At 37.7% G+C, this 144,179-nt stretch overlaps 2 protein-coding genes across 3 annotated transcripts; one reads left to right on the forward strand and one right to left on the reverse strand.

Moving 5' to 3' along the window:
• Positions 1 to 3,266: 3,266 nt before the first annotated feature.
• On the reverse strand, positions 3,267 to 43,630 carry TGS1 (trimethylguanosine synthase 1). The gene is made up of 13 exons (XM_080802639.1): positions 42,537 to 43,630; positions 37,150 to 37,214; positions 34,585 to 34,754; positions 33,424 to 34,246; positions 30,492 to 30,609; positions 28,950 to 29,036; positions 25,602 to 25,773; positions 23,610 to 23,916; positions 20,986 to 21,141; positions 19,367 to 19,510; positions 15,959 to 16,175; positions 14,990 to 15,068; positions 3,267 to 3,904 (listed from the first exon to the last, which is right to left on the reverse strand). Exons 1-13 carry the CDS (start codon positions 42,638 to 42,640, stop codon positions 3,782 to 3,784), a joined length of 2,565 nt encoding a protein of 854 aa, XP_080658765.1. The 5' UTR covers positions 42,641 to 43,630; the 3' UTR covers positions 3,267 to 3,781.
• TMEM68 (transmembrane protein 68) lies at positions 42,934 to 88,471 on the forward strand. 2 transcript variants are annotated; one of them, XM_080802640.1, is made up of 8 exons: positions 42,934 to 43,035; positions 50,166 to 50,210; positions 50,826 to 51,219; positions 66,265 to 66,432; positions 68,969 to 69,162; positions 73,932 to 73,992; positions 75,855 to 75,994; positions 87,077 to 88,471. In XM_080802640.1, exons 3-8 carry the CDS (start codon positions 50,895 to 50,897, stop codon positions 87,179 to 87,181), a joined length of 993 nt encoding a protein of 330 aa, XP_080658766.1. In that variant the 5' UTR covers positions 42,934 to 43,035; positions 50,166 to 50,210; positions 50,826 to 50,894; the 3' UTR covers positions 87,182 to 88,471. The 2 variants fall into 2 exon arrangements, with proteins under 2 accessions (XP_080658766.1, XP_080658767.1); XM_080802641.1 differs by lacking the exon at positions 42,934 to 43,035 and having other exon boundaries at positions 49,176 to 50,210.
• The last annotated feature ends 55,708 nt before the right edge of the window (positions 88,472 to 144,179 follow it).

Here is a 144,179-nt window from a genome sequence, read left to right on the forward strand (position 1 = left end):
GATTTATACAACTAAAATGAAGGCTTTACAGAAGGATACAGAATATCAGAAAGGGACATACATTTTAAGTCTTTGGATAGAAAGATTCAATACTGTGATGATTTCATTCTTCCTCAAGTGAAAATTTAAAATCCTAAAGATTTTAAATAATTGAACTAACAAATTCAAGCTCATCTGAAAAAGTAAAATGCTCAGGAAGAACCAAGAAATATCTGAGACTAATGATGGGGTATTTGCAACTATTAACATGTACAATGAAAACTACAGTATTCAAAACATATGGCACAGAAATGGACAAACGACTGATGGAAAAAAAGAATTCCAGACACAGAATTACGCACACACATACACACATACACACATAGAGGTTAGATTTCAAATTAATGGAGAAAATTTAGTTCATTTACTAGAAAATGGTAAAAAAAAATTAGATGTCTAAAAACACATGAACTTGAGTAATAAATATATACTAAAAACTGTTCATCCCTCACTAGTAACCAGGACATGCCAATTAAGATAAACTTATTGTTGTAGAAGTGAAAACTTGCCATGTTTTTGAGTCTGAGGAAAAGTAGCTCCTTTCAATGCACAGTTGGTGAGAATATAGTTTTCTAGGGCAACTTGACAACTTGGCCAAATATAAAAATAAGCATAACTTTTAACCTTAAAATTTCACTTCTAGAATCCTACCCTAATTAGAAATATACCCGGCAGTACCCTTTGCAGTTACAAAAACTGGGAATCAATTTCAATGTTCACAGTAGCATAATGGTTAAAGAAACTCTCAGATCTGAACTATGTGATGATTAAAAATGGTAAGTGCAAATGTATATGTGTTTATGTGGAAAAATTTGTAAGGCCTATTAAATGGCAAAGGCAGGTGTCAAAATAATATAACCATCCCACCACACTGTGTGTGTGCAAACATTTATTAGATAGGGAAATGTCTTGAAGCACACATATTGAGGTGCTGACGATGGTTGCCTTTGGGAAGTGGAATGGAAATATGGGAGGGAAGGTGGAGAGGAAGTGCTCCAGACAGAAGGTGAGGGTAGGGGTGTCACTTTCAGAGTTTTTAACTTTGTTTTGAAATTGACAATACTCATGTCTTACAAAAATGTCTTTTAAAAAAGAATCTTTGCAATTTAACAAAAGAAAAAAGAGAGCTGGATTAGAGTAAGAGCTGCTAGCTTCCTCACTTTTCTTATCTGAAGCAGCTCTAGCAGCTTCACTTTTTATTCATTTTACGTATTTGGCTATTTGGTAAGATTTTATTTGAACAAGGAGCTGCATAATCAAGTTCTTTGGGGCACTAATAATCTATGAACAAGTCTATAAATGTTTTATCTGTGTGTGATTAGTGGAGAGAAATTTTTTTTTTAAAAGATTTTATTTATTTATTTGACAGAGAGAGATCACAAGTAGGCAGAGAGGCAGGCAGAGAGAGAGAGGGAAGCAGGCTCCCCACTGAGCAGAGAGCCCGATGCGGGACTTGATCCCAGGACCCTGAGATCATGACCCGAGCGGAAGGCAGCGGCTTAACCCACTGAGCCACCCAGGTGCCCCTAGTGGAGAGAAATGTTTTAATCTTGGTTAGGCTTCCTTTTCTACTCATTTAAGGTTATGTATGTTCAGAAAGATAAACTAATTTTAATATAACAATATATAAATAAGAAAAGGTAGTGTGGAAAAAAGGTATGCACGAAAGGTTAATGGACACAAACTAAAAAACAAGTGGTGATTTTGGAAGTCTGCTTTTACTCCTCCACCTCCTACCTCAGTGGCTAAGTCAAGTCATGTTCTAGTTCTAGAGGCCACGTGTTTATGACCAATGCTGCCATTAATTTAAAAATGATGATAAATTTATGATACATACACTAATGTTCCATGATGACAAAGTATAAAGACAAAGCACACTGACAGATTTTGGTGTTGCACATCAATAAAAAAATTAACCCTTCATGACTGGCTCTATTACTTCTATAGTGCAGGACACTTGGGCATATGTTGTAAAGTTTCAAGAGACAGAAGTTAGCATTGCTTCTCCATTCTCCAACGAAGTTGTTTTTATTTAAGTTATTCTTTCTAGTACTTACTGAAAATTCCCCCAATTTATTTCAATTCCCCCAGCTTCATCCCAGGCCAAACTATGTTTTAATATTTAACATGCTCACATTATTAAAATATAAAGCTCCCAGATCCCTGATAGCCAGAGTCCTATGTCCCTTGTCTTTTTACCTAGTTGTAAAATTAACTGAACGTACTATTTCAGATGAATAATTAGGCAACACATATTCTTCCTTTCATTGCCATTTTAATAGAAAAAGAATATAAATCCCATGTTACAAAATATATTTCATATTGTTTTTGTAATGGAAATTTAAAAAAACCCGCTAACTTCATAAAATAAAAGGATGCTAAAAAGCAAATTCCAGATGGAGCAAAGACACAAAAACAGTAAAATTCTAGAAAAAAGCCTAGACAAATGTATTTGCATTTTGGGAATGGAAAAGATCTTTCAAAAAACCATAAACCCAGAAGAGACAGAGAAAAAGACTGATTGGTAAGTCTGACTATATAAAAAATTATGTATGGCAAATAAAAAAAAAGTCATAAAACAAGCAAAAGCCAGTAACAAACTGGAAAAACATATTTGCAACACCTACTGAAGACAAAGAGCTCTTTAATTTATGAAGAATTCATGCATATTAATAAAAAGATAATCCAAAAGAAAAATAAATGATAGGAACAGTCAGTTTAAAAGGGGAAAACAATTATAAGACCAAAATATATGAAAAAAAGCTCAAATCTCATTCATAATTAAGGAACACAAACAAACAATAAGATACCATTTTTCTGACACATGAGATAACAAAATTAAAATGCCTGATGATGCCCACAATAGTTGAGAGTTGTAAAAAACTGAAAATAGCCCAAGTGTCCATCAGCAGGGGACTGGTTAAATTAACTATAGTGTATTCCATCTTCCATGAGAAGGTATGAGGTAGATCTCCATGTATATAAGGACATGGAAAGGTCTTCAAGATATATTAGTAAAACAGTATCATATTTTAAAAAAAGTACATAGTTTAAAAAAAAGACCAAGTTAAAAAAAAAAAAGGAAGGAGTATTGAATAGTGTATCAACAAGAGGGGAAAAGGTATATTAAAGTATACTGCAATTCCTTTTCTGTCTCCCAAAGGAATTATAAAATACTGCTGGCTATAGTTTATCTTTAGATAAATGAATAAAGGGTAGGGCCAGGGGGTGGGAGAGTTTTATTTTTTATTTTGTACCCTTCTGTACTGTTTCTGTTTCTACCCTTAAGGGTTTAAACATTATTTTAGCAGGGGTCAAATGGGAAGATAGGCTATGGCTCATTCATTGTTTTCTTATATCTCTATGTTAGAAAAAAAAGAGTTATGTTTTTTTACACATACTTACAAAGATGTTAAACCAAAACACATGCAATTACGAAAAAAAAAAAACCAGACACATACACATACATATATACACACTGTCTGACAGTAAGCACAGGGAAAACCTACCTTTTCCATTTCAGATACTTACTATCCTAATGTGTAATGTACAGAGTTAAAATTATCCAAAGATGTCAAAGTACTTCATTAATATTCCTTAATCGACTCTAAGTTTCCATTTCATATGGTGATATAAGATCATGGGTACAAAATATTAGTGAATACAGAAAGAAATCCCAAGGGTCTCATCTGAATAATGTTCTGACCACACATGAACTTTCTGTCCTTGTACCCCCTCACAGTTACGATTCAGAGGCTGATCTTCGAATCAGGTCCCCAAAATAAGCAGTGATTGTCTTCAACTTATTGTTAAGAAAGTTTTGTTCTATTTCCACTTGCCCTCCAGGACCGGCTAAGGATGCCACCTAAAAAAAGGAATGGAAGAAAGTCACGCATAACATAACCACAATCACAAAATAAGTATTTTATCTATATGCTTTATCAAATAACAAGACCCTGGCCTTTCATTTAAGTTTTTCAAGTAATGAAGCATCTCAAATGTTCAGTTACTTTCCAGGCAAGCATTAATGCAATATTTGGTGGCAGAAATAACTTGTTTCAAGCATTTTTGATAATATAGGTAAGGCCATCGTGCTGTTATTTGTGCAGGACCTAATCTCTCCAATGCCAGAAGCTAAAGAACTCAGAGGAAGAGAAAATGAATATAGTCTTTACAAATATCAGTTTTATTTATTAAGATAGAAACTTAAATAACTCTCTTCCCTGAAAACTTTTGTCCTCTTCACCTTACCATCTTACTCATTCAATAATATTATTTACTGAGTACCTGCTACAGTACAGGTACATCAAAAAGCAAGACAGACATGATCCCTTGATCTTGTACTTTTTCCTTCTCTAATTGGTGTCTTGTGTTGCTGCCCAACCAGAACCACTTCCTCCATCTGCTGCTCTTGTGTATTTTTTAGTCCCCCTACTTTTTGAGGTCTACTAGAATACAGTGACCAAACTTTTCTTTTCTTTTTTTTTTAAAAGATTTATTTATTTGTTTTGGAGAGAGAAGGAGAGAGGAGGGGAGGGGCAGAGGGCTTAGCAGAGAGCCCAATGCAGGGCTCGATCACTTGACCCTGAGATCATGACCTCAGCAGAGTCAGAAGCTTAACCAACTGCACCACCCACGCACCCCAACCAACCTTTTTATTAGGAAGCTAAAAGCATCACCTCCTTTCTACCTTCACAGAGTTAACATCAAAAGGATGCTTCAAGGGTCCTGGGTGGCTTAGTCGTTAACCATCTATCTGCCTTCAGCTCAGGTCATGATCCCAAGGTCCTGGGATCCAGCTCCACATCAGGCAGGCTCCATGTTTAAGGAGCCTTAAAAGAGGCTCTGCCTGCCGCTCCCCCTGCTTGTGTGCTCTCTCCGTCAAACAAATAAATAAATAAAACCTTTAAAAAAATAAAAGACGCTTCAAACTAGCAATGCTTTACCCTAAGTTCTTATGCAGAAAAAGTTTTGTTTTTGTCCAAGAGTTTTCATGCAGTCTCAGGTCTATTAACTAGGAAATAATGTTACCTTCTAAATCCATGATTACATAACCAGAGATAAGCTTCATCATGGTAGCAGTGAGAACGATTATGGAGAAGGGCATTGCATCAGGAAAGCCCCATGAGTCTGATAACCAAAGACACACAGTGATGGAAAAGGGATACCTAAAACGTTAGAGGTAGGTTCCAACAAAAGGAAACATGTAGTTTCTTTTTTTTTTTTTTTTGAGAGAGAGAGATAGCAGGAGCTCAGGGGAGGGGGAGAGGGAAAAAAAGAATCTTAAACAGGCTCCAAAGGGCTTGATCTCATGATCCTGAGATCATGACTTGAGATGAAATCAAGAGTAGGATGCTTTACCAACTGAGCCACTCAGGAGCCCAAGACATAGTTTCTGTAATTCATTCTGTGATCATAATTGGCAAAACTGTGTATTTTGCAAAGAGAGGTGCTGTTGGTTTAATTTTAGAGGTTGAGTGATCTAATCTCAGTGGTATTACACATGCTACACCAGTATCTGGCTGAAGGGAAGATTTACTGTGCATCACCAATGAGTATGTATTTTAAAGCATTTCAACTTCCTCTTAGAAGAAAGTCACAGATACAGAAATAGGGAAGAAACCACAGGTCATTCTGAAAGAAGCTGTCCCACTAAACTAGTAGCAATGTCAGTATCAACCCCTATCTGTAAAAGGGACACAAAGAGATGGCTGTGTTTTTAGCAACAGGAATAGCTGACAACTGGAGTCAAACACAGTATCTGACATAATGATAAAAAGGACACATGTATCTACTATTCACTACTAAGGAATAAATTAAAGTAAAACTTTAGATATTAAAAGTATCCAACTAGTCTCAGACTGGCAATTATAGGAATAGTTTTATTTTCTATTTTGGTATCTTTATGGCAGTCTGATTTTTTCTTCTTTTTTTAAGTAGGCTCCACACTCAGTGTGGCGCTTGAACTCATGACCCTGAGACCAAGAGTCACACGCTCCACTGCCTGAGCCAGCCAGGTGCCCCTGCCAGTCTGGTTTTTCATAAGGAAATAAAATAAAATAAAATATAATTATTTCACAGTAATTTTTCTAGGAGTTAGATATAACTCAGGTGTAGTATTTCTCCTGTTCCTTTAAATAGTGATTACTTAGAGGAAGTGACACTGGCAGCAAAAGCTGAAATTTCTTCTGGGGGAGTAGTACTGGTTGGGGAGGAGAAAGGAGGAGAGGGGAGGAGAGAAGAGCACAGGTGAAGAGAACCAGAGCAGAGCTGAAACCATAGCACACATATGCTAGAATAGATCTAGCAGACAACCAAAAGCAAAGTCAGAGGCAAATTTCAATACCAGTTCGACAGTCAATATAGAAATTGGTTCCTGAAAATAAGGAATACTACCTATCTCCCTAAGTAGTGTATTTTTCAGCCATAAATAGAATTACATTAAAACGAATGTCTGAGGTGGGGTACTTTCTTTTTCCTTTCTCCTCACTTTTTAGAGGGCTATCTGGACTTGGGTGCTTTGGATAGAGAAAGGAGTGGAGATGTCCTCAACATGAGGGGGTTTTCCCAGGTCTGCTGCAAAATAGTTAATGAATTATTTATTATTTTATTCAACAACTATTTACTGAGCGCTTAGAGGTTTTTGTCCCAGGCAGTGGAGTGCAACAAAAACAAAATAATCTCTGCCTTCCTGAAGGCTGGGAGAATTAGGTGACAGACAGACAAAACAAGTGTGCACCATTCGTGATATTGGAGGAAAAGGTGACTCTATGTTGAAATACAATGAGAAAAATTGTTTCTATTCAGTGTTTAGAGAGAAAATTAAGAAAAAAAATATGTTACTTTCACACGTTCTAATTAAAAACAATTTCTAAAAATAATTTATAACTCTAAAGGTTAGCATTCTGGAGTTGAAAAGACTATAAAAATTATGTAGTTCAAATCAGTAATGTTTTGCTTCAATCAAATTTAATGCCATTAACTTCCAGCTGTATTTTTCACTAGCAGGTTTAACTGGCAAAATATTATTTGATTCCTTCCCCTTTCTTAAAGTTTAATAAATCGAGAGAGAGGAGGAGGAAAGAAGGGGGTGAAACAGAGGGGAGGGAGAGAAAAGTATAGGTAGGTAAATAGATAAAGGTTAACAACGGCTCTAGATTATATGCTATGTTTTTGTCATATCACCCAAGTATACTAACTAGATTTACCAAAAGAAGTCCAATTATTTTGGATTGGAATTAGAACTAAGGCTGGAACTCCCATCAACTAGATTTTTTTTTTTGGGGGGGGGGAAGATTTTATTTATTTGTCAGAGAGACAGGAGCAGCGAGAGAGGGAACACAAGCAGGAGAAGTGGGAAAGGGAGAAACAGGCTTCCTGCAGAGCCAGCAGCCTGATGTGGGGCTTGATCCCAGGACGCTGGGACCATGACCTGAGCTGAAGGCAAACGCTTAACAAATGAGCCACCCAGGCACCCCTTTCAACTAGATTTTGTAATAGTTGTTCCTTGAGGATTGGGAAAAGAGAAATGGGTAAGCATTACAGGTGATAATTTTAGTAAAAGTGAAAGATTTAAGATCGAAGATTTAGGAGCCAACTAAACACTTAAAAGTGCATTTTCTTCTTTCTTTTTAAAAGTAATCTCTACGCCCAATGTGGGGCTTGAACTCACGACTGACCCCAAGAGTCGCATGTTCTACCGACTAAGCCAGCCAGGCACCCCTGAATTTTTTTTTTTTTAAAAGCAAACTGATTTGAAGTGAAAGTGTATGACAGCTGAACAAATGAGAGATAGTAACCACCAAACTGGATCCTAATGGAAAATCATAATCAATATCAAGGACAGGAACACTTTAAGAAAGATACAGAAAAATTAGAGCACTGAAAAACAGTCTTATTACTACACTGGAGAAGCTTGTATTTCCTTCACCCCTTTGGGTAAATTTTTTTAGTAAATGATGTAGATAAATAGAAGGATACCACACAGACTGCTACAAACAAGTCCTGTGCTAAACAGCTGGGGACTTCCTGATTCTTCGGTCTGTTGTGCTTCATGTAACTAGTTAAATTTTTTTTTTTTTTTTTTTTTTTAAACATTTTTATTTTTTTTTTTTTAAAGATTTTATTTATTTATTTGACACAGAGAGAGAGATCACAAGTAGGCAGAGAGGCAGGCAGAGAGAGGGGGAGAAGCAAGCTCCCCGCTGAGCAGAGAGCCCGACGCGGGGCTCGATCCCAGGACCCTGAGATCATGACCTGAGCCGAAGGCAGAGGCTTAACCCTCTGAGCCACCCAGGCGCCCCGTAACTAGTTAAATTTAAGAAGTCTTCACGTTTCCAGATTCCAGCTCTAAGAACAGGTAAGAAGTAAAGCTTACGGAACCGATTTTTGGTAGTGTTCTCCTAAGAGACTAATGCAGGTACATTTTTAATGCCCAGGATAATTTTTGACATATCCCCAAATGCCCTCCTGTTGACTATGGTGGCTTTTAAAAATCGTATTTGTTTTAATCAACAAGTAAACATTTGAAAAAAGAAAGAAACAGGAAATAATATGTGAGAGCCTGAGGTAGCACGCAAGTTATCTGAAAAACTATTGGCAAAAAATTAAGATTCATTCACTTTAGCATAAAAATCTCATTTGTTTACCATGTGCAGATAAACAGAACTAATCTTACAGAAATGTCTATAAAGAACAGTTAATTTCCCATCCAGGGAAATCTATACTCTGGACAGTATTTATATTTAGGGTAACTAAACTGATTGTGGGCCCAATACAGATATAGCTGTTGTCATGACGTCTGTCTGGGGGAGGTCACGGAAGGGTACACCATGTCTACCATACAAATGCCAGGAGTTACACGACATAGGCCCACCTCCCAGTCCACTTTTCAATACTGTTCTTAGGGATGCTGCTTAGTGTGGCCCTGCTCTCTACACTGGTTTAAACAAATCATAAAGGAAAAGAGCTTTAAATTTGAAAAGCATAAATGCTATCACTTTCCCGAGGCCAGGCATTTTAAGAGGGAAGGATAAGGAGGTGCTATACCACACCAACCAGCAGCCACTCCTCCCCACATTCCAATGTCTGCCTAGGAGACAGGGCTCCTCCTGGTTGGAGCTTCCGCCCACAGGGACTTCATACAAACATTCCACTCTGCTCAGAGACCTCTATCCATACTGTGTATGTTTACTTTTTAAAACAGAAGTTTTCCATATTTGGAATGCCTGGGGGATCCAAAGCTGGTAATGACTGCAATTGTATGACTGTCAAAGGAAACAAATGAAAACAAAAAAACAAAAAAAAACAAAAAAACACAGCAAGAAACAGGCATCCAGTAGATAAATACATATACCTTGGGCCCTCTGAACTGAAGCGAATCAGTTCCTAAGTTTCACTTGTGATTTCCTTCCAAAGAGCCTAGCACAAAAATACTTTGTAAGTTAGTTAGTTCTTGAGCTGGGTAGTGAGAGTTGAGGTAACAAGGGAATATGTGTCCCAGAGTAACCCCCATACAGAAAAAAGGGAATAAAAGACTGAGATAATAGGAGAACTAGAAAAATATTTTACTAGATACAGAAAATAACTGGCCTCTTCTCCCATGTGGAGGGACTACAGGACAAGCTTTATCTGTGTTGCGCCCATACTTAGTTTAGTTACAATAAATATAAACACAGTCCAGAGTATAAATCTCCCTGGATGCGAAATTAACTGTTCTCTATAGACATTTCTATGGGAAAAATCCAGCCTGAGTTTCAAACTTGGGGAGCTCATAAACCAGCCCAAATTTAAGTTCCGGTCGCTGTGACATTCTAAATATTCCTTAACAAAAAAGCTGACTTCTTTGTAACAGTGCATTCTCTCATTCTTGCAGTACTGCATTTTCTCTCATTTTAAAAATCCTACATATGGATAGATTTTCTTCTTTTTAAAAAGAAAAGCTGACTTCCTTCTGTAATTTGACCCAAATTTAATACCAAACAATATAATATACTTGAAATCTCATTTCTTTTTTGACTTTTATCATTCTTCAGTGTCATTACTCCCTCTACAGGTAGAAAATGTAAAATCACCAACTGTGATTCTAACAGGTTGTTGAAGGAAACCAAAAACACAAGTTAAAAGAAAAAAGTTAACTTTCTCCTTGGGCTGGTGTGAATTTAACTAGAAAAAAACATACTCATTGTAACTTTTATAATAAGTAGTAAATTTCCTATTGTCATTCAGGTATCCAAGTAAGCCCATCTAATTTTTAATATAAGGATCATATAACCTCTTTGAAACTTTGAGATTTGCAATTTACATGGGCAAATAAGAATTATGGAATCAACAGGCTCAACCCTTATCTGGCAGTCTACAATGCAGATCAGAGTCACATGAGTAGCAGGTATGGTTTAATATCAAATTTGATATAAAAAAGCAGGGAGCAAGAGGACAGTACTTTTTCTTGTAACTGGTACAGCATATCGTATTTGGGAGGTCTAATGTTTAGACACAGTGGCTCATAAACAAATGACAGGTGACAAGATTTAAAGATTTTATTTATTTATTTGACAGACAGAGATCACAAGTAGGCAGAGAGGCAGGCAGAGAGAGAGGAGGAAGCAGGCTCCCTGCTGAGCAGAGAGCGTGACGCGGAACTCGATCCCAGGACCCTGGAATCATGAGCCGAAGGCAGAGGCTTTAACCCACTGAGCCACCCAGGCACCCGACAGGTGACAAGATTTAATTTCATCTCCTTCTAACCCAGAATAAGAGCTCAGGCTCGTTCATTTTATTTACCCTTCTCTTAACCCAGAGAATCCCAACTCTAGCAGCACATTATACTCATTTAGGGACTTTTAAAAAATTTATGCATGGGCCTCATCCAGAAAATAAATCAGAGAGAATCCTTCCCAGTGGACCAGGGTGCTGGTAGTTTTAAAAAGCTACTCAGCTAAAATGATAAAACTCTCAGAAGAAAACACAGGGAGGAATTTCATGACATTGGATTTGGCAACAATTTTTTGAATACGACACCAAAAGTACAGGGAATATCCAGAAAAACAGCTAAGGTGAACTCCATCAAAATTAAAAACTTCGTGCAGCAAAGAACACTGTCAAGATAGTAAAAAGGCAACTCATGGAATGCAGAAAAATATGGGCAAAGCATATACGGATAAGGGGTTAATAGCCAGAATATATGTATATGAATAGATGGTCAACATCATTAGTCATGAGGGAAATGCAAATCAAAACTACAATGAGATACCATTTCATACCCTTTAGGTATTATTACAAAACAACAAATGTTATCGAGAATGTGGAGAAACTGCAACTCTTAAAGAACTGCTGGTAGATGGGGCGCCTGGGTGGCTCAGTGGGTTAAGCCCCTGCCTTTGGCTCAGGTCATGATCCCAGGGTTCTGGGATCGAATCCTTCAGGGTCTCTGCTCGGCGGGGAGCCTGCTTTTCCCCACTCTCCCTCTCTGTCTACTTCTGATCTCTGTCAAATAAATAAAATCTTAAAAAAAAAGAAAAAAGAACTGTTGGTAGAAATGTAAAATGGTTCAGCCGCCATGGAGAACTGTATGGTGGATCCTCAAGAAACTAAGCAGAATTACTCTATGATTCAGCAGTTTCGCTTCTGGCTATATACCCGAAAGAACTGAAAGCAGGAATAGATACTATGTGCCCATAGCAGCATTATTCACATCAGCCAGAGGTGAAAATAACCCAAAATGTCCACGGATGAATGGATAAACAAAGGCATAAACACACAATGCAATATTATTCAAATAGCTTTAAAAAGGAAGGAAATTCTGACACATGTTGAAACATGGATGAACTTTTAGGATATTATGCTCAGGGAAAAGAGCTAGGTACGAAAGGACAAATACTGTATGATTCTACTTATTTGAGGTTCCTAGAATCATCAAATTCATAGAGACAGTAGAATGGCGGTTGCCAGGTAATGGGGAGTCAGTGTTTAAAAGTAGAGTTTCAGTTTGGGAAGATGAAGAAGTTTTGAGATGGATGGTGGGGATGGTTGCACAACAATGTGAATGTATATAATGCCACTAAGCTGTATGTTTACAAATAGTTTATGGTTTAAGTTTTGTTATGTGTATCTTACCACAATTAAAAAAAAGCCACTCAGGCAATTCCAATTAGCAGCCAGAGCTGAGAGCCAGTGTTCCAAAGACCAAGGAAATAAACCAAGATTGGGAGAGGGGGACAAACTGACATAAGAATATGTCCTTTCAAGCGAGTATATGTTTCTGATAAGAGAAAGAAAAATATATGATCTGGGAAGTGTGTTTATAAATTAAATTCTATCATTTCACAAATATAAAACCTTCTATTCTATCCTCTAGAGAAAAATGTCATCTTTCCATACTGGCCCTCTTCAAAGTATTAGTAACATTCACATTCTTCTCACAAAAACTTTGTAATAGGATCTTCAAAGTCACATACATAGGACTTTATTGAGAGTTTATAGGCTAGAGGTACTGGTGATAAGTGCTATACCCACATACTCATTTATGCCTCAGAACCGTCACCAGATAGCTAGTAAGTGGCAGGGCTAAGACTAAACTAGGTCTGTTTGACTCTTAATCTCTCTTTCTGTCTGGTTTTGAGCCCATTAACTGAACATTACCCACACAGGCTCACTTCCATGTCACTGGTGCTCTTGCCACCTTCTCCTCAACTCCTACAATCGAAGCTTCTTTAAAGTCCAGTTTATACCCTAGATCATCAGAGCCTTTCTTGAAGTCATCCAACAAGATAGTCAGAGCATTTAATCTCCACCTTTTTACTGAGAAGGTTGTATTATTTAAGTCCCCATGACCAAAGCCCTAAGAAGATGCTGAACTAGCATGAATACTGGCTACTGTAAGCCCTAAAGAATCTTCTGGAGACCCAAGATTGTCTGAATGTGTGTGTGTGTAGGACGGAGGGGAGTGCCTCTGGCTTATGGCAGGAGGGAAGTGCTTGTGCTTGTGAGAAGCTAAGACAGGAAGAAAGAAAACAAGAACTTAGAAATTCTGCTCTCAGGGCACCTGAGTGTCTCTGTTGGTCAAGCAACTAACTCTTGATTTCAGCTCAGGGTCGTGAGATTGAGCCCCACATCGGGCTCTGTACTCAGAGAGGAGTCTGCTTGAGATTCTTTCTCTCTCTCTCCCTCTGCCCCTTCCCTTGTGTTTTTTTTCTCTCTCTCTAAAATAAATTAAAAAAAAAAAAATTAAAAGAAATTCTGCTCTTGCTGCTCCCTCCCAATCACCCTGCATTTGGTAGATCACTTAGAGAAACTGGGAACTCTGGTCTATGTTCAGGAGTAAAGTCAGGACAGTCTGAAAAGAAATCCTGCTGTGAAGAGCTGAGGAACAGGTGGGAACTAATTCCATTGTCTCACTCTTCCCTCTCCATACCAGTGAGGTGCGGAATGACAGTAGAAGACTGAAGAATACAACCTTTATATCCTGTTTCTGTCCAGATCCTCCTCCTCAAAGGTGAGGAGCTCTGTCCTGAGATGGTGTTTGGTGATAACTGCAGTCTTGTGGTGCCTGAGTTGGCAACCCCATAGCCTACCCACTTTCACCCCTTGAGGTTATCACTGGGGCTAACACAAACTTCAGCAGTGGTTGTCAACCCAGGCTACACATTAAAATGATCTGGCACTTAGACAGTTACAGTTTTTCCAAAGGTCCCCAGGGACCCTAAAGCACAGCCTATCTCCTGCATTACTTGAGAACAGCCAACACATAGTAAGACAAGATATTGATGACCACAAGTATTTCATGGAAGAAAAACAAAATGGATTCTAAATTATATGAAATACAGAAAGGGTAGACCAGATTAGGAATTTAAACTTCTTAAAATAACAGTAAGAGATATTATTATTAGAGTATAAAAGAAGAAAACAAAAAACAGTACAGAAATATTAAGTATAAAGAATGTAATAGTTGAACTAAAAAACAATAGGTGAGATAGATAACACATATACCTGAGGAATGAGCTAGTTGGAAGACCAGATCTCCCAGAAGAAAAAGGAAGAGAAAAAACACCAGGAAATATAAATTTGAAAGACTAATGTCCACATAAGTGATGCTCCAGAAAAAGGAACAAAGGTGGTGAAAATTTTAGTTGAATAAATAGTGGGAGATAATTTCTTCAGAACAAGATGAAAGAGGTCAGAAAGACAGGGTTGGCTCTCAGTATCAAATAGGAGAGAAAGGAAAACCTCAGAGCTAGTAACACTACAGTAAAATTTAAAATATAAAAAGACCAACATTTTCAACAGAATGCTTATCATACATATGATAATATGTGTTATCATAGATATGACAGCAGTAACTGTTTACAGAAAGCAAATCAATAAAAACATGAAGTAAAGACATCATCAAATGTTTATGAGGCAGTTACGTCAAGTTCAATTCTGTAAGAGAAAAAATTACATTATTAAATAAGTATTTACGGAAGAATGGAATAAGGACATTAAACTCTTCAACTATTAGCCAAGTGTCCTATATTCCAAGACTACAGTTAAAATCGCTTCTGGCCAAATTAAGGCTTCATCTGTCTGTATATTTCTATTTAGGCTCCTCTTTGAGGAATACCTAAAACCTCTACTCTCAAGGTAGGTCTCAATAAAGACAGATCTTAGCTAGTTTGGGTATGTGCATTTGAACCACAACACATTCAGTCATCCTTTCAGAACATATAATTAAAAGCCCAGAGGATTCTATTTATATATACACATATATATATGTCCTTCTGCAGCTGTGGAGATGAAGTGGATGAAACGGGCATGGATTTAACTACCAAACACCTACAGTTTTCTAATAATAGTAAAAAACCCAGAGACTTCTCATAAGTATGTTCTCAAAGGAAGGTCCTGTATCTTTTTTCTGCCCATTTTTTGGTAAGTTATGCCAGAGGTTCATAGAAATTCCTTAGTAGTGGCTTACCTGGTCAATATCAGCATTTCTTGGAAGAAAATAAACAATATTATTAGTTATCTTCTGGGAAAGCCTGAAGATTTCAAAGGTGAATAATAGTTAAGGAATGGTAACAAAAACAGCAGTTAATTTCTAATCACAGATATGTTATGTCATAACCCAAATGTATTTTGATATGTAACTACGAGACACACATTTATATCTTCTAATGGAACCTAAGAGAATTAAGTAGCAGATTTGTAATTCAGATGGGTCAGAGATTAGAAGTTAAGCCCATTCATTCGATTACCCATGTGGAAAGCAGCCAAGAGTCAGAAATACACTTTCTCTTTCTGCCATTTCCTAATTATTATGAAAATATAACAGGAAAGCATAATACCACCTCTTTCCAGTAAAGAATAAAGACAAGTAAATCTGGTCATTGTGGCTTACATTCTAAATTTTAAATAGCATTTCAGAAACATACTTCCTGTTAGGGTGATTCCTCTGGGTAGGAGAGATAAAGAAAAGGACAATTAAATGTTGTTCTTTATGAAAGAAGGGTTTCCTTCAGTACCTTGGAAGACTGACAGGGAACATTTGAAGATGCAAAGAGAATAAGCACAAGCCAATGTAAGTTGAAGAAAAGTTAAGAGATGGTCACTCAGAGTCTATGGACAGGTCTTGAGGAAACTCCCAATTTCCAAGTCATTAATTTCAAGCAATTAGTATTTCCCAGTTGTTTTATAATGAAAAAACTGGATAGTGCCCGAAGGAAATATGTCTTCACATCTGCCATTCCACTTGGAAGTAAACCACCACTTAATCTTTACACACTGGCTTTTTATGCAAAATGAACTGGAATCTATCAAGTGCCATTAGTATTTCCCCACTTCACTCATGTCTCTTTCTGAAACACACATACACACACTGACTCATATGCACACCTTTTTCTCCACAACCACTGTCTGAGTAAACGCTCAGCCTTCCAAAGGATATCCATCCGGAGACATCATGGTCCTGATGTCAAAGGTCTCCGCAGTAGCGTAATCTGGTCCTCCCCAAGGAGGGCTAAGAAACACAACATCAGCCTTTAAATGTGAAGCCAGCAAGAGGAAATCTCCACAGATGAACTCTATCTTGTCTGCTATTCCATAAACTTCTGCATTATTGCGAGCAAGATCAATCTTCACAGGATCAATATCAATGGCAATCACTAAAAGTGGGAAAAGAAGAGTCAAATGACACTGATCTATATGATTTTTTCTCAGTCTAAGAACTTTTTTTAAAGACTAAGAGAATTTGGCACATGTATCAGAGATAAAGAACTTACTTAAGAATTTTAATCTAAGTTAGAAAGATTCACTTGTGTAGCACTAAGAAAATTTGACTGAAGGACCTGGCTTTCAAAGTTGTCACTCAGCCAGGTTTTCCAAAGCAAGTAGTGACAGCTGCCACACAGTATCTACTGAGAGGTAAACACGTGCTTAGCACTGTGCTCTGAACAGCCTCAGCAGCAAACACTTGGAAAGATCACTGACTGCATGTCATATTTAAAGATCACTGACTGCATGTCAAGCCTCTAACGCTAGGATTTTAGAAACGACCAATTTCCTAAAATGAAACAAAGCTTCCAAAGAAGGACAAATATGACAACTTCTACAGAAAAGCAAATTAAAACACATTTTGACAAACCCATAGAGCTAGTTTATGAAGAAGAAATGTAAAAACATCTGCTGATAATGTTTAATGAGACATCCTAGGAGGAGGGAACCGACAATACTGTTTTCATTGGATGGGCTTTCATTTAATTTATTGCAATTTCATAATTAGCAATGCAAACATAAGTTATTTTTAGCTCACTCCTATCTGGCAGTCAATAACTCAAGTGCACCTGTATGTGCACCAGTGTGTTGGTGGCAATATTTCATATTTGGAAAGGCTAAGTGGAACCCTGATGCATGCAACATGGTTGTCATGGAAACATAGTTTTCTAGAAAATGCCGGTTTCAAAATTTGTTAACTCTTTTGAGAAGTAATGCACTAAATAAATCACTTGAACAATGAATACAAGCTCCAATTACATGCTGAAATCATGCATTTACAATGCTATATTTTCTGTTCTAAATAAACTACCATTCCTAAGAGAAAAGATGAAAATATTCTTTTCAGCTGTTAAATCTGCTCCATTTGTAGTACAGAGACAGATGGGAAGATATGCTGACACACCAAAAACTCAATGGGAAAAATGATTTTCAACATCAAATATATTCAGTCAATCCTCATGTTTTCATCTACATTTATCCTAGAGGCTGCTTTGGTTTTAGGCCTAACAGAATGGAAGCACTCATTCTATCATGTAAAAGGAAATGCTGGCAAATGTTGAATGACATTATACAGAACTGCACTGTCCAGGAAATGGTAGTCACTAGGCATACGTGGTTATTACCTTTAAACTGATTAAAATGACAGAAAGAGGGGCACCTGGGTGGCTCAGTGGGTTAAAATGACAGAAAGAATTTAGATCCTCAGTCACACTGCCACATTCTTTTAAGATTTATTTATTTATTTGAGAGAGAGAGAATACACGCATGCATTCGGAAGCTGGGGGAGGGGCAGTGGGGAGAAGGAGAAAATGATCAAGGAGATTCTCCACTGAGTGCTGAGCCTGACACATGGCTCCATCCCAGGACCCTGAAATCATGGCCTGAGCTGAAATCAAGAGTCAGCTGCTTAACCCACTGAGCTACCCAGACACCCCCACACTGTCACATTTCAAATGACCAACACACATGTGGCTAGTGGCTATGATACTAGACAGTGCAGATACACAACATTTCCGTTATCACAGAAAATTCTATTGGATAGCAGTAATACTGAAGTATATAGAAAGGGAAAAAATCTTTAACATCAAAATGTAAAACTTTGTGGATTCTCTAACCATTTAGTTGAGTATATGCCTAGACAACAATTGGGTCTGGGAAATCATAGCAGAAGTAGCCTTCCTTTAGCTTGGGACCCACATCAGATATTTTTCTTTACCAAATGTGTACTAAGCTACAGAAAGCTTTGGCAAGAGACCTATATTCACAGAAATACAAATCTACAATATGGGTAGTTTCCATAATCTTTTGAAAAAGTTTCCATATCTGTTTGCCGCTTTACCAGAAGGCAGATATTTTAATTGTCATGCTGTGATACAATGTCAAAATGAAGACAAATTTGAAAATTTTTGAGGAAAAATTATTTTTATGCAATAAACACTGATCTAACAGAGCTGGCAAGTGCAGAGGAGAACTTTAAGAGTAAATAATGAATTCAAGGAAAACAAGAAAATAACTCCTATTCCAGTAAATGTGAAGACAACTTTCATTCAGGCTATTAGAAGACCATGTAAGGTGAGAACTGTCATGCCCAGGAACATGATTTAATAAGGTCACAGTTCATCAGCATGGGTCTAGGTCTTCAACGTTAAGTTTTCCTTCACCAGTTTTTAGCTTCTATATTCTACTTCCAGACTCATACTTTCCTAGTTAACATTAAAAACTTTAAATAAATTTAAGAGACTTAACTGTAATTCACTGAAACGGAAGCTACATGTATAATACAAAGATGCTTGGGGAAAAAAGCATCTTCAGAGAACAACTGGTATCTTTAAAATGTCACATTATACTACACTTTAAAAATAATTTAGAAAGAACAGGGATATCAGAAAAAAAAACAGAATAAAAATCCTGCCTTCATGACTCAGCCATGTCCATTTTGGCAGACCTTCCAATTTTACAAAGTTTTTTTTTTTTGCCTTGGGAAATAGCAGACACATAACCTACTTGACATAGTTCCTGGCACATATACAGTGACACAAGGTTTCTTTTTCATGATTCCGAAGTCAAACGACCACGAGAATGACATAATACTTTAAAAATTTTTAATTTTACAATGCACAAACTGAAAGGTATTACAGAGATTATCTTAATTGTTAAACGATGTCCAAAGTCATAAAGGTGGCAAAACTGGAACTCCCTAACCACTCATCTTCTAAAGAATGGTTTCCCATTTTAATATTTTTAGTTTTTTTATAATACTTTAATCTTGGCTTCACCAAGCTGTGTCTGTGTAATCCTGAGCAAGTTATTTCATCTCTTTATTTCCCAGTTTATCTGTGAAACGCAGATAGTAAAAGATACACTTTACAAGACCACTGACTAATAAATACATATTAAGCACTTATATCAATATGACATACAAACTGTATGCTTACTATATGCTAACTATTATTATTTTAAATATTTGGTATTAAATTACTAATTATATAATAAATCTCAGCAAAGACAGGCTAAAGCAAAATGAAACATTTATTGAGTAAATTAAAAAGAAATTACTGATCTTCCTTTGATGGCTAATTACCTCTCTTTCCTGTTAATGCAAACTGAATAGTATTTCCTCCAACTCCACAAAATGCATCTACTACAATGTCACACTTGAAGGACTGGCTGACCCGGCCAGCAATATGTTCAGCAATCTTCTCAGGAGTAACTGAAAACCAGCCCTCTGTGAAGGGAAGAGTATTTCTGTTAAAATGTTCAGTTTCAAGAAGCCAACCCAAGCATAAACATAGCAAACACACAGACACACGGACACACACATATTATATATATAACATATATATTATATGTACTTAAGCAAAACTTAGTTTCTCTTTTCCAGAAATTATAAATTACTTAGTTTTTAAGAAGTTCCACCAAGCTTGTTATACAAAGGAGCAGTACCATTCCCATTCCCAATTTCCACCAAAGCAACTGCCTCAGTTCTTGCCTGATTCTTTTGTAATATACTTCTAATAATTGAATGCAATTTTAGTTTTTCTGTTTGAAGTATTAACTACTGACTATTATGGAAAATGGAAAGTTAGCTATCCAACTGGCCCACTCCCCAAACTCCACTGAGTTTCCTGATTATTTCATTTCTAATGGGGAAGCAAACTGACCTCCTTTCCCAATAGAATTAACATTTTTTTCAGAAAGCTATTTCTCTGAACAAAAATGATACACCAGTTTTTCTGTTCCCTTTCCTTACCAAAACTTTAAATGGCTCCTCATTGCTGGAAGAATAAACATATAAACTCCCTTTATAGAATTAAAAAGCTTTTATCGAGTCTTATTTCTCCAAACTCCTATGCACTTTCTTCAATACACAACATTTTGTAAATTACTATAAAAAGCTGACAGAACCCAAAATTCTAACCCCAGATCAAGCCTCCTAATTTTGAGTTATTGAGACCAGTGTTTAAGTAGCCCCAATATGAAAATAAGCATCACTTTGCAGAATTGAATTAAGGAAGGTGTTCAAGACATAGGAGGAACACTCTTTCTAGTTCCAGTGTTGACTGATTAAGTGGTGTCTTTCTGAACTAGGTATTTTGTCATCAGATGTTCTCCTTAATAATCTACTGATTCCTTTTATTATTTATCATAAAATATAGACTCAGTATAGATTAAACCTGAATGTGAAGTTTTAAAAACACATGTATATCCAAATTGAGAGAGACTGTAGAAAATAAATGGGTCACTTTTCTTTGGAAAAATGTCAAAGTCATGAAAAACAAAAAGGCTGAGGAACAATTCCAGATGAAAGGAAACTAAAGAAACATGAAAACTAAATGCAATACATGATCCTATACTTGAAGGAAAAAAAAATACCATAAAAGACATGACCAGGATAACAGATTACACTGGAGTCTGGACTACCGATCGTAATAACTGTAGCCATGTTAAATTTGTAATTTTATCATTGTTACATAAAGTATCCTTATTCTCAGAAAATACACACACACACACACAGTGTTAAGGGATAGGAGCAACTGGATCAGAAACACACACACAACGGTAAAGCAAATGTGGCAAATGTTAAAAATAGCCAAATTTGGGTAAAGGGCATTACGAACAATTTTTTACTATTCCTGCCACTTTTCTGTAAGTCTGAAATTATTTCAAAATAGTATTAAACATTATATATATATATTTTACCTCTGTCCAATTTAATCCCATCATCAAAACGGGAGAAGAGCCTGTATCTCTGTGCCCAGTATTTTGCCAGCTCAGGAACAGCAGCTATCTCAGGAGGCAGACCAATTACCTTTTTGTTCTTGTTTTTCTTTTTCTTCTTCTTCTTTCTACTTTCCACTAAAATAAAATAATATAAATACAGATGTTCACTATGAAAAAAGGCAATCATAGGTGAATTTATCTAAGAAGTAAGTGTAGCCACGTTCAGTAATTACAATTTGGGAATGCACTGTAGACTATGCAGGCAATGGCCCCCCAGAAGAAGTGGGAGGGCATACTGCAAACAACACCGACTTTAGATTACAGTCCTGTTTTGCTATTTATAAGCTCCCTGAGCTTGGAACAGTAACCCAGGCTCTCTAAGATCCAATTTTTAATTCCTTAAAAGGAATGAATGAATAGTATTTTACCTACTTACTTCACAGGATTGTTAGGGTGTATGTAGAGATACTACATAGGTATAAAAGTTATTATTTCTGTTAGAGAAGATACTGCTTTAATTGGTCAATTATAGAAATCCAAACATTTCTCTTCCCTTCTTTAAAACAAAATCTCTGGGGCGCCTGGGTGGCTCAGTGGGTTAAAGCCTCTGCCTTCGGCTCATGTCATGTTCCCAGGGTCCTGGGATCGAGCCCCACATCAGGCTCTCTGCTCAGCAGGGAGCCTGCTTCCTCCTCTCTCTCTCTCTGCCTGCCTTTCTGCCTACTTGTGATCTCTACCTGTCAAATTAAAAAAAAAAAAAAAAAAAAAAGCCAAAATCTCCCAAGGACTGATTAAGCCCCTAACTTCCAGCTTGGTCAATCCTCTGAATCCAGACATGACCTGAAGGGTCGTGTGGCCTCTGGGAAATTAAAACAGGTCACTGCTTTAATGTTAATAGAAAGGGATCTCATTCATTCCGAGATTGACTTTTGCTTAGATAAACAATTTTTATTAATTTGGTTATTTGGTTTAAGTTCTGAGATTAGAAACAGCAACTTAGAAAGAGTGCTGTCACAGCTAAGTATAATGACAAGAATTGATGCTGACAAATAAAATGACTACATTTAAATGATCCTTAAATAGGACTATGTCTTAATATGGTCATCTGATCATTGTAACACACAAGGTGTTATCAACAGCAAAGTGTAGTAAGAGTGTTTTAGGAGAGGGGACACTTAACATCTTGAGTGAATAATTACTTACTGTGCAAGACCATCCTGTACATGACATAACATTAAGCAACCCAAAGTACTAAACGTTGGTATCCCCAGGTCATTTTAATAGCCAACATCTTCCAAATGCCCCTGAGGTGGTGGTATCACCCCAGGTGAGAACTACCAGCAATATGAGGCAAGGTAATTAGGGAAGTAGGGGAGGGCCAGAAAATGGGATTGAGGAATCAGACAACCTGGTACTGAGTCCTTCTATGCTGCCAACTGGTTCTACGATCTCAGGTAAATTTCTTAGTTTCTCCAAGCTTAACTTTCTGTATTTTTAGAATGAGGATAATCCTGCCTACTTCACTGGGTTATTTTATAGATTAAATAAAAATAAGGGACGCCTGGGTGGCTCAGTTGGTTAAGCGGCTGCCTTCGGCTCAGGTCATGATCCCAGCGTCCTGGGATCGAGTCCCACATTGGGCTCCTTGCTCAGCGGGGAGCCTGCTTCTCCCTCTGCCTCTGCCTGCCACTCTGTCTGCCTGTGCTTGCTCGCTCGCTCGCTCTCTAACAAATAAATAAATTAAAAAAAAAAAAAGCACATAAAGGCATTTTGGAAATCTACAAGTACCACATGAACATCAGTTGTACATGACAATAAAAAAATTTAAACTACTTTAAGTATACATTTTAGAAAGGCAAAGAAGTATGTGATATAAAGAATACAGCTCTATACACATACACACACACACACACGAAAAAAATTAAGATTCAAATGAGGTATTTTCTACAATTCTAAATTAAGAAAGAGACCATCACAATATAATTGTTTCATTAGGGCAAGTCTGAAATCATTCATCAATAAAAATGAATACATGTCAAATGAAAATTTCTACCTCATAAAAGCCTCAATGTTCCACTGAATACAATTATAAATTATAAAAGAACATTTACTGTAGAATACATTCAAGTAGTACAAAAGGACATAAAGTGAAAAATGTGACTCCATTCTGCATTCATTATAGGCCACCACTATAAATACCTTATGTCAATGTACCATCCAAACAACAAACTACCACTACCAACAACCATTACCACAAAAGCACCCCCCCCCCACACACAAAGAATTATCAAAAGGAAAACCAGGGCAATACCAAATTTTAAGCCAGTCACTTTTAGCCTAGGGAAGAGGGTAGTGGCAGAGACCAATCTTAATGGCACAGAGGGACTCAGTTTTCCCATGTGCTTGGCCTTTTCTCATGCTTGCTCAGCCAAGAATGTAGTGTTCTGGTGCTAAATCATTGCCACTGGCATTTACACTTGCTGTGCCTTCTCTCCAATTAAAAATAAATAGTACTGAATCCTTAGGTACAGATGATTTATAAGTGAAAACTAGGGAAGCATATTACTTAAATTCATCAGCAAGTTGAAGATTCTTAATCTTACCTTCAGTTTCTACCTGAAGAGAATCTGGGGTAATCTGAGTAACACCATCTTCCTTATCCGTAATAGCTACTACTGTGCTGTCTCCTTCATTTTTTTCTGTTTCAAGTTCACCAGCTGAAGACATGGCATGACACTTTTCAGGCTCTGGATTACTTGTCTCCAGTGGGTCATCACCTTTTTTAACAGGCATTTCTTGTTCCTCTGAATCACTACTTGTGCAGGTGTCTTGCACATTGTCATGAGAAACTGATTCCTGTGATGCTTCCTCATCCACTGGCTCATTAATCCATTTTAGGAATTTTTCTACCTGAAATTTTAAGTCGTTACAAGCATGAATGAATTCCAAATTACACAGAATATTCCCATCTGTTTTACCATTTGGACTTCACTGAAGCTGTTGTAATTATTAGCTCTAATAAGTATACTGTATCATACAAGCTAATAATGTATAAGTAATTCTGAGCTAACTATACTTTTGTATCTGGACATACCATGACCTTATTAAAGATTTCTTTAAAAGGAAGATTAAACACATGACAATGACCTTCCTGTAATCAATTAACACTAAGAAGATAAAGCTAAACTATTCTAGTAGCTTTGCATAAAAGGCTTCTAACAATATAACCATACTATGTGGTCCTACCATTACAAATGTACCTACTTATTGTTGAGTCATTATTATTAGCTTTTCAAATTATACAGACCTTTCTTCAATGGCTCAGGTTAAATTGTACTCATCACCAAAGATAAACTAAAAAGATCTAGTGTCCATCTATCTGTAAGGAAAAGAGGAGTGCTATCTTAGAATGCAAGCTGTCCTTTAATGGAGCAGTAAAGCCAGTAAAATGATTCCTAAAAACTGGGTTTCTTAGAAATGTTAACAAGGTGTTAACAGATGATATGTACTTCCCTGCACACTTCTGTAACAAGAACATTCTTTGTAACAGATCCTGGTGACCTTCCTATGAGTTAGGAAATTGGATGATGAGCATAGATAACAACCCAGAGTCTTCAAAGGGACTGTGTCTATAGAGCAGATATCTAAGGACACAACAGTCATATTTCTTTTCTTCTTGGCAATACTTAGCAGTTATGTTTTTGCTCTTTGTCTATAGCTGGATGTATGGGGACTATCACAGCCAACATGTAAAAAATTCTGTAAGACTGACTGCTAATACTGGGAAATGTGTTCCAGATATAACCAGGGCCACTAAAATATTAAAATACCACCAGCAACCAATCTGAAATATAACAAAAATAAAGCCAGCTATAAATCTGTAGCATGATTTGGAAGAATACTTAAGTTGGGAAGGATAATGTATCCTAAGGGTAAAACAAAGTCATCACAGGGTCTGAGATTTTGTTTTGTTGCCTGAAGGAGCTGCTGGAGAGGTAACCGACACAAAGGTTTTGCTCACTAAAAGGTGGTTTTTTCCCCCCCTATAATGGATAAGCATCACTCATCAAACCAAGCAAAAATAATTCTAATTACCTTTGCTCTTCAGGTGCTTGGACAGCAGGTACAGCAGAGTGAAAGAGAGGGGATGTGAATATTCCAGTGAGCAATGTAAATCACTAAATTAGCATGAAACTATTAGGATGAACTGGTTAGTGCAACGTTTGACTGATCACCTCTAGATGAGCTCAAAATTAAAGCTTACAATAAATGCAGGACCAGATATTGACTTCCAGGATCCTACTTAGCCTGAGGCAGATAAGAAATTCTCACTGTTACTATATATATGAAGCAATTTTATCTATTTATCTTTCCAGTGATACTAGCTTTTGAAACATCCCTTTTTCATATTACTCTCAACTTATTCTATTTTAAATTTGGTTCACATGATATATGCCTTTGGGAAGGAAGGGGAAGAGAATTTTAGGTACCTTTATATCTGATAGAAACAAGATTTCCACCTGAAAAAAATTTTAAAGAGTCAAGCTCACAAAATGAAATTTTATCTGTAAATAAAGAACAAAATTTATATGTACCTTAGTCAAGGTTTTGCTTTTTTTGAATGCTTTTTCTGACTCTTCAGTAAAGAATATGTGTTTGTTTTTCATATTTATTTGTCTTCTCATGTCCAGGAACTTTGACTTATACTTCACATTCTTCTGTAGGTATCTGACCCGCCGATGACTGAAGTTTGAAATTCCACCATATCTGTGACCAAACCAAAAGAAGCTGACTCAAACCTTAAGTTCTGAGTTTGTTTTCTTATATGAAAAGAGAGTAAAACTGACAATTTTCACTATTTTTCTACTACCACCATTTAATTTTTATTTTATTTTCTACTAGCCACCATCTTATTTTTCTAAATTATAAAGATTATGAAATAAAGTTCGAATGTAGAGGAGGGTCTTGGTTATATGTTAACTTCCAAGTAAATGTGAAACCTCAGTTGGGGATATCAACATACCTTACATATAACAGAAAGCAGGTATTACATAGTAAAATATAAAAAGGAAATATTAGAAAAATATAACCCCACTGCACTGTTAGGGAAATATAATCTTTTCGCATGGTGAGAGGATACCAAAGCACTTTAATACATATTTGGGTACATCGGAAATATTTTAACTTTTAAATTTTTATTTAAATTCTAGTTAGTTAACATACAGTGCAATATTGGTTTCAGGAGTAGAATTCAGTGATTCATCACTTACATAACTCCCAGTGCTTATCCCAGGTGCCCTCTTTAATTCCTGTCCCCCATCTAGTCCATTCCCCACCCACCTCTCTTCATCAACCTTCAGTTTGTTCTCTGTCATTATGAGTCTCTTATGGTTTGTTTCTTTTTTCCCTCCACCTTCCCATATGTTCATCTGTTTTGTTTCCTAAATCCCATAAGTCAAGTCATATGGTATTTGTTTTTCTGAATTGACTTATTTTGCTTAGCATAATATACTCTTAGCTCCATTCATGTCATTGTAAATGGCAAGATTCATTCTTGTGGATGGCTGAGTAATATCGCATTGTATATATGTACCACATCTTCTTTACCCATTCATCATTTGAATGGACATTTGCGCTCTCTCCATAATTTGGCTATTGTTGATATGAATTATTTTAATTTATTTTGAAGATTTTATTTATTTGTGAGAGAGAGCAAGCACAAGCAGGGGGAGCAGCAGGCAGAGAGAGGAGACGCTAAGCAAGGAGCCTGATGAAGGGCTTGATCCCAGGACCCTGGGATCATTACCTGAGCCAAAGGTAGATGCTTAACCGACTGAGCCATCTAGGCATCCCTATATGAATTATTTTAAAAGTGGTCACTGATTTCTTAACTTAAATTGATCTGAGCTTACCAAAGAAGCAAACCCCTATTATCAAAATATTTAGAGAATATCAGTTGATCTAACCATCTGAACTTTTTTAGTCCTAAATCATATAGAACTAGTACAAAGACTTCTTTGACTGTATCAAGCCTCGTTTAAGTACATCTTCCACAGTGCCACAGACTATTAGAAATTTAAAGTGTAATATACAACTAGCATTTATGAACTCAACAGCTTAGTGTTAAATGTCAGGTGTTATCGTCTAGCCATATCATAAACTTCTTTATAAAGTCTATTTTATGCTTTTCTTTTTTTTTTAAGACTTATTTATTTTATAGACAGAGCATGTGCACACAATGCGGGAAGGGCAGAGGGAGAGGGAGAAACTTAAGTGGGCCCTGCTCCACGACCCTGAGATCACAACTTGAGCGGAAACCAAGAGTTGAACGTTTAATCAACTTTGCCACCCAGGTGCTCCAATTTTATCCTTTTAAGTAGAACTAGGAATCCTAAATAGAAGAAAAGTTAAATTCCAGGTAACAGAATAAATCTCCATAAATGTATACTAGCAAGAGCCACCCAAGTAATTTCTCAATAAAATTATATGTGGGTACAAATAAATTCTGCCAGAATCTTAAACATGGCAATATCAGGAAAATATTTTATATTACTAATCTTTATGATCTTTAGCTTTAAATGCTATGAGCTACAACTGCCTTCAAGTACCATAAGGAGAGATAACAGTTTAAATATATTCATAGTAGTATAATTATGAGCATATATTTCTGAGCTAATTTGGAATTCATTTTATAAGTCAATTTTGAGATCTATGTCCTATTCTTTCTGACTTCATAATATGTAGGTATCAGTTAAAATTTTACAACTAAGAAAATAAATCTCACCCCTTAGAAACATCAAAGACCTTAATCTTGGTTTAAATCACTGGTGCAAGCTGACATAAATGTCTTTAGTGAGCCTTAACTACTCAGTTCAGTCTTCAAGGTATATACAACAGACCCCTCAGTTTTCTTATATATAATTCAGTTTTCTTTTATTTTCTTCAGTTTCAGATTTCTTATAAATCTTAGATTTAAATGCTTGGGCATTTAATCCCAGAGAAAACTTATACTTTCTGTATACAAATGTTCATAGCAGCTTTATTTGTAATAGCAAAATACCACACACAATCCAAATATCCTTGCATAGATGAATGATTAAAACTGTGATATATCCATAAGTGAATATGATTCAGCAGTAAGTAGGAATGAACTATTGGTAAACACATTAACTTGTGGGGAACCTCAAGGGCATATGCCTAGATCTTAGGAACAACCTAGAAGGACATACAGGGTGGTCAATTAAATACACAAGTACTAGATAAATGTGCACATACTGATAAGTCAGGAGGTTCATGGTACACTGTTGAGGGAAAAAAAGCAAGCTGCAGAACATGTATACTATGATTCTATTTTTATGTTTTATAAAAAAAGAGTAGCCTGTTTATATGTACATAAGCATAAAAACACACATGATTAAATTAGGAAGGATATATGCCAAATGCTGCCTACCTCTGAGGAATGATTTGAAAGATTTTTACTCTTTGTTACTTCTATTTTGAGTTTTAATGTTTTCATAATAAAAAAGAAAAAAGGCTCCTGCAGACTTGAACTTTTCATGACATGCTTGCTATAGATCTCAGATGTACACAAAGGCAGACATGTGAGATGCAAGGTGAAAAAGGGAACCGTACTTAGAAGTCTCAAGAGGTTGGCCTGAATCCTCAATGTGATCCTGACCAAGTCACACCTCTGTGGGCTGCAGCTGCTTTACCCATGAAACTCTAATTTTAGGTTTCTTTGAAGTACAACTGAGTTAATAGCACATGTGAATATATCAAACATGTAGTAATCTATGAGAGATTAGTGTTTTAACTGTAATATCTCAAATTCTATCAAATCTATAACCATCATAAGCTATCTGAATATCAGAGAACTTGAAGATAGCTAAAGTGTTACAACTTCAAGAAGACACAGTGTTTATGTAATATTTATGTATAATTACTTTTGTCCTGAGCCATGCTTGAATCCTAGAAGGGAACCACTGTCATCAAAGTCTGAATCTGGGTTTTCATCAATGTCCAGTTCGTGGCTAAACAAATAAACAAAAGGTAAACAGCAATAAGCCATTATATCCAGAGCCGATCAGTTCAGGCAAATATCAAAAGATACAATAATCAACCTGCACACACACACTTTCCTATTGCAACAATCAACCACCAGCTCACAAATCCAGGAAGACAGGAAAGAGCAGTTTAATCAGATTTTCCAAATATGATAAACTACCCAGCAGTGTTTGGAACACAGCAATAAGTACTCAAATCCTAATCATCTTATACTTGAACATGGCACTAACACCGGTCTCTCCATCTGCCTTTGGAAAGACACCTGTAAAAGCTGCAGCCTTAAACTAATCTCCTAGAGTGCTATTTTTAGTTTTCCTTAAAAATGAAGATGGAAACATTTGGTAATTATCAATGCAACCAAAAAATTTACTCTCTCTCTCTATATATATTAAGTAGAATAAGGTAGTGATACAAATAAGAAGTAACCCATGCTCATCAATTTATTGAGGATGCCTTCTAGTGATCCTTACTACCTAATGACAGTACCAAGTAAGAGAAAACGGTGAGAAATAATTCTTACAAATTAAGTTAGTCATTGAACATTTATGGTGAACCTACTAGGTTCCAGATATGTAAGTATGCCACACATAGTCTCTGCCTCCAGGAACTAAGAGAGGAATTATGGAGCATTGTATAGCATGTAGAAAGAACACAATGGAAGCATGCTTTTATGTATATACTAAGTTACTGAGCCTCCAAAGCTTGCATATTGTTTTTTCAGAAGATGGAACACTTCATATCCTGTCAAAGAATTAAAACGTTATTAGCTAACGTTTTGCAATGTCTACCCTTTCCTTGTATTTTATGGAATTAGCATTTGACCATATTCTACTTGTATTATTTGCTACTTGTTTAATTTTACATATCAATAGTATACTAGCACCGCTTCCCGAGGAGTTGGTCTGGGTGTTAGACTTAGAGCTGCCATTGTTTTGCTATGTAACTCTGGGAAAGGCATTTATCCTCATTTTGTTTTAATAGTCCCACCTATAGATTAAGAGCATTAGATTACATATTTCTGAGGTCTATTTTAGCAATAAAATTGCTAAATAAATATACTCAGACTTTTTGGGAAAAAAACAAACAGAACTTCCTTGAGAGAAACCGTATCAACTTATATATGAATTAAAAGCTGTCATCCATGGATAGCTACTGTCAGATTTATTACATGCTCGTTTTTTGTCTTCCCAACGAGCTCATAAAAAAAGCAACAGTTCCACTTTAGAAGCAAGAAACTGTGGTAGAGTAACAGTTAGGATTTGCCAAGTGTTCCAGGGTATAGCGTCTTGCTAGTATGTCTCATCTTATTTCCTCACAGGATTGACAGTACTGTAATATAACAAGCCCTTTGTAGGCACTCCGTCAAGGACACAAGTGCTTATGTTACCAACTTGTAGAGAGAGAGGTAATATGCAACTTGCCTCCTCTTGAGTTTGCTTGGCTTACGTTCAGGTGGATCTTCTTCACTCTCATCTCCATCAATATTTTTGGGATGTGGTCTTTCTTTGATTGTGTTTGCTTCTGAAGAGTCCTGTGAATCTAAAGAGGCAGACATATTGCAGTGGATTTTCCCTTTAGTGTGACAACTCTTCTGCCTTTTGCAAATGCTATCGAAATATTTTTGCTACCTTCCTGCAATGAACTGTACATGCATATCAGGCACAGTGCCAGACCACATCTACCTATTTTGTATATCTACACCCAGAATCTGAGCATAAAAAAACTATAGCTATGTGTAATTATTGAAGTTTAAAAGTTTCCATGACTTAACTACTTAAAAAAACAAACTAAAACTTTTTCCTCATAGCTGTCCAAATCTACACAAAGTAATCCACAGTTACCTTTGTGATAGCTAAGCAGTTATCACATTTTGACAGAACTTTAATTAATTAATTTTAGAGGAAGAGAGAAAATCTCAAGCACACTCTGCTGAGCATAGAGCCTGACTTGGGGCTTGATCTCATGACCCTGAGATCATGACCTGAACAGAAATCAAGAGTCAGATACTTAACTGAGTGAGCCACCAAGGGTCCCCACATTTTGATGGAATTTTAACTTAAATCACTCTGAAGACAGCATAATACATTGATTAAAAATGACTTCTCGGGGGCGTCTGGGTGGCTCATGGGTTGAGGCCTCTGCCTTCGGATCGGGTCGTGGTCCCAGGGTCCTGGGATCGAGCCCCGCATCGGGCTCTCTGCTCAGCGGGGAGCCTGCTTCCCCTTCTCTCTGCCTGCCTCTCTGCCTACTTGTGATCTCTGTCAAATAAATAAATAAAATCTTTAAAATAAAATGACTTCTCCTTATTAAGAAGCAAACACATTTTATTATCTCTAATATAGCTTAAATTAAAAGTAACAGCAAGGTAAGCACCACCATTTAGAAAAATATTTTTAACTTGTGGTAGCTCCACCTGAGGGACATGTCTTTTTTCAGATTGGCACAAAGTGAGTGGGTGGGACTGGAAATGGAGATCTGCAGTGTAGACAAAGAGAGTCTTTGATTGTGTAGGCACAGATTATTTTAAGAGAACACCCAACCACAAACAACAGAAAACATACTTATATAGAAATGCAATATATACCTTGCATGTGTTTTTTAAAGATTTTTAAAGATTTTTTAAAGATTTTATTTATTTCTTTGGGAGCAAGAGAGAGCATGAGTGGGGAAAGAGCAGAAGAAGAGGGAGAAGGAGACTCCCCGCTGAGCAGGGAGCCCAATGTGGGGCTTGATCCCAGCACCCTGGGATCATGACCTGAGCTGAAGACAGACACTTAACCAACTGAGCCACCTAGGCTCCCCTATACCTTGTGTTTTGATCTCAAGGCAAGATCTAAAATAAATTAAAACCTAGAATTCTCAGATTTATCCTGATGGGACTCACCCTGGGACTAAGTAAAGAAATGGATAATCTATATATAGTTAGGAAAAAGGCAACGGAAGGCACAGACTATAAGGTTTAGTATATTTGACAAAGAGAAAAATAGGAATATAAGTGAGGATGATCAAAGGAATAACATGAAGGAATAAGACAAGGGAAAATACATAGGCCAGTATACATATTTCAAATTTTATGGTCAAAATTAGCACAGAAAGAAATCAGGAAAGTACAGAAAAGTATCAAAAGGCCAATATAAAATAATCACATTATTTAAAAAAATATGAAAATAACAAGGAATGAGAGTAAGTAACTTCCATTGGAAGAGCACAGAGAAAAAAGAGATTAAAAGGTAGGTAGAGCCCCTTCAGTAACTCTCTAAAGGAAACTCTCAGCTAGATGAAGACCAGCAATCTGAGGAGCAAAGCAAATCCAATTGTTAAATAAAAGGCCAAAAACTTTTGCTTCATATAGGGATGAGACTGAGAAGAAAGTCTTATATTATAAACCAGACTTTTCTAGCACTAAACATCAAGGATGCCAAGAAGGCATTTTTTTTTTTTTTTTTTAAGATTTTATTTATTTGTCAGAGATCACAAGTAGGCAGAGAGGCAGGCAGAGAGAGAGAGAGGGAAGCAGGTTCCCTGCTGAGCAAAGAGCCGACGTGGGGCTCGATCCCAGGACCCTGGGATCATGACCTGAGCCGAAGGCAGAGGCTTTAACCCACTGAGCCACCCAGGCGCCCCCCAAGAAGGCATCTTAATGACCTTCCAGAAGTTCAGAAGTTATAAAAATTTTCTCTCTCATTTTCCTGGTGCCATTAGTTAGAATTCTCCTTCTGAGCAAGAGTATTCTTACCAACCTCTGACTTTTCTTAATATACCTCTCACTGGCTTTCCTTAGTCCTTTCTTTAGACCAGATTTTGTTTTGTTTTGTTTCAAATCACTTAGGCTGGAGTCAACCAAGTTCCTTATCCTGGATATTTTATGAGAATCCTAAAGTCAACCCTTCCAATTATAAATTAATATCATGCCCTGTTGAGATTCCCTACAGAGCAAGACTTCATTTGCTCGGAAATAAATTCCAATATGACTTACAATCAGATTTGCCTGATGTCCACTGTGTACTCTGAACTATTCTCTAATAGGCCTCCTATAAATTCATTTGCTTCATAGAAACTTGGAAGTTCCCCATCCACTCTATTAAAAAATTTCTCAAGGGAGTTCCAAGTTTTAATTCACTGGCCACCAAGGTCCAAGTGGAAGGAATGATAGTTTTGAGAACTCCAAACAAATATTCTTTTTATTTACGTGAAAGGTAATAAACTTATGACACATGAATTAAATTATGTGACATCATAAAATGTAGTTAACATTGTGTAACCCTAACATAAAGGATAGGTGTTAATTTATTTTGCTCAGTAGGTTAATTTTCCTAACTGTTACTTAGTAGGATAAATCTTGGCCAATCTTACCCTGAGCTGGTTGGTTTGTGCTTCTGTTCCCAGACAAGCTGCTATCCTTGGTTCCTCCATTACATGGTTCACTCTGGCCAGAAGCAGGACATTCTCTGCTGCTGCTGACTTCACTTAGCCACTGACGTCCATCCCAACTTACTGAAGAATCTAACTGGCTTTGTTCCACTTCCTCTGAATTCAAACTTATATTACTTATTCCACCAATAATTTCAATATGCTCTTTATCACTTGAACTAGAGCTTTCACTATCAATTGTAATAGATGGAGATGGAAAAGACATTAAGTCTGCTTTCATGCAATTTTCTTCTTTCTCATTGTCAACTTCTATTTTAGACCCACAAGTATCTGTTTCACAGGTTTGTGAGGTATCAAAAGTCCAACCCTGAGCTTCCCAATACTGAAATTGTTCCAAATAATACCAATAAAGTTGACTATAATGTTGTTCCCATTCCTCCTTTGTATCAGGAATGTTCCAAGGTTCTGAACATAGTGTCTGATCTGAATGTTTTTCTTGCCAGCTTTGCCATAATATTCCTCCACCATATTCGTTCCAATATTTTTCCCATTTTTCTGTGATTTCTAGCTTTGGAGTTAATGTATTTTCAACAGGAAGATTTTCAGTTTCAGTATCTTTTTTGTTTTGACGTTTACATGTTTTGGTGCTCTCATACTGTTCAATTGAAGATGGATCGTCTGAAGCCAAAATGTCATCTTCATATTCTTGTCTCCAAGGTTCTCTCATAATTTCATCTAAGTACTTCTTTTGATGTTTTTTCTTTTTCCTTTTTATTTTAACTTTATTTCTAGTATTCATAGAAACCTACATAAGATAAATAACTTGAATATAAAATGCAGCTCACAAATAAACTATAAAAGAAAGAGAATCCAAGTCTATTTTAAACATTAAATTAAATAATTTACTGTCAAATCCCCATCCTGGGTTTTTAGTTATACAAACAAGTTAATCTTACTATTTATGTTTCCAGGAGGAGGAAAAAAGGACATATATCAAAACTTGCAGTTTTAATTAATTTATAAATATGTATGTTTAAAAAGAGGTAGAATGCTCTAATTTATGAATATGTTAGATTTGGGATAAAAAAATTCTTTGTGATATCTGACGGAGAAAACTAAGAAAGAGAAACATAAGTAACTTACCTCAAAATTCTTATGTGCAGATATCCCACCAAACTGAAGTGGTAGTCCCATACTTCTCATGAGTTCAGCCTCAGAATCAAGTTCACTTTCATCTAGGCCTAAGCCTTTACTGTCATGTGACTCTGCAGTGCCACCTTCCTCCCCTTCTTCCTCTTCTGTAGCTTGGTCTCCTACAGACAGCGTTTGTTAGCTTCATGTTATAGAAAATGCAGATGCACGTTTTTCCATCATTTTATTTTTTAAAAATTTATTTATTTGGGAGAAAGAGAACACGAACACACATGCACAAGCCCACGGACAAACCCACACAAGCAGGGGGAGGGGCAGAGGAAGAGGACAGAGAGGCAGACTCCCCTCTGAGTAGGGAGCCCAATATGGGGGTTGATCCCAGGACCCTGAGATCATGACTCTAGCCAAAATCAAGAGCTGGACACTCAACTAACAATCACCCAGGGGCCCCTCATCCTCATTTTAAAGAGAAACCTGAGACCAAGAGTTATGCAAAGGTTACGATTTTTTAGGGGTAACACAGACTAGTAAGAAATAGCCAATTAAGAATCAGGAGATGAATTCTAATATGGCTCTGCCCACCACCAGCTGCCTAATCAACTTATACTTACTGAGCATCTCTGTGCTGTGTACTGTGCAAAGTACTGAGGATATAAGAGGGAATGTGGCAGAATAACCACAGGGAAAACACATTTTCACACTCCTTATTACTCAATAAGGAATATTATTATTGGATATATCATAATCAATAAGGATATATCACACTCAATAAGGAATATCATTATCAATGAGCAATATTACTCAATTAGATCAGTGATTTTAAAATGATGATTTGTGGAGTTTACGTTAGGATGTAGTAAGAAGAGTGGTGAAAGGTATGTCTTTAGCTGCCTCATGGTTTTTTCAATCACAACTGGGATTTATATTCTGTGACTCTGTGGGAGTAATGATTTAATGAAAGCTATAAAAGTCTGAAATCCCCTAAACTGGAAGTTCCTTTCAAATGCCCTGATTCTCCCAGAAAAGCTGTTTTATTATAACAAAACAAGTTTAGCTTTATACTAATATGGTTACATAAAAGTTTACCACACCATTAATTGGACAATTGCCATTCAAAACCTCCATTAACCATTTAAAATTGAGAGAGGTATCACTTTATACACTGACATACTCAATTAGGGCTGAGCTGCACTCTAGCTAAATGATCACAGAAGAGTGAATCTTACAAACCAAAAATGGAGACTGTAAATAAGAGGAATCTTCTGTGTATAAATTCTACTAAAACAAAGAGGGAAAAAAGATACCTACCTAAAGAGGATTCCACTCACCATTCTATTCAATGAACTTATGAAAGTTCAGGAGACAGCAAATAGGAAAAACAAATGTGCTAAGTTTTATGATCCTTTCATGGTATGCATATTTTATGTTCAGTAGGAGCCTGGTGTCTAAAGAAACCTTATTTGTACATTACTTTGAAATGTAAACCAAACACTTCATTCAGTGATCAACTGAAGAAACAGTGATTTGTTCCACCACTGCAAGAGTTAAAGGATTTTTAAGGGTAACATGATGCACTTCATTTGTGCTGACTTTAGCCTAGAACTCACTCTAGTTTTCCCTCTATCTAGAGAAACAAAAAAGACCTGTGTGGAAAGAACAAATGCGGTCATTGAGGGAAGTCTGAGAGAGACCCAGATAGTTTTCAGGTTAACTAGGTAAGACTCAAAATACATAATAAATTCTATTTGTTATTTGTGAAAGTTAACCCAGATTGTGGCCTCTTTACTTCAAGCAGAAGACTAAGGATGTTCACTTTGCATTTATCCTGAATCATTTATCTATACAATTGTTAAAGTATTAAACAAGGAGGTCATTAGACTGAGGTGGCTTGAAGGCCTTCGTTGTCTATGTACGCAAACCAAACACATAAGCCACAATCAAAGCACTCAAATCTAAGAAAAGAACACTGAAGAACAACTAATCACAAACAGCTAACTAGGCTTCCCCAAATGAGGTCATTCCTCAAGATATAATCAATCAATAACTTCCTTGCTTTGCTTCTATATCTTCTCTATTAAAAAACTCTCCCCTAACTCCTGTCCTGTAGTGGCGCTCCTATCTAGGGAGCTGGCAACTGCCTGAGTTGCATAGATATAAGTTCAAATAAACTCCTGAAAATTTTAATGTGCCTCTGTTTATCTTCCCACACAATAAAATTTTGCTGAAAAAAACATATGTTCTCTACTTTTCAAAGCTTCAAATTTCATCTTGCTCTTATCTAATGGCAACAACTCAGGAAGGAACGCTATATAGAGCAAAAGAGGCTACGTTAAGTCCACACAGGAGCTAGCTATAGAAAAAGAAAAGATGTGCTTTGACAGGAATTCTAGAACCACGTTATAATAAAAAATAAGGAAAGTAACCTATGATTAGTGGTTGTCATTTATAGTATTTAATGCCAACAAATTGATGTAGTATAACAAATTATATTTAAAATCAATACACTATTAGTTACTTTGAGCAAGAAAAGGCCCATAATATTTTACACTGTATTACCTGCATTGTCGCCACTGCCTTTGACATAGTAGCCTTTTAATCCCAAATTGCACAATTTTCGATCTCTACAAAGCAAATTAAATAGTAAATATTGAAATAAATTGTAAACTTGAGAAAAAAACAAGTTTGAGGCAGCACAGATTAATTAAAAAGGTTAAGGAACAGAAAAGCAATCTGCTAATATATTTTCCTCATCTGTAACATACAGGTAATAATACATAACCTGTGAAGTTGTTATAAGAATAGTATATTGTAAAGTATTTAATAGATAGCACATGGGAAGCATCTTTAATTGTAATTACTGATTATTAAAATTAAATGGTAATTCTGGTTTGAAGGAAGAATCAATCTTATAATACATGAACAATGAAGTGTTCTTTAAATTTGCTCAAAGAAGTGAGCATAAAAGTGGAAACATTTATCTTACACATATATATAAATCCACATGCAGATCCTACTCCATTTGCAAACAGGCCCAGTTATCATTGCCTAGTAGACAAGATATTAATGGTTTGAGCAAAGGTTGTTGTGGGGACTAACCCCCCAAGTTCTTAATTAAATATTTGATCAAACTGAAACATAAATAAAAACAATTCACCCTCAATTTTTAAATTTTATCTGCCTACCTACCTACCTACCTATCTAGGTAAGCCCTAAGCTCAACATGGCCCTTGAACTCATGACCCCGAGATGGAGAGTCATATGCTCCACCAACTAAGCCAGACAGCCATCCTAGTCTCAACAATTTTTAAAAAAACAGTGAATGATTAAACTTTTCTTTACATATCTACTTCTAAATTTTTTCTCTATCTGCTAAGATTGGAAACTACGTAACCCAAATGAGTTTAACAGTTCAGTTAAAAATTAAAATTTTGATATTATCTTCCTACCACTAAATTCAGCTGTAATAAACACCATCAGAAGTGCCATAATAAGGCTATCTTCAAGTATTAGCTAATACTATTTTTCTAATGGGGCAACAATAAAGTCAACAAAATAAAATTCCTGTATACTTGATATATTTTATTGTCCTCCTGTTTATTTTTTGATACTTTATAAAACATAAAGTAGGTGATCACTCATAGCAGGACAGCAAACAGGCCAGAGGATAAAGTGCAAATGTGCTTTGGCAGCATGCCCACTGGTCCCCAAGAACACTCGACAATGGAGAAGTGGTTAGGGTGGTGGGGGAGATAAGCAGCTGCACAGAGGACATCAATGGTGTCCCCACCAGTACCCACAGATATGGGGCACTAGGTGACAGGTGGAGGAAGAGACTAATATGGTGGCAAGATTGGTTACACTGAGCAAGTAAGTATATTTAGGATAATGATAGCCAAGATTTTCTACACACATACATGTATTTATGTATGCATATAAAATACAGATATATCCTGACTAACTGTGTCTGCTGAGAGAGTGTAGAGGCAATGAAAACCCAGGAGCAATGAACACAATGACCATGCAAGTCTTGGTTTCTGAACACTACTCTGCTAGAAGGAGCCAAAGTACCTTGGAGAAGTGGAAGCTCCAGGTTGAAGCACGGACTATAAAAGATAAGCCTGGGTCACCTTCTGTGCTAGAGAGTTAGGAGGAGGTCAGAGAATGCCAGGGACACATCAAAATGATATACAAGCCATCTCGAGGGGCCCATACCAGCTAAAACTATGTGAACATCAAAATAAATGAGAGTAATAAAATAGAACTTACTAATAAATGAATAATCCAGAATCCATGTTAATGTAAATAAAGGAGTAAACAAATACATGAGGAGAGAAGGCATTCTCCATGCAGAATGCCAACTAGTAAAAGCAGAATGACAGAGAATTGCTCTTTGGAAACCTTCAGAGGTAGCTGATTCAGACACAGGAACAGGGCACTAACACTGGAGTACTTTCCCTCCAAATACTAATACACACAAATGGAACCACTTTGACTTTACAGCAGAGATAGTTATGAGACTGCAACATAATTAGGTAATGGAGGTCAATGTCATCAGGGGTGGAATGGGTCCACAGCAAGTGACTGAAATGATGCAGAGCCAAACACAGGATCATTTCTGTGGCATTCCTGCCAAGAAGGCATGGCCCAGCTCTGTTCGTGTTGAAATGTCAGAGACCCAGGTTAAGGAAGGTCAGCACACAAGATAAGGTCTGCATTTTTTTAAATTTTGAGGCCATGATAGGGAGGGAAAGGGTGAGGAATTTTTCCAAAGGAGGAGACTGACAAGTTATAAGAGGAACTATGTGGAACTCTGGATCAAAGAAAAGAGACACTGATGGGAAAGTTGGGGAAATGTGAACCCACTACAGTGGTTATGAAAGAGAATACACTTGTTTTAGGGAAATGCACAATGGAGTATTTAGGAGTAACGGGGAATTGTATGTGCAGCTTGCTCTCTCAAGTGGTTCAGAAAAAGACTAAAGACTGTGTGCAGGGGAGGAGGGGGGCACACACGTGTGTCTGTGTGCACACACGTGCAGAGGGAGAGATGGAGCAAATGCAATTAACTGTTAATACTACGTGAGTCTAGGAGAGGGGAATATTAGAGTTCTTTGACCTATTTTTGGTTTTTTGTTTGTTTTTAAGTTTGAACCCATTCTTTACTCCTGTACTGACCTATTTTTGCAAGTTTGAAATTATTTTAAAAGGATTTTAAAAAATTAAGTAAAGCCTGTTATTTATAGCATAAACAATTTTATAACAAGAATTTACTACTCCATCATTTCAGCATCTTCCTATGTCCTATTCTAGGCTTTGTATATAATAACACATAATTTTACATAGCTGTAATCAAGGTGTAGATATTTTACATTCAGATATGTTAATTAACACAAATTATTTTTTCATTTTACTACTGAGCTGTTATAAAGATCTTTTTTTTAAAAGATTTTATTTATTTGAGGGAGAGAGAGTGTGTGAGTGAGAGAGCAGAAAAAAAGAAAGAGGAGCAGCAGAGGCAGAGGGAGAAGTAGGCTCCCCTCTGAGCAGGGAGCCTGATGCAGTGCTTGGTCCCAGGACCCTGGGATCATGACCTGAGCTGAAAGCAGTTGTTTAATGGGACTGAGCCACCCAGATGGCTCTATAAAGATTATTTTTAAGAGCTCCATTACATCATACATATATAACAAATGGAAACCTGAATGCATAGATGAAATAGAATTCTTATTCTAGAGCTCATAAGACAGCATGTTAATATAATGTCCTCAGATGATAAACATTAGTTAATGATGTTAGGTTCTATTTCCTGCTTTTGAGGAGAGGTGTACAATAACCTTACTCAGTATGAGAATCAATTCAATACTAAGAAGGTATTAGGCACCTATGCTAATGCTCATTTTCTGTTTTCTGCTACATGCACTATTTTCTCAGTTTAATAACTTATTCTAGAATCAATGTGTTGTTTTAAGACTGAAACAAACAAGACTGTGAAACGGATCTTTTCCCTATCTGAAAAGCAGGGTTATACTAATAAGCCTCTGAAATTCCAGCAAGTCTCCAAAGTCCCAAAGATTCCTCCACTTGATCTTAGCCAAAAGGCCTAGAAGTGACCCCAAAAACTTCTCAAGTGGCTACTGGAAATAATTTCAAAATCATGTTCTTTTCATTCTAAAGGGTTATAATTTATCTGAGCATTAAATGATCTAAAGGAAAAAGCCATTCTTTTCTCTATCTATTTTGAACTCAGAATGTAGTTTCTAAAAGTAAATAGAGGTTCTAAGTTTTAAGAATATGTATGAAATTACCTGGGGCACCTGGGTGGCTCAGTGGGTTAAAGCCTCTGCCTTCAGGTCAGGTCATGATCCCAGGGTGCTGGGATCAAGCCCCGCATAGGGCTCTCTGCTCAGCAGGGAGCCTGCTTCCTACTCTCTCTCTGCCTGCTTCTCTGACTACTTGTGATCTCTGTCTGTCAAGTAAATAAATAAAATCTTTAAAAAAAAAAAAAGAATAGGTATGAAATTACCTGAAATTTAGAGGAGGAATGTTTTAATTCAAATAAGACTAAATTCAAACTAACTGGTGATTTATACACCAATTACATTTTGTTTAAAATAAAGTTGCTTTAATTGAAATCTAGTAGCATAGTTTTGTAGGGGTCCAGCATGACAATTTTTCTCAACCTTTTACATTTATAACTTACATTGTCTTTCTGTTCTTTCTGGAAAGGAGTACAGCCCCAAGACTCAAATCCAGCTTTAGGCTAAGAACTAAGTACGTAGTCTTGGCTTTCTTTTGTTTTTTACACAGAGTTCTGATTGTTGCTCCTTCCCACTCAAATATACCCCAGTTTATCTCCACTCTTTAGACTTCTTTTCAAATACTACTTCCTTCAATAATCTCTGTGATCTGTGGAGAAAGGTTAGGTTTCTGCTATCATATATATCTGTATTTTTCTCTTACAGTACTTAACAAGTGTAATTTGCTAAATATATATGTAACAGTTGTCTTAATATTCATCTCCTTTGCTAGAAAGTAAACTCAAAGGGTGTGGGACAGGCAGTGTCTTGTACCCTGGTGCCCATCAGTGTAGCTAATACAAGGAAGCACAAAAAGCATTTATTGAATGAATACATGCATGCATGTGTACAAAGACAATACTTTTAAAATTAAAGTGTTTAACTTCCTTTCGGATTAATTTTCCGATTACTCCACAAACAGTAAGAATTGCTTCAAACTTAAACTTTACTCCAATAAACTATATTAAAACTCTAGCACATAAAATTTGCTTCCTCAAGTTGAATCTAACAATCAGCCTGTGAGATAACCAGGGTAGATATACCTGTTTTAGGGATGAAGAAAAGATTCAAGTGGCTAAACTCACACACCTAATATAAAGAAAGCCTCACCCAGAGTACAATTCTTTAGTCAGTTTTTTCCTACCCACTGGCTATCTTCCATGCAGAACAATGTTTACCCCAAACACGTATTTTCCAAAAATACATTTCAAAGCTCCAAAGAGCTAAATCTTTTATCTCGGGTAATTAGAAATTCTATTTAAGTGCATTTGCGCTTTAATAAAACTTAAGGTTTTAAAAATGTTAACCCACAAGAGTTACTCAGCCTTCAACTTGTGACGTCACAGCCACGGAAGATTTCATTTTACATTTCACTTCTCCCGATTTTTAAATGTCCGCTCATTAAAACGAAAAAAATCAGCTACCACATTTTTTTTTTTCACAACAGCCTACAAAGTAGATTTTACTCTTCGACTTAATGGCAACCGGCGACCTCTCCGTGAAGCCCAAGATTTTTTTTTTCCTGAAACATCACCCTGCCCAAGGGTCTTATACTCCGGCCGTGGATCTCAATTCCAAGTAGTCTGCAAGGCCTACATTTCTGGGAAATAACCATGCTAGAGATGAAGAGGAACACCTTTTTTTACTTACTCTACAAATGCCCTGGAGCAGAGGCAAAGGATTTTATAATCCTCTTCCAGATCTTCAATGAAGAGAAACATTTCGGCCACGCGGCTCCACTTCTCGCAGCACATTTTACCACCTCAGTGCAGGACGTTCTGCGGGAAACGGCACGGGACAGCCCTTCCCGGCCTCTGCTCGGTTCCTGGAGTCTGAGGGGAGGTCTCGCCGGCGCGCCCAGGGGTACGTCAGGGATTAGGAACGGGCCCGGGGTCGCTCGGGCCTGGAGCGGGCAAAGGAGCCGCCACCGGAAGTGGCCCCGGGCGCTCACGGGAAGGGGCGGGGCGAAGGGGGTGTCACACTCAACGCCGTCCGGGCTGCAGCGGCAGTTTGTCTTTTTCTTACCAGGTTGCTCCGCGGGGAAACCCGTCGCTGAAATTTCTCCTTTTCCGTCGGTCGCTGAGCCACCGAAGAGCTCCCGTCGTTGTTCGAGGGTGAGGGCGAGCCGCTTCTGCCCCTCCCGCCCGAGGTGTGTCGGTCCTCATCTTGGCTTCCTGGTGCTCGTCCCCTCCGGGCGCACGGCTCCGCGTCAATCGCGCGGGGCTCGGAGCGGCCAAGGCCGCACGTCTAGTCTCGGTGGGGCAGCCCGGGAGTCCCTGGCGAGGGGGGTGGGCTGGGCTTCCCGCGGCACTCGGTGTAAGCTCGGGCACCGGAGTGGCGGGGACGGGTGATCCTGCCTGGGTCACAACGAGCCTATTCTCTCCGCCGCGCATCCCCCCTCGCGCTCAAAAACCTCGTTTTGTCTCAACTTGGGCGGCGGGGCGAGGTGTCCGAACCTGGGCAGAGGCCTCTGGGCTTGCCCGGTGACCTCTGTTTCCAGGATCCGAATCGAGCCTCTTGTACTCGGGGGGCCGCAGGAATGAAGTGGTTAAGAAGGCTTCCCGCAGGTGGGGCTTGGAATCCGGGTCTGATGCTCCCTTGCTACCTGTGTGATCCGGCAAGCGACTTAACCCTTGTGAGCCTCCTTGTGATCCTCTGTAGAATCGGAGTGATGAAGAGTCCCTGCTTCCTAGGGCTGCTGGAAGGACGAAATGAAACTGTGTATATCGGCCCTCTCATATGCTATTAATAGCTTCCGTGGGTACCTCGTTTGTGAGCGGCAGACGCCGCGTTGGTCCCTGGGGTTTACCACGGGTAGAACAGGTCTCCGTCCGCCCTCAGGCTGCTGATGCGTAAGAAAAATGCGTGTGCGCTTAAGGATGCCGAAAACTGGACCACCACTGCTAGATTTGAAAAAGGCAGTTCGTGTTCGGTGTGTGGTACTCGTTGAGACTGTCCAGGCAGCTTCCTCGAAGAAGCAAGTTCCAACTTGAAGGTGTTTGGAGCATTTCCGGACTTGGTTGTGCTGTTAATGCCAAAATAGCATTATTTAGCATGTGTAACGACTGAGGTAAAATCCGGATGTTTAAGGCTTAATATTTAAGGTTTAATATTTTGGTCGCATTTACCATGGGATGGAAATAGAGAATTAATTTTCAAATGAAATGTTTATTTCCACAGGAAATGCTTATTTCCACATCCTTACTGCTGTCTTACTTTGATATCCGGGATATGCTCAGTTTAGTGACTCAAGAAAGTAAGAGTGCTGCACAGTTACGGGCACACCGGTAGAGATAGGCCGCATTTGGGGGATGAGGAGAGGTTAAGAAAAAAAGGTAGAATAGTAATTATCACAATGTAAGATTTTAGCTAGAAGTTGAAGGACATTCTGGGTTTAAAAAAAAACAAAACAGAAACAAAACACAAAACCTTGAAAAGTAGTTCATAATAGAAACTAGAGTTTGAAGCTTGAGACTGAAGGATATTGTTTTAAAGATAAAATGATTAGGTTTCCCAGATATATTTATTTAATTTATATTAGAGAAACTACTTTTAGTTTGAAGTGGAATGCTTGCTCACTAGGACTGAATCCTAAACCCCTGTTAAACAATTATTAACAATGCAGGAGAGAAAAGGGAAGTTAATTTTATTTCAGTGAGTATTTAATTTAATTGGCATTTTCAGTGTATCTTCAATGTGGCTTATATACTAAAAGTAAGAAATGGATTTGTTGGCATCCATGGTGCTAAAAGTCCTGATAATGGGTGTTTAAAAATTATTTTATTTTCGTAAAGTTTTCTAGAAAACAAAAAATCCTTTGTTCTGATGTATTATTTTTCGAAGTACTCTTATTTTAAAAATGTATAAGGTCAATTACAGTAAATGTTCCTCATCAGCAATATCAGCATGGTGATATTTTCTTTATATGTGATGCACAGGACTATGTTTAATTGTAGATTTTTTTTTTAATAGGAAATGACCTGGAATTTTGGTAATTAAATTACTATATCTCCCCCAAAACATCTTTTAACAATTATAGTTTTTGATTGGATTAGAATAGATTGGTAAGGAGTCAAATATAGTCTATGGCAAATTGGAGGGAGAGGAGGGCTAGGCGGAAGTAGAGGGAAGACAGAGATTGCAATTTTAACATTTTCAGCCTTTCTGTGAGAGAGAGAGAGAGAGAGAGACAGAGAGGGGAAGAGAGATACTAAAGAAAGTGTAATGAAAACCAGAGTAGGAAGTAGGAGAACCGGGTTTTAATTTTGGCCTTTGTTTCTTCACTGAATTAATTTAGTAACTTTGGGCAAGTCAACTTGGCTTTCTCTTTTTAACTGGTTTTCTGCAAAATTAAGAGGTTGTGTTCATTGAGTTCTAAAGCCATGCTCTCATATCATCAAAAGTAAGTATTTTATCAACTTAGAAGCTTATTATTCAGACTCTTCTGGTAGTTCTTTAGTGGCAAGCTTTAGGGCACAGTCTTGGTCCACATCTTTTGTCAGAGATTTGAGTGAACACAGTTAAGATCTATCTTTATTTAGCTCATATTTGTTAGGTGCTTACTATGTGCCAGGCATATTATTCTAAGTGCTTTACATATGTTTTCTCATATGATTTTGTTTACCAGTGTTTAGAATAGTGTCAAGCACAAATTATTTGCTTAGTAAACATATGTTGAGTAAATGAATTAATAACCCAATGTTTTAAGTCTTGTCTGAGCCATGCCATGCCCTTTCTTATACACTGTATTCTGTCCCTTCTGGCCTAGTCAAGGACTGCTGCCAACAATTACTCCTCTCCTGCGTCATCTATTTCTTACTTTCCCACTGAGGCATTAGAATTGGTGTTAAAGACCATGTTTTCTTTGATCTCAAAACAATAACACACTTGGCCCACATTCCTCTCCAGGTGCTCACCCATTTCTCTGTTCCTTTTTGCATCAGCATTCCTCTAAAGAGTTGTCCATATTTGCTGTTTCCAATTCATTTCTTCTTACTTTTTCATGAATTTACTCCACCTGACTTTCATCCCCACTGTATCAAAATAGTTCTTAATTATCTGGGCTTGTCAGTGTCTCCGTGTTGTAAAACCCAATGGTCCATGATCATTTTTTAGACCTCTCTGCATCATTTGAAACCGCTGATACTCCTTTCTTCTCGGGAACACTTTGTTACTTTGACATGCAGGGTGCCGCTCCTAGGAAGGGGAATGCTGGTTCCTCATTGTTATCTCAACTTCTAAAATGTTGAGTGCCCCAGTGCTCAGTTCTGGGGACTCTTTTTTATTCTATATTTCCTCCCTAGAAGGATCTTTTTTAGTTTCATGGTTTTCATACAATCTTTGTATTCCCAATTCCCAGATATATTTCTCCAAATTTGATCTTCCTGCTAATCTCTATGACCAGCTGCCTATTTAAGGTCTTCATTTGGATGTCTGCTAGAATTTTTACATGTTTAAAACTGCATTTCTGATCTCTCTCCCAATCCCAGACCTGTTCTTCCCGTAACTCCATCTTTTCACAAGCAAGCTAATAATGATGACGATGCTAGCGATACTTATTTAGGGCTTACATAGTGGAAGGTACTCTTTTAAGCTTTTTTAAAAACATATATTCTTGGGGCACCTGGGTGGCTCAGTGGTTGAGGCCTCTGGCTTTGTCTCAGGTCATGGTCTCGGGGTCCTGGGATCGGGCCCCGCGTTGGGCTCCCTGCTCGGCGGGGATCCTGCTCCCCCCACCGCCCAGCCTGCCTCTCTGCCTACTTGTGATCTTTGTCTGTCAAATAAGTAAATAAAATCTAAAATATGTATATATATATATATTTTTTTTCCCTTCACAACAGTCTTACTAGACAAGTACTGTTATTATCCCCACTTTACAGATGGAGAGACTGAGGCAGACTTGATAAGTAACTTGCCTAGGTCATACAGTAAGTAACAGAGTCTCCTGGAGTACAGACCCACATTGCCAAAACACTGTAGTCATCCCAGACTTCTCGCTCTCACTTATATTCTACATCCATTCATCAGCAATTCCTTTGGCTTTATCTTCACAGTATATCCAGAAATTATCATCTCTTACAGACTTTCGCTCTGTCGCCCTTGTCCAAGCCACTTTCATCACTCATTTCAGTTATTGCCTGAACTTCCTATTTGTTTCCTGTGCAGTGTATTCTCAATACGGCAGTCATTTAAAACCCAAGTTAGGCAGTCTCACTCTTCTGGTGTCTTCTTCATCTCACTTACGGTTAAACCAAGCCTTCAGAGTTCTACAGTGCTACTCCTCTCTCCATTTCTGACTGCTCTCCCTATCACTCTTCTTCAGCCTGCTTCCTTGTTGCTTCTCAGACTACACCAGTAGACATCCTTTGTATTTACTTTTATTTTAGCCAGGACTTCTCTTCCAAATACCCACATAGTTTGCTTCCTCATTTCCTCAGGTCTCTGCTCAAATGTACCTTTCGAAGAGTCCTTCCCAGGCTACTGTATGTAACACAGCAACCCTCCGTCCTACCCTCTTGCGTGATATAGACCTCTATTTTCCTCTTACCCTGCTGTTTATTTCTCCATAACACTTATCATCATCTAATATAGTATATGTACCACTATATCCTAATTTTATAGGTCTTAGCAAGTTGAGGTACAAGTGGGTTACTCAATATCATACAACTAGAGTCTGTCATGGGGAGTGACCTGAGTGCTGAAAGGTTATGAAACTAGGGTCTGAGGAGTGGTTGAAAGAATTAAGGATTCTGACCAGAAAATGGGATTTCACAGCTCATCATAGCTTTGATGAAACTTGAGAGTTTGTGTAATGGAAAAGGTTCTATGGTATAGAACTAGGTGCAGTGGGGAAAAGTTACAGTGAGATAAGTATGTGCAAGATCTTTTTAGTAGTTCGATGGATGGTTTTGAAGATGGAATCGACACCTTTTGAGTCTTCTGCTCTGGAAAGAAATCGAATTCGAGGATGACTATTTTGGAGGAGGTTCTTGCGTGCAGCACTGGGCCACTGTTCAGGGACTACTTATGAAGATGTCCCTCTTTGCTGTACTGTGTTTGTTTGATAAGTCAGAGTGTAATTGAGGATAAGAAGTACAGTTCTATTACCAGTTTGAGCGGGGGGGTAGTACTAAAGAAGGTTTTAAAATCGTAGGATACGGGGTGCCTGGGTGGCTCAGTGGGTTAAGCCTCTGTGGCTCGGGTCAGGATCTCAGAGTCCTAGGATCAAGCCCCACATCGGGCTCTCTGCTCGGCAGGGAGCCTGCTTCTCCCTCTCTCTCTGCCTGCTTGTGATCTCTCTCTCTGTCAAATAAATAAATAAAATCTTTAAAAAAAATAAAATCACAAGATGTTATGATCCTGTTAAAGTCAGAAATGAGACTAGATTATTAGGGCCATTGTATTAAGCAGTAAGGGTCAGATCATCAAAATGATTGGTTTTTGGGCCTAGGAAAAGGCCTTTTAACATATTTGAGAGACTGTTGTATATTTTAATTTATTAACAATATTTAAAATCTCTTTTTCTCTTGAGGTATAATTTACCATAACATTGATCATTTAAAAATGTACAACTTCATGGTTTTTAGGGTATGCTCAAGGTTGTACAACCATCATTACAATCTAATTCTGGGCCCTTTTCATTATTCCCAAAGACACCTCTGTTAACATTAATGGCCACTTCCCATTGCCCCGTCCCCCAGCCCCTGGCAACCACTTACCTTCTTGTCTCTATTGATTAGCCTATTCTGGATATTTCATATGAATGGAATCATACAGAACATGGCCTTTAGTGTCTGATTTTTTTAATCTAGTATGTTTTCAAGGTTCATGCCTATTGTAGCATGAACCATTATCTATTTTTATGGCTGAATAATATTCTACTGTAGGGGTGGAGCACATTTTATTGATCCATTCATCAGTTGATGGGCCTTTCACTTTTTTGGCCCTTAGGAGTAGTTTTGCTATCAACATTCATACATGAATTTCTGTGTGAATTTATGTTTTCAGTTTTCTGGGGTACATACCTAAGAGTAGAATTGTCAGGTCATTAGGTAATTCTGTATGGATTTTTGAGGAACTGCAAAACAGATTTCCACCGTGGTTACACATTTTACATTCCCACTAGCAATTTAGGAAGGTTCTAATTTCTCCATATCACTTACTTCCGATTTTTGTGATTCCAGCCATCCCAGTGGGGGAAGCTCTCATTTTAAAAGTAGTAAGTTTCACTGAGTTTATGTTGCCTTCTAAATGTTCAAACCCTGATACATTATAAGGGTTCAAGTCTTTAGATGGATTGATGAGAATACGATGTAATTAAAGCCCACATCATTGTACGGTGACAGACGGTAGCTATATTGTGAGCTCAGCATAACATATAGAGTTGTCAGATCACTATGTTCATTGCCTGAAACAAAAATGGCATTGTGTATCAACTATACTTCAGGGAAAAAAAAAAAAAAAGCCCAGATTGTGGGCTTAATGTGTGTTGTGTTTACCTTCTGTTACCATAGCAGGCGTACAATTTCTCACAAGTAAATGCTGTTGGTTACAAGGAAATTAAATTAGACTAAATCTTCCATCCCTGGAGGACTAAGTCATAGTGTATGCCCTGTTAATAAGTCAGTCAGCAAGACAATCTTGGGATAAAGACAACATATAACTGCTCTCGTATCTGTCTCTCCCTCTCCCTCCATCCCTTTCTTTATTTACTCATTTCCTGTCTCATCTATAAAGGGTTTGAGATGATTTTCTTAAAGATTAGGAAGCATGGAGGAATGACAGAATATCTCCAAGAATATAATCAGAACCAGGGAAGATAGGAATGAAAGAAGGAAATCTTGTGTAGGAAATGATCCTAAGAGCTAATGTAATTATACCATTGAATATCATATTTGACATCAGCTTATCTGGGAAAGTTACTAAGAAGAGACCTGGTCAGTTACACGTTTTACCCTCATACTTTTTTTCCAGAGAAGCAAAGGTTTTTATAGCTCTGAAATTTTTTTCTTTTTTCTTTTTTTTTTTATAGCTCTGAATTTTAATAGAAGTCTCAGGTGGGTTTTTATATAATGGACATAAATGGTGTGTAAAGCTGTCCTCATTAAATCTTTGGTAGTATGAGTATAATTTTTAACTGTGATACACGAGTGTGGGTCTATAATAATTTGTCACACATTTGTGAATGTGTCTTGCTATTTATTTTATGGGAACTCTAGATATTAATGATTATCTTTTTTTAATCATATGTTTCTTCCATTTGTATGCTCTGTTTTCCAGAACACATACACTGAAACTTGGGACAAGAAATTTACTTTATTTTTGGTAAGTTAAGTGACTGGTTTAGAGATAAGTGACATGAAATAATTGTATGGCTATAGTTTCAGTCATGGAACACTTAAGAGAAATTTTAGTGACTAAAAGATAAAAATGACAGTGATAATTTTTTATTATTACATAATGTTAAAAGAATAGAGAATTTTTTTTTTTTGTAAACCTGCTTCTAAAAAACAGTAGCCAAAAATGTATGTCATCATTTCCTAAAGAATTGGGTTACTTTTATTGAGTGAAATATTGATGCTTTCTTTTGTGAAGAACAGTTACCTCAACATAACCTGGTTTAAGATAGAAACATTCAGTATGATCCACTTAAGATGTAAGTCAGATTATTAAGATCAGTCTGAAATTTTATTCTTCATCAGGTTTATTTTTCTTTCTCAATTATAGCTTGTGAGTTATTTCAAAAGCTAAACCTGACATGCTTCATGAGCATGCAAATGAAACCTTATAATTTTCGCATTGAAGTCTGCAATAAAGTTAACCATAGCAATCTGCTCATTTTTGGTATTAAGAAATGACTCTATGTAGTATTTATGTAGACTAAAACATTTAACTTTTCAACTGTGAAAGGAATAACATTGGGTTATTTTTCCCTTCTAGTGGCCAAATTAAAGACCTACCATGACAATGAAGAAAGAGACTGAATTTGTCATTTTCACCTAAAGAAAAATGATAAACAAAAATCAAACCTGTGGCACAGGACAGGATTCTATGCCCTATATGACTTGTCTGATTCACATACTTGAAGAATGGTTTGGTGTGGAACAGTTGGAGGACTATTTGAATTTTGCAAACTATCTCTTGTGGGTTTTTACACCACTAATACTTCTAATACTTCCTTACTTTACTATCTTTCTTCTCTATCTCACTATTATTTTCTTACACATTTATAAGAGGAAAAATGTATTAAAAGAAGCCTACTCTCATAATTTATGGGATGGTGCAAGGAAGACGGTGGCAACTCTCTGGGATGGACATGCGGCGGTTTGGCATGGTAAGCAAGATTACTTTGCTGTCTCTGTGTGGCTATTCATCTGTGTGGCACTGAAACTATATCATCATCCCATTTTATTGATCAGTAGTGAAAAATATAAGGGATATTTACTATTTCGTTTTATCTCTTTGCATGCATTGTGTATCTACATGTCTTTCTTAAAATGAGTGTTTCCAAACACATTAGTTCCTGTTAAACAAAGAACCATACAACAATGTAGGCTCTAACTGTAACCTAAAATATTAAAGTTTATATGTAAGATAACTAAAAGACCAAGAAACTAATTGAAACTGTATAGAAACCTATTTTAAAATACTCAAGTTTATATGTAAGACATCTAAAAGAGTAAGAAACTAATTAAAACTGTATAGAAACCTGCTTTAATTATTTAGTATTTAATTCCATTTTGTTCAAAATAAGTGACTTTCCTAGTGTAGATATTTAAAAAAATGAATATTAACTAATAATATTAAATATAACTTATATACCATAATTTACCCATTTTCTGCTTGAGTCATTTCAGAGGTCATATGTCTCTTGAATAAATGAGATAGCAACAAGTTTCTCTCCAGGATATTCATTCTTTTCTTTATCATTTGAGAGATTTTATTGTTCTATATTTAATGATTGGTGGTTCTGTGGCTACTGTGAAAATTGCCCTCTTGTGGCCTATTATCTCTACCAATTTTTATCTTATTTGTTAGCCATTTTTGCATTAGGACTATAAAAAAATACAGAGAATTCAGTAGGTGTGTAACAAAGATGTACTTTCTATTTCGTTTTGGGCATCAAAGTGGTTTCCCAGAAAGGCACAGAAGCATAGACTTTGAAATAGAAACCAGAGGATATATACCACAGCAATACAAGGCTGCTATTAGCAAAGATCACCAGTGACCTGCTTATTAGGCCACTGTGTCATCATTTTAATACTACATGCAGTCTAAGAAGTCTTTTTTGAGTACTTTTTACACCATCATTGTTGAATGTTTGACGTACAGTCTTTTAAAACTTAGAATAGATTCCATGTATTATCTCCATTTACAGTTTTCCTGTGAGGATGTTGAGGAACAGAGAGATTGTTATTTGCCCAAGACACACTAAAAAGCTGAAGAAGAGTCAGGATACAATCTCAGATATCAAGCTCTAGAGCCTGTGCTGTTATGATCTGTGCCGTGTGGTCAGTTTGTCTCAGGTTGGGGATTCAGGGTCAAAGTAGTGGTATTCAGCAGGTTTGCAAACAGGAGCCCTTTGCCTTTGATATACTGAATTCTGAACATTACTCATTAATACTAATGCTCTTGCCAGTCATTACAACTCTCATTCCCTTTTATGGTTGTTTTATGTGAGACAAGATGGTCACCCATGTCCATCTGCAGAGATTGCATCTTTGTAGGCTGCTCTGGGTTTATTGTCTTTAATACAGTCACATACAGTTCAGTGGCATTGTTTCCAGTACTTGTTGGGAATATATATTCCCCTCCCAAATAGATACCCCCTGTATTTCAGGATTATGTATATCATAAGGAATTTTGAGTTTATTTATATTTCAGGAAACATGATTTAATTTAGGTAACTTCAAGCACTAAGCTTATTTTGAAATAGAATATATAATTTTGAGGTGTTTTTATCTTTGAGATATTTTTAAATATGCATTTATGGCTCAGAGGAAGTAAAATATATAGTTCTTAGCCTGTTTTAAATTTTTTTATGGTAACTTGATATTATATTTTATTGGGATAAATGATACTCTCTTATAAGTGATTTTTCCTTATTCAGCCATTAAAAAATGAAATCCTGCCATTTATAACAACATAGATGTACCTTGAAGGCATTATGCTAAGTGAGATAAGACAGAAAAATCCTGTATCATTTCACTTGTATGTGGCATCTAGAAAAAGAAAAAACCCAACGTCATTGAAAAAAGAGGTCAGACTTAATGGTTATCAGAGGCAGAGGATGGGGAAGGGGGATTGGAGGAGGATGGTCAAAGGTATAAACTTCCAGTTACTAGATAAGTAAGTTCTAGGCATGTAATGTACAACATGACTATAGCTAACGATATACAGTATATACAGTATAACGATACTGTACGATATACAGTAAAGTTTTAAAGAGTAAATTCTAAGAGTTCTTAACACAAGGAGTAAAATATTTTTTTCTTTATTCTTCTTTTATCTATATGAGATGATGAATGATAGCTAAACCTACTGTGGTAATCATTTCACAATATATGTAATTCAAACCATCATTCTGTATGCCTTCAGCTTACACAGTGATACATACCAATTGTTTCTCAATAAAACGGGAAAAGATGGTTTTCTTTGCCCTGTTGTTTAGGGACATATATAAAAGGCATTTGTATGCATATTTGGATTTTGTATTGGTATCAAATCAGTTTTAATTCATGCTTTTTAAGGAATCTTCAAAGGAATTTTTTAACTAATAAAAATGTTGATTGTAAAAAAATGTGGCAAAAGAAATAAGGCAAATGATGATCACCTAAAATTTACTATTGCAGTTGTGTTTTGTTAAAATTCTGGTGTGTTTATAATTTTTCATGTGTTGCCAACTAGTATTTTTCATGTCACTAAGACTTAGTGACTTCTAATGACTATATGGAACTCTATAAATATTACAGTGAATTTAGTCAGTTATCTGTTGAACCATCATTTATTTATAAATTTTTCACTATAAGTATCTTTGTATAAAACTCTATCCAGTGTTTTGTCTTTTGAAGTTGTATTTTATGTCATACTGTACATAATTTAAGTGCCCTGTCACTTTTCAAAAAATTTCTGATTCTTATTTGCTGCATAACATAATGCTTATAGTAAATAAAGAAATATTAATTTGATGTTTCTTAAATACCTACATTTCTACGCAGTTTGCTTGGTGGTAGGTCAATGAAATGCCTACCTTCAAGTTAGCTTTTAAAGTGTTAAAAATTTTGACTTATTTTTCAAAAAACATTATTCCTAGAAAATACGAACATTTTTAAAAGGTGGACTTGTAACATTTAATATTTCCCCTGAGAATTAATTATCAGGAAAAGTCCTCAGTAAGATAGCTAGATGTTTTTGAGAAAAGTAAAAGCTGTATATTTTAGCACAACTGTAAAGGTAATGAGGACTGTAACTTTTACCTTAGGGAAGTAAGGAATATTTCATTTTGGGGCTTTTAGGGTTTTTTTTTGTTTTTTTTTTTTAAGATTTTATTTAGAGAGAGAGCATGAGCTGGGGGGAGGGGCAGGAGAGAGAGAGAGAAGCAGACTCCCCACTGAGCGGGGAGCCTGATGTTGGGATTGATCCCAGAACACTGAGATCATGACCTGAACCTAACTGATTGAGCCACCCAGGTGCTCCTTAGTTGTTTATTTTATCTTATTTTATTTTGTGTTTGTTTTACAAGGGAAATTTGCTTTATTATCTGAAAATAGGTATGTTTACCTAATGCCATCATAACTGGTTAAATTCATTGGCAGTACAAAATTTTTGAAAAATACGGTTTGATTAAGGAGGCTGATCATATGGTTTATTATGTTATATGAGTTAGAGTTTTTTTTTTAAATGGGCCATAATAGCATAAACTCAAAAAATTTTTTTAAAGATTTTATTTATTTATTAGACAGTGTGCTAGAGAGCATGCATGGGGTGGGGGTTGGGGAAAAGGGAGCAGAGGGAGAAGCAGGCTCCCCACTGAGCAGGGAGCCTGATGGGCTTGATCCCAAAACCCTGGGGTCATGCATGACCTCAGCTGAAGGTAGACGCTTAACCGACTGAGCCATCCAGGCATCCCTAAATTCAACTTTCTTTTACTTTATGTTTTATTATTATTTCATAAAGAAATGGATATAATTTATTCACTAAAAGGGCCCTATAAATTAAACGGTATGTAGCAAAGTCTATGGGAAAATTAAATTGAGGTATTAAGAGACATGCCCTCTCTACTTCAGTTGGAAAAGCGTTTCCTTTAACCTCTTCTCTTCTCTTATTGAGTGAGGGACTCCCTGAGCTTAAAACCAGGTTCTCCCCAACTACTGACTGGTGGCCTTGACAAGTTACCTAACTTCTTTTTCCACTTCCCCCTCTCCTTTCTGCCCCCTGCCTTTTGCAACAATCATGATTTTTCTAAACTTTGTTTTTAAAAAAAATTTAGAATTATAGGGAAGTTACAAAAATATATTTTCCTGCATATTTTCACCCAGCTTCCCTTAATGTTAACATCTTATGTAACCATTTCTACAGTTACTGACTTAATAATGGTATAATACCATTAAGTAAACGACAGGTCTTACTTAAATGTTACCAGTTTTCTCATCAGTTTCCTCGTACCAGAGTTCCATGCTGCATTTAGTTGCCATGTCTCCTCCAATTTGTGATGGTTATTTAGTTAGGTGTTTTGTTTTGTTTTGCTTTGTTGTATGCATCTTTCATGACTTTCACAGTTTTGAAGAGGACTGCTCAATTATTTTGTAGACTCTCAATTTAGATCTGATATTTTCTGTAATGAGACTGAAGTTAGGCATATTTACACATACTTGACAAGAATACCACAAAAATGATGATGTGTCCATCTCATTGCATTATATCAGAGGTTCATAATGTTGCTATGTCCTATTACTGGTGTAATGACTTTGATTTTGTGGCTAAGGAGTTGTCTCCAGGTTTCTCCACCATGAAGTTGCTATTTTTTACTTTGTAATTGAAAAATATCTTGGGGGAACCACTTAAAACTATGTAAGTAATCTTTCTCAAACAAGATACTTAATGATTTTGAACCTCATTTTCCTCTTTTATTATTATTTTTTTTTATTTTTTTTAAAGTTTTTTTTTTTTTTTTAAATTTGTCAGAGAGAGTGAGCACAGGCAGAGAGAGAGGCAGGCAGAGGCAGAGGGAGAAGCAGGCTCCCTGCTGAGCAAGGAGCCCGATGTGGGACTCGATCCCAGGACCCTGGGATCATGACCTGAGCCGAAGGCAGCCGCTTAACCAACTGAGCCACCCAGGCGTCCCTCATTTTCCTCTTTTAGAACATGGGTTGTTGTAAGGAGTCAGTGAAATTTCATATAAAGTAGGATTTAGTATAATTTCTATTACATACTTAATGTTTGCTAAATGTTTTATAGAGCATCTTTTTAAAAAAGATTTATTTATTTATTTTAGAGAGCGAGAGCACACGCAAGCAGGGGGAGGGGCAGTGGGAGAGAGAAAGGGAAAGAATCTCAAGCAAACTTCCCGCTGAGTATGGAGCCCAATGTTGGGCTCCAACTCATGACCCTGAGATCATGAGCTGAGCTGAAATCAAGATTTGAAAACTTAACTGGCTGAGCCACCCAGGACCCCAAAGAACATCTTCCTCCAATAATTTGAAAGGCACCAAAGTATATTGTCTGTATCTTGATCATTATTAAGTTCAACTTAACATACCTACCATATTCAGAGTCCCTACTGTTTTCAAGATATTTTTAGGCCATCAAATTTTTTATTGTTATTCCTAGTAAGAAATGCATTTTGCTGCCCAGTACACACACACACACACACACACACACACACACACAGAAAATGTCATGCAAAGTATATGTACTTTCTATGATGATCTATTTTATTTTCTATTGTACTTTCTTTTTAAAAAGAAAAATGCTCATAACTTGCTAAAGTGATTTCATAACTCACTAATAGGTTGCAGTCAGCATTTGCAAATCACAGATGTAGCTTAGCTTGGACATACCTGTAGTACAGGTTATAGTATAGGGTGAGAAGCACAGACTTTGGAGTTAGACAAATGTGGGTTCCCACCTTGGCTCCACCACTGTGTGACCTACGCCCGGGGTCCACACTAGTCAAAATATGCTCCCCCTTCCCTGGACAGTGGTTGGATGGACGATGACAATTAGTTGCTATTGTGATTACTTTCTCCAAGCTTGTATTGTTCATAAGCTTCCCTAAGGATTAGTATACTACAGACAGGAGATGATAGGACTGCACTTTAAAACTATCATTAGGAAGGAGTGATAGATTTAAGAGGTTTGGGAGGTAAAATGTATAGGACTTGGTGACCAGGTAAATATGGAGTCTTGAGGGAGGAAGAGCTAAAGTGCTCTAAAGTTATTACCTTCCCCCCCCCCCCCCCAAAGATTTGCTTGGAATTTATTTGGGAGAAGAGAGGTAGAGAGCAGTGGATAGAAGCAGAGGGAGAGAAACCCAAGCAGATTCCATGCTGAGTATGGAGCCCAGCCGTGGGCTCCATCCTATGACCCTGAAATCATGACCCAAGCCTAACTCAAGAGCCAGATGCTCAACCAACTGGGCCACCCTGGTGCCCCTATAGTTTCTACTTCTGTTAGACAGGGAGACATTGGACAGGATGCATTCCTTTTAGAGGCAGTCATGTGACTAGAAGCACAGAGATGGGGAAGTATTTTTAGGGAGCCACCTTTTGTCCATATAATTCATGAAAGAATTTGACTTAATAATTGATAGGCAGTTGGGCTCTAAAAGCCTTGAAAATGTTGGACTGGAGTATAATTTACTGGTGCTTTCTGAGCAGTGAATGGTAAGGTATATCACATCTTTGCTTTAAGAGCGACACAGTTTAATATTTGGGCTTCATGTTTATTTACCACAGTGGTAAACCATAGTTTTTGTCAGTAATTGAAATAATAATGTTTCTAGTCTCAACCAATTTTTTGATGTTATATAAGTACAATTATTTAATTTTTTAAAAATTAAAGAGTCCCTCTGTTTTCTTCTGGAAGGCAAGAAGAAACCTCAGGAATATTCTGTGTAATATTCTGTGTAGTACTCCTCAAAGGAGTATTTTTTATTTCTCAAAAAAATTATCAGATGAGACAATTGATTCTTTTGGTAACTTGAGACCTCAGTGATTGTTCTGTAGAGCTAAAAGTAAATCCAGTTACTTGAATTCGAACTAGGTAATTGGAAAGATGTTAAAAGTATACATAATCTCAAAATCTCAGTAAATTCAATTTTTAAAAACATTCTTTAAGTTCATTTGAGATATTACCAATACTTTATTCTTTCCATACTAGAATCACAGTTACCACACTTACCTTCATTTATTTGGTGAAGACATAAACTACTTCAAAAATGAATTTCCTGCTTTAAAATTTACACTACAGTCTTTGATACTCAAATTTGTTTCTTAGCAAATCAAATGGGAATAAATTTAAGGAAAGAAACATAGTTGCAGATTCTCATATTCTGGACTTCCCTTTTATCTCTTACACATGAATGGTGGGCTTCTTGGGACAGCTGTTCTGTGTGCGGCAGTCTGACTTAAGGAGCTTCCTTTCCTTTTCTGCTCCAGTCACTTGCGATTTCCTTTCTTCTTCACTTCCTTTTACTTTGACCCTAATTCTGCCCTTGGCCTCTAAATGCGTGTCTTTTCCCCCATGTCTTGGGGTTTTGTTTTGTTTTTTTTTTTTTAGAAAGATTTCTACATTTTTATTTAACTGAATGGAGTATAAACCAAGGTTGGTGTTTCTTTTATGACGTGGAAAAATAGTAATAGCAAAACAATTTCTGTATTACTTTTTTTTTAACGTTTTATTTATTTATTTATTTATTTATTTGTTAGAGAGAGAGAGAGAGAGCGTGCGCGCACAAGCAGGCAGACTGGCAGGCAGAGGCAGACAGAAGCAGGCTCCCTGTTGAGCAAGGAGCCCGATGTGGGACTTGATCCTAGGACCCCGGGATCATGACCTGAGCCGAAGGCAGCGAAGAAGGCAGCGAAGGCAGCGGCTTAACAGACTGAGCCACCCAGGCATCCCAATTTCTGTATTACTTTATAATTTTCTTCCTTTTTAAAAATTGAGATATAATTAACATCATATTTCAGATGTACAACATAGTGGTTTTATATTTGTATAAATGTGAAATGATCACCACAATAAGTAGTTAAAATACATCATCATACACAGTGGCAAAATTCATTTTCTTGTGACTTTTAAGATTTATTCTCTGAGCAACTTTCAAATGTACAATACATTGTAGTCATCATGCTGTACATTATATCACCACGACTTACTTTATTACTAAAGTTTATATCTTTTTTTTTAAAGATTTTGTTTATTTTTTGACAGAGATCACAAGTAGGCAGAGAGGCAGGCAGAGAGAGAGGAAGGGAAGCAGGCTCCCTGCAGAGCAGAGAGCCCGATGTGGGGCTCGATCCCAGGACCCTGGGTTCATGACCTGAGCCGAAGGCAGAGGCTTTAACCCACTGAGCCACCCAGGTGCCCCAAAGTTTATATCTTTTGATCCCATTTTGCCCACCCCCCATCTCCTGCCTCTGGAGACCTCCAATCTGTTCTCTATGTCTGTGAGCTCTTTTTGTTTTTGTTTTTGTTTTTTTTAAATCCACATATAAGTGAGATCATATGGTATTTATCTTTCACTTTCTGACTTACTTTACTTAGCATAAAGCCCTCAAGGTCCATCCAGGTCACAGATAGTGTAAGATACTGTTCTTTTTTTTAATAGGTAGATAGTATTTTATTGTGTCTATATATGCTCTATTTTCTTTATCCATTCATCCATTCATGGACACTTAGGTTGTTTTTATATCTTGGCTATTGGAAATAATGGAAATAATGGTTTAAAGTGAACATGGGGATGCAGATCTCTTTTTGAATTAGTGTTTTTGTTTTCTTTGGATAATATTCAGAAGTGGAATTGCTGGATGGTGTGATAGTTCTATTTGTAACTTTCTGAGGATCCTGCATACTGTTTTCCATAGTTGTTGCACTAATTTACATTTGCACCAACTGCAGGATTCCCTTTTCGCCATATCCTTGCCAACACTTGTTATTTCTTGACTTTTTGATAATAACTATTGTAACAGATAGGAGGTGATAGCTCATTGTGGTTTTGATTTGCATTTCCCTGATGGTTGAGCATCTTTCACATACTGGTTGGCCGTCTGTATATCTTTGCAAAATGTCTATTTAGATTCTCTGTCCATTTTTTTAGATGGATTTTTTTTTTTGCTGTTTTTGAGTTGTAGGAGTTCTTTGTGTTTTGCATATTAACTGTTTACCAGATGTATCATTTGCAAATATCCTCTCCCTTTCAGTAGGTTGCCTTTTCATTTCATTGATGGTTTCCTTTGCTGTGCAGAACCTTTTAGTTTGATACAGTCCCATTTGTGTATTTTTGTTTTTGTTGCCTTTGATTTTGGAATCAGATTTAAAAAGTCATTGCCAACTCTGATGTCAGGAAGTTTACTGCCTATGTCTTCTAGGAGTTCTGTGGTTTCAGGTCTTAACATTCAAATCTTTAATCCATTTTGAGTTAATTTTTGTGTATGAGGAAGATAGTAGTCTAGTTTTATTCTTTTGAATGTGACCATTCCCCACTGTGACCCCAATGTGACCATTGAAGAGACTATTCTTTCCCCATTGCATATTCTTGGCTCTTTTGTAAAAAATTAATTGACTTTGTGTGTATGGATTTATATCTGGGCTCTCTATTCTGTTCTGTTGATCTGTGTGTCTGTTTTTATTTCAATACCATACTGTTTTGATAACTATAGGTTTGTAATACAGTTTGAGATCAGGGAAATGTTGCCTGCAGCTTTGCTCTTTCTCATGATTGCTTTGACTCTTTGGGATCTTTCATGGTTTCATTCAAATGTTTAGGTTTGCTTGTTGCATTTCTGTGAAAAATGCCATTGAAATTTTGGTAAGGATTGTATTAAATCTGTAGATTGCTTTGGCTGTTATGGACATTTTAATAATATTAGTTCTTCCAGTCCATGAGCATGGAATATCATTCCATTTATTTGTATCTAGTTCAGTTTCTTTCATTAATATCTTATTGTTTTCAGTATAGGTCTTTTACCTCCTTGGTTAAATTTATTCTAGATATTTTATTCTTTTGCATGTAATCTTAGATGAGATTGTTTTCTTAATCTCTCTCTTCGATAGTTTGTTATTAGTGTACAGAAACACAACAGATTTCTGTATATTTATTTTGTGTCCTGCAACTTAACTGAATTTGTTTATTCTAACAGTTTTTTGATGGAGTCTCTAGGGTTTTCTCTATAGAATATCATGTCATCTGTAAATACTGACAGTTTTACTCCTTTCTCTCCAATTTGGATGCCTTTTATTTCTTTTTCTTGCCCAACTGCTCTGGCTAGGACTTTCAGTATTATGTTGAATAAAAGTGGTGAGAGTGTGCATCCTTGTCTTATTTCTGATCTTAGAGGAAAAACTTTCAATTTTCAATTAGCTATGGGCTTCTCATATATGGCCTTTATTATGTTGACATATGTTGCCTCTATACTCACTTTGTTGAGAGTTTTTATCATAAATGGATATTGAACTCTATCAAATGCTTTTTCTGCATCTATTGAGATGATCATATAATTTTTATTTTTCATTTTGTTTATGTGGTGTATTGCATTAATTGATTTGCAAATGTTGAACCATTTTTACATTCTTATAAGTCCCATTTGGTCATGGTATATGATTTTTTTAATGCATTGCTGAGTTTGGTTTGCTAATACTTTGTTGAGGATTTTTACATCTATGTTCATCAAGGATATTAGCCTGTAATTTTCTTTTCTTGTAATGTCCTTGTTTGGTTTTGGTATCAGAATAACGTAAAATGAGTTTGGAAGAGTTCTCTCCTCTTCTGTTGTTTGGAAGAGTTTGAGAATTGGTATTAATTCCTCTTTGAATGTTTGGTAGAATTCACTGGTGAAGCCATCTAGTTCTGGACTTTTGTTTGTTGGGAGGTTTTTGATTACTAATTAGTCTCCTTACTAGTAATTGGTCTGTTCAGATATTCTGTTTCTTCATGATTCAGTCTTAGAGGTTGGAATTTATCCATTTCTTGTAGGTTGTCCAGTTTCTTGGCATATATTTTTCATAGTAGTTTCTTATTTTTTGTGCTTCTGTGGTATCAGTTGTAAGGTCCCCTCTTTGAGTTAATTTTTCAAGTACTCTCTTCTTGTGAATCTAGCTAAAGGTTTGTCAGTGTCCTTATCTTTTCAAAGAGTCATCTCTGCTTTTTTTTTTTTTTTAAGATTTTATTTATTATTTGAAAGGGAGATAGAGAGTGAGAGAGAGTAAGCATGATCAGGGGAAAGGGTAGAAGGAAAAGCATACTCCCTGCTGAACAGGGATCCTGATGTGGGGCTCGATCCCAGAACTCTGGAATATGACTTGAGTCAAAGGCAAAGGTTTAGTTAACTGAATCACCAGGTGCCCCTTCTCTTGGTTTCATTTGTGTTTCATTCATTGATATTTTGTGTTGACTTTTTAGCCTTTATTTCACTCATTTCCCCTCTGATCTTTGTTATTTCCTTCCTTCTACTAACTTTGTTCTTTTTATGGTTTCTCGAGGTGTAGTTAGGTTGTTTATTTGAAATTTTTCTTGAGATAGGCATTTATCACTGTGAACTTCCCTTTTAGAACCCCTTTTGCTGTGTCCTACAAGTTTTGTTATGGTTTATTTCCATTTTCATTTGTCTCAGAGTACTGTTTATTCTCTTTTGACTTTTTCATTGACTCATTGGTGGTTCAGTTTGCTTTTTTCTTTTTGCTGGGACCTGCTGAGGCTGAGGTCTGTATGGCACCTGACAGCAGTAAGATGGGAAGGAAAAACAGATCTTATGACTAGAACCATGATCACATTTCATCTGTTCCTCAGAGTATAAGTTCCAACTCTAGTGATAAAATAGGCAGGGTATTTTCCTCTGAAGCATTGGTGGAGTTTACGTAAATATTTTATATTACCCACAAACACCAATAGCACAGGATTGCCATAAAAAATGTGTTAGTATAGCAGTGTAAAGGGCAGTGGGCAGGTTAATCTCATTAGCTCACAGAAGGGAAAAAAAAGTGTGGACAGGAGGCCAACGTAAACTGGTTCATTTTAGAAGGAAGCCTCCAGAGATCATCCCCGTCCCCATCTCCACCAGTCTTTCATCCTGTCATTTGCTTCCCTTGGTGAAACTTTTGTTCCCCTTACAGTGACTTGGAACAGGCTTAACAATGTGGCAGGAAGGAGAGGTAAGGGGTGGCACTAGTTTAAGTTCACTTGTAGTACAGGAGAGATGTTTTTTTGATCTCTAATTCAAATTTGTCATCACAGTTTTTTCCTTGCATGTAGTAGTTAGATTTTATAAAATCATTTTTGTTTTTGATGAATAAAATGGGGGGAATTTCTAAAGTATAATTTACATGTTTGGGAGTGAAACAAAGTTTGCAACATTAGTAAGTTACCCATTTGTACATAACACTTTAAATGATGTTTTATTTTGTACTGGGTCAAGAGTTTCTTAAGAGTTTCTTATTTTTATCAATGAATTATTTTAGTATATGTGCTGCCAAAGCAGGTACTCAATGAATTATTTTATGACTAACTGCTAAATTTTACTCTAGATTGTATTATCTCAGGGAAGCTATAACTTAATCGATGTCTTCTGCCCTGGCCCTCTTCACTAGTCCCCTTTATCTCTTCATTCCGCCTTTTACAGCCTGCTGGTAACAAGTAGAATCCTATACTCCTGTATAAGATTATATATATAGGGGCGCCTAGGTGGCTCAGTGGGTTGAAGCCTCTGCCTTCGGCTCAGGTCATGATCCCAGGGTCCTGGGATCGAGCCCCATATTGGGCTCTCTGCTCAGCGAGGGGCCTGCTTCCTCCTCTCTCCCTCTCCCTGCCTCTCTGCCTACTTGTGATCTCTGTCTGTCAAATAAATAAAAAAAAAACTCTAAAAAAGATTTTATATATATACATATATATATATATAATCATATCCAGCTTACACAGAAGGGTCTAGATTGTGTTTTAGAAACTAGTGGATTCAATAAAAAATGCTTGATGTCTCACAGATGTGTAACTCCTTGAATAGCCTTGATTAACAGTCAAAGATAGTCTTCAGTTTTAATATGGTCTGTTATATTGGAACCCAAAGGTTCTTTTTATTTTATAGATTCTATGATTCCTAAGATCTTACATTTGGGTCTGGTTCATTTGATTAAACAATCTCTTGACAATAGATTCATTTCTTGATGTTTTGTATGTTTCATAATTTCTTTTTTTTTTGAAGATTTTATTTATTTATTTGACAGACAGATAGATCACAAGTAGGCAGAGAGGCAGGCAGAGAGAGAGAAGGGAGGAAGCAGGCTCCCTGCTGAGCAGAGAGCCCGATGCGGGGCTCGATCCCAGGACCCTGGGATCATGACCTGAGCCGAAGGCAGAGGCTTTAATCCACTGAGCCACCCAGGCGCCCCTCATAATTTCTTCTTATTGAATTCTGGGCATTGCTTGCAAAAGAACAGTAGAGAATGAGGTAAATATTTATAACTGAAAACTGACCTTTTTCTGTCAGGCCATTAGAGTTGGATGGACTTTAATCTAACCTACTCAGTAGTTAAACTGGACTCGGGTTTTGTCGTAGCTCTAGGTACCTTCAGTTCAACATAGACTACAAAAGCCTGCTGCTGCCTTGTGCATTAGTATAGGGCTTGGAGTGCCAGACGGTTTTTCTCTACCTTTCTCCTCCCTCCTTAATCCAGTATGCCTGTACCACAGAGGGGGTTTTTCTTTGCCTTTGCTTGTAACTCCATGTGCGGCTTGTGGTGGGAGGGGGATGACAGGGGCAACTCTTCAATTTTCTTGGTTTAGCCAGAATTGTACACAGGCCCTGTATGCCTGAGGCTCAATGTCCCTTTGCTTCTTCCCCATGGGAGGCAAACTCTGCCCTGTGTAGCTGGGAGTCTGGAGTTGGCACAGTTTCTTGCTCTTCCTCTGAGTAGTAGCATATCTCTGCTTGATGTCATTTCAGAACCTGGACCTACTCTCTGTCTCCCAGAGGCAGATGCTTTGACTTCTACCCTTCTACCCAGAAGTGGACTTCTGCCTGAGAGTGGGATAGTAGGGTGAGGCAAGGGTGAAAGGAGGGGGGAATGAGTTCTGTCCTTTCCAGCAGCAGTTGCTTTTTACAGATGGCGTTTTCTTAGAAGGGATGGAAGAGTTTCCTGCACCTCTCCCAGTGTCAGGTTTTGCTTTTCCAAGAGAAGCTTCTGAGAAGCGAGTAGGATTTTGTTCTCTATACCATTTGCAAGGGCTCTTTTGGGTCTCTTCCCTGCCGTGCTCCCGCTTTTTCTTGTAAGCACCCACTGAGTCCCGTGGAGGAATGTTGGTGAGTGTGGACTCTTGTTTGTATCTGGGATTCCCAGGGATTCTACACTTAATGGTCACCTCACTTGGTCTTTGAATTTGTTAACATTTCAGTTATTTTCTTTTTGCCTATTTTTAGGGTACCTGTGTCTTCCTCCCATCCTTGGTTTGTTTCTCATTAGAGGGGCTTATCACCCATTGGAGCTGTCAGTTCATCTATTTGAGAAAGCGACCTCAGCTTTCTGACATACTGCTTTTTCTTACTTTTAGGGTAGGAGCGAGGTTCTCTTATGGTTTGAGTTTATTTTTGTTTTCTCCTTTTCTGTTTTTGTAGCTACCGTCTCCAGTAGTGAGGAACCAGGCTCACATCCTTAATGTGTAGACTCATTTGACCAACCCCCCATATGTAACCAACCTCTTATCTCTGCCACCATCCCCTGCCACTCGCAGATACCATCTTACCCCATTCAGGCTGACACCCCATACTAGGCCACTGAAGTGTCTGGATGCTATCTTCTAATCTTGTGCTTAATCCCACCGTTGGATCCCCTCCCTTTCCCACTTAGGCCCCAGCACCCTGTTCTAGACTCTCCTGTGGCGGTGCACTCAAAACTCTGCTTGGGCTTTGACTCCCCACTCTGGGCCGCCTCATGTGGATGCCCTCCTCACCCTGACTGGGCTCCAGCATGTACTCCAGACCATCCCTCCACCCCAGACTTCACTCTGGCCCACCTAATGGCTGTAGGACTGATTCGTGCAAGAAGGGAAGGAGAAAGAGGAAGGCTTATGCACTTCTATAAGAAAAGACCGAGTTTCTGAGTTAATAAACATCCTTTAGTGTAAATAAACTAATAAATATGTTTTAAGCATTGTATTTTGTCTTTCCAACAGGTTATGAAGTTCATGGGATGGAAAAAATACCAGAAGAAGGACCAGCACTTATCATTTTTTATCATGGAGCTATTCCTATAGATTTTTACTACTTCATGGCTAAAATTTTTATCCATAAAGGCAGAACTTGCCGTGTAGTAGCTGATCACTTTGTCTTTAAAATCCCAGGTAAACTTTGACTGTAGATAGTGATATAAAAATGTTTAATTAACATCATCAAATTATATTAAAGTCTGTATCCTTGAGCTCTCTAGTACCATTTGGAAAAGGTTTTTGCCTTTTTAGGTAACACACTTACCTCTAATTTGGGAGTATCTAATAATGCTCTTTAGGTAATGTATCTAAATATAAAAGCATTATGGTCAAAAATGTTATCTAATTTTTTTCTTTATTAGTAGGTATTTAGTCATTATTTTTCTAAGTTAAATGCTAAACTTCCAATTTAAAAAAATAAATTGTAACTTTTGCCATGTCATTAATTTATAATTTGGTATAGAGGGTAGTTGATTTTTCATATGATGAATTTCTCAATGAGATACTGATTTTTGGAGTTTAACTTCAGAGTAATTAAAGTTTGATTACTGTCTGTATTATAGCAAATCAAAATTATTTTAAAAAATCAACCAGGATATATTTTGTCTTCATATAATAATATTGCTTCAGAAATCCTATCCTAAAGAATCTGTATGTCTTTATCATACTTGACTTGCCTGCTGGACTTATAACTCTTAAAATTAAGGACTGTATTCTCCTTAATCTGCTCATAAATGCTTTATACCTTTTTAAAAAGATTAATTAACCAAATGGTTTAGACAGTTTTTAAAAAGCCTTTCTAAAACTCATTGGTAATAAATCTTATTTTCTTTTGTCACTGAATCACCAGAAATAAGCCAACAAAGCTGATAGCATGTCCTTTAGAAAGAATAATAAAAGCCAAAGCCACCCATCAACCAGAGAGACAAATACCAAACAGTGAATTAAATAACAATCTATTCAGTGCCTTTCATAGACATGGTTAATGTTTTGGGTATCCTTGTGTCTGATTAAACTAAATTGGCTAGAAAGGATTTCTCTTTAGAAAACAATATGATCACTTTATAATAAATTTGCAAACTAGAGAAAAAGAAAACATCATTATAATCTTACTACCCTAACATAACCAGTTACATTTTTATTTATTATACATCATTTTTAATTTGTATATTTTTACATGTTATGTAAACTCTTTTGTGTTTTTTTAAAAAATATATAATATTAGCATTAACATTTTACCTTGCTTTATAAAGAATAGTTTTAATGTATGACTAAAATATTTATTGACTAGTTTTCTCTTACAGGTTGCTTCCATTTTTTTCTTTTTTATATAATACAATGTGAATATTTTTATTTAGCACTTGGATTTTTTTTTTGTTTTTTTTTTAGCACTTGGTTTTTAAAGAGATTTCTCCTTTATGATTTTGTAATTTATGAAACCTATTATGAAAATGCATCCAGTTAAGTCAGTGAGCTTTTAATATAATATGTGGTGAATATTATTTCAATCTTAATAATTTTTATAATCTTGCTTCAGATCCTTAAACCTGTGAGAAGTTTGGTTAGTCTGCACAATTTCACTACTCATATTTCCCATTCTCAAAAGTAATGTATTATGGGCACCTGGATGGCTCAGTGGGTTAAAGCCTCTGCCTTCGGCTCAGGTCATGATCCCAGGGTCCTGGGATCGAGCCCCACATCAGGCTCTCTGCTCAGCAGGGAGCCTGCTTCCCCCTCTCTCTCTGCCTGCCTCTCTGCCTACTTGTGATATCTCTCTCTGTCAAATAAATAAATAAAATCTTTAAAAAAAAAAAAAAGTAATGTATTATGCTAACATCAGTCCACAGAAGTTCCAGTTTAGCATTTGGTTAAAATAGTTCATTACTGATAGGATTATTTCTTTCATCCATAAATAGTTGTGCTTTGAAAAACTGTATAATATTAAGACTTGGAATTAGCTGTAACTGAATTAAATACTCACTTCATTAAAAACTCTTAATGATTTTGCTGTTATTATTGATTTAACAAATTAATTATGGGATTAACGTCATCTGACTTTTAATTTCAATAGATGTGTTATGGCTTGCCAATTTTGGTAGGGCTAAGTATAGTCAGATTTACATTCTCTTGAGTGATTCTTTTTCTTATAGGGTTGAAGGAAGATTAGATTTGTGATTGCTGATGGGATATCATTTCTGATTGCTGTAATAAATACTGTAGACAGTGTTTGGCCCTGAGATGCAGTGGAAGGAGCTTTGGACTAGACATACCTGGACTGGAATCTCTGCCCTGCCATTTGCTAGGTGTGTGACTTTGAGCAAGATACTTACCCTCTGAACCAACTTCTTTGTCTGTAATGGGGATCAGAATCCCTGTTTTCCAAGGATTTTGTGAGTTTTAATTCAGAGTTTGAATATGCACTGTAACCCGAGTAGTAGGTGATCACTGAGGAGATTATCAATAGGAGGTGATCAGTAAGGCTTAGCTATTACTTTGCCAGCAATATTAATCTTATCCAAACCTTAAGAGTTCTTGTTGACTTAAAAAAAAGTAAGAAAAGGAGTTTACTGATTGAAGTATAGATAATTTATATAGGTTGTAAAGATTTTTGTCTTGAAGAATTGGACAAGAAGTACTTAAGATATATCTTCATGCTAATGTTTTTTTACAGGGTTTAGTTTATTACTTGATGTATTTTGTGCTCTACATGGACCAAGAGAAAAATGTGTTGAAATTCTGAGGAGTGGTCACTTGTTAGCTATTTCACCAGGTGGAGTTCGAGAAGCCCTAATTAGTGATGAAACCTACAACATCATTTGGGGTAATCGTAAAGGCTTCGCTCAGGTTGCAATTGATGCAAAAGTGGTGAGTTATATAAAACTAATTATTAAAGTAAAGCTAGGTTGAATTTAAAATCAATGCTTACGTAGTGGGCCAGAATATATAAGAATTTAGATACTTTAATTGCACTGCTTAAAGATCAGTATACATAACTCTTTGTAAGGTTAATGATATTTTCCTTGTGCTTGGGATGCCATCTTGAAAAAATTAATCTGAAAATTTGGAAAATATCCATCCGAGTTTTATTTTACATTTCAAAATCTATCTGCTTTTAATTAGATCTGTAAAATTTTTTGTATTCCTTCAGTTACATCTTTTTCAGAAGTATTTTCAGTTCTGTGTGTTTTAAGCCTTTGGTGTGACTGAGTTGGCATATTTCAGTGATGGTTGTTGGTTGGTTTCATTGCAATTCTTTTATGTGACCGATTTGTATAATAATGGGACTTGAATACATAACTCCTGTTATTTTTTATCAGCAAATGTGATCAGCTATCTGATAGTATGACTAAAGATAAGAAATAGGTATTAGTGTAATTTAGATCTTTTAAAAAGATTTTATAAAAGAATTAGTCAATAAGATTAAGTGTTCCTCAGGGATCCAAGGTGACTGTTCTACTTGGTAGACTGGAGAATATGAATGCCATTTTGTCCTTTTCTTTGCATTGGAAAGTAATTATCAACTTTTTGGTCTACATATTATAATTTATCCTATGAAACATTTATTTATTACTTATGGAATGTTTCTTCTTTGTTTTGTGTTTTCATTTTAGATTGTCTGTTGGAAAAAGAAATGGTAGTACCTTTGACAGGATGGTGTTCTTTTTCCAGGCCAATTAGTTAGAGACTGTTGCCAGTACTTTCATGTCTCAGTTTTTTTGTGTACCCTTTGCTGCTATATAGAGACCAGTGTGCACCCTTAGCTTACCTGTTCATCTTACAAATATAGGATTAAAAAGGAAGAGTTTATGGATGACTCATTCTAACCCAAGACCAGTATTTGGAAAAAAATGGAAATTTTCTTTTTGGAAAAAAAAATGGAAATTTCCTTTTTTTTTTAAACTGCAGAGTTAAAATAAAATGTATTGAACTTTATTCTCTCCTGTACACATGTACATGTAACTACTAAAAGTAGTTGCTGTAGTGCTTTAGTAATGTGATCCCAGAATAAGAATTAATGTACTTGTCCAAGTGTTTAATTATAGAAAGCATAAAAATTTAAACATTATTGTCCTACAGTAAGTTATAAGCTCCCTAAGGACAAGATCCTCTTTTTATATTCTGAGTCCTTAGTACAGTGACTAGCACTTAGTAGGCTATTTGAATTAAATTGAATTGATTTTTTTTTACCACAATATTAAACACTACTAGAAAGGGACATTTGGAATTTAACTTACATTAATAGTATTAGTGATACAGAAAATTAATTCATAGCACATTTTATTTCTCAGAGTCTTAAGCACTGATGTATAAAAATTTTAGAATATATGAGAAAGTACAAAAGAATATATGCACCATTGTACAAAAATTAAGGGTAATGAAAGTAATGTCTGTTAAAGCTGTGATAAAAGCTAAAACCCTAATCAAAGATAGTTTAATTTTCAGGTTTATATTTGAAAGGATTATTTTTCCTAAAGTTTTAAGGTGAAAATCACAAAAGTAGGTTTGGAATTATATAAATTGATCATGAGATTCTAATTTCTCATCCTTAACTTCACAGATTTAAGGAACATTGCCTGGAAGAAGGCTGGAAAGAAAGAAATTATAGAGAGAAAGGAACTAATTTTTTCAATCTTTGATAGAGTTTCTAGAGAATTAAGATAATCTAGATAATTTAAGGTTTTTGTATGAAACTTGAGAACATTTTATAAACATCTTTTGTAAGTTTAAAGTCAGAAATCTTTACCATTGTTGATTTATAGGTAGCATTGTACATTTGATAACTATTGTACCACCCCAACCTTTTGTAGTGCTTTTAAAAGGCTTTATGTTGGTACTCCTGTACATTAAGTAGGTGACATATATAATTATTCCGATGTTACAGATGAGGAAACTCAGGCACAGAGAGATGAAGGGATGGAGGGATCGGGTCATACAGCAAGGCAGAAGCAGAGCAGAGCATACAGTTCAGGACCGCAGGCAACCGCGGCTGTTGCCATCCCTGACTGCATTTCACAGTGAGTCTGCTGACCTTGAGATTAGAGGCACCTTCCAGATACATGAGGGAGTATTTTTAACCATATATAGAGATCGTTGTAAATGTACAAGTGTCTGATCTGGAAAACCCCTTCATGGTCCTCACAGAATTATCATAAACTATCATAAACACAAAAGTATCATAAAGTAAAAAGTTAAGACTGATGGAGGAATAACTACATTTAAATTGTAACATGGTAACAAATTAAAGTGAAGAAATCGAGATTGTCAATGCAAGTTCACACAATATTGGTAAAAAAAGTTTAAGGTTTTCTGAAAGTTACAGGCTTTTTAATATAATTTAAGTCATTCTTACTTTATGAAATTCCTGAGAATTTTTAGGTAACTTCATATCTAAATAAGTTGGAAAAATATTAGCCCATTTACTCAGCTTGGAAAAACAAGTGATGTAAAAGAAAATAACATTTGTCTTAATAAAATTGTTTATATGTATTATATCAATTTAAAAAATAACCTTTGAGATAGTATAATTATTAATATTCCCACTTTATATGTGAAGAACCTGAAGAATAAACATGGTAAATAACTTATCCAGTGGTGCTCACTTATTTTTAGAGGCAAAGTTTAGACTCTAAGACCATTTTAAACTTATGCCCCAAAAATAGTTTTAACAAAATACACATTCTCTTCGTCTTGCACACATGTACATATATGTACATAAGGAGACACATGTATGCATGCAAACAATTTAATTCCAGGTTACTTATGCTAATACCTTGTATGCATAAGGTATATAAGAAAAGGAATGAATAATTGTGCTACAGTATCAAGTTGTTATAAAGTAATGCTTATAACTTTAAGGCTGTTAGCCTGAATGCAAATATAGAGACTATATGGCCAGACTATAGCCTGGAATACTGAGCCTGCTAGGGTAAGCATTTTCTTGCTTGATAGGTTCTAGGTATATCGAGCTTCTGGAGAGTAAGCTATTTAAAGGGTGGTATGTACCCTGAAGACTCTTCATAAAGTGCATGCTTCAGTATGAATCTAGGAATTCATGCTAGTCAGTAGACATAAATCCAGCAGTACTGGTCAGAGAAGACAAAGGATGTATATATGAGCCATAAGGTTTCTGTTTCTTCTTGGGCATTTTATGTTCTCAACTCTAAAGACATTTTATAACTCTTTAAAAAAAGTTAGAATGTCAGTAGTCACTATTTCACAAAACTAGTGTTGGTTTCCTAGATCATAATCTGAATTTTGTACAAAAGAGTCAGTGTACTTTGTTTTATGTTTTAGCTTTGTGAATTAACACCATGAAACTTTTAAATTCTTCCGTCAGAGTGCCTTTCTTTACCGGGACTTCTTTTTTCCAAACTGTTTTAAGATTGCTGCCTATTTCCAACACTTTGTATTCAGAGAATACAAACTACTTCATTATGTGTGTTGTCTCTCTGTCCTGTGTCTTCATTCTTTTGTTAATTAATTCATCCATCACACTTTGTTTTAGCATCTAGTCTGTTCCAGGCACTATTCCAGGTGCTGGGAATATAGCTGTAAACAAAACAGTGTGTCCTTCTGGTGAGGGGAGAAATACACTAAATAAATGACCAGTAGTTCTATGTGAGTTAATAAGTTTAATGAAGAAAGCTATACCTGAGTCCCTTTCCTTCAGCCCACCATATTTAATGTTTTCCACAACTGAATAAGAATGGCTTTTTAAATGTCAGCTTATTTAAATATCTCAAACCCTGCTCACCAGGGCAGGTAACTCCGTATTAGGCAAATACTGATGGTAGAATGTAAGTAAAGTGATTCTCAGTTTTTTAAATTCTAAAATGTCATTTAATTCAGTGTATTTTGTGAGCATTTTAAAGTGTTCTTACGCAATTTTTTATCTACTTCAGTTTCACCATCATTCTATCTCTTTACATGATCCTTTGTGACTTCAGTGTTTTAGGACATTTAATTAAGGTCTCCATTTAAAAAATCATACTTAATCACAGATGTTCATGGAATAATAAAAACCATGAACTTGTGAGCAGAAATCCTTTAATATTAATGATAAAAGGAATTGTTTATATATTACTTTTCCTTTTTTTTTTGCAGTGAGTCTTATACTTTTCATTGATGTTCAGCATTTTTAGATTTAATAAATTCACGAAAAAATAGTGTTTTGGTGGTTGCATGACAGCATTTTTCCAAAACCTGTCATTTGAATTTATATAAATTTCCCCATAGAGGGAATATCTGCCTTGTAACTTTTTCTCCAGTGAGCATACCATTCAGTGGACCACTAAAATCAAATTAATTTACCACATTAATTTTGTTTAGTGAAATTAATGATTACTGTAATCTTTATTTTGAATTTCAAGAGTTTATGTGGAAAGGATAGGAAAGTTTGTAAGTGAAATATTATATATTACCACTAGAGGGTAGTGTTTCCAATTTTTGTTTTTAAAAATGATCAAGTTAAATTTAGTCTGATAAATCACACTGGTGATAAAAGTATACCTTTATTTTAAAAATACCTCATTTTCATAATCTTGAACAGGCCCTCAAAAGGTTGCATTATTGACTCAATGGAGATATTGAATGGATCAATATATTTACTTTTTTAATTCAAATTCTTTCTTCAGCCCATTATTCCTATGTTTACACAAAATATTCGAGAAGGATTTAGATCACTTGGAGGAACAAGTAAGTTCTGATTCATACGGTTTTTCTAATTATAATGAAATATTTAGAATATAATCTTCGAAATACTTGGGCTTTCGAACCCTATAAGAAATTCTTTTGAATTATTACTTTAGATAATGGATGTATTATTTAGATGTTTTATTATTTACAGTCTAAATGATAACTGATTCTAAGTAGTGGCAGTTCTTAGATGTTTTATATATATTTTTAAAGATTTTATTTATTTATTTGACAGACAGAGATCACAAGTAGGCAGAGAGGCAGGCAGAGAGAGAGAGAGGGAAGCAGGCTCCCTGCTGAGCAGAGAGCCCTATGTGGGGCTCGATCCCAGAACCCTGGGATCATGACCTGAGCGTAAGGCAGAGGCTTAACCCACTGAGCCACCCAGGCGCCCCAGATGTTATATTTTTATTAAGAGTCTCATATACATACTGAAGCTTATTTGTTTTGTGGGCTTCTTAAAATTACAGAGTGAGTTACCTAATTTCCTTGGTTGAGTCATGCTGTTAAGATTTTGAACAAATGTACCCATTACCCAGACTATCTTCCTAACTCACCACTGAAGAAGTTACAGCTTTAAAAATGGATGACAATATGATATTGAATTAAGATTAACGACCTAAGGATGTATCATCTGCTTTGGTTCATTTCTGTTACTTCTTGTTTTTTGCTTTTTATAATATTTTGAACCATGATACATTTATATCATAAAGTTCTTTTTGTCTAACTTTACTTTATGGGTAGCAAAATAAGCTTTGAGTATAGTTACTGGAGTGATAACAATTAGAAGTGCTTTTTCTTTGCAATATCTGTGTTGTTTTCTTTTTATTTTGAAATTTTCAGTTTGTTTTTATACCCTTGGTTGGATATAAAAGTATATCCCCATAACTATATTGTTCCTATCCACATACAAATGCCCTCTTAAAGAACTTTAAACTTTTATTGTTTCTTTTATGTGTAATGTTGGTAGGTTGTTGATATTCTATTACGTTTTTTAGGTGTTAACATCCCCCCCCTTTTTTTTTTCCAAATTTAAGCTGGAAAGGCAGATTGATGTGATGTTTAGCTGTTGCTGTAGAATTGTTCTTCTAATTTTTTCTCAGGTTATTTCTTCAGAATTTAAGTTGCATAACAGAATTATTCCCAGTTTTGTTTCTTTAATTATAAAGTGGTTTAAAAATTATTTGTGATTGCTTTTTGACTTTCTTTTTTACTTAATCCCCCAGTTTATTTTACATTATTGCCACTTTTGATTTTGCTAGGTTTCATACTTGGTCGTTAGCATTAGTAATTCTTTGCTACCCTTTGCATTTTTCTTAATTTACAATAATTTTTTTTTACCTATTTATTGGTGCATTTTAGTTTCATGTTTATGTGAATTTATCATATGCTTTTTCTTTTCTTTTATTCATAGAAGCCTATATTTGCTTCTAAAAAGTCTCTAGACTTTTTAGCTTCTAGCTTTTGGTTGCAATCTTTACCCACAGTTTTGTAATAATAGTAATTGGTTTGCTTTTAAAATTCTCATATTTTTAAAAGTTCATTTTTAAAGAAATTACTAAACCTTATTTTGGGGGGCATTTTTAGGTTCACAGAAAAATTGGGTGGAAGTACAAAGAGTACCCATAAAGCTTCTCACCACCTTCTGGTTTCTCCTATTATTAACATCTTATATTAATGTGCTATATTTGTTAGAATTGATAAAAAAAGCTCATCTTTAAAATATATACATATTGTATTAATTGCTGGGAGGTGATACTGTTTGCTACCTTCTTCTAAGTTTTACATTATTATTAATTTGAAAATTTACAGTTGCTCAGAATATTTAACCAATTAAAATAATTTTGTTTACTTTAAAACAGGGCTATTTAGGTGGCTTTATGAAAAATTCCGCTATCCATTTGCTCCAATGTATGGCGGTTTTCCAGTGAAATTACGTACCTATTTAGGTGATCCTATTCCCTATGATCCAAAGATAACAGCAGAAGAATTAGCTGAGAAGGTAAATTATTCTTTTTTTTCTTAATCTTTGAACAGATTTTTACTTTCAATTATTGTATTAAAAATGAATTCATTCATTCTACAGACATGTTTTGATCAGTGGTGCTTTTTTCCCCAAGGGACATTTGGCAGTGTCTCAAGACATTTAGTTATTGCCCTGACAGGCAGGTCCTGGGAGGTGGTGGGGCCATGGGCTTGTAGTGAGTGGAGGACGGGGATGCTACTTCTTACCATGCACGACGTCTCCCCACAACAAAGAACCACTCATTTTAAAATGTCATAAGTGCTAAGAGGTTGGGGCTCTTGGCACTAGTAATTAAAAAGTTTCATAAGTGATGTCCAGAAGAAAGAGTTGACCTCCATGAAAGGAAAGTATTGTTCTTGTTTGATAGACATATCCTGGCAGGAAAGTGGAGTAGTTTTTAAGAGTGTGGGTTATGAAATCAGATTGTTCCTAGCTCTACCACGTGTGTGCTGTGTGACCTCAGGGAGTCCACAGCTTACTCTGTTAGTCTGCAGAACATGGAAGAGAATATTTGTTTATTTTTTTTTTTAGTTTTTAGAGAGAGAGCGCATGCAATAAACGGTGGGAGGGGCTGTGGGAGGGGCAGAGGAAGAGAGAAAATCCTAAGCAGGCTCCATGCCCAACATGGATAGAGCCTGACACAGGACTCAGTCTCACAACCCTGAGATCATGACCACTCACAGTTGTCTCTGAGGATTACATGAGATTATACATGTTCATTGTTTGGAACAGGGAGGGGTATATAATAAGTGCTCTGCGAATGCTGGGTGTTAACATTATTAACAAAAGTGAATACCATTACCCTAGGAACTTGCAGTCCTACAGGGGAACTGAATAACTAAATCAGTGTTTATATGGTTATGCACTAACCACAGTGGTGTGCTTGTAGAAGGTTCTTACTAACATGATGTGGAGGCCTTGTCCTGTGCGCCATACAGGGCTTACCACCCTCTGTGGCCTCTCCTCACTAGATGCCGGTAGCACTCCCATCCTCATCCCTCACTCATTGTGATAACAAAGAAATGCCTCTAGACCTTTTCATGTAACACCCAGTGGGCAAGATCCTGCCTCAGAACTGCTGTCTTTGGGTATTATGGAAGCACAAAGGAAAGATACCCAAATTAGATCAGGGATACCTCCTTGGGAGAGGTGATGGCTGAATTCAGTTTGGAAATACAAGGAATTACCTGGACAGAGAGTAATGAGGTAGAGGAAACTAAATGTATAAATGGATGGCAATATGACAGCATAAAATCTTTGGGGAATTGCGGGTAGTTTTGTATAGCTAGAAGGATAAATATTATGGGAGATGAAGCTAGAAATACAGGACAGGTCTGGACAATCATGGCCTACAGTTGATTTTGTTTCCTAAAAGCTGGGTCAGGGGTGGGGTGTCGTGGTCTTGAAAATAGATGAACACTGTGATAGGTTTGCATTTGCAAACTACAAACACTGTGATAGGTTTGCATTTGCAACTGGAAGCAATATGGAGGCTGAATTTGAGTGAGACAGTAGAAACTCAAAAGGGAAAAAGACCGCTTTGTGAAGGAAAAAATAGGAAAAGCTTTCTGGAAGGAGGGCGTTTGTGGTGGGTCTTGAAAGAAGGATGTGATTTGGATATGTGGACTTGGGGTTGGAGGAAGAATATGAATAAAGAAATGGTGATAGGAAAGTTGACCATATACCAGCAGTCTGAGAGGGTTAGAACAGCAAGGTTGGGAAAGACTGCCTGATAAATTCTCCAGGAATTTTGCAAAACACATTAACATGTTGAAAGTTCTAAGAATCCCTGCAACAAAGAGGTCTCTTTAACTTTGTTTCAAAGCACATTTTCCTGTTCTCACCTGACCAAAACCCTCTCCTTGTTTTTCGTTGAATAGCATTTAATAACAACTAGAAAAATAAACTTGGGGAATCACTAGCTTAGTGGGTAGGGTTTGGTTGAGATGAAACTGGAAAAGTAAATAGGGGCTATATTTTTAGGCCCTTAACTATCACACTAGGGAATTTGTCTACCAGATACATTTCAATTAGGATAGGCCTCTGTTTGGGAGTGGCTCCTATCAGTTTCATTCAGAGTTATTTGGCAGAAGCAAGCACATGTATAATCTGTTTCTCTACAATGGTTTGTGAAGATGACTCTAGCAGTTGTGATTATTTAGATACATATAAATATAAGTGCGCTTTTTAAGAGCAGAGGTTAGGCTATGAATTCTTGTGTCTCCAGTTCCCAGCACAGCATTTGGTATTTAATTAGATCACAATAAATGTTTGATGAATGAATGAATTACATAATGATCTTTTTATCTACTTGAAAGGGAGAGCAAGGTGCAAATTTGAGAGATTTTACAGAGAGAAAATACCTTGAAACCTAATTCTATAGCTACCTGCAGGATATGTATGTATAGATTTATAGGCATAGTTTTTTTTTTTTTTTTTTAAAGATTTTATTTATTTATTTGGGAGAGAGCACAGGTGAGGGAGAAAGAGAAGCGGACTTCCCACTGAGCAGAGAGCCTGGCACAGGGCACAGGGCTCAGGGCTCAATCAATCCCAGGACCCTGAGATCATGACCTGAGCCGAAGGCACATGCTTAACCAACTGAGCCACCCAGGCACCCCTTCATAGGTAAAATTAAAATTAAAAAATATTGCACTGGAGTTTGGGAGAAAGGTCAGAATTGATGAAGATTTAGAAGTTATCTGCATGAGATAGTTACTGAAGTCATGAGTTTTACAAAGCAGCTAGAGAGAGAAAGAAGACAACTTAGGACAGATGGGAGGACAAGTAACATGTAAGGGGTGTGCCAAGGAATACACCCAAAGCTGACAGAAAGGGATGTGGCAGAGAGGTGGGGAACAAGTAAATTAGTGTGAGTGAAGTCAGCAGGTGAGGATGTTTAAAAAACAGAAGTGATCAGTAATATTCATCCCTGCAAAGACCAAGGAAAAAAAGATCAGGGGAAAAAAGACCACTCAGCTTGCAGTTAAACTTCAGAAAGTATAAAACTAGATAAAAGCCATAAATGTCAAATTACTGAATCACCTGGAAAATGGGATGAAAGTGTTGTGATTATAACTTTATACCAGCCTTTTATATGTATACTGTGATTTTTTTTAAGTTTTAAAATTGTGGTTAAAAATATAAAATTTAGGGCACCTGGGTGGCTCAGTGGGTTAAAGCCTCTGCCTTCGGCTCAGGTCGTGATCCCAGGGTCCTGGGATCCAGCCCCACATCGGGCTCTCTGCTCTGTGGGGAGCCTCCTTCCTCCTCTTTCTCTCTGCCTGCCTCTCTGCCTACTTGTGATCTCTGTCTGTCAAATAAATAAATAAAATCTTTAAAAAAAATAATAAAATTTATCACTTAACCATTTTTAAGTGTATGTTTTATTAGTGCTAAATATATTTATTCATTGTTGTGAATCCAATCTCTAGAACCTTCTTTTCATCTTGCTACATTGAATCTCTGTGTCCACTGAACACCAACTACCCATTCCTTCTCTCTCTTTTTTCATATATATCCATCAAATATCAATATATCAAATATATATGATACATATATCAAAAATCAAATATCAAATATATTTTTCATATATATCCACCAATTTACTCTGGTTTCTTTATGGGCGACACAAGATTCTTTTTCTCCCCCAGTTTTATCGAGATATAATTGACATATAACACTAAAAGTTTAATGTGCAAGGTAAAGATTTGATATTGTAAATATCAAATTGTGTATTGTGAAATGATCATCACAATAAGATTAGATGGCACTTCCATCACCTCTAATGACCATTTTTGCATATGTGGTGGGAATATTTATGACCTTTTCTGTTAGCAACTTTCTAATATATAATATAGTATTATTAACTATAAGGCATCCATGTTGCACATTAGAATTTACTCATCTGAGAACTGTAAGTTTGTACCCTTTACCAGTATCTCCCTATTCCCCCACACCCTGGCAACCCCCATTCTACTCTGTGTTTCCACAAATTCATTTTTTTTGGATTTCGCATGTGAGCAGAATCATACCAGCTTCCCTCTGCTTCCTCCCGCAGCCCCTGGAAACCCCCATTCTACTCTCTAGTACTAGAAGTTTGACTGCTATAGAAAAGTGGAATCATAGTGACTGGCTTATTTCACTTAGCAGGTCTTTCAGGTCCATCTGTATTATAGCATGTGGAAGGATTTCTTTCTTTTTTTAAAGGTGGATGATAATCCATTGTATGTATATGCCACATTTTGTTTATCCATTCATTCATTGTTGGACATTTGAGTTGCTTCCATTTTCTTGGCTGTGGTGAATAATGCTATAGTGAAAATTGATGCACAAATATGTTTTCAAGATCGTGTTTTGAATTCTTTTGGATATATACCCAGACGTGAGATTGCTGGATCATATGTGGAAAGAAAAAATTCCAGTTTTTCCCCCCCTCTCAGTTCTTCCGTACTATGTCTTTCTTTTACTTGTGAATCTTCTTTACTTTTACATACCACGTGACTTCTGACACTTCTGATCACCAAATGTTTGGAGGTTTTCCCCCCTCAAGCAATTCTCTGACCCCAGCTGGATGTCCGATAATATAACTCAATTCGGACACTATCTGCCTGGAGATAGTGTAGATCCCACAGATTAAGGGCTCAGTCCCACAAGGCTATTCCCACCCCATTCTAGATGCTAATCGCACGTAGTAGTTCTGCTGAGTTGGCTACAAATTGGAGGTTCCCATGACCCCTCTCCAGGTTCAATTAATTTGCTAGCATGGCTCACAGAACTCAGGGATACACTTACTTTTATCAGTTTATTAAGTGATACAATAGAGGATACAGATGAACAGTCAGATTGAGAGATAACGGAGGGTGAAGAATGGGAGGGCCCCAGGCGCAGGGCCCCCATGAAGTTAGGGTGTACCACCCTCCTGGTGTGGATGTATTCACCCACCCGGAAGCTCCCTGAACTCCCTGAATTCTGTACTATTGGAATTTTATGGGGGATGATGGAATTGAGCTAAAGATTCCAAGCTTCTAATCATAGTTTGGTCTTTCTGGTGACCAGCCCTTATCCAGAAGCCATCCACGAGTCCAGTAGAGCAAAAAACACTTTTATCACTGAGGAAATGATAAGGATTTCAGGAGCACTGCATCAGGAACTGCTAGGGTGTGCTGCCGTAACAAATATTAGAACAGTAGAACAAAACATGTTTCTAGTGCCCTTATCACTGAGGAAATTATAAGTTTCAGGGCCTCTGTACCAGGATCCAGGGGCAGAGACAAATATGTATTTTCTATTATCTCACACTATGATAATTCTGTTTTTAATTTTTCAAGGAGCCTCATCCATACAGTTTTCTATAGTTGGCCATGCCATCTTACATCCCTACCAGCAGTGCACAAGGGTTCCAATTTCTCTGCATCCTTGCCAACACTTGTTATTTTCTGTTTTGTTGATGATAGTCATCTTACTAATGGGTGTGAAGTAGTAGTATCTCATCGTAGTTTTGATTTGCATTTCTCTAATGATTACTGATGTTGAGCATCATTTCATATGCTTGTTGGCCATTTGTATATCTTCCTTGGAGAAATGTGTGTTCAAGGTGTTGGCTCACATTTTTAATCATATTATTTGGAAAATATAATCATTACAGTATAATCATAGTATTTGTATGAATACAAATAATTACATTTGGGTTGAATTGAATTGTAGAAGGTCTTTATTCTGGATATTAATTCCCTATTAGATATATGATCTACAAATATTTTTTTTCTCCTTCTGTAGGTTCCTTTTCACCCTGCTGCTTGTTTCTTTTGATGTATAAAACTTTTTGAGTTTGATGTATTTTGCTTTGTTGCCTGTGCTTTTGGTGTCATATTCAAGAAATTATTGCCAAATCCAGTGTCATGAAGCTTTTCGCCTACATTTTTTTCTAGGAGTTTTTATAGTTTTAGGTCTTAGGTTTAGCTCTTTAATCCAATTTGAGATAATTTTTTGTGTGTAATGTAAGATAAGGTTCAACTTCGTTCTTTTTTAATGTGGATATCTCGTTTTCCTACCATCATTTGTTGAAGAGACTGCCTTTTCCTCATTGTATGGTCGTGGCACCCTTGTCAAAGATCATTTGCCATACATGCAAATGTTTATTTCTGGGTTGTCTTTTCTATTCCATTGGTCTATATGTTTGTCTTTATGCTAGTATCATACTGTTTTGATTTCTGTAACTTTGTTGTATGTTCTGGGAAGTATGAGGCCTGCAGCTTTTTTCTTCTTTTGTCCATTTAGAGTCCTTTGAAATTGCAAATGAATTTTAGGTTTTTTTTTTTTTCTACTTCTGAAAAAAATGCTGTAGGGATTTTAATAGGGATTGTCTGGAATCTGTAGGACAGCTTAACAATATTAAATCTTTTAATCCATGAACACAGATGTCTATTTATTTGTGTCTTCAATTTCTTTCAGCAGTGTTTTATCATTTTCAGTGTGAAAGTCTTTTTCCTCCTTGGTTACAGTTTTTCCCAAGTATTTTATTTTAATTTTTTGAATGCTATTGTAAATGGGATTGTTTCTTGGTTTTTGTTTTGTTTTCAAACTGTTTTTGTTTTCAAAACTGAGTTTCGTGTGTAGATTTTATATTCAACTTTGCTGAATTCGTTTATTAGTTCTAACTGTTCTTTTATGGAATCTTTAGGGTTTTCTATGTATAAAATCATGTCATCTGTGATCAGAGGTAATTTCACTTTTTCCTTCTATGCATAAGTCTGATTTAATCCTGTAGGGTAGAGCTTATTATTGCCATTTTATATATGAGAAAACTGGATGATTTTAGTCAGTTTTGCTAGGGTGTGCTGCCGTAACAAACAACCAATCTCAGAGGCTTAGGACAGTAAAGGCTTTACTTGTTCATGTTATATTTCCCCTGAGGTCCATGTCTTCTTTCTCCTGGGTTCATGGCTGATTCATGGGGGATGTTGCCATGGTAAAAAGAAAATGTCAGGAATGGAACCTTTTAAAGCTTCTGTTTGGAAGTGGCTCACTTACTCCCACTGACATTTTATGGCCAAAGCGGTCACACGGCCACACTGGATTTTATTGGGACAGGATCTGTACTCTTCCCATAGGATGGCCCAGAAGACAGGGGCTGGTAGGCAGAAGGAATGAGTCACTGTAATCTACTATACCATACTGGGACTCAGCAAGACTGGACACTTAGAAAAAGATATGCAGCTGAAACAGCTATAATATTATATTAGATGGGACTATTCAAATCAGGCAGCGGACAGGTAGGAAGTTTCACAAAGGGGACAGTAAAGAACATTGTGTGCCTTGTCAATGAACTTCATTCTTAGAAAAATTACCTCCAGGTATGCTGCTGGTCCATTAAATATACTGATAGTTTATTACCTTCCTGCATCCTGAAAACAAAACTCTGTGAACGCTGGTTTTTAGGGTCAGGACATGCTCTCTGCATAGCATGATTCTTCTCTCATCCCGAGGTGATGCCTTACTTATAGGGCTCCAGGAGCCTCACACCAGGGACCTTACCCTGTGATGTTGCTTCTGCCCACACACACTTTACTATTAATATAACACATTTCTTTGCTGCCCCCGAATAGTGCATTCGCCTGGAGGATATAACCAAATTCTGATTTGTTCTTTTAAATTTTTTTCCTCACTATTAGGATTTAAGTGGGTCAGAGCTACTTAGGAATACTTTTTACAGATACCATATTTTTTATGGGCAAAATAGAAGATAATAGAGAAGGAAGGGGAAAATCCTGGTGTGGAAATTTAGGGATCTGGGCTGTAATCCTCGCACTGCCACTAGGCAGCAGTGTCACTTTGGATAAATATGTTCTTTCTAGGTCCCAGTTTGCTTATTTGTAGAGCAGAGAAATTGAACTAGATGATCTCAGATGTTTCTTCCAGGTCTCTTAAATGAACCCTATTCCCTTATTTTCCTTAGTTTAGGAAAATATATTACTGATAGTTAAATTCCAGTGCCTTGATTTTTTCACATGAGGATTTTTCACATGAGAGGAAAATTTACTCACATTCGTGTCACTGCTGGAATTAGATATTTTATATATTAAAATATATAAACATAGTACAACCTTACTTATTTAAACTAAGTAAGAAAGAAGGCCTTTCTGAATCCTTGAAATACCTCAGTTACCCTTTCTGGTTACTTTATGTACTTTATTATCAGTAGCTAAGTAACGAGTAGTCTACCAAAGCATAGTAGGCTTATATTCCCCCACATAGTGGGGGAATTTATTTGACGTTGTGCCATATTCATATTTTTTATTGTAAATTGTCATTATTGAACTGAAGTATACTTGAAATAAAGAATACATGGAATTTTCCTTTTGTGATTATATTGTCATGATTTTCCAATCCTCATTGTCAATAATATAAGCATAACTGTAAGATAATGATCCCTGGATTATCACAAATTCAAAATTATTAGCATCCAAATGTAGAAATGAAATCTCATTTAAAAAATGGGTGACAGATTGTTCAGGCATGTGATTGTGGAAACCATTTTGTAAGCACTGTCTAAATCTAAAGTAAAATATAGTGTGCCAGTGCTGAACAGGGCACTTGGGACATATCCTGAAAGTTCTCTCAGTCTTAATCTGTCGTTCTGTTTCTGCATTTACCGTGTCTGTTTCTGTCTGTCTCTTTAACTCTCTCTACAGTCTCATCCACACACCCACACATATATATATAAATACAGGTCTATTCATATATACATGCATATGTCATATACCTGTATTGTTAAGGTGGAAAGGAGATGGAGAGAAGTGGATAGATGTTAGTGGTCTTTGGGAAGTGAAATGAATGGATTTTGCCAATGGATTAACCATTGTGAGTGAGAAGCAGAAGTTGTTAAGGATGACTCCTAGGTTTTGGGTTACTAGGCTAGGTTTATGGTAGTGTCATTTGCTGAAATAGGGAAGGAACTAGGAAAAGGACACAGTATGAGTGAAAGAATGCTAGGTTAGTCTTAGGCATATTGGATTTGAGGTGCCTTTAAAACATTCAAGGGAAGTCATGTTGAATATTCCTATATGAAGCCGAGCAGGCTGGAGATACAAATTTAGGAGTCATCAGCAAATGAAAGGTAATTAAAGTTGTCTGAACCTTTGAAGAATAAGTAAGTGCCTGATTTTGGGATTATAAATCTGCAAAGAAGATTGAAAAGGAGCAGCCTGAAACCTAGGAGAAAAATCTAGCTTTTCCTCCAGTGTGAGAATTTCAGAAGCAAGATCAATGGTGATGGAGAGGTCAAGTAAGATTAAAAGAATGTTACTGGGTTTGGTGACAGAAGGATGTCACTGGTGATTTTGCAAGAGTTGTATTTTCTTAATGCATTGCCCTAATATTTCTTCACCCAGGACCCTTCCTTGACACCTCAATTCATATTAAATAAAGTCTATCTTTTCACTCGGTGTTTAATGCCTTTGATGATTTAATTGAATTCTAATTTTAGAGCCTTGTACATCCAGCTTCTGAACACATACCTGAAACTCCAGCCAAATTCGCTAACTCACCATTCCTTAGGCAGTTGTTTTCCTGTGGTCTTTTTCCTCCTGCTTTTGCCTTCACTGTCAGTGAAATCTTACTGGTCCTTGGAGACCCAGACCAAACAGTACCTTATTCATGTGTCCTTCCCTGCCCACCAAATGGGCTCTCAAGTCTGAACTTCCAGATGCTTTCTTTTCACATCTCAGATGATAGATACATCTTACAGATGATCTTACATTTTTTTATTACTTTGTACTTTATCCATTTATTAAGTTATGAGCTTGAGATTAGAGCCTCATTTCACTAATGTCATAGCTTCCAAAGCATCTGTTTTCTAAATAAGTGAATAAAATTTAAAGAATATACTTCACAGAAAGCAACCTATATTAGCCACTTTTAGTCACTGTGCCATGTACCTAAAGACATGGTTGTAATTTCATTTAATAGTTAGAATAAGTGTATGAAGTAGTTCTCCTTTCAGAGATGCGAAAACTTGTGGTTTAGAGAGGCATATTTTTAAAATACATCTTTGGGCTAGGGTTTATTATATTTTAAAAGAGGTGCAACTCAGACTCTTAACTATAGAGAACTAATGGATCATTACTGGAGGGGAGCGGGAGGGGGGATGGGTCAGATAGGTGATGGGGATTAAGGAGGGTACTTGCGATGAGCATCAGGTGATGTATGGAAGTGGTGAATCACTGAATTGTACACCTGAAGTTAATATTACACTGTATGTTAACTAACTGGAATTTAAATAAAAACTTAAAGATGAAGGTCCAAGATTTATAAAAAGAAGGCTATTGAAAGGCTAACATCTGAAAGGAAGTGTGTATGTGTGAATATATGTGCATCATGTGCATGCACAAAAATATTTTAGATAGCCACAAACTGATCTAAAAGTAAAAGTTACTGAAATTTGTCATGAATTTAACAGGAAACAAATAGTTTTAGGAGATTTCTTGTTATATCCTACTTGACCCATTGCTGTGACCTAATTTAAATTTCTGTTAAGCTGTCGAGAAATTGATCTAATGAACTAAAAATATATCAGCTTAGTCATAGTTTTCCTCACTCTCTCCTGTTGCACTGCCTGCTGTAACTGTTTGGGTGTGTAGTGATGAAAGAAAAATACACAAAAGTTTATTCTTGAATGGAAAAGAGAAAAACTTCCCCTAGAAAATTTCCTACTACTTTTTCCCTTCTGATTTTTCTCCTTCAATTCCTTGTAGTGTTTACTGTATGCAAAGCATTGCTGTGCTCAAGTGCTGGAGAAATACAAAGCTATGTCTTAAGGAACTTACAGTCTGGTGTAGAAAATAGCCACGTAACGTTAACTGGACTTCCAGCATAATACAGTCAGTGCAAGGACTACGCTATGCTGTCCGTGTGCTGAGAACGAAGTCACTAATTTTGAGAGATGGGTGCTAAATTAAGGGGGGCTTTTTTGAAAGTAGTGTATTAGAATCTTTACAACATAAATGATCTATTTTGGGAACTAAAAGAATAATGACTTTTCTTTTGTTTTCTTAATAGACAAAGAATGCTCTTCAAGCTTTGATTGATAAGCACCAAAGAATACCAGGAAACATTATGAGCGCTTTGTTAGAACGTTTTCATAAAAAACAAAAGACCGACTAGAAAATGATTTAATACATTTATATTTGTATGTTTGTGTCTGTGGTACTGTCCTCTAAATTTTGTAGGTTCTATAATTAGTATTTTTTTTTAAATGTTAATAAGCATCCTAGACTGAACTTGTTTGCTTAAAATTGTATTGTTGATTTTGTTTTTGCAATCAATTGTGTCAAATTTAAACAGTAATTCATTACATGCCTAATAATTCAGAAAATGATGTTTCTTTTTATAAATTCCTGATAATGTATGATAAACATATAGATTTTAAAAATTAAGTTTATTAATAACAGCAATTTAGGTTAAACAAACATTCCTAAGATAATGCTCTAATTTCTGTATCTGTTGCACTGAATTGATTTTGCAAGATGGCATAATTCAGTACAGACACTGAAGTTAGAGAAGAAATACTCTTATCTGCCCCTCATTCCTTTCATGACCTTGGGCAAATCATGTAATGTTTTTGTGCCTCAACAATTCACTTTTTAAAAACATGCTAATACTTTGTTGAGGAATATTATTTTAAATTCTTTTTTAAATTTTAAATTCTTTGTATTTGCTGTGACTGATAACTATAGAACTGAAATTATAACTGAATTAAACAATACCAAGAATTTTTAGACGTTTATGTATATATTTGGTCCACATGATGTTTAAATTATTTCTTTAGGTATGATGTCAGGTTGCCAAGCACAATGGGAAAGATACACTGTTTTCAAAATTGAATAAAAGAGAAATTAGGAAAAGTAGAATTCTAATAATTATTATTATTTTTAGTATTTTATTTTTTAACGAGAATCTGTAGACATACCATATAGGGTATGCTGTGCATTGTCAGCTATGTAACATGGCATTTAATAGTATAAGGGTAAAAATCACTGTTGTGCTCTGCATTTCGTATGTTAGAAGTTGATTCTAGGCTGATAAACTAGAGCTACAAAAGCAGAGCTAAAAAAGCTCTGCTTTTGCTGAATACCATGGCTTATTCAGTTTGACTTTGCAACCAGTCAAATGGTTTATTGTTTCAATAAAAATATACTTGAATGATAAATTTATGTGAACACAAAGCTTTCTGAAAAATTAATGGCTTTTGATTTGTTGTCTCCTTGAAATCTGAATTTTTAAAGTATTTAAATGGAAGAGTACCAGAAATCAAATGCAGTATCTCCCTCTTCCTTTTTTAGATATTAACTTACTTGGATTTTTGTATCGATTTTTGTATAACAAGTATATATGTATGATATCTGTAATGTATATAGAATTAAACAACATAAAAGTAAAGCTGAATTGCAATTCATTTTCTTGTGAAATTGCATATGTGACATTTTCTTACTTTAAACTAATTTTTTGTTTTACTCTTTATTCATTTTTCACCCATAATCATATTCATCTATCTCAGCCACAAAGAGTAAAGCTTACTTTCTAATGTAATTAATATATTTTAATTTCAATTTCAATGAAAAACGTCAATGATTATTTGAAGCTTTTTCCGCCCTCTAGCAGTGAGCTGTGTTTGTTTGAAATCAATAAATATTTCCAGAATGAATGAATAAATGATTATAAAACAAATGAGAATGTTTTGGGGCAACTGTTGGTTTTTAAAAATGGAAGAAAGAATGATATTCATTGTTCATGTAGCAGAAGCTATTATTTTTTACAGTATTTAAGTTTTACTGCTTTAATTAAAACCTTGCTTTGTTCTCTGATAGTCAGAGTAACTGTAAGCCATCCTGTCTCACTCAGTGCAAGATCTTTATCTTTGCTTTTCGAATTTAAGTGTCATTTAGAAGAATGAGGGGATAGGATCAAATAGAGAAATGCAAGTAAAAGGGGATGTTCTTAACCCTTTTTGAGGGAGTGTTCTGATGGAAGTCTGATGGAAGCTAGGGACTCTCCAGAAGCATGAGCATGGCATACCTCTCTGGGAAATCTTTCATATCCTTTAAAAAAAAACTTTAACTTTGAAACAACATCAGATTTACAGAAAAGTTGCAATAGTAGTACACAGTGCTCCCATGTACTCTTCACCCAGATTGACTAATTGTTATGTCACATTTGTTTACCCACCCCTCCTCCTCTTTCTCTCTCTCTCTAAATTTATAAATAATTTTTTCTTTTAAATTTTTTTCTTCTGAATCAACTGATAGTAAATTGCAGATACCATGCCCTTTACCTTTACCCTTAATTATAAGGCCATCCATTCATAGCACCACAGAGCAATGATCAAAATCAGGACATTTATCATTGATACCTAGTATCTGATCTTAAGGCCAGATTTCAATTTTACCTGTTGTCTCGATATCCTTTATATCAGTTTCTCTTCTTGATGCATGGTTCACAGCAGAATCACATACTGCATTTAGTTTACATATGTCTTTAATAACCTTTAATCTGGAATGATTGCCTAGCCCTTCTTTGTCTTTAATGATACTGACATTTTTAGAGAAGACAATTTGTTTTGTAGATACCCTTTCCTCTGTTTTTGCATGATTTGATCCAGGTTATGCATTATTCCAGAAATAGTACATAAATGGTGCTGTGCTCTTTCAAGTGTTTCACGTCAGGAGGCACATAGTGTTGGTTTGTGTCATTAGCAATGGTAGTAACTTTGATCACCTGGTTAAAACGGCACCCACCAGGTTTCTTCCCTGTAAATTTTTCCTTTGTATTGAGTTCATGGAGAGATACTTAGAGACTATGTAAATATGTTTCTCATCACACTTTCACCCTCTAGTTTTAGCATCCTTAAGTTGGCTATTTCCTGAAATAATTGCTACTTTGAGATTTTCAAAAGTGTGATTTTCTAACTCTATTATTCTACATTTATTAGTTGCCATTCTACTATAATAAAGAATTTTCCCATTTCTGCTCTTCCCACATACTTGATGTTATCGTTGTGGACACTGAGATTCATATTTTGTTCAAAGGAGTATTCTTATACTTTTAAGTAATTTAAATATGAGACCCTCTTAAGTTTATAGCATTTACGAAACTTTGAAATAATAGATATTTACAAGGGTAAGTGGGATGTTTTTGTATTTGTATATGATTACTATTTTTCAAAATATATTTGTTACTTTTTTATTATAAAATGTGTATAAAGAATTTATCACTTTAGCCCTTTTTAAGGTATACAGTTCATTGGCATTATACATTTACAATATTGTAGAACCATCACTACTACTCATTTCCAGAACTATTTCATCATTCCAAACAGCAATTCTATGTCCTTTAAATAATAACTCTCCATTCCCTGCTTTCCCCAGCCCTTGATAACCTCTTTTCCACTTTCTGTTTCTATGAATTTGCCCAATTTATATTTTATATAAGTAGAATCATTTATTATTTTGTGTCTGGTTTATTTCACTTAGCAAAATTATTTGGTATCTTCTCTTACACTAGATAACATAGTTGCATTGCCAATTCTCCAATCTCCGACATCAACTGGGTTTCCTACAATTCCATTCAATTCTGACCCTAACTATTGGAGTGAGTTAACACAGACTCTACAAGGTAAGGCCTTAGTCCCATAAGGCTATTCCCACTTCATGTACCAGTTGCAAATCGGATCTCCAGGCTACCCCCACTTCTGCTCTGCCTGCCCTATGACGAATTTGGAGGTTTCCATGACCTTCTCCCATCCTCCCCTGCTCAGGTTGGATAATTAGTAGAACAACTCATAGAACTCAGGAAAATGCCATACTTACAGTTTTATTGTAAAGGATACAACTCAGGAACAACCCAATGAAAGAGGGCAAGGTATGGGAGTAGTAGGTGTGTCAAAGCTTCCATGTGCTCTCTGGGTGTACCATCTTCCCAGCATATGATGTGTTCACCAACCCAGAAGTTTCCCCCAAACCTCATCTTGCCATCATTGGTTGTCCTCTCTCCTCCTTGGAAACTGGGGATGGAGCTCAAAGTTCTAACTCTCTAATCGTACAGTTTTCTTGATAACTAGCCTCATCCTGAAGCTATCTAGCCTTTCCCCATCATACCCAACTAGGAGTCATTAGCATAAAACAGGTATTCCTATCACTTAGGAATTTACCAGGATTTTAGGAGCTCAGTGCCAGGAGCTAGGAACAAAGACAAAATACATATATATTTTATTATACCACAATGATATTTTCAAGGTTCATTTGTGTAGGATATATCAATTTCATATCTTTTTATAGCTGCAAAATATTCCATTGTATGTATATAGCACATTTTGTTTATCCAAAGTGTTGTTTCTACCCTTTGGCTATTGTAAATAATGTTGCTATGGAGATTGGTATACAAGTATCTGAGTTCCTGCTTTCAATTCTTTTTGATGTATACCTAGGAGAGGAATTGCTGGATCATCGTAACACCATGTCTAACTTTTTGAGGAACCACCAAACTAATCTCCATAGACTACCATTTACATTCCCGATAGCAATGTACCAGGATTCCGTTTTCTCCATATCCTCACCAACACTTGTTATTTTCAATTTTTTTTATGATAACTATCCTAATGGGTATGAAGTGGTATCTTACTGTGGTTTTGATTTGCATTTCCCTAATGACATGATTTAATATCTTTTCATATGCTTGTTGGCCATTTGCGTATCATCTTTGGAGAAATGTCCTATTGAAGTCCTATTTTTGTTTTTAGAGTTCCTTATATATTCTGGATATTAATCCCTTATCGGTTATATGATTTGCAAATATTTGATCCCTATTCTGTGGATTGAGTTTTTACTCTTTTGATAGCATCCTTTGTTGAACAAAAGTTTTTAATTCTGTTAAGACCTAGGGGTGTCTGGGTGGTTCAGTCATTTGGGCCTCCAGCTCTTGATTTTCGCTCAGGTCATGATCCTTGGGGTCATGGGATCGGGCCCCATGTTGGGTTCCCCTCTCAGCAGGGACTGTGCTTGAGATTCTCTTTCTCCTTCTCCCTCTGCCCCTCCCCCACTCTCTAGAATGGCTAATAAATCTTTAAAAATTATTTTGTTGAGATCTAATTTATCTACTTTTTCTTTTGCTATATTTACTTTTTGTGTCATATCCAAGAAATCATTGCCAAATCCAATATGAAGATTGCCCCCTATTTTTTCTTCTGAGAGTTTTATGATTTTAGTTCTTAAGTTTAGATCTTTGATCCATTTTAAGTTAATTTTTGTGTCTGGTATAAAATTTATACATTTGCATGTGGATGTCCAGTTTTCTAGAACCATTTGTTGAAAAGACTGTCCTTTCCATGTGTGGTCTTGGCACCCTTCTCATACATCAAATGATCATAAATGCAAGTCTTTATTTCTGGACTCTATTCTGTTCCATTGAACTATATGTCTGTCCATATGCCATTACCACTGTTTTGATTACTGTAACTTTGTAGTAAGTTTTGAAATCTAGAAATATGATCCCTTTTTGTTCTTTTTAAAGTTTTTGTTTGTTTGTTTGTTTTTTTGTTTTTTGTTTTTTGGTTATTTGGAGTTCCCTTGAGATTACATATGAATTTTTAGGATGGGTTTTTCTGTTTATGAAAAAAAAAACTATTGGGATTTTGATAAAGATTGTATTTAATCCATACATTTTTTGGGGTGGTGTCATCGTCTTCACATTAAGTATTCAAAGAACAGGATACTTTCCATTTATTTATATCATCTTAGATTTCCATTTATTTATATCATCTTAGATTTCTTTCAGCAATGTTTTATAATTTTGAGTGTTCAAGTCTTTACATTTTATTCTCTTTTATTCTATTAAACAATTGCTTTCTTCATTTACTTTTCAGTTGTTCACTGTTAATGTATAGAAATACAAGTGCTTTCTGTGTGTTAATTTTGTTTCATCAACTTTACTGATTTCATCTATTTAACAGGTTTTTTTGATGGAACCTTTTTTTAAGATTTCATTTATTTGTGAGAGAGAGAGCATGCACAAGCAGGGAGAGGGGCAAGCATAGGGAGAAGCAGGCTTCCTGCTCAGCAGGGAGCCCAGTGCAGGACTCTATCCCATGATTCACGATAGTGACCTGAGCCAAAGGCATACGCTTAACCGACTGAGCCACCCAGGCATCCCTTTTTTTGGTTAATCTTAACAGTTACCTATATGTAAATTCATGTCATCTGCAAATAGATTACATCCTCCTTTTCAATTTGGGTATCTTTTATTTCTTTTTCTTATCTAATTACTCTAATTAGAGCTTCTGAGAGTATGCTGAATACATGTGATGAAAGTGCATTTTTGTTTTTATATGATTATGTTTCATGTTCAAAGGTGAAAGAATAGATGTGATTCATATCTCTTCCATGTTGTTTGTTGATTTCTAAACACACAACCCTGAGATCAAGACCTGAGCTGAGATCAAGAGTAGGACACTTAATTTACTGGGCCACCCAGGCGCCTCCATTCTCAGAATTTTTGTGTCATTTCCTATTATATTCTATGGCATGTTGGTTTTAAGTGTTTTCTGTGGGACCTGTTTTTCTTTCTGATAGATTCACTTTTTTAAAAAAAATTTATTTTTTTATTTGACAGAGATCAGACGTAGGCAGAGAGGCAGGCAGAGAGAGAGGAGGAAGCAGGCTCCCCGCTGAGCAGAGAGCCCGATGCAGGTCTCGATCCCAGACCCTGAGATCATGACCTGAGCTAAAGGCAGAGGCTTAACTCACTGAGCCACCCAGGTGCCCCAATAGATTCCTTTTATCCCAAGTCTCCTGCAATTTGTTACTTGCTTAGCTCTTTATTCTTTGAGTTGGATATTTGATTAATTTCTCTTCCTCCTTCCCTCCCTTCCTTCCTTCTTTTTTTCTTTCTTTCTTTCCCCCTCTCTTTCTTTCCCTCCCTCTTTCTTTCCATCTCTTTCTTTCCTCCTTCCTCCTTCCCTCCCTCCCCCCCTCTTTATTTCTTTCTCCCTTCCTCCCTCCCTGCTTTCCTTCCTTCCTTCCTTCCTTCTTCCCTCCCTCCCTCCATCTTTCTTTCCCTCTGTCTCTTTCTTTCCCTCCATCTCTCTCTCTCTTTTTTTCTCCCTTCTTCCCTCCCTCCCCCTCCCTTCCTTCCATCCATCCTTCCTTCCTCTCTTTCTCTTTCTTTCATTTATGAGAACTTAAAAGATTTACCCTCTTGGAAACTTTTAGATATGCAGTACAGTACTGTTAGTTCTAGTCAACATGTTGTACATTACATGCTGCACATTACTTATTTTATAATTGGAAGTTTGTACCCTTTGACTCCCTTTACCCATTTTGCCTACCCCTAACCCCCTGCTTCTGGAAACCACCAGTTTGTTCTCTATATGAACTTGGCATTGTTTGTTTTTTTATTTTATAAATTACACATAAAAGTGAAATCTTGGGGGAGGAGTCAAGATGGCAGAGAAGTAGCAGGCTGAGACTACATCAGGTAGCAGGAGATCAGCTAGATAGCTTATCAAACTATTGCAAACACCTACAAATCCAATGGGAGATTGAAGAGAAGAAGAACAGCAATTCTAGAAACAGAAAATCGACGACTTTCTGAAAGGTAGGACCGGCGGAGAAGTGAATCCAAAGCGATGGGAAGATAGACTGTGGGGGGAGGGGCCGGCTCCCCGCAAGCGGCGGAGCAATGGAGCACAAAATCAGGACTTTTAAAAGTCTGCTCCACAGAGGGACATCGCTCCAGAGGCTAAACCGGGGCGAAGCCCACGCGGGGTCAGCATGGCCCCAGGTCCCGCAGGGTCACAGAAGGATCGGGGGTGTCTGAGTGTCACAGACCTCGCAGGTATTAGACTGGGGAAGCCAGCTACAGAGACAGAGCTGAGGAGTGAGCTCTCAGCTCGGGGTTACCTTGAACCGGTCGCAGGCTGGGTGAGCTCGGAGTGCCGCCAGAGGCCAGGGAGACGGGAGTGATTGGGCTCTTTTCTCTGAGGGTGCACTGAGGAGTGGGGCCCCGAGCTCTCAGCTCCTCCGGGCCAGAGATTGGGAGGCCGCCATTTTCATTCCCGTCCCCCGGAACTCTACGGAAAGCGATCAGGGGACAAAAGCAAACCCGAGCGAATTACTTAGCCCAGCCCCTGGTAAGGGCAGTTCAATTCTGCCTGGGCAAAGACACTTGAGAATCACTACAACAGGCCCCTCCGCCAGAAGATCAACAAGAAATCCAGCCAAGACCAAGTTCACCTACCAAGGAGAGCAGCAGAATCCCAAAGGAAGAGAAAGCAAAGCACGGAACTCATGGCTTTCTCCCCATGATTCTTTAGTCTTGCAGTTAATTTAATTTTTTTTTCTTCTTCTGCTAATTTTTTTTAACTTTTACCCCTTTCTAACGTTTTTTAACTAGTTTATCATATATATATATAATCATATATATATATATATTTATTTTTTATATTCCTTCTTTATTTGTTTTCTTTTTAAAAATTCTTTTTTTCTGAACTTCTTTTTATCCCCTCCCCCCGCCCCCTCACGATTTGGGGTCTCTTCTGATTTGGTTAAAGCGCATTTTCCTGGGGTCTTTGCCACCCTTTTAGTATTTTATTTGCTCCTTCATATACTCTTATCTGGACAAAATGACAAGGCAGAAAAACTCACCACAAAAAAAAAGAACAAGAGGCAGTACCAAAGTCTAGGGACCTAATCAATACAGACATTGATAATATGTCAGATCTAGAGTTCAGAATGACGATTCTCAAGGTTCTAGCTGGGCTCGAAAAAGGCATGGAAGATATTAGAGAAACATTCTCTGGAGAGATAAAAGCCCTTTCTGGAGAAATAAAAGAACTAAAATCTAACCAAGTTGAAATAAAAAAAGCTATTAATGAGGTGCAATAAAAAATGGAGGCTCTTACTGCTAGGATAAATGAGGCAGAAGAAAGAATTAGTGATATAGAAGACCAAATGACAGAGAATAAAGAAGCTGAGCAAAAGAGGGACAAACAGCTACTGGACCATGAGGGGAGAATTCGAGAGATAAGTGACACCATAAGATGAAGCAACATTAGAATAATTGGGATTCCAGAAGAAGAAGAAAGAGAGAGGGGAGCAGAAGGTATATTGGAGAGAATTATTGGAGAAAATTTCCCTAATATGGCAAAGGGAACAAGCATCAAAATCCAGGAGGTGCAGAGAACCTCCCTCAAAATCAACAAGAATAGGTCCACACCCCGTCACCTGATAGTAAAATTTACAAGTCTTAGTGACAAAGAGAAAATCCTGAAAGCAGCCTGGGAAAAGAAGTCTGTAACATACAATGGTAAAAATATTAGATTGGCAGCAGACTTATCCACAGAGACCTGGCAGGCCAGAAAGAACTGGCATGAGATATTCAGAGCACTAAATGAGAAAAACATACTATATCCAGCTAGGCTATCATTGAAAATAGAAGGAGAGATAAAAAGCTTCCAGGACAAACAAAAACTGAAAGAATTTGCAAACACCAAACCAGCTCTACAGGAAATATTGAAAGGGGTCCTCTAAGCAAAGAGAGAGCCTAAAAGTAGTAGATCAGAAAGGAATAGAGACAATATACAGTAATAGTCACCTTACAGGCAATACAATGGAACTAAATTCATATCTTTCAATAGTTACTCTGAATGTTAATGGGCTGACACAGGGTATCAGAATGGATAAAAAAACCAAAACCCATCAATATGCTGCCTACAAGAAACTCATTTTAGACCCGAAGACACCTCCAGATTTCAAGTGAGGGGGTGGAAAACAATTTACCATGCCAATGGACATCAGACGAAAGCTGGGGTGGCAATCCTTATATCAGGTCAATTAGATTTTAAGCCAAAGACTATAATAAGAGATGAGGAAGGACACTATATCATACTCAAAGGGTCTATCCAACAAGAAGATCTAACAATTTTAAATATCTATGCCCCTAACGTGGGAGCAGCCAACTATATAAACCAATTAATAACAAAATCAAAGAAACACATCAACAATAATAAAATAATAGTAGGGGACTTTAACACTCCCCTCACTGAAATGGACAGATCATCCAAGCAAAAGATCAACAAGGAAATAAAGGCTTTAAATGACACACTGGACCAGATGGACATCACAGATATATTCAGAACATTCCATCCCAAAGCAACAGAATACACATTCTTCTCTAGGGCACATGGAACATTCTCCAGAATAGATCACATCCTGGGTCATAAATCAGATCTCAACCGGTATCAAAAGATTGGGATCATTCCCTGCATATTTTCAGACCACAATGCTCTGAAGCTAGAACTCAATCACAAGAGGAAATTTGGAAAGAACCCAAATACATGGAGACTAAACAGCATCCTTCTAAAAAATGAATGGGTCAACCAGGAAATTAAAGAAGAATTGAAAAAATTCATGGAAACAAATGATAATGAAAACACAATGGTTAAAAATCTGTGGGACACAGCAGAGGCAGTCATGAGAGGAAAATATATAGTGGTACAAGCCTTTCTCAAGAAACAAGAAAGGTCTCAAATACACAACCTAACCGTACAACTAAAGGAGCTGGAGAAAGAACAAGAAAGAAAGCCTAAACCCAGCAGGAGAAGAGAAATCATAAAGATCAGAGGAGAAATCAATGAAATAGAAACCAAACCAAACAAAACAAAACAATAGAACCAATCAATGAAACTAGGAGCTGGTTCTTTGAAAGAATTAATAAGATTGATAAACCTCTGGCCAGACTTATCAAAAAGAAAAGAGAAAGGACCCAAATAAATAAAATCATGAATGAACGACGAGAGATCACAACTAACACCAAAGAAATACAAGCAATTATAAGAACATACTATGAGCAACTCTGCGCCAACAGATTTGACAATCTGGAAGAAATGGATGCATTCCTAGAGACATATAAATTACCACAACTGAACCAGGAAGAAATAGAAAGCCTGAACAGACCCATAACCAGTAAGGAGAAGGAAACAGTCATCAAAAATCTCCAAACAAACAAAAGCCCAGGGCCAGATGGCTTCCCAGGGGAATTCTACCAACCATTTAAAGAAGAACTAATTCCTATTCTCCTGAAACTGTTCCAAAAAGTAGAAATGGAAGGAAAACTTCCAAACTCATTTTATGAGGCCAGCATCACCTTGATCCCAAAACCAGACAAGGATCCCATCAAAAAAGAATTATAGACCAATATCCCTGATGAACACAGATGCGAAAATTCTCACCAAAATACTAGCCAATAGGATTCAACAGTAAATGTGATACAACACATTAATAAAAGAAAGAACAAGAACCATATGATACTCTCAATAGATGCTGAAAAAGCATTTGACAAAGTGCAGCATCCCTTCCTGATCAAAACTCTTCCAAGTGCAGGGATAGATGGCACATACCTCAATATTATCAAAGCCATCTATGAAAAACCCACCGCAAATATCATTCTCAATGGAGAAAAATGGAAAGCTTTTCTGCTGTCAGGAACACAGCAAGGATGTCCATTATCACCACTGCTATTCGACATAGTACTAGATGTCCTAGCCTCAGCAATCAGACAACAAAAAGAAATTAAAGGCATCCAAATCGGCAAAGAAGTCAAACTATCACTCTTCGTAGATGATATGATACTATATGTGGAAAACCCAAAAGACTCCACTCCAAAACTGCTAGAACTTGTACAGGAATTTAGTAAAGTGTCAGGATATAAAATCAATGCACAGAAATCAGTTGAATTTCTCTACACCAACAACAAGACAGAAGAAAGAGAAATTAAGGAGTCAATCCCATTTACATTTGCACCCAAAACTATAAGATACCTAGGAATAAACCTAACCAAAGAGGCAAAGAATGTATACTCAGAAAACTATTAAGTACTCATGGAAGAAATTGAGGAAGACACAAAGAAATGGAAAAATGTTCCATGCTCCTGGATTGGAAGAACAAATATTGTGACAATGTCTATGCTACCTAAAGCAATCTACACATTTAATGCAATCCCTATCAAAATCCCACCCATTTTTTTTCAAAGAAGTGGAACAAATAATCCTAAAATTTATATGGAACCAGAAAAGACCTCGAATAGCCAAAGGAATATTGAAAAAGAAAGCCAAAGTTGGTGGCATCACAATTCTGGACTTCAAGCTGTATTACAAAGCTGTCATCATCAAGAGAGCATGGTACTGGCACAAAAACAGACACATAGATCAATGGAACAGAATAGAGAGCCCAGAAATAGACTTTTAACTCTATGGTCAACTAATCTTCGACAAAGCAGGAAAGAATGTCCATTGGAAAAAAGACAGCCTCTTCAATAAATGGTGTTGGGAAAATTGGATGGCCACATGCAGAAAAATGAAAGTGGACCATTTCCTTACACCACACACAAAAATAGACTCAAAATGGATGAAGGACCTCAATGTGAGAAAGGAATCCATCAAAATCCTTGAGGAGAACACAGGCAGCAACCTCTTCGACCTCAGCTGCAGCAACTTCTTCCTAGGAACATCGACAAAGGCAACAGAAGCAAGGGCAAAAATGAACTATTGGAATTTCATCAAGATCAAAAGCTTTTGCACAGCAAAGGAAACAGTTAACAAAACCAAAAGACAACTGACAGAATGGGAGAAGATATTTGAAAACAACATATCAGATAAAGGGCTAGTGTCCAAAATCTATAAAGAACTTAGCAAACTCAACACCCAAAGAACAAATAATCCAATCGAGAAATGGGCAGAAGACATGAACAGACATTTCTGCAAAGAAGAATCCAGGTGGCCAACAGACACATGAAAAAGTGCTCCACATCACTTGGCATCAGGGAAATCCAAATCAAAACCACAATGAGATATCACCTCACACCAGTCAGAATGGCTAAAATTAACAAGTCAGGAAATGACAGATGTTGGTGAGGATGCGGAGAAAGGGGAACCCTCCTACACTGTTGGTGGGAATGCAAGCTGGTGCAACCACTCTGGAAAGCAGCATGGAGTTTCCTCAAAAAGTTGAAAATAGAGCTGCCCTATGACCCAGCAATTGCACTACTGGGTATTTACCCTAAAAATACAAACGTAGTGATCCAAAGGGGCACGTGCACCCGATTGTTTATAGCAGCAATGTCTACAATAGCCAAACTATGGAAAGAATCTACATGTCCATCAACAGATGAATGGATAAAGAAGAGGTGGTATATATACACAATGGAATACTATGTATCCATCAAAAGAAATGAAATCTTGCCATTTGAGATGATGTGGATGGAACTAGAGAGTTTCATGCTTAGTGAAATAAATTAATTGGAGAAAGACAACTATCATATGATCTCCTTGATATGAGGAAGTGGAGATGCAACATGGGGGGTTGGGGGGTAGGAGAGTAATAAATGAAACAAGATGGGTTCAGGAGGGAGACAAACCATAAGTGACTCTTAATCTCACAAAACCAACTGAGGTTGCTGGGGGAGGGGGGTCGGGAGAGGGGGGCGGGGTTATGGACATTGGGGAGGGTATGTACTATGGTGAGTGCTGTGAAGTGTTTAAACCTGGCGATTCACAGACCTGTATCCCTGCGAATAAAAATACATTATATGTTTATAAAAATAAATAAATAAATTAATTAATTTTAAAAAAGTGAAATCTTAGGGTATTTCTCTTCCTCTGACTAATTCCATTTAGCATTATGCCTTCAGGGTCCATCCATGTTGTCACAAATGGCAAGATTTTATTCTTTTTTACGACTGAGTAATATTACATGGACAAACACACACACACACCATGTCTTCTTTATCCATTCATCTGTCAGTGAACAGTTATGTTGTTTACATATTTTGGCTGTTATAAATAATGCTGCAATGCACATCAGGGTACAGATATCTTTTTGAGTTAGTGTTTTTGTCTTATTCAGATAGATATCCAGAAGTGGAGTTGTGGATCGTATGGTAGTTCAATTTTTAATTTTTGATGGGATGCCCGTAGTGTTTTCCATAGGGCTGCGTCAATTTACAGCCCCACCAATGGTGCACAACAGTTCCTTTTTCTCCACATCCTTGCCAGGATTTGTTACCTCTTATTTTTTTTTATAATGGCCATTCTACCAGGTGTGAGGTGATATCTCATTTGTGGTTTTTGTTGAGCATCTTTTTATATCTACATGTTGGTCTTCTGTGTGTCATCTTTGAAAAAAATAACTATTAAAATCTGCCCCATTTTCAATCGGACTATTTTTTAATTTTTTGCTATTGAATTCTTATATGTTTTGGATATTAACCCCTTATCAGATATGTGATTTGCAGATATTTTCTCCCACTCAGTAGGTTGCCTTTTCATTTTGTTGATGGTTCCTTCGGTGTGCAGAGCTGTCTAATTTGACGAGCTCCACATGTTTATTTTTGGTTGTGTTGTCCTTGCTTTTGAGTTGGATCTGAAAAATCATCACTAAGTTTACTGTTTTCTTCCAGGAGTTTAGTGGTTTCAGATCTTAAGTTCAAGTCTTTCAATAATTTTGAGATAATTTTTGTGCATGGCATAAAACAGTGGTCCAGTTTCATTCTTTTGCATGTGTCTGTCTAGTGTTCCCATTGATGCTTATTCAAGAGACTGAGGGAGTTGTTTGTTTTTCTGTGGAAATCAAAGAAAGAGACCAAGATTTATGTCTAGGTAAGTTAGGAGCAGTGCGAAGCGAGCTCACTGGGGTCTTCTACACAATTCTTGAGCTGGACAAATCCAGCAGAAGCTAGGGTCTAGAAATCATGATATCCAAATAAACTTTATGCTCCTGTGAACTTGCAGAATTTGGTCTTTCTTGGTTTTCTCAGCAACTCTGCAAGGTAAGTATTATCAATAACCCTATTTTATTTTATTTTTATTATTTTTTAAATTTTTAAATTTTTTATTCAAATCCAATGTATTATTAGCCCCAGGGGTACAGGTCTGTGTCAATATCCCTATTTTAAAGATGAGGAAACTGAGGTTTAGAGTTTATACAACTTGTTGAAATTCACAGGGAAGGAATATGGCAGAATTGGGATTTGAACTTGCTGAGTTTCTACTCTTATGGGGACTATTGCTATGCTTCCACCTCCTCTGTGATCTTTAATATTCCTCTTTACATGCAATATCTGGAGTTGATACCATGTCCCAGTGTGACCAGAACTGAGTATGATAAGGCTATTCCTTCTTTGATCCTGGCCACTTTTATCAGTGAGCTCAAGATAAACCATCTGATACATTTACATTAACCCTCTGATCCATTTAGCTCATATAAAATTTATTATTAGTACAAAAACCACAGCTCTTTTTCACAAGAACTGTTTTAAAGCCACAGATCACAAAAGGAGGGTGGGAGGAGAATTTATTTCTCTGAACCAGACATTGTTGATTCTCTACCCAGGACCCATTCTTTCCCTCCTTTCTTCTTCCAAAGAGATCCCTAACTTTATTTAGGTACCCACCCCTTCTCCAGGAACTTTGTGAATCTCAGGGTATGCTGACCCCTCTTGCAATTAAAGGGATGGCCCAATTTGTCTAAGGATGATCTCATGTCCTTGATCTGTTCATAATTTTGACAGGGAGATGTAAGTAGAAGTGAGCCAGGGACTTTGGGAAAATTCTCTCTCGTTTTTCTGGGTGAGCTCCTGGAAATGACCCTTTCTCTCTTTGTTTGGATTAATTTTCTGGATCCAGTGAGCTCTGGATCTGCTGTGAGGTTATTGCTTCCAGTCTGGGAAGAAGCCAACCTCACTGGAGGCCAAGTAGAAAGATTTGCAAGAAAATAGAGATGGAGCCATTAGAAGAAGTCAACCCTCAAAGCCATTCTACCTCTGGACTTCCAGTTACATGAACCAATTACTTTCTCTTGGGCTTAAATCTGTTTAAATTAAAATTCTTATTACTTGCAATTTATATATCCTGACTGATGTGTGGAACAAATGATGTAACATATGATTTGTTATATGCTAGTTTCTTTTCTCTCTAACATGGTGTGATGGTCATATGTAAGAGATTTGTGTTTGTTTCAAGGTTCTTGGTTTCCTGGGTCTACCTTCTCCCAGTTAACTGACCTTGGGTAGAATTACTTACCCTCCCAAGCCAAGTTCACCTCTGTGAAGAGGAAGGGTAATAAAAGCTCTTGTCTTGCAGGTTTGCTGAGAGGATTAATGGAAATCATCCCTGTAAGGGGTTTAGTACTTTATGGCATCTAGTTGCATAGTATTGAAAGCATAGAGGGTAAGGCCTGGCTCATGATAGGTACTTGGTACTCAGTAAATGTCTACTATTGTTATTTACTTTCCTGGTGTGTATGTGTGTGTATGTGCAATTTACACACACTGTGTGTAAATTACACTGTGGGACCTTTATTAAATACTTCTTATGTATCCCTCTTAAATCTTATATTCTCTATTTCACTGTATCATTCCAAGTTGTAGTGATCTCTCTGACTCTATCATCAACATACTAATATGTCTTTCTTTCTTTTATATGTTATGCCTTTTAATTCTGCCCCTAAGTGTTCTATAAATATGGATGAAACCAGGAGCTCAAAGAAGTTAAATAACTTATAACTTGCTAGCAAATTGCTGATCTGTTAGCAAAAGTCCTTGACTTTTCCACAACTACCACTCCTGCCTCCAGTCTCAGTCCTGCTTATGGCCCAGGAGGGCTGTAGGTGATCTTCCTTGGTGTTATGGAGATCTGGCATCAGGCCAGGTGTAGTGGGTACCATCCTCCTTCGGACAGAGGTGCTTATCCTCCAGCTGCTGAAGACAGCTGAGCGTCTCTCCTGGCATTGCCCTCTGCTGAAAGGGCTGCAGCATTACGTAAAGGCAGCCACTCCCCAGGCACTAGCTCACCTCTGTGACTAGTCCTTTGCAGGAAGAAGATAGCCCTGCTCCCTGTCTCAATTCAAGATGTCTCTAAAGGGCCACCCCAGCTCCAGCCCTCCCCATGGAGTTGGCAGCACTCTCTTGCAACATCACTGTAGTTCACCTTCTTCTGCTGCTCTTAATGGACCTCATGGTCCAGAGACCATAGCCTTTTGCATGGTAATACCCATCTCAGAAACCAACTGCCCTGCCTCTGTGCATGTGCTCTATTTCTAGCTCTGACCAGGATACTCAGACCCTAGTTCTGATCATGACGTTCTCAATTCTGAATTTATTGTCATTTCTCCTCTTCAACTGTGAATCTTCTTTCCACCCACCTACTGGAGCCATGAATATATTGCCTGCTCCTAGGCTCCTGGATTTAATATATCGTTTCTTTTCTGAGTGATAACAAAATATCTGCTTGATCAATAGAGCTAGAATTGTCTTAAGCAGCATGTCTATGAGTTAAAACAATTCACCTGGCTTTCAATTTATACATTTTCTTTCTTTATGGGTTTGGTGTTCTCAGAATCCACCTCTGCCCCCTCTTGAAAACTAAGACGTTTATTCAAGTTCCCCCCTGAAAATTTTGGTTCCTATACCGCTGTCCAAAATTCCTTGGATACTAGTAATTACAAATTCTAATTCATCTGGACCTGGAGATTTGAAAAATCAAAAACAATGAATTATCACCATGTTTTGACCAACTTTTTTTAAGCATCAAGTCTTTTGAAGAAAGATTATTTATACTTTTCTAGTTTTAAGATATTTTCTAATGAAGAAGGCCAAATCTAAATTGAAAGTGAGTGCTTTTGCTGTGCTATTAAATGTTTAGCTTTGTTATTAAATATTTTTGTTACTTACTATTTTGATAGGAAATAGTTCAGTACTCACATCATAGGTACCTGCCATGTGGTAAATCACATACAGATATGACTTAGTTCTACCAATCCTTGAAGGTAGAAATTATGATCTCTATTACAAAATAAATGAAATGGCCACATTTTGGGCATCTGGGTGGCTCAGTTGGGAGTCTGCTTCTCTCTCCCTCTGCCCCTCCCTCTGCTTGTTCTCTCTCCCTCTCTCTGTGTCAGATAAATAAAGAAAGAAAAAGAAAGAAAGAAAAAGAAATAAAGAAATAAAGAATAAATAAATAAAATCTTAGGGAAAAGAAAGAGAAATGGTCACATTTCTATGACACTGGGAGCCCAATGTTATTGGGCCTGGTGGGGTAAGGCAGAATTTGCTCTTTTTGCCTCTTTTTGTGCCACAACAAAAGTCTCCTACAATAGGGCTGGCACTTAACTGGTGGCTTTCCAGGTTCTGCAGATGGCAGATCATGTGACTTCTTGCCCTCCATAATCATAGGAACTGATTCCTAATAATAAACACCCTTATGTATGTCTATATCTCTTATTGGTTCTGTTTCTCTGGAGAACCCTAGTATATTGTTCTCATTTGCTGCTTCAGCCTTGGATGCCGATCTAGAGTTTCATGTCATGCCGTTTTGGAACTTGTTCTCGGACATTTATTATTTCTTCCATCTTTCGTAATGACCTATTAAAACTTGAGATCACCAGAGGGCAATTTGTGTAACTACAGGGTTTTGATGTGTACCTTCCATTTCTTCAACCTTTGGTCATCCGTTTTTGGTTTCTCTTTCCTCTTGAGTCATCTTCCTTTTGTAGAATCTCCAGATACAGAAATGTGGCTATTTTTATCTGAACTCAGACGTGTCTGTGTTCAGAATTCCTTTGCTAGCTTTTAAGATATCATGGCTTTTAATCTTTTCAATTATTTTGAAAACTACATCTTCAACTATTGTTCACAATTGAGATGGAATGATAATTTTTCATATTTTTCTCTCTACTGAATGTGGGATGTAATTAACTTCAAAGCAAGTCAAGATTTACAAACTGTATTTTTTTTTCTTGGTCCAGGGAGATCCTCAGCAGCAGTTTTCATATTTCACTGACTCTTAGCCATTTTGGAAGAGAGTTGTGTTTGTTGTTGTTGTTGTTTTCCTCCTTTACTCGAATCTTCCTGCTTTCTAAAATCTCCTCTTTCATTTTCTATTACTTTAGAGCTCTTGTTTTTTTTTTTTTTAATACTGCAAAGTGTACTTTTTTGTCTAAAAAACAAAATAGCCCTAAATGCACAGGGGAAGTGAAAAATAAACCAGGAGCAAATTCTGATACCACATTTCCTTCAAGTTGTCAAAATGATGTTTGTATTCTACTTCATATTAGTTTTCTCCAGGTCTTTAATGCTAAGGGCAAGTACTATTTCTTTTAAGAAGCTTATCCCCTATTAGCATATCTCATACAAACTTTATCCTTCAAAAAAGTATTTTTGGTTTGTGGCATTAAATGAAATTGAAATGTCTCCTTTTCCCCGGTGATCTTTCTTAGGCAAAACAAGATCCATCTTGATGAGTGTTTGAGTGACATTCCTGATTACCATGTCCCCTGGTGCCCAGTTCTAGAATGATGATTTATCAGATTATTTTTACTTTTTTTATTTTAAAATTGATCTACAGTTCACCCTTTCTTATGTGTAGTTCTGTGGACTTTGAAGACATCACTATGTACCCACAATCACAACCAAGATACAAAACTGTTGTGTCATCCACCCCCAAAATTTCACCATGTGCCCCCTTTGTAGTCAACCCTTCTCCAACTCCATCCCATGGTAACTATGATTCTGCTTTCCATCCCTAAAGATTTGCCTTTTCCAGAATGTGAACTCAGTGGAATCAGGCACCGGATAGCATTTGGGGTTTGTCCTCTTTCACTTACCATAATACCTTTGGAATTCATCCATGTCATTACATGTATTGCTGGTTGTTTCCCTTTTCTTGCTGAGCATTATTCCATGATATGGACATAGTGTAGTTTGTTTAATCATTCTCCAGCAGAGGGACATTGGGGCTTTTTTCGGTTTCTGGCTATTGCAAATAAAGCTGCTATAAATATTTTTGTACAAGTCTTAGGTGAACATAGGTTCTCATTTCACTTAGATAAATACCTAGGAGTGAAATTGCTGTGTGTATTTGTTTCATAGGATTTCTGTAACAAATTACCAAAAACTTGGCAGCTTAAAACAATAGAAATTGATTCTCTCACAGTTCTAAAGGCCGGAAGTCCAAAATCAAGGTGTCAGCAAGGCCACGCATGGGAAGAATCAGTTCCTTGCCTCTTTTAGTTTTTCATGGTTGCCAGCTTCCTTGGCTTGTGTCCATGTGGCTCTAGTCTTCGTCTCTGTCTTCTTTGCATGATCATATTCCAGACTGTTGGCCTTTAACTACAGGTGACAAAGAAAAACATTAAATCTGAGTGTACATAGCTCCCCTCTTAGGGTTATTGATGGAATTAGAATGTATGGGGAAGCCAGGTGTCACTCCAGGCATATTTATTTTTATGAGAGTTTCTTGAGTCATGCTACTTTCTTCCAGGTTCTCTCTCTCAATCTCGACTCTGTCAGGGTTCTTGGTTGCAAATAACAGAAACTAGTTCTGGTTAATTTAAGCAGAAGAACCCTTTTTGTAAGGATATTGGGTGGCTTGCATGATCAATGGAAAGTCTACATTTTTGGGCTTCAAAGATGTGCAGTCACCAGTGGAACAAACTTGTGACACTCTCGCTCTTGAGCTCCTGCTCTGCGTCTCAGGGTTCTTGTCTCTACCACTCGTTAAGGAATAATCTCTGCCTCATCACTTTTACATTTTCTCTCAAGATTCAAAGCTCTAGGCAGAAGCATCTAATTGGCTAAGCCAGGATATGCAACCATGGCTTAGCTGTGAGGGGGCTGAAAAGAAACTATAACTGCCCCTTTACATTAGCTGCCCTACTGGAAGCATCCTATTTCCACAGATTTGGTTTTCTCCAAAGTAGGAAATGTGTTTAGCTTCTAGATGGCCAAAACAAAACAAAAATTACAAATGTTTGCTACAAATACTACAGTCCCTGGGGTATGTGGGTGCCTCAGTGGATTAAGCATCCAACTCTTGGTTTTAGCTCATGATTTCATGGGTCATGGGATTGAGCACCATGTCAGGTTCCATGCTGGATGTGGAGTCTGCTTGGGATTCTCTCTCTGCACCACCCCTACCCTCCATCCCCACTTGTGCACTCTCTCTGTCTCTCTCTAAAAAACAAAACAAAACAAAAACAAAAAAACAAACTATAGAATTCCTTTAGTAATTTTTTCTTTCTTTTTTTTTTGTTGAAGATTTTATTTATTTATTTGAGAAAGAGAATGAGTGAACAGGCATGAGCAGAGGGGAGATGCAGAGAGAGAAGCAGACTCCCTGCTGAGCAGGGAAGATGATGCAGGGCTCGATCCCAGGACCCTGAGATCATGACCTGAGCTGAAGGCAGATGCTTAATGGACTGAGTCACACAGGTGCCCCAGTAATTTTTTTTTCTAATGTTCAGTAGGGATGAATGTATTTCTTCTAGTCCCACAGGGGATGAATTTTTCTTACTTTTAGCCTCCGTTACTGCTTTGTTTTGGAACCAAGGAGGAAACATAAAGCTTGACCTCACAGCATGTTCTTGATGAGAAATTCTCACACTGCCCAGATATGTTAGCTAATGCCTATCAGTTGGTGAACAGTTGTTCCCTTGTTTACTGTATCAAAAATGTCATAACCAAAATTACTTCATAATATTTAAAAACAAACCAAAAAAGCTGGCCAAGAGTAAAGAAATTTTGGAAGCATACCCAGTTAGCTTGTGACTATACAATGGATTTGAAACCTTGACTTCCTTCTCAGACCCTCTTAACTTCCTCCTCTTTCTTGCTTCCTTGGTTGGCCCACTGCCTGCACCATGTTGGCCTTCCACTTTTGGACTTTGTTAACACTTTACACAGAAGAATCTGATATTTGCCTTTCTGAGTAGCTACCAATTAGTATGATACTACCAATGGATAATGCAACCTGGGCATGTGAGGGAATTAGCTCCCCTTGAATTGAATACCAGTGAGGGGAAGCCAGGTGATGAGTGGAAGTTAGGCCTGTGCATTCCCTTCCTTTCTCTCTACTGTGGACTACTCTGAAATGCAGTCCCTCTTAACAACCCTTCTGGATGATGATATGTGGTGAATAAACGCACTGCAGAGCAACCTGCTGTTTTTTATTGTCCCTGAATGAAAAACAGCTTGAGCAGTCATGCTAACACATCCTGTTATGCTGTGTCACAGTTCTGCCTGCCTTACCTCTCTTTTTACTTTACTGTCACTGCCCTCAGCTTGCATTTCCTAAATAAAGTATTAGCATCTTAATCCTTGCCTCTGGCTCTGCTTTCTAGAGGATCTGTGCTAACAGCAAGGCATGGATTTTAAGAAAACAACTCTCAGTGGACTTACTCTGTCCACAACTACTGAATGTGGTGGGTGGAAGGCTAATTTCCATATCCATCCCATTCTGAAAATCTGGGGAAGAAGTAGGGAGTTTGTCTCTTATTCCTAACAGAGGTTTTATGAAGTTGAGTAATGTTCCCTCTATCCCTATACTTTGGAGTGTTTTAATCAGGAACGGATGCTATATCTTGTCAAATGCTTTTTCTGCACCAGTTGAGAGGACCATGTGGTTCTTCTTTCTTCTCTTATTGATTTGTTCTATCACATTGATTGATTTGCAAATGTTGAACCACCCTTGCCTCCCAGGGATTAAACCCCACCTGGTCATGGTGGATATCTTTTTAATTACTGTTGGATCCTATTAGCTAGGATCTTCATCAAGATCAAAATCTTCTGCCCAGCAAAGGAAACAGTCAGCAAAACAAAGAGGCAACCCATGGAATGGAAGAAGATATTTGCAAATGATACTACAGACAAAGGGCTGATATCCAAGATCTAGAAAGAACTCAAACTCAACACTCAAAAAACAGATAATCACATGAAAAAATGTACAGAAGACATGAACAGACACTTCTCCAAAGAAGACATACAAATGGCTAACAGACACATGAAAAAATGTTCATCATCATTAGCCATCAGGGAGATTCAAATCAAAACCATATTGAGGTACCACCTTACACCAGTTAGAATGGCCCAAATTAGCAAGACAGTAAACAACAAGTTTTGGAGAGGATGTGGAGGAAGGGGGACCCTCTTACACTGTTGGAGGGAATGCAAGTTGGTGCAGCCACTTTGGAAAACAGTGTGAAGATTCCTTAAGAAATTAAAAATAGAGCTATCCTATGACCCAGCAATTGCACTATGGGTATTCATCCCAAAGATAAAGATGTAGTGAAAAGAAGGGCCACCTGTACCTCAATGTTCATAGCAGCAATGTCCACAGTTGCCAAACTGTAGAAAGAGCCAAGATGCCCTTCAATGGTTGAATGGATAAGGAAGATGTGGTCCATATATACAATGGAGTATTATGTCTCCATCAGAAAGGATGAATACCCAGCTTTTGTATCAACATGGATGGGACTGGAGGAGATTATGCTGAGTGAAATAATTCAAGCAGAGAGAGTCAATTACCATATGGTTTCACTTACTTGTGGAGCATAAGGAATAACATGGAGGACATTGGGAGAAGGAGAGAAGTGAGTTGGGGGAAATTGGAGGGGGAGAAGAACCATGAGAGACTGTGGACTCTGAGAAACAAACTGAGGGTTTTGGAGGGGAGGGTGTTGGGGGTTGGGTGAGCCTGGTGGTGGATACTAAGGAAGGCATGTATTACATGGAGCACTGGGTGTGGTGCATAAACAAGGAATCTTGGGACACTGAAAAAATAAAATAAAATAAAATAAAATAAAATAAAATAAAATAATAATATAAATGACTTATGAACTGGCTGAATTGGGGTAGGCAGTCCAGTGAGGGCACCAGCAGTAGGAAGTCCAAGACAACTTGTTCTTTCCCAGTACTCATCACATTGCCACTGGGAAACTGAAACACATTAGTAGACTCACAAGGGCTAACCAAAAATATCTTTAAAATAATCATCTTGAGTCATCTCTCATCATTTGAACAATAATTCTGCATTCTATTAATGATTTTATTATTCTAGCATTTCTTGATTTATTTTAAAAGTCTAACCTGAAGTATCGAATGAGGAATAATGGACCTTTAGAGGAATCATTTAACTCATTTAACAACAACAGAATTTATAGGCATTCCTCCTTGAAAATAAATGTAGTTATTCAAAGGGGCACATGCTCCCCAATGTGTATAGCAGCAATGTCCACAATAGCCAAACTACGGAAAGAGCCCAGATGTTCATCAACAGATGAATGGATAAAGAAGATGTGGTATATATATAAATACACAATGAAATATTACTCAGCCATCAAAAAACGAAATCTTGCCATTTGCAATGACAAGGATGGAACTAGATGGTATTATGCTAAGCAAAATAAGTCAGTCAGAGAAAGACAAATACCATACGATTTTTCTCATATATGGAATTTTGGAAACAAAGCAGATGAACGTAGGGGAAGGGAGGAAAAATAAAATAAGACAAAAATAGAGGGAGGCAAACTATAAGTGATGCTGAACTCTAGGAAACAAACTGAGGATTGCTGGAGAGGAAGTGGGTGGGGGGGATGAGGTAACTGAGTGAAGGGCATTAAGGAGGACACTTGATGGAATGAGCCCTGGGTGCCTGGGTGCTATATGGAAATGATGAATCACTAAATTCTAAATGATGAATCACTAAATTCTAACAGTGTATGTTAAATTCTACCCCTGAAACTAAAAATACAGTATATGTTAACTAAATTGAATTTAAATAAAGAATAAAAAAAGAAAGAAAGAAAATAATCCATTCTTACAAAATGCAGACTACTGTCATTCTTTCAAATTTCCATTTCTCTAAACTTCTCTTAGGGGATGCCTGGGTGGGTTTAGTCGTTTAAGAGTCTGCGTTTAGCTCAGGTCATGATCCCAGGGTCCTGGAATTGAGTCCCGTATCAGGATCCTCACTCAGCGGGGAGCCTGCTTCTCCCTCTGCCTGCCACTCCCTCTACTCGTGTGCCCCGCCCCCCCGATTGTGCACACACTCTCTCTGTCTTTCTCTGACAAATAGATAAAATCTTTAAAAAAATTCCTCTTGGACTTTCAACCATTGTCACATAATTTAATTAAATATGTCATCTTTCCCTGCCCTCTCATTGTTTTCTTGTTTCCATATTAGCTCCCTAAGTAGGATAGAAACCTCTTCAGGACCGTGATTCTTTCTACTTTCTTTGTGTTCTTCAGAGCATAGGGCAATGCTTGGTCACATAGATGCTTAACAACTACCTGCTGATTAAAAACTTATACAATGAGTAAACAAGCAATCAATCACTATAGAATAGATGAGTTAGGATGAGTTTGTCTGCATGTGACAGAAAACCCCAAATAACAGTAGTTTCAAAACATTGGAAGGTTATCTTTTTTTCACTTAAAGGAAATCCATGCCCTGAACCCTTCCATCATTATCTCCTGCCACCCCTGAGTTGGGTCATGGTCCATGACGTGGCTCAAGGTCTAGGCTCCTACTGTGGTCCAGTCTACAGAAAGGAGGGTGAGCAGAAGACCGCTCTGCCCCCCTCCCTCTAAGGGAGTACCTGGAATTCTTCACATAGTACTTTAGTTTACACCTCAACACCCACACTTACTTAGACAACTACATCTTTTTTGGGGGTGGGGGTGGATGGCAAAGTGAAGTTTATTGAGTGATAGTACAAAGCTCCCCAAGAGGGAGGGTACCCAAGAGGGTTGCCATTGGAGTTTCTAAGTCTAGGGGATTTTCTGGGCTTGTTGGTGGGCTGTTTTAATCTGATTAACCATCCATGTGCCTGTCATCCGATCAGCTTTTTGTCATCTGTCTATCACGTGGGAAAGGGTGGAGAGCTCCTTCCACGTTGGTGGAAAATCCTTTTAAGGGTGGTTTCTTTTTAGGGTGGGGGCCCCTTGTCCCTGCCTGCTTTGCCTCTTCTTCTTCTTTTTTTTTTGGTTTTTATTTTATTTTTTAATTTTGGGGGGAAGTGGTAATTATTCATTTATTTTTTAGTTCAATTAATTGGCATAAAATGTATTATTAGTTTCAAAGGTTTCATCAGTCTTACATAACGCCCAGTGCTCATTACATCATGTGTCCTCCCTAATGTCCATTGTCCAGTTACCCCATCCCCCTACCATCCACCACCCCCTCAGCAGCCCTCAGTTTGTTTCCTATGATTGAAAGTCTCTTATGATTTGTCTCTCTCTGGTTTCTTCTTGTTTTATTTCTTCCTCTCTTCCTCTACAATCCTCTGTTTGTTTCTTAAATTCCTCATATCGGTGAGATCATGTGATAATTGTCTTTCTCTGACTGACTTATTTAGCTTAGCATAACATCATGTAGTTCCTTCCACATCGTTGCAAATGGCAAGATTTCATTTTTTTTTAATGGCTGAGTAATATTCCTTGTGTACATATACCTCATCTTTTCCCGTTCATCTGTCGATGGACATCTGGGCTCTTTCCACAATTTATCTATTGTGCACATTACTGCTGTAAATATTGGTGTACAGGTACCCTTTCATATCACTATGTTTGTATCTTTGGGGTAATTACCCAGTAGTGCAATTACTGGGTTGTAGGGTACCTCTATTTTCAACTTTTGGAGGAACTGCTAGACAACTACAACTAACCACAAGGGAGGCTGATGGCAAAGTGCCCAGCTATGAACCAAGATTCCTATTCCTGGAGAAGAAGAAAGGACACCAGAAAACAAAAAGCACACTTGCTACAGCTACCTTGATGAAATCATGAGGTGGAAAGCATCTCATTTGACTGTGGACTTGCAGCCTTGGTCCACTTCTTCTGGCAGATCCTCGGACTCATGGAAGAGGGGGCCACAACTTGGATACCCTGAGGAAAAGAATCCTCGGAAATGAGAGATTTTCCTTGCTCTGGGGAAGAATGTAAACTGAGGCACACAATCTTGTGCAACTCTGACCTGGTTTCAACTGAACAAGGGGGGAAATCAAGTCTGGTTCTCAATTCAGGACCCGAAGTTTGGAGGTAGTCAACATTAGTTATTAAGAGGCCAGTGGGGGATATGGGGTGAGTGAAGAGGCTGCCATCAGGGGAGCCAGGGAAAGCAGGCCCTGGAAAGGAGGGACTGCCCTGGGAGCTGGGGGCGCTTGGCAGGAAGCCAGGCCAAGTAAGGCCATTTTTAAGAATCAGGAAATACACACACAACAATAGACAATTTAGAGTCCAGCCCCACCTTTCCAGGATGGTTTTTAATGTTATAGTGGAGGTATAAAGGCAAAATAGAAATCCCTAGGGAAACTTCTTAAAAATTTTTGGTTGGGACAATTTTTCCTGTTTAAATCCTCTTTAATAGATTTCTAAAATACAAAAGTAAAGCATGTTCTTTGTAATGAGTGAATTTGTCCAAAGGCATATAAAGAAAGTAAAAAGAACCCCTCATGCCTCCCTGCCATGAGCCTCTGAGGTGTGTATTGTCAGCGTCCTGGTGTGTTGCCAGCCTCCTCACACCTTTCCGTTCTTCCTCATGCATGCAAGACATATTCAAATGGATACACACTAGATGGAAATGTTGTACCTGGGGTGTGTGTGGTGTGTGTGTGTGTGTGTGTGTGTGTGTATGCTGTTTTTGCAAACATAAGATCTAATTATAAATATTGTCTTGAAACCTGCTTTAAGAGAAAAAAACACAACTTGAACATACCTCCAAATGAATAGACATAGACCTAACTCATCCTTTCTAATAGATGCTTAATATTTTACAACAAATACACCCTTTACTTTGTTAAACCATCTTTTTCCTGGTGGATATTCAGGAACTCATTTGATAATCATCTATGTTAGAAAATCTCATTTCTGTGGAAGACTCGCATATAAACTCCAAGTACTAAGTTAGTGTGGCTGAACCTGAGAAACATCAAATTTTTCACTTCTCTTTCCTTGTGGGTCATAATGGGATCCAGTATTTCATGGAGGGCCTGAGAAGATAAATTCCCGTCAAGTCTTCAAAGAGTAAGTATATGATACAACAGTGTATGACTATTTACAAATTTTGAACCATAAGAACTTCAACAAAATGCCAAAGAAGACAAATGGATTGCTGGAGTAAGCATCCATCTTCCCAGGGAATCAGCATTATGTTAATTAAGTTGACAATTGTGTGTTTGGGGTCAGCATTATGTTAATTAAGTTGACAATTGTGTGTTTGGGGTCTGCATGGAACTCTTTGTATCAGTCAAGAGGAGAAAAATCATCTAGAAGTGATACCTCCAGGATAGAGATTAAGCAGTTGCATTAATAATTGCTAGTCCTATAATCTGTAACTAACTAACGAGACATGACAACTGCCATCATGGGACCAGGCTCTTTGTCCAGGCTCCCCCACAGCTTGTCCTGCGTCAGGCTTCCCTAATGAGACTCATCCATAAATGTCTCCCTTCAGTTCAGTCTCCCTGCATTGCCAGCAGCTAGCTCTTCCCTTGTCGTGCCAGGCCCCCTTCCAAGGTCTGGGGAATCTTCTCTCATAACCTGAGAAGGCTCGGAAGGCTTAATTTTAAACATTGTAAATAAGAGAGGATCCCGATTTAATAATAACAACCAACAGCTGCTGAACACTCATCACTAGCCAGGTGCTGTTCAAAGCACTTTAGGTGTCTTCTAAAAACCTTGTAAAGAAGGCGAATAGGGGGAAAGGGTCAGTGTAACATGAAAGCATCACGGTTCATATGTGGTTCCCCCCCACCCCTTTGCTAATATTTTAAGTTGATCAAAGGCAAGCTTTTGTAGGAGTTAACAATAGAGCCTGAGCAATGTACAAAAAAAACTTAAAAGGGCTGAAATTCTGCAGTAGTGCTTTCTTCAGTGCATGTGGCTGCTCTTGTGGATTCAAGAAGCACCATTCTTTCCACAAAGTTAAGAGATCTGGGGGCAGGGGGCAGCAAGTGCGGAGGAAGAAGCTGTGAGTGTTCTGTGTAGGAGGTGGGTTTTTTTCCTACTGTTGCTGAAGATTGCTCCCATATCTGTATTATTTTAATTTTGATGTAACGGGTGTCTATGAGAAGCAAGTGCCTTCAAGGACTTACCTCTTGCAAGTGCAAGCCTTGGCTCTGGGCTGCAAAGCCTGATTCTTGGCTGGACTGTTGTTCCAGTTGCTGCTACTCAGAACTGGGTCCCAACCTGCCAACCAGTTGTCAGGGTGTGTTTATAAAGCAAAACATACCCACTTATCATAAGACCTGTGCCTTTCAAATAGCTGAAAACCTAGGATCTTCTTAAAACCAGTCAAAACCTATCTTCACAAAGAAGGACTCTAACCAAGAAATAGAATTTGTCATCATTAAAAATCACTTTCTTCAAAAAATATTCCAGTAACCCAAGTCATATCTCTAACATATGAAAAATGGAAGAAAACTAAATGTATTTGTATTCAATTGGCAACTTAAAAAATTGAAACATTCCATTAAAACTAAAGGAAAATATTTATGAAAAACGAAGCATATAGGAAAGCCACGTTACGGTGCATTTAAATAAACTCCTGCCTTGTTGAAAAGGTTCGCAAGCAGTCTTACTACTCTCCCTTTCTCCCTCCTCTCATCTCTCTATTGTAGCCACACAGGGTTTTTTCTTTTATAGTTTCTTTGCACCTTGCCCCTCCCCCCACTTTCCCTCTGCTCTGCTTAGCTGCACACTTCCCTCAACTCCTCTTGTTTTCTTTGACAAACTCTTGTTCAGCTAAAATGTCAAGCCCACTTTGGTCTTCTCTGTCCTCCCACAATATTGGCTGCCATAGATTTTCTTTCTATTTCATTTGTCACATTTGTAGTTTCTTAACCTATGTTATCTGCCAGAAGCATTTTAGCATTGTGGTTAAGACATGGGCTATAGAGACAACAAAACTGGGTTTGAATGTTGCCTCTTCTACTTCTTAGCTATAGTAGCTTGGGCAACTCACATGACCTCTTTGAGAAGAACAAACAAACAAACAAACAGAAAATAAAACAAAACAAAACAAAACAAAAAACAAGATGTAAGTCCCTTGGCACAGTGCTGGCATATAAGACACAGCACTGAACACATGTCATGTATTATTAGTCAGCAGTGGTTTGTACCATTGACTGTTGAGTCCTTGGTTCCTTCCAGGCTGTTGTGTCCTTGGTTCCTTCTATGTTATACATAGTTACTGAATACATGAGGAAAGTGTATGAAAAGATTAAAATATTTTCTTGTGATAAAATTGTTTGGCTTCATATAAAAATGGCTTAATTGATTTATAAAAATGCACCAATGTATTTAAATCCCAAGCAACAAGTCCTATTAGCTAGGTAGTTAGAATCTGCTCAAAAATGCTTTTCTCTATTGACAAATGGAAAGAATTTGATTCCCCTAAAGATCAGCCTTCAGGACAACACTAAAACTAGAATGTAGACATAACAAAGAAACCCCCCTGTAAAATGTATTGTATTGAGTTTTCTGCAAATTGAATCTAGGAATTGTTCATTTTTATTGATTGGCACTGCCAGCCTGAGATGTTACAGTAAGGTATCTTTCAAGTGTTCGGTGATACAATTAAATAGATTTTGTGAAATCTGTGTGTAGCTACTTTGGGAAATGAACAGTTGTATTTCATGTGTGTTTAAGACTGAAAAAGACTAATTGGACTTACATTTAGGCAAGCATGGTATTGATTAAGTTTCTTGAGACTCGGGGTGATAAAGCACTATACTAGACTAGACAGGGATGTTGTGAATCCCAGAGAATGTTTTTGTTTTTGTTTTTTAACGCACTAAAAAGATAACTGCATAAAAGACATAGTCCATCCGTTTTCTCCTGGAAAAACTTTATTTTTCCTCATCCACCCAAGTCCCATTATTTGAGCATGTATTCTCTCATTTCCCATTCCTACTCACTAACATTAAAGATGTTGTTAGTTTTTACAAAAAAAGGTGGATTACAGGATTCTTCATGCATACCTGCCTGCTACTACTTCAATACCCTTAGTTGCCCATTTTAACCAAACAGAAAGAGCCTCTTTTCAGATCTATATCTTCTGCTTACAACATCTTCATGTGTCTCTGCTACTGCTGTCTACTGACCTCCAGATGTAATTTACAATTTCCTCCCCACAAACCTCCCTCGTTGGAGATCCTTGGTCCCCTACCTGATGGATGAATCATCTAACATTCAAAGTTGAAGCTGGCCTTGACCCTGGAGGGTCCACCATTCACCCTGAAATAGCCATTCATGTTTCTTCCTTGCTGTAACCGTCCCTCAGAACAATGTATTACTTAAAATATAACCCATGGGAAATTTTACTAGTTACCAAGCATGTTTAGATACAGCCTTAAGAAAAACATACTGGCAACAGGCCTCTGGGGGAGAGAATGATATATGTCCTTGAAGCTGAGCAGCTGGGGATACCTGGCCTGCTCAGGGCGGAACGCCGCCTGCTTCATTTTTCCATTATCTCCCCTTCCCCAGAGAGCACCTGTGGCTAATTAGATGATCCCTTTGAATGTGATTGCTCAACTATAAACTTTATACTGCTTGACCAAATATATTTTGCCTTCATTTTTATCTACAAGACATATGATTAATGTGTAGCCTTCTTTGGCTCCTTTGTTGATTACTGTCTATATCTAATAAATATAGGACCAAGGAGTTGTTTGGGGTGGCAGTCTTTTGCCGTTGTCCCCTGCTCCCTTTCTCTGGAGCTGACTTGTTTGTGCCTCCTTCTTCTCCTGTGCGCTGTCAGGAAGCAGCACTTGCCAAAGAGCCCCACTGCGGTTTGGGTGGCCACCTTTCCCCATGTGACATCCACAGGTTTCCTGAATAGCCCAGGGAATCCCTTTCCCCTTTAACAGAGATTTGTTCTGGGGTTCATATGTGACCTATATTGGGCCAAAGACCCAGGAGGGTAACTTGTATTGGGGTCTTCTAGGAAACCTTTTCCTCGCTGATTAAAAGTGAGAAATATCAGAAGAGATAGCTCCTTGTCTCCGTTGCCCATTGCTATGTCTGGAACATAACATGGGAGCCACAGCCCTCTTGCAAACACAGGAAAGCTGAACAGGCTAAGGATAGCAGAATGAAAACCGTCAAGAGACAAAAACAAATCTAAAATGCTAGATTAGCTAAGGCTGGGGCAGTTCTACCTCCTGGTGAAAGAAGAAATCTTCCTTGTTGTAAGCCCATTGATTTGGGAATTTCCTTTTTCATTGTGGTATCTTTTGCCCTGGTACTTCCTTATCATTAGATTTAGGCTACGCATTTTTGGCAGGAGCACAGCTGAAAGGAAGTGCTGTTGTGTTCTTCCTGGTGCAGCTGTCAGGAGGCCCAGAGGGTCCATTACTCCTAATACTGGTGAGGTGAACTGGATCACTTGGTTAAGGTCCTGTCTGCCTGGTTTCTCCACTCTAAAAGTCACGGTTTTCCTTCTATAATTAAGAGAAGGGAGGTACCTTGACACTAAGTTTCCTGTTCTCCATCATACTTTCACCCACTAGTATCATCAATGGATACATTGATGTCTAAACCATTTGTTACTGTGATGCTTGCCAAATAGGGTATCTTCCGATTTTTTTAGAGTTTTTAAACGAAAATTGTGGTAAAACATACATAAAACGTACCTTTTGAAACTTTCTTGAGGGTATAATTCGGATTGTTGGGCAACCATCACCACTACCTATTTCTATAACTTCTTAGACATCCCAAACTGAAACCCTGTACCCACAAAACAAAACTTGCCATTCCCCTCCCCCAGCCCCTTGTAACCACTGCTCCACCTTCTGTCTCTATGAGTTTGACTGCATAATACTGCATGTAAGTGAAGTCATACAATATTCTTTTGTGTCTGGTGTATTTCATTTCACATAATGTCTTCAAGTTTTATTCATGTTGCATTTTATTTATGTTGCATTAGAACTTCATTCCTTTTACAGACTGTATAACATCCCACTGTGTGTATATACACCGCATTTTGTTTATCCATTCATCAGGCTATGGACATTTGGGTTGTTTCCTTCTTTTGGCTCTTATGAGAAGCTGCTATGAACACTGATATACAATTACCTGCTCAAGTTCCTGCTTTCACTACTTTTGGGTATATACCTAGAAGTGTAATTGGTGGATTATATATATGATATGTGTGTTCAATTTTTTGAGGAGCTACCATATTTTTTTCTTGGTACCTGTACTATTTTGCTTTCCTCCCAGCAATATCCAAGGGTTCCAATTTCTCTATACCCTTTCCAATAATTATTTATATATATATATATACATATATATATATTTTTTAAATATTTTATTTTTATTTCTATTTTTATTTATTTATTTGAGAGACAGAGATCACAAGTAGGCAGAGAGAAAGAAAGGGAAGCAGGCTCCCCACTGAGCAGAGAGCCCGATGTGGGGCTCGATCCCAGGACCCTGGGATCATGACTTGAGCCGAAGGCAGAGGCTTTAACCCACTGAGCCACCCAGGTGCCCCAATTATTTATATTTTTAAAAAAGATTTTATTTATTTGTCAGAGAGAGAGAGTAAGCGAGCACAAGCAGGGGGAGCGGCAGACAGAGGAAGAAGCAGGATCCCTGCTGAGCAAGGGGCGAGATGTGGGACTCAGTCCCAGGACCCTGAGATCATGACCTGAGCTGAAGACAGGGACTTGACTGACTGAACCACCCAGGGTGGTTTATTTATTTATTTGTCAGGGACAGACAGAGACAGCACAAGCAGGGGGAGCAGCAGGCAGAGGGAGAGAAGAAAGAAGACTCCCCACGCTTGGCCGGGAGTGGGAGCCTGATGTGGGGCTCAATCTTAGGACCCTGGGATCATGACCTGAGCTGAAGACAGATGCTTAAGGGACTGAGTCACGCAGGCGCACCTATGTTTTTTTGTTTTCTTTTTTTGATAGTTGCCATCCTAATGGGCATAAAGTGATATCTTGTGGTTTTGATTTACACTGCCTGAATGTTTAGTGATGTTGAGCATCTTTTCATGTGCTTATTGGCCATTTGTATATCTTCTTTGAAGAAATGTCTAGCATGTCCTTTGTTCATTTTTGAATGGGGTTGTTTGTTTTTTTGATGTTGTTGAGTTTTAAGAGTTCTATATGTATTCTAGATGTTAATCCTTTATCAGATGTATTTGCAAATATTTTCTCCCTTTCCATGGGTCTCCTTTTCACTCTCTTACTAGTGTCCTTTAAGGCACAAAAGTTTTAAATTTTGAACGAGTTCAATTTATCTTATTTTTCTTTTGTTGTATTTGCTTTTAGGGTCATATCCAAGACATAACGCCAAATGCAATATCCAAATGAAGTTTTCCTCTGTTTTCTTCTAAAGGTTTTATGGTTTTAGTTTTCACTCTTAGGTCTTTCATCCACTTTGAGCTAATTTTTGCATCTTATGTGAGGTACAGGTCCTACTTCATTCTTTTGCATGTGGATATCCAGTTTTCCCAGCTTCATTTGTTGAAAAGGACAAGATTATTTTTTAAAATGTAGCAGAAAACTTGCCACCTCTGAGGTTCTTAAACTTTCCCAGGTCAGGACACCCTTAGCATCTCAATAAATTTCTTACGGTGCATTGAGTCCAAATGAAATACCTAACAATCCCACTCATTGAACAGTTAGGTCTAAACAAACTAATATGTATTCATACCTGAACAACTTAGCCATTTGAAAAAAGTACTACATATAAATTGAAAGAAAAAAATACTATTTCAATTTTATTCTTAAATAACACAATGACTTTCTAGTGAGTGTGTGTTGGGTGATTCGTAACTTCTCAGACCTTGGAATCAGACTGGATACTGGTGCTCTCTTTTCCTGTTCACATTGGTCTTTGTGTGGTGTTTGCTTTCTGTCCCTACAGTTGTGGAAAACTCACTCTTGTAGAGATATAATGTCACTGAATGTAAGTAGTATGGTCTGATGTTGGAACTGTGAACTATTCTAAGCTAATAGTTCACATGGTTTTTGAAAGACATCCAACATCTCTGTATTTGCCTTCAGCATGGCACTCTGTGAATTTGCTGTGGCATCTCAGCACATGGGTCAGTTTGGGATGCTATCTTAGCTGATGCAGCTTCTTTAACTTTGATGGCCTTCACCTCCACCTCTCTCTTAGCCTGCTGCTCCAATGACCACCCTAGTTCTTGTCCTGACTTAGAAGATATTTACCTTTTACTCCTATATTCTACTCTTTCATAAACTGTTCACATTCTCTTGTCATCTATCTCACATTCTTTCTCCTGATTGCTACATTTACTTCATGAAAATCTCAAAGTTCTTTACTTTTCCCCTTTCTGCCAATCTACCAGGTTCTTCGTGCTTAAGCATTTCCCCATCTCACCAATTCAACATCTCCACTTATGTCCCCAGCCTGCTGAACATTAAAAGATCCATGTAAATTGGGGCTAGTAGTCTCTGACATCATTAAGACCCTAAACATTGCCTGAAGATCTTTTATATAAGTTCTTCATGACTACCCCAAGATGATAGCCAACTTTTCTCAAAATCCCTGCTATGATGCCTTCAGCCTCATAATTAGTGAGCTCTATTAACTTTACTGAGAAAACAAAAATCATTACTCTCATGCTAGAACTCCCTTAGCTCTCTCCACCTGCCACCTGTAAACATCTCCATCTCTACTCAGACATCCTACTGTCCCCATGGTTCAGTAAAGGAGGGTCCATTGCATCTGTCAAGGAGAGTCCCACCACCTCTGTTCACATGCCCCACTTATCCCTGAGGATGCACACTCCACCTTCTCTCTCTACCTGCTGTCTACTCTGACAAGCCAAGCCCTTGCCCTCTGGCAAGTTTTGGTGGAGTTTGGCCAATGGACTCTGTCAGGAGACTGGGGAGTGGAAGGAGAGAAAGGTCTGTTGATTGAGCCCCCTGGCCGCCTCCATGACCAGCCTTGAGTTGACAGTGGCTGCTTGTCTGTCAAGCCACAGTTCCTGCTGGGTATCCTCTATTGGAGCTTGGACACATTCTTCTCTGATCCCTTCAGGCCACAGGGGGCAGTGGTTTCTTTTCCTAGGCCAGGAATACTCTGCTCTTTCCCTTTGGTTACTACCCCCGTCCACACTCTGGTAAACACGTCTGTCATTGAGCTCTCTTTGAACATCTATTTTTAGTGTGTCATCTGTTTCCTGTTGGGACCCGGGATACAGATCCATCCTCTATTCTTCTTTATGGTAATTCTTTCTAGAAGATGCAGTTCTCTGGCTGGTGATCATGCTGATGATAAATTAACAATAATGTACCAATAACTATGATTGATTAAGCAGTTTTTACATTCTGGATGCCATGACAATAGTTTAGCATGTGTGATCTTATTTAAACACTGAAGCTGGTGCCATCTGTTCACAGCCCCCTTTTACAGATGTGGAAAATGAGGTTGACAGAAGATAGGTGACTTTCTCAAGATCACGCATTAGAAGTGGTAGGGTTGGAATTTGAGCCCAAGACTGTAAGGGACTCACCAGTTAGACATCTAACCACAAGGACTCCCTTGCAATCTGTCCAGATGTGTTGTCATGACTTCCTAAAAGCAAAGAGGAGACCAGGAAAAAGTTCAACACGGTTCACAGTGGCTAACTGATGTTCCTATTTTGAGGGTTTACATGTGGTGTTTGCATCCCTTGGTTTATGAGTTAGGACAAGCAAGCAGCTCTGGAGCTGTAACTTATTCCATCAGCGTCATCTTGCAGAGCTGGAGTGCAGTGGGGGCAAAACGTTTGTGGCAGTGAGCAGGGATGAGGGGGAGGACCACGCATGGACAGTAAGTCTAAACACAGCCTTCTTGCTTCTCATTCTGTCAAGGAAAGGAGGACTTGTATGCCACTGGAGACTGACTTTTAGATTAAGCTCTGCTCCAGCCTGCCATGGAAAACTTTCATGGGCCTTCAGTGCAGTGCTTTCGTTTTGAGGGGTGGAGTGATACCGGAAAATATTAGGAAAGTTCTCCAAGAGAACAACTATTGTGTTCTTTGTACGAAAACCACTCTGTTCGTGCCCCCTGGGAGACATTATTCCATAATTTTTCTTTGAATTATTTTTCCTCGAAAGGACGTGGAGAGCATTAAGAGATTCTGAAAGAAGACTTTCCCAAGAGTTGAGTTTCTAACTTATTCCTCATCTATTTGAAAGCATTTAAAAAAAAATTTCCCCATTCGATCACAGGAATGTTGTTTTCTATCTTACTCCACAGATTTCTGAAGTTGAGGGAAGAAAGTCTGATAAAGGGAAACCCAGTGTCCCCTGAATAGCAGCAGGAAGGAAGTTATCTTTTTCATGCCAGAGGACAGTACTATGGTGAGTAGTGACTCTTTCCCTGTCACACTGCTGCTCTGGGGACAACTTTCTTTAGTAGCCCTAAATGATGCACTTGAAGAGTAAATACAATACAATAAAATAAAACAAAATAAAATAGTAAAAATTTTCCATCCTGTGCCACTCTCTGTCAGTGTTGTTTAACCTCTGTAGAAGTAACTTCTTGAAATCTACATACTTTTCGATACTAGATTTCTTGGCAGAAATATTTCTTTTTGTTTGTTTGTTTGTTTTTGTTTTTAAAGGTTTTATTTATTTGACAGACAGAGATCACAAGTAGGCAGAGAGGCAGGCAGAGAGAGAGGAGGAAGAAGGCTCCCTGCTGAGCAGAGAGCCTGATGGGGGGCTCGATCCCAGGACCCTGGGATCATGACCTGAGCTGAAGGCAGAGGCTTTAACCCACTGAGCCACCCAGGCGCCCCAGCGGCAGAAATATTTCTGATGGCCTTCTGCTTTTAAGGTCTGACTAGAATCATGCTAAACCTTTTACTCTACGTATCTTGTAAAATGTACTTTTTGTTTGTTTATTTAGTATGTACGTATGTACGTATGTATTTATTTATTTATTTCCAGAAGCTCTTCTATTACTTTTGCTGGAATCACCTGGGATGTACTTGTAAAAAATTCAGATTCCTGGGCCCCACCTAAACCTACTAAATTAGAACGTCTGAGTTGAAGCCAAGGAATCTGCATTTCTAACTTGTTCCCCATGTTTGAGAACCTTGGTTCTAAATCACATAGATGCTAATTCCACAACAAAAAATCCTCAGTCTGGCCTAGACCATTATTTCTCAACCCAGGTTGTATATTAGAATCCCCTGGAGTGTTTAAAATATAACATGTGTGGGCCTTACTCACCAACTACAGAATTTTGTTTGAGGTGTGGTAGTGCAGGTAGGATTTTTTTTTTTTTTAGCTTCTAAGAGTTTCCAATTTATAGCTGCAATTACAATTTCTGATCTAAACCTAGAGGCCTAAGGCTTGCCTTCAGGATATTTTTCCATAAATTCGCTGAAATGGCATAATATACAAAAACTGGAGAGACTGCTTGGCTCACGGTGAATTCCTCTTCTCCAGGAGCCTTGATTCACAGTGGAGGAATCCAGTGGCCAGACGCCATTGATCCAGCGGAGACGTCAACCCAAGCTGAGCTCATCAGTATCTTTGTCTTGGAAGTATTTTATGTTCTTAAGTTTTTTTCATTTTTATTTTTTCTTTACTAGAGAGTTTCTCAAAATAAACACCACTTTATATATTTTTTTCTTGTAATGAAAATAATGCATTAATAGAAATAAATCTAGGCAATATAAACAGTGTAAAGCAAAAATGAAAATTACCTCTGTCCAGAGAGAAAACCTACTAACATTTGGATGAGTGCCCTTCCACATTTTTTCTATGTATATACAAAAAAATGTGATCATACACATACGGTTTTGTAATCTTTTTTATCAAATGTAACAATATCATGGGCATTTTTCTTTATAATGAATACGGATCTTCATGATTATTTTTAAATCCATATAGCAGCATTTCACTGCATGGCTTTACCATAAGGTATTTAATGAATTCTCTACTGAGAATTGAGAAAAAATACTTCCTATTTTTTCTTCATTACAAATAATGCCATGATGAACGTATTTGTACATTAAACTTTATATGCCATTTCAGTTATTTCCTTAGGATAAATTTACAGAAGTAAGACTGTTGGGCAAAGGGTGTGCATATTAAAAAACTGATTACATATTACCAAATTACCCCCTAGAGCTGCTGATCTTCCACTGCCACCATCAGAGCCTGAGAGTGCCCTGTTCCACACATTACCAATACTAGCATTACCAATCTTAAAATTTTGCTGAACTGTTAGGCAAAAATTATACTTTTTATCATTTAATTACTTTGATTACTTGATAGGGAAAGCCCTGATCAAATTTTCAGAGAGAAAACTTTCCTTGACCGTGGAAGCCACTAGGGTTCAGTCCCATATTGGGGAAATAACAAGTGACAGAGCCCGACAAAGCCTAAGATGACATACCGCTTATTGTTATTTTTTAGGGGTCTGTTTTTGAGGTCTCTACAGTGAAATTACTGGCTGTTTTGATTTTCAGTTTCCCTTTCAGTCCCAAATACCTAAATTAACCTGCAAAGAATCTGGAACAATCTTGAAGAACTTCCTCACTGCCCTCCCATCCCCTTCATCTCAGTTTGAAATAGTGTCTGGCTCTTCAGTTTCCTATGTCACTGTGTCACTTAACTTTGGTCCTCACACTTCCGGCTTCAAATATTTTTTTCTCAAAAACGTACTTATTTTTTTTTTAAAGATTTTTCTTGTTTATTTGAGATAGTGAATGAGAGCAAGTGAGAGAGAGCATGAGTGGGGGTGGGGGCTAGGGGGTAGGGATAGAAGGAGAGGGAGAAGCAGACCCCTTGCTGAGCAGGGAGCCCTACCTGGGGCTAGATCCCAGGACCTTAAGATCAGTGCCTGAGCCAAAGACAGTCTCTTAACCAACCGAGCCACTCAGGAGCTCCTCAGAAATGTTTCCTTGCTTATCCGGCAGTGGTTTTATTCCTTTATCCCACCTCATTCCGCTGTTTTTTTGTTGGTTTGTTCATTTTGTTTTAATTGACGTAATATTCACATACCACAAATTTAACCTTTAGCTATTTTAAAGTCTACAATTAAGTGGCTTTCAGTACATTCATGGTGGTGTACACCCATCCCATCTAGCTAGTTCCAAGACCCTTCCATCACTCCAAGAGGGATACCCATATTTCGTCACTCCCCATTCTCTTATGTGTGGTTCTTTGGCCAGCCTGGCAAATGAACTTAGGTATACACAGTCAAAAGAAATGATCGAACATCAAACACATTTCTTGTGGGGCATACATCACAGCCAGGAATGCAAAAATCATCTTTTATGATGGATATCATTAAAAAAAAAAAGACAAACAGAATAGAAGTGCTGGTGAATATGTGGAAAAATCAGAATGCTTGGGCACTCCTGGTAGGAATGTAAAGTGGTGCGGCTGCTCTGGGAAACAGTGGGGGTAGTTCCTTAAAAACTAAATACAGAATTACCATATGATCCAGCAACTCCATATGTGGGTATAAGCTTCAAAGAATTGGAGGTAGGGACTTGAACAGATACTTGTATGCCCATGTTCATCATTCACAATTACCAAAAGGTGGAAGCAACCCAAGGGACCATCCATGCACGGACAAACAAAATGTGATACACACCTACAGTGTATCTTATTCAGCCCTAAAAAAATCAATGAAATTTGGACACACAATGCAACATGAATGCATCTTGAAGACATGCTAAGTAAATAAGTCAGTCACAGACAAATACCATGTCATCTGACTTACAGGAAATGCCTGGAGTAGTCAAATTCAGAGACAGAAAAAATGGTGGCTGTCAGGGTATGGTTGGGAGGAGAGTGTGGGGAGTTATTGTTTAATGAATAGAGGGTTTCAGTTTGGGAAAATGAGGAGTTCTGGAGATTGGGGGGCGTGAATGTTCTTACTAAAGCTGAACTATACAATTAAAATGGTGAAAATGACAAAATTTATGTATAATTTACTACAATTACTACAATTAAAAAAATTACTAGGGTCATCTTCAAAGGACACAGTAGGCATCAACAGAAGGCAATTTGACCATCAGAAAGAATGATGAGGGACACCTGGGTGGCTCAGGTGGTTAAGTGTCGATTCTTGATTTTGGCTCAGATCATGATCTCAGAGTTGTGAGATCAAGTCCTGTGTTGGGCTCCATACTCAGCGTGGCGTGGTGTCTTCTTGAGATTTCCTCTCTCCTTTTCCCTCTGTCTCTTCCCTCCTTGTGTGCACATGCTCACATTCTCTCTCTAGATAAATAATTTTTAAAAAAAGAATAATGGTTACAGGAAATGAATATATATATATATGTGTCATCTAAAAATCTGTGCCTTTCTGATATTAAAAAAAATTTTTTAGCCCCTTTTGGATACTGCTAGGGCACCAATTAACTCATTACTCTGAAAACTGGTAAATAAAGGTAAAAAAATTCTGAAAAAAAAAAAAAAAAAAGATATGTGTGGAGAGAAATAACATTTACAGCCAGTTTGAAGGATCTTTCTTTTTGGCCCTCTTGTGTTGGTATCTATGTTCACTGAAAGCTGGTTATTACCTTGTGTGTGGGCCTCTTGCCTGCCTGAAAGATGAATTTGGGTATGGACATGCAAAGGAAAAAGATCAAATATCAAACGTGTTTCTTGTGGGGCATGAATCTGTCAGGAATGCAAAATTGCCCTTTTTCCTTTATCTGTACCTCTAGTTGTGGAGGCAATATTATATTCTTCTACATCAGAACTAGATTAAATCTTATCTGTTGAAAATGGAAGTTAGGACACTAAAGTTAGAAATCTCTTAAGTTGGAATTTGAGTAGTGTGCAATATAGTATTATGGAGACCTGCATAAAATACCTTTTTCCTTCTAGGTTTTGTCTGCATTTGCTATAGAACTTTATAAAAAATGTTAAATAGGGGGCGTCTAGGTGGCCCAGTTGGTTAAGCAACTGACTCTTGATTTCTGCTAAGGTCATGATCTCAGGGCATAAGGCTCCTCACTGGGCATAGAGCCTGCTTAAGATTCTCTCTTTCTCTCTACCCCTCCCCTCTGCTTGCATGTAAGTACACAAGTGTGCACTCTCTCTCTTTCTCTCTCTTTCTTTCTTTAAAAAAAAAAAAAATTGTTAACCAGATTCTTCTCCATGGACCAAAATATCTCAAGCAGTAGATAACATTAGCAGCTATTCATATTTTATTTAATGTCCATTTTATTAGTATTATAACTTATTTAAACATTTCTTCAAACATTAAACATAAATGATTGATGTTCCTCTAAGTATTTACATGCTACCTAAGATGATTATGTCAAAATTTACACATTTAACAAATTAAATTACCCAAATGCTTAAGCTTTGATTGCAAACTTATTTAATCAAACTCTTCTCAACATTAAATAAAATCATGAATCTCCTCTATCAAATGCTTCAGGTAACCAGCAGGAAAGAGTGCACAGAAACATAGTGACAATTACTAAATGAATTGCACTTACTAGTACAAGTTACAAATATGCTAATGCCATGGATTGATTGATTGATGACCAATTGATTTTTTATATCTTTTTCTGGTGCTGCCTTTCTAGAGCTGCAGAGAGTTTTATCAGTGCTGAGAGGAAAAAGGACACCTTCCCAGACTTGCTGAGGTTGCAGGATCTGGTTGTCAAGCATCTGATTCCTGGTCAAGATCCAGCATCCGTTGTGCTGTTTAAGGCTTTTAAACATGAGCCATTATAAAAAGACTGAGACTTTTTTTTTTAATTGAATATTTGGTACAAGTTTTGTATTTTTTTTTAAGATTTAATTTATTTATTTGACAGACAGAGATCATAAGTAGGCAGAGAGGCAGGCAGAGAGAGAAGGGGGAAGCTGGGTCCCCACTGAGCAGGGAGCCCAATGCGGGGCTCGATCCCAGGACTCTGGGATCATGACCTGAGCCAAAGGCAGAGGCTTTAACCCACTGAGCCACCCAGGTGCCCCAGACTGAGTCCTTTTTTTATATTTCACTTTCTCCTGAACATCTGTGAGAATTTTAAACCCATGTCTTTCAGGAGGCTTTTAGTTCTTCAAGTTTCATGTATTTCCAGGAAATGATACATTCTTTACCTTTCACATCGTCTGAATTACCAAGCTTATCTTGCCATTAAGGCCTGATTTCTTAGTATTGCTAGAAATTGATGGGTCATATGCATTATATTTAATAAGGTCATTCAGAGTTTTTGTCTACAGGTGAATGAGGGATCGTTCCATCTTTGGGACATTTGGCTAATTGATCATCTGGGAACAGTTACATAAAACTACTGGTATTGATGACCTGATGGATCTCACAGTTCTCTGAGATTCTATTCACTTATTAAAATATCTTTTTTCCTCTTTGTTTTTTATATTGGATAATTTCTATTTTTATCTTTTAAAAAATCTGATGTTCTCAATTTGCTCTTAAGTTCAGTCAATGAATTTTTAATTTTGAGTATTATTCTTTTCAGTCATAGAATTTCCATTTGGTTCTTTTTTTATGGTGTCTATTTCTCTGCTGAGATTTTTTTCTCTTTGCATTAATTATGAGCATATTTTCTTTTATGTCTAGAGTCATAGTCATAGTAGCTGCTTAAAAATCTTTGTCTACTAATTCCAGCCTCTAGATAACCTCAGAGTTAGTATCTGCTGGTTGTCTTCTAAAGATAGGATTCTCAAAGGGGAAAAACTGAGAACTTTTCCCTTAAAGTCAGGCACATGACAGGGATGCCCACTCTTACCACTCATGTTCAACATAGTAATAGAAGTCCTAGCCTCAGCAATCAGACAACAAAAAGAAATAAAAGACATTCAAATTGGCAAAAAAGAAGTCAAACTCTCTCTTCTTGCAGATGACATGATACTTCATAAGGTAAACCCAAAGACTCCACCCCCACATTACTAGAACTCATACAGCAATTCAGCAATGTGGAAGGATACAAAATCAATGCACAGGAATCAGTTACATTTCTACACACTAGTAATATGACTGAAGAAATAGAAATTAAGGAATCAAGCCCATTTACAATTGCACCAAAACCCATAAGATGCCTAGGAATAAACCTAACCGAAGAGGTGAAGGATCTGTACTTCAGAAGCCACAGAACATTTATGAGAGAAATTGAGGAAGACACAATGAGATGGAAAAACATTCCATGCTCATGAATTGGAAGAATAAACATTGTTAAAATGTCTGTTGCCCAGAGCAATCTACACATTCAATGCCATCCCTATCAAAATACCACCAACATTTTTCACAAAGCTGAAACAAATAATCCTAAAGTTTGTATGGAACCAGAAAAGACCCCGAATAAGCAGTGTAATGTTGAAAAAGAAAAACAAAGCTGGGGGCATCACAATGTCTAACTTCAAGCTCTATTACAAAGCTGTGATCATCAAGACAGCATGGTACTGGCACAAAAACAGACACATAGATCAATGCAGCAGAATAGAGAACCCAGAAATAGACTCTCAACTCTATGGTCACGTAATCTTCGACAAAGAAGGAAAGAATGTCCAATGGGAAAAAGACAGTCTCTTCAATAAATGTTGCTGGGAAAATCTGACAACCAAGTTCAGAAGAATGAAACTGGGCCATTCTCTTATACCACACACAAAGGTAAACTCAAAATGGATGAAAGATCTAAATGTGAGACAGGAATACATTAAAATCCTAGAGGAGAACACAGGCAGCAACCTCTTCGACATCTGATGAAGCAAACTTCTTGCAAGGTTCTAAAAGTAAAGGAAACAAAAGCAAAAATGAACTTTTGGGACTTCATCAAGATCAAAAGCTTCTGCACAGCAAAGGAAACAGTCAACAAAACAAAGAGGCAACCCACGGAATGGGAGAAGATATTTGCAAATGACACATCAGATAAAGGGCTGGTATCCAAGATCTATAAAGAACTTCTCAAACTCAACACCCAAAAACAAATAATCCAATCAAGAAGTGGGCAGAAGACATGAACAGACTCTCCTCCAAAAAAGACATACAAAAGGCTAACAGGCACATGAAAAAATGCTCCATATCACTTGCCATCAGGGAAATATAAATCAAAACCACAATGAGACACCACCTCACATCAGTCAGAATGGCTAAAATTAACAAGTCAGTAAATGACAGATATTGGAGAGTATGTGGAGAAAGGGGAACCCTCTTACACTGTTGGTGGGAATGCAAGCTGGTATAGTCACTCTAGAAAACAGTATGAAGGTTCCTCAGGACTTTAAAAATAGAGCTACTCTATCACCCAGCAATTGCACTACCAGGTATTTACCCCAAAGATACAGATGTAGTGAAATGAAGGGACATACCCCAATGTTCATTGCAGCAATATCCACAGTAGCCAAACTGTGGAAGGATCTGAGATGTCCTTCAATGGGTGAATGGATAAAGAAGATGTGGTTCATATATACACAATGGAATATTACTCAGCCATCAGAAAGGATGAATATCTACCATTTACATTTACATGGATGGAACTGGAGGGCATTATGTTAAGTGAAATAAGTCAATTATAGAAACACAATTATCATATATTTGCACTCATATGTGGAACATAAAGAATAGGGAGAGGACAGTAGGGGTGGGGAGGAAACTGAATGGGAAGAAATCAGAGAGGGAGACAAATCATATGAGACTCTTGACTCCAGGAAACAAACTGAAGATTGCAGAAAGGGAGCTGGGTGGGGGGATGGGGTAACTGGGTGATGGGCATTGAAGAGAGTATGTGATGTGATCAGCTCTGGGTGATAGACACAACTAATGAATCTTTGAACATTATATCAAAAACTAATGATGTACTATACCTTGGTTAATTGAACTTAAATACAAAAATAAAGATAGATCATGTTTCCCTGTTTCTTTGTATGTCACATAATTTTGGAATGTGTCCTGGATATTGTGAGTGATCTGCTATATAAATCTGGACTCTGCTATCACACAAAAAAATGATGTTTTATTTGTGCAGGGTGATAACTTGCTGAACTCAAACTGCAAACTCTGTTTTCCCTGTTTCATTCTGGCATGGAGCTGGACTGTGCATGTGATTCAGTGGTTAGTGAGGGATCTGGACTGTGTTTATACATAGAACTTGATTCTCTGGCCCTCTAATTTCTGAGATTATCCTCCTTCCTTCCTTCCTCTCTTCCTTTCTTTCTTTCCTTCCTTCCTTCCTCTTCTTTCTTTCTTTCTTTCTAAAAGATTTTATTCGTTTATTTATCTATTTATCTGACAGGAGTGAGCACAAGCAAGCAGAGCAGCAGGTGGAGGGAGAGAGAGAGAAGCAGGCCCCCTGATGAGCAGAAAGCCTGATGTGGGGCCCTATCACAAGACCCTGAGATCATGACCTGAGCTGAAGGCAGATACCCAATTGACTGAGGCACCCAGGTGCCCCCTTCTCCTTATTTTCTAACTGCTAGTTCTGTCCAATCTCAGTTCTCTTATTCTTCAAGCCAGTAAGACTTAAAAAAAAAAAAATCCCAGGTTTAGCCACATGGTATAGACTGGGACCTCCCCTCACGTTAAAAAACAACAACAACAACAACACCCCCCCAAATGGACAACTCATCCATGTCTTCTCTTCTTCCTTATGTCCATCTTCTAATATCTTCCTGCTTTGTTTATTCTTTAGTATCTTTAGGTGGTTGTTTTAATATTTGATCCAGAGTTTATAATTGCTGTTTGTGGGAAGATTGGTCCAACAAGAACTACCCAGCCATTGTCAGAACGTCGTTTGAAGGTCAAGGGTTCAGCCTAGATTTCCTACCATAATATATGTTGCTCTCCTCACTCTTTTTTTTTTTTTTTTAACAGTATGAAGTCTTGTCGTCCACTGAATGTTTCACTGCATCACAGAAATGATTACAAGGGAAATAATTCCTTTAAACAGGGAGTACGAGAAAGGTTGACTAACTCTTGTATAAAAGCAATCCTGTATTATTTTGCAGGAGTTTATGATGGATCTACGCAGATTCTGATTCCACCTGATAGCAAAGGCAAGGTTGGAGTAAGACTTTTAACATCTCAAGGTTTGTGTTTCTTTTTATCAAAGAAAGATTGTGATTCACTGTTCTCTCTCTATCCGCAAAGCTGATATTATAATCAAGGGATATGCTACACTTAAAAGTATTTTAGAATGAAAGCAATTATAATGATTGCTTAGAACAGAGAATGAGGACATTACGGCTTTAGCTCAAACCCCTCACCTCCCATTCTTCTTATGTTGCAATTAGCAGAGTGGGATAGGGAGGTTCTATCAGGGAGATCTGGTGGTCAGCCACTTAGGCCAGGCCTCCCCAGATGGCAGGATCGTACGATGGTGTGCCAGAGTCTGACCCTCAGCCTCACATGCATTTAAGTTTAGTCTTCCTAGTGTTCCAGAACTGATCAGAATGATTTATTCGACCAAACTCACAGAAGTGTAGCATGCACACCAGAAAGCTAACTTGCTAATCTGGCAGAGACTAGAACACTTGTGTCTGATGTGGTGTGTGCTCTGCTTCATGGTGTGGGTGTTTCTCTAAAGTAAATGAATAAACCACCAGGTTGTTTCTTGTTACAGACGGGGCAAAGAGACGTGAGTAAAAACTATAGTAACAACAAAAACGTCTACCATTGCTGAGGGCTTTAGATTCTTTTTTGTTATTTTCACAACCTTGCAAATAAGATTTTATAATTTCCATTTTTCAGTTTTAAAGACACTAAAACTGAGAGAATTTAAATGTTTATAAGGTCAAATCCAGGAAGCATGGGAGTCACTTTTCCAGCTGGGGTGAGATCAGATGAACCATCTTGGCCCTAGGAAAAAAAAAAAAACATAGCTCTAGTGATAAGGCTATTTTTTCCCACAGATTCAATGTCTGGATATTTGATGGTCCTAGATAAAGACCTACAAATTCTCATTCTCAAATTCCCTTATTATCAAAGCTCCATGCTCACTGTCCCTCTTTTATATCCTGTTGCTTTCCTGACTATGATCAGTACAATTAATCTGTTCTACTCATATCCTACTCCAGCCTCCTGGATATTATGCCAAACCTTGCTTGGTTGGATCAATGCATGTACCCAAGACTCTTGGGTAAAGGGGGCACGTACATTCCCTGGGCTAAGACCATGAGCTCTGCCTATGAAGGCAATAATGATGTTCCCCTCAAGCTGATATTCTTCACATCTTATCCAACATAAGGTGCAGGAGAAACTGGTTTTCTATTACTTAAAATTGTGTCCTTTTTTCTCATTTAAAGATTGTATTTATTTATTTGAGAGAAAGTGTGTGTGTGTGTGTGTGTGTGTGAGAGAGAGAGAGAGAGAGAGAGAGAAAGAGAGATCACTAGTTGGGGGGGGAGGGTAGAGGGAGAAGCAGAGTGAAGAGACTGAAGCGGGACTGCCTCAGGACCCCGGGATCATGATGTGAACCGAAGGCAGATGCTTAACCGACTGAGCCACCCAGGCGCCCCAAATTGTGTCTTTTTTATGTTCAGAGTAAAATAATGAATTTCTGATATAAGCTGACAGTTTAGCTTATTTGGAGTTCTCTTTCATTCCACTGTGCTCCTTACACTCACAGCTGGACAGCCCAAGTGACCCAAGTCACTGGAAGTGGAAGTAAGTTCCACTCAAATAATGATACTTAGGGTGCTGGTAACATTTTCTGAGCTCAAGATGCCTGTTCCTGCTCTATATGTTTTTTTGTAGTCTCAGAAATCAGGCAGAGACTGTTATTTTCATTTTAACGGATAAGGAAGTGAGGCGCTGAGACAGTAGGAGATTGGCCTCAGGTCGCCTTGTAAATGGCTGACACTGGACTCAAATACACTGAACTGCCTATTGGTTAAAATTATGAACCGTTATGGGTTGAATTGAGTCTCCTCAAAAATCGTGTGTTGCTCTCTAACCCCCAGGACCTCAGAAAGTGACTGTATTTGGAGACAGGGCCTTTAAAGGGGTGATTGAGTTAAGATGAGGCCATTCAAGTGGGTCCTAACCCAATGTGCCTGGGGTCCCGGTATGAGGAACACCAAGGCTGTGCCCACACAGAGAGACGGTGTGAGGACACAGTGGGAAGGAGTTCATCCACAAGCCCAAGAGGGATGCCTCGAGAGACACCAGCTCTGCCAGCACCCTAATCTTGGACCTGAAGCATCTAGAATGCAGGAAAGTACATTCTGTTGTTTAAACCACTGCATCTACCACGTTTTGTTATGGCAAGAACTGCCAAGCTAACACACTCATCTGCCTCAAAGCAATTTTAAAGTTCTTTCCTCTTTATTTCCTTTATCATGTGTTCTTTGTTGTCCCTCCCTCCTTCCTCCCTCTCTTCTCCTTTCTCTCCTCCTCCTCCTCCTCCTGTTCCTCTTCCTCCTTCTCCTTCTTCTCCTCTCCCTGTCTCTCTTTTTTGGACTTTTCGAATGAGAAGCCTTCTCAATCATCATGTGAGAGAATTTAAATTTATATAGAAAAAGAAATCACCGGTCCTTGTTGGAAGCACCATGGTTGATTACGGCATTTGTGAGGTCTTTGCTCAATTTTGGCCTCTCCCAGTTGGTGGGCCTCAGGGCCTCCCCACAACGTTGGTGCCCTGATTGTTGAGCATATATGCACATGGCAGTGAGCCTCAGTGAGGATGGACCAGGGCTCTCAGCTCTACTCCAGGGCTCTGTCTATCTTGCAGGAAGTGGGGCAGGTTTCTATTCTGCCATCTAGGGATCCTGAGATCGCTCAGACTACACTTCTGAGTGAGTCTAGTGATGTTGTTGTGCTCTCTAGAAATGAGCTCAGGGGAACTTAATGTGACTGTGATTAAAAATGTCCCAGGGAGCTATCTTTTTCTAATTTAAATCCTCAGTGCCCAGATGTTTTAATATAGGCTTTTGTATTTAAGTAGGGTAAGGCCAACAGATCGGATGATTGCCATTGGAAAGATAGTTTGTGGCTCACAAGTCCCAAGACAGGGGAGCACACTGTTCTGTGCAGGGCCACCTGGAGAAGCACCAGTGATGGTCAGGAGGTGAGGAGTAGGGGGGCACCTGTAGGCAAGAGCCTTTATTATGGTTTCTATGGGGAGGAAAGGGGCAGACAGGGCAAGTGGGTTTAGGATTGGCTAATTTGAATCCTTTCAGTGGGCTCTGGGGCACAGGGGCTGCCCCTGGTTCTTGGGCCTGGGAGATTGGGGAACAGGGAGAATGTTCAGAGTCTGAGAGCCCCAAAAAGGAGGCAGCTGAAGTATGGGTTCTGAATGGCTGGTTTGCATTTGAAAAGTACACTGGAAGGCAAGGAATCACTAGGATCTCGGTAGACTTGGGATGGACAGTCCCTCCAGGGTCAGCAAAGCCCCAAAGCCTCAGAAACAGAAAATAAAGGACCCAGCTGATACACCAGTACAAAGTTGCGCTCATTGACTAATGACATTGTGGACATCTCCTGCACTGAAACATTGGGCCACAGTGCTGAGCACAGATGGCAAGATCCATGCATGCTCTTGTCAAGTGGGGATGAATAGAGAACCTCAATCCCTTGCGATTCTTTTCCTACAGATCTCAAAATCTCTACAATCTTCATAAGAGTTTTTTGGGGATCAGTGAGTGAAAGAGAGGTGAGATTATTTCCTTGTGGCTTCCAGGCCCACAGTGTACCTGTGCAGAGGACACTCTGTGGCCTTGGCTCCCCCGCAGGGCAGGCCATGTGGGTCTTTGCTCCATCTGATGCCAGGGGACCGTGTGTGTGCCAGGCACGTTGCTAGGTGCTTTAATATACGTGATTTCATGGGGCCCTCACTTCAACTTCTGAGGTGGTTTCTCTATTTGTTCTAGCTCCTCAGATGTGGAAATGTGGACACCACGAGAAGAATAACTCGCCGGAGGTCATACAACTAGTGGATCAGGTGGAATTTGAATCCAGCTTGTGTGAGGGCAAAGCTCTATGCTGGGCTGCTGTGCAAAGATGTAATGTTGTTTCTGGGTGTGACAGCTACCTGGGCTCTGGCAAGGCAAAGACGTTAACTTACTAAATGGCTTTACACCTTTTCTTCTCCACCCTGCCCCTCTGGGAAACCACTGGACAGCTTTTCAGTATCTTTTACAATTGGGAGCATCCTGCTGCCCATTTGACTTATGGGCTTGGGATGGTGGAGAGTAAAGGGAAATCTTATGAAGGCTTTCTAATTCATCACTCCAGATCTCTGTTTATGGACTTAGGAAGGGAAAGAAAGACCTACATCATATTCTTTATATCCTCAACACCACCAGGATTTTAGGTGGGAGGTGACAGAGTCAGGCAGGGAACACCAAGAAGACCACCCGGGAAGGGAGCCTAATGGTGCCAACTTGCATATGGTCCAGACCTACCCTTCAGTCTGATGCTGATCAGTAAATCAGGGGGGCGGGTCTAAAGTAAGTGAGGATGATCACAGAGTCTATGCTGGCTGTTGTTTTCAGATTTTTTAGGGAAGTTACTTGGAAGAGATGGGAAAGAGAGAATTATCTCTCCCCTCCCCCCTTTATTGCCTGTGGGTGTGTGTTTGCAGAGATGTGGGTATGGTTGAGAGGGTCTGTGAGAAGAGAAATTCGAGAGTCTCTTCAGGGGTCCCAAACAGCTCTAGTCCTTTCAGACTCCATCAGGCTTATTCTTTTCTTTTTCTTTTTCTTTTTTTTTTTTTAAGATTTTATTTATTTATTTGAGAGAGAGGTTGAGAGAATGGTAGGGGGAAGGCAGGGAGAAGCAAAATCCCGCAGAGCATGGACCCTGACATGGGACCCGATCCCAGCACCCTGGGATCATGACCCGAGCTAAAGGCAGACACTCAACCCTCTGAGCCACCCAGGTGCACCCATCAGGCTTATTCTTAAGGCAAAATAGTCCCGGTGGTAACCCTGTGGCAGCAGTTTCGGTGCTCCGAGAGCACAGACCAATATTCAGAGCATCCACCCTTCTGGAAATCCAGAAAACTGATGCCAGGGCTACGGCTGGAAAGTGCAATATTCTGACTTGTCAGAAAAAATTTTGATAAGAAAATCTAGGGAACTAAAAGTCAAATTCTCTTCCCTAGAGGACTAGACAATCTGTGCCAGGGAGGGGGCTTTCTGCAGGAGGCTCTTGCCTTGCCTTGGCCTCTTCAGGTGAAGGGTTCCTCCATGAGAGCAGCTTGCCCCTGCACACACCCTGTCCCTTCCCTGCTTCCCGGTGAATTCTCAGCCTCAGGAGGTCTAGAAATCGCATTTAGAAATCTGCATTTTCAACACACAGAAAAGGCTCAGATGGATGGCTAAGTGAATGCCACAGGTAGGATGTAGTTAGGTCAGAGCAGGGCACTGTCCTTACAGATGGCTGGGGACATTGTATTAACTGTGTTGTATGCCTTTTTTTCCGTTTTCTTGGTGTTTTGGTGACTGGCTCTCAGTGACCACACAGAGAGACTGCCCCTCCCAGGGCTAGCTAATTCCTAGAGCTAGCAAACAAACTACTTGATATGCAAACCAACCAATCCTAAATCTATACACCTATCCACTTCCTTTTATGAAACCCTTCTGGTACTGGACACTCTCCTCCTGCCCTAAATCACTTGAAGGCCGGGTGATTTAGGAACCACCCCAGTAGCCCAGAACCTGCTGAAATTATTCAAACTATGCATTCCTAACCCTGCTGAGCAGCTTATCTTGCTTTATTCAATCCTTCAAGCAAAACCCATAATAAACGCATTTGCCCACATTTTCCCCCAACACCTGTGCCACCTGGCTGACCCTGGTTGCTCCCTTTTTTTAGGAACTGTGTGTAACAGACAAAATTTTTATCTTCTGACCTGTTGGCCTGAAAAATAATTAAACCTACATTTTAAAACTTAGGGTACCTGGCTTGCTCAGCCAGTAGAGCATGTGACTCTTGATCTCAGGGCTGTGAGTTCAAGCCCCACCTTGGGTGTAGAGATTACTTAACACAAATGTGGGAGAGCTCATTTCCCTTTAAATGGAGTCATAACTTGTCCCCCCAAACTATTTGTTAATGATAATCATATTAGGAAGATTCTATAATTCACCCTGATCTGGTCAATATTTTTATTATTGAAGGGGTAAAAAGTGTAGAAAGCATATCAAAGTTTTGGTTGAAAAAGATTGGAATAGCTGTATGTTCAATGGCAATATCAAGTTTTAAAAATATCTTGCCACTTTAAATTTATCACTAATGTAAATAAGGTAAAGTTGAACAGAATAAAACTGACAAACTCTATGAAGAAATCGGTTGCTTACTGGTAGCTTAAATATGGTTCATATGAAAAAGAGAGTTCATAGGATGTAACATGGTGACTATAAAAAACACAATACAAATATGGGGTTCAGGACAGCCAATGTTAGTGTCCAAGTCCAAGGATCTGATAGAGCTATACCATACACTATGTAGCACATGAAAAGTTTATATCCAGTGTGATCATTACTTTTTGAGAGAGTGTCTCATGAATTGGAATGTGTCCATAAAATGATGACCACAGTCGGGACGCCTGGGTGGCTCAGTTGGTTAGGCAGCTGCCTTCGGCTCAGGTCATGATCCCAGCGTCCTGGAATCGAGTCCCACATCGGGCTCCTTGCTTGGCAGGGAGCCTGCTTCTCCCTCTGCCTCTGGCTGTGCTCGCTCACTCTCTCTCCCTCTCTCTCTCTTACAAATAAATAAATAAAAAAAAAATGATGACCACAGTGATAATGGGGTAGAAGCCATCCACTGAAATAAACCCCTCTAAAATGTCAAGGGTCATATACATAAAATGGTTGAAGTTACTCTGTGTAGATACATGGCATAGAGCTAAGACCCACAGAGATTAATGGAGAAGTGTATTTTACCTCTGTATGAGGAAGAGCTTTCTATTAAATAATATTGTTCAAAAGTGGAATATGAATTCTCTTGAATCACAGGAAGTATTCAGAGAGTAATCACTAGCTGGAGGTGTTGTCAATGAAATTTCTTCATTAAGTGGACAGTTAGACTCACTCACTTCAAAGATACTTTCTCATTTAAAATTAAAAACAAAATTTGCATTTTTTTTGGTCTTGAGTTTTCTCATATGTAAGATAGTATATGTCTTATAGCATTTTATTTGTATATCATTATTCTTTCTATTACAAAAATATAAATGACTAGGCTATTTTTCTTGAATCACATTAATAATTTTTCTTTGAGAAAAAAAGCATAAATCTGTGTGAGTGCACAGGATAAATCTGATTTCCACCCTAAAGCTAATGTTAAAGACAAAATGGTTAACCTCTTCTACTTATTCCCATTCTCAGATAAATAGCTTGGCCTGAATGGTCTATATTGTCCCATCAGCTAGCTCTCTGTTTTGTAAATGTGACCAATGACATTAGGGGTTGTGCAGGAGGTAGATGAGGCTCTCCAATTTTATTGCTAACTTTTGCTGTTTGAAGATCTTGAAAGAGCCTCAATTTCTTTGATAAGTTTTTCTTCCTCTTTTCAAGAAATTGTGGACAAATTAAACTGGCTAAACTGGCTTTATCAATTCTGTGGCTGGAAAAAACTGTAATTTTTTCCCTCCAGATTTTTGGCTTGACATGGACTCTATTAGTTCGAAAAAAAAGAAACAAGAGACAGACACAACAAAGCCCTAAACTGACCAAGTTATGAGTTATCATATGAAATAACAGTTTGAAAGGGGTCATCTCTGATTTTTAAAAATGTATCACTTCTCCCAAACCAAATATAATACATCCCATCTGAGATGCTCTAAGTTTAGGCATCTGAAATGTACTGATGGCAAAATGGTGGACAAAGTAAACTGTTTATAAATTTTGTGGGTGAGATTGGAGAAGCATAGAATTTTTTTATTGACACTCTGGAGTCTTCCTTGTCCTAGTTTTATAGCCCAGGGAACAAAGTGCCCTGAACTTTGCACATATCTCCTTCATTTGGTCTGATAATGCATCCTCATTAATATAATTAATTAGACCCTGAAGTTAATTAAAGCACCTGATGAATACTTCCTGTCACCTGAGCTCCTTGTGGTCTATTATAATTAATGGCTATTTTCTTTGTTCATAATGTCTCTGTTGGAGTATCCTCCCTGGTAGAACTCAGGGTAATTTCTCTAGGTTGTATTTAAACCTTTTATAAGACATCTTTTTTCCTGGATAAATCTCATATGGAAGAATGGAAGAATAGCCAAAGAAAGCAGATTAAAGAAGTGCTATTGTGGCTGGACCCCAACTTTCTGGCATTTCTCTTTCCTATGATTTCACTTAGGAACACACTGGTCTCGTCCATATTTAATTGGGAAAATTCTTTACTCCCTTAAACTACTGACCCATTCAGCACATTCCTTCTAAATTTTTCCTTAACAAATTGCTAGTTTCTTTTTTCAGGTAACAAATAGGCTTTGAGAACTTATTCCATTTCTGATTGTTTTTGTAGAGAAATAGGTAAAGGACCAGATCTGTAATCTTTGCCTTTGAGTTTGGACAGGACTCATCGGTATTAAGTCCCACAAACTGATGATATATTTCAGTTACTTGAAAATTAACGGTATTGTGAAATTCAAAACTAGTAGGAAGGAGACTCTACTGAGGAGTTAGAACAGTAGAAGCAGTAGTAGAGCAATGTGCTTTCCCTTCCTTTTAGACCCCTTTTGAAAAATGTACATTCATGATTTGCACCACTTTTAGATGCATTAAGATCATACCCATAAAGTCCTATTTGCCAAAGATATGGGTTTATGGTCACACGTAGAAATAGTCTCAAGAGTGGTTCTGTTCTCTAAATACTGTCAGAAAGAAAGGTTTAAAACCAACTATCAATACTTACAGGAAGTGCCTTTCAAAATTTAATTGGCTTTTTGTCAACAATTACATGTAGTTGGATAACTCACTTAGATACCCAGGAGTACATTTTTCAACTAATTTTGCCCTGAGGCTTTTTCAAAACGCTGCTTCAAATTAATTGTTTCTTGGGTGCATCGTTGAGAAATTTCTCATAGCAAAGTAGAGAAACTTACATTTTTCTAGGCCAAAATGACATTAGTCATGTCCTCCAGTGTGGGAATCTGGGGACCTGGCCTTGAAGCAGACATAGAACTCTGTTTTGGAGAAATGTTGACCTTAACTTGGGAATGTTCCTCCTCTGATTATGTTCTTCATTTTTATATGATTCAAATCTTTTAAAAATACAGAGCTCTTCTTAAAGCTTACAGCAAGAGTATGTACTCTGGGCTCTTGTTAGCAAATATAGCCTTGAACATAACCCACTTCCCTCTCCAGCTCCATTTTAGGCAGAAAGAGGGATTCTCAAGGCTATACAGTTCATCCATCCTTCTTAGATTTGTGTTTCACAAAGGGTGAAGGAGAATCACGGAGGAGCTTCTTAAAACTGGCAAGGCCATGGTCCTGAAATCCCAGTCTCTGGAACGGGACAAGAAGCCTGCTATAAACCAGCCACATTATACTCTGCATTGAGACCCCACAAGCACCACAGCTAAATCTACCTGGGACCAAGCCAGATCACAGAACCATTTTTACCAATTTGTGGTCCAGCATGAAACCCTCAGAAACCTTGGAAGAAGCAGTCATGTGGAGAAAGCATCCAATTTTTGGAGGAGCTGTGGCTCTGCCCTCCACCATCAGTGCATGGGCCCCTGACTGGAGTGGGAGTACTGGGAGATCTTAACTCCCCTCTTTGGCTGGGATTCCTTTCCTTTTTTATTCTCCATTGGTCTCCGAAATCCCCAGTATTTCTTTTATTTTAATCATGAAATAGAAATGCAAAATTAGGGGCACCTGGGTGGCTCAGTTGGTTAGGTATCTACCTTTGGCTCAGGTCATGATCCCAGGGTCCTGAGATTGAGCCCTGAATTGGGCTCCCCACTCAGTAGGGAGTCTGCTTCTCCTTTTCTGTCTTCCTGCTGCTCTCCCTGCTTGTGCTCTCTCTCTCTCTGTCAAATAAATAAGTAAAATCATACTTATTGTAAGAATATTCTTCAGGATGCTGTCCACTGTGTCACTCAGTGCCTAGTATCTCATTCAGTGTCACCTGGAATAATTTCCTTTAGGTCTTGCTGCTACCATAAACTATAATCTCTTAGGTAAATAATATTTGTTTTATCTTATGGACAATATGAATTTTACAATCGCTCATGTTTTTGGCTTTTGCTTTGGTAACTGGGCGATTCAGCATTAAACACGTGGGCTGTTTTAATAATGAACTAACTGTATGTAAGGATTGAGACAGGGCATTAGGCTACTATTGACCTTCTGGTGGGTGAGAAGATGGATCATCTGCTTCTAGACCACAGTTGACCTTCGGTAACTGATAAGGGGGAACTTCT

The sequence above is a fragment of the Martes martes genome (genome assembly GCF_963455335.1).
Source record: "Martes martes genome assembly, chromosome: 4".
In the NCBI taxonomy this organism is placed as follows: Eukaryota; Metazoa; Chordata; class Mammalia; order Carnivora; family Mustelidae; genus Martes; species Martes martes.

Excerpts from the sequence above, each read along its gene's own strand:
- TMEM68 (XM_080802640.1), top strand. The coding sequence starts at position 50,895 with ATGATAAACAAAAATCAAACCTGTGGCACAGGACAGGATTCTATGCCC. Across the intron at positions 69,163-73,931 it reads TTGCAATTGATGCAAAAGTG|CCCATTATTCCTATGTTTAC; the intron begins GTGAGTTATATA and ends TTCTTTCTTCAG. Across the intron at positions 75,995-87,076 it reads CAGAAGAATTAGCTGAGAAG|ACAAAGAATGCTCTTCAAGC; the intron begins GTAAATTATTCT and ends TTTTCTTAATAG.
- TGS1 (XM_080802639.1), bottom strand. The coding sequence starts at position 42,640 with ATGTGCTGCGAGAAGTGGAGCCGCGTGGCCGAAATGTTTCTCTTCATT. Across the intron at positions 30,610-33,423 it reads CACAAACCAACCAGCTCAGG|ATTCACAGGACTCTTCAGAA; the intron begins GTAAGATTGGCC and ends CTGCCTCTTTAG. Across the intron at positions 15,069-15,958 it reads ACCATGATGTCTCCGGATGG|CTTTGAAATCTTCAGGCTTT; the intron begins ATATCCTTTGGA and ends ACTATTATTCAC.